The 144,179-nt window shown below is 39.6% G+C and overlaps 4 protein-coding genes and 1 long non-coding RNA gene across 7 annotated transcripts in view; 3 read left to right on the forward strand and 2 right to left on the reverse strand.

Moving 5' to 3' along the window:
• Positions 1 to 483: 483 nt before the first annotated feature.
• ezrb (ezrin b) lies at positions 484 to 30,663 on the forward strand. Its single transcript, XM_085246061.1, has 14 exons — positions 484 to 576; positions 2,100 to 2,204; positions 7,671 to 7,754; positions 13,261 to 13,356; positions 15,148 to 15,422; positions 16,341 to 16,424; positions 16,532 to 16,678; positions 21,616 to 21,712; positions 22,184 to 22,347; positions 24,429 to 24,559; positions 25,258 to 25,418; positions 26,757 to 26,849; positions 27,009 to 27,245; positions 29,143 to 30,663. Exons 2-14 carry the CDS (start codon positions 2,193 to 2,195, stop codon positions 29,305 to 29,307), a joined length of 1,746 nt encoding a protein of 581 aa, XP_085102187.1. The 5' UTR covers positions 484 to 576; positions 2,100 to 2,192; the 3' UTR covers positions 29,308 to 30,663.
• A 574-nt stretch (positions 30,664 to 31,237) lies between these two features.
• On the reverse strand, positions 31,238 to 42,664 carry sytl3 (synaptotagmin-like 3). Of its 3 annotated transcripts, none has more exons than XM_085246062.1 (14): positions 42,527 to 42,664; positions 39,705 to 39,990; positions 38,859 to 39,068; positions 37,426 to 37,493; positions 36,426 to 36,477; positions 36,259 to 36,325; positions 36,094 to 36,166; positions 35,525 to 35,652; positions 35,077 to 35,199; positions 34,714 to 34,880; positions 34,505 to 34,601; positions 33,789 to 33,959; positions 33,623 to 33,679; positions 31,238 to 32,654 (listed from the first exon to the last, which is right to left on the reverse strand). In XM_085246062.1, the coding sequence occupies exons 2-13, from the start codon at positions 39,800 to 39,802 to the stop codon at positions 33,647 to 33,649; spliced, it is 1,287 nt and encodes a 428-aa protein (XP_085102188.1). In that variant the 5' UTR covers positions 39,803 to 39,990; positions 42,527 to 42,664; the 3' UTR covers positions 31,238 to 32,654; positions 33,623 to 33,646. The 3 variants fall into 3 exon arrangements, with proteins under 3 accessions (XP_085102188.1, XP_085102190.1, XP_085102191.1); XM_085246064.1 differs by lacking the exon at positions 42,527 to 42,664 and adding an exon at positions 40,103 to 40,204; XM_085246065.1 differs by lacking the exon at positions 42,527 to 42,664 and adding an exon at positions 40,123 to 40,173.
• Positions 33,520 to 37,686, forward strand: LOC146558075 (uncharacterized). The gene is made up of 3 exons (XR_014888483.1): positions 33,520 to 33,894; positions 34,747 to 35,666; positions 37,463 to 37,686. It is a non-coding gene; the product is annotated as an uncharacterized LOC146558075 (long non-coding RNA).
• A 118-nt stretch (positions 42,665 to 42,782) lies between the features above and the next one.
• Positions 42,783 to 80,606, reverse strand: enpp1 (ectonucleotide pyrophosphatase/phosphodiesterase 1). Its single transcript, XM_085247143.1, has 23 exons — positions 80,323 to 80,606; positions 75,490 to 75,559; positions 70,142 to 70,202; positions 68,349 to 68,446; positions 68,189 to 68,268; positions 65,364 to 65,483; positions 64,338 to 64,447; positions 64,166 to 64,231; positions 63,998 to 64,070; positions 62,514 to 62,622; positions 61,038 to 61,169; positions 60,891 to 60,922; positions 60,629 to 60,756; positions 59,869 to 59,938; positions 58,046 to 58,133; positions 56,696 to 56,880; positions 55,124 to 55,163; positions 54,879 to 55,039; positions 52,900 to 53,035; positions 51,197 to 51,265; positions 48,108 to 48,240; positions 44,675 to 44,819; positions 42,783 to 44,540 (listed from the first exon to the last, which is right to left on the reverse strand). Exons 1-23 carry the CDS (start codon positions 80,449 to 80,451, stop codon positions 44,388 to 44,390), a joined length of 2,388 nt encoding a protein of 795 aa, XP_085103269.1. The 5' UTR covers positions 80,452 to 80,606; the 3' UTR covers positions 42,783 to 44,387.
• A 22,014-nt stretch (positions 80,607 to 102,620) lies between these two features.
• The window catches only part of kcnk3a (potassium channel, subfamily K, member 3a), a 46,688-nt gene continuing 5,129 nt past the window's right edge, over positions 102,621 to 144,179 (forward strand). Inside the window, exon 1 of the mRNA XM_085247621.1 lies at positions 102,621 to 102,978. Coding sequence (XP_085103747.1) covers positions 102,696 to 102,978 — 283 coding nt within the window. The 5' untranslated portion in view covers positions 102,621 to 102,695. The remainder of the gene's footprint in view (positions 102,979 to 144,179) is intronic.

Below are 144,179 nucleotides of genomic sequence, written 5' to 3' on the forward strand. Positions count from 1 at the left end.
ATGTTGCTTGTTGTGGTTATTGAATGTTATTACACGATTTTCGTATAATGCACTGAAAATTTGGGCTACATAGGAAATAACTGACTATCTTAAAAGTAGAAATACCTTAACATGTCTAACTGGGTGCTGTTATTTTAAGGTCATAAAAGAGAAGCACAGTTTAAAAAGAAACCTTCAAATTAAATAATAATTAAATAACAAAAAGATTAAATAGCATAATTTCATCACACTAACTTTAAATAAGAGCCATTGCACACCATACTTATATTTATTTATTGTTATTATCCCACTTAACGTTGCAGCTGAGGGCCCTGTGACAAACCACCAAGATCCCCCACTATAGCAGGGAAAACACCCAAAATGCTCATCAAACATCAATGAAACTATTAATGGTTTTGTTGGGAAGTCCCTCAGAGTTCCCTTACGGGTCCCAGGGGCCCCGAGTGGTGACCCTGCTGCCCTGCAGCCTGCAAGGGCGGCACACAGGGATGTATGAGCGCCATATTGCGCCTGACTGGAGCAGCAGCGGGAGAGGGAGTGTGCGGACCCGCCGTGTAAACCACCGTCTCATCTCTGGTAAGACTTTATTCTTATTTCAACACCTCCGTCCTGCTGACCGACCCCGGCAGCAAAGCAAGATGGAAGAGCTGCAAAATAAGACTTTGTTTGGTTTTATTTATTTATTTTTGCGCTCTTTGTTTGTGTTGCACTATACAAAGCAGGCAAATCTCACAACAGGTGTCTTTGGGATTATAATGGGAATGTGGCTGAGGGCGGCGCAGATGAAGCTTCTGCACAAAGGGGAGCATTAAGACAGCGTGGGTTTAGGAGCCCGCTTTCTAAATCTTTTACCGTGTATTTTTATTAGGAAATCTTTTTAGTGGAAAAAGTGGAACGTGTCATAAAGTGGGCTTGAGTCGTTTCCCCGTCGGTGTGGGTGTGTACCCAGAGCAGACATTACAGTCCCGGTGAAATATTCCCTGTCTGCCGTCACTTTGTCCCGTTTTGTCACACTGTAGCTGAGCACTGCTTGCGCTAAATGCACTGTAAAACAGCATTGTTTCTGTTGTCTACTTCTTTCTTTTTAATCGACTTTGTGACGCGATGCAGGCAAATATTGAGCATGAAAGGCTTCCGTTAATATGAAGTGGGGTGTGGATTTTTGAGATAATGACGTCTTCAAAATAAAAGACCAAAACCACAGACGGGTGGGGACCATTACGTTTATTAAAGGTAGTGGTTGAGGTGTGTTTCTGTACTAAAGCTAAGCTGCATGGTGTCTGTGTGACTCAGTGTTAAGGTAAAGCAAGATTTCAGGATATCCGGTGTTACATTTCAAAATAAAGCCTTTCAAGCGCGACATTTTTGGTATTCGTTGATAAAAGACAAGAAATGGCTGTAAGAGAATTTAAAAAAGCCAAACAACCAACATCACCATTTTACCTTGTTAATGTGTACAGGTGTATAGGTCAATGTGTATCAGTCTGTTGCTGGCTAACACAGATGGATAACCATATGTGTTAGATACACATTCACACTACCAGTTTAGAGTCACCACTTATCCTAACCCCACGTACGTGACAGCGCGTCATTGATCCACTGATAAGAAGTATGGTAGTGCCCATCAATGGATCACTGTGAATTAAATAAATACATCCATTTGAATATGCAAACATGGGTTTTTATTTTGTTATTCCAAATGAAAATATTTAGGTTTAGAAGTTCCTCATAGACTGAAGATTTCTCTATTTTGTTTTGTGGAAGGATATTGATAATTCGTATTATTATAGTACTAAGAGGGGTAATAATAATTATAATAATTGTAATAAATATGAAAAATAATCGACGGATTAATGTTTTTTTTAACCAGTGTCTCAGGGGATTACTAGAAAACAATGACCAGTAAGACCAACTGCTCTTAATTTGAAGGCTGAAAAGCCCACTTCCTATGTTATTGTATCCGGCTGCCGTTGGCTTGTTGGTTTCCAGGGTGATTCATCCTGATGACTGTAGTCCGCAGGAGTGTCGCGCTATCCTCAGTCGGGTTTAAGTAGCGCAGAAGTGGCCGAAACTCGTTTCTCTTCTTTCTCTCTTTTCAGGAAGGCGCAGTGAAAGCCGCAGTCGCTCGGAGTACAGGTCTCTCCTTTTTTATTTGACAGTTCCTCGCTCGAAGCCGGGAAAAGGACAGAAAAATGCCCAAAGCGGTAAGCAGCCCCTTTGATTTTTCTGTATAATTTCACTCTGTAGTTCTGTGACAGGTAGATTGTATTAACTGAATCACAGCAGGTAGCGATTACCACGCTCTCAAATCTGTCTAATCCTATTCGGAAAAATATATAAAGAAATGGTTTTATTATTTTTGTATTATGCGAATCTCATAAAAATGTGGTTATAGCGACACTATTATTATGACAGTAGAGCTTTATGAGATTATTAGCTCATGTAAAAATACGGTAGTCATGTTAAAGGAGAATGCCACTGAAAAAATTCAATGTCTTACATCTTTATTATTGTTCTCCATTTATTTTTGCTTGAAAGATAAGTGTGAACAGTGTTTAATTTTAAATGTGGTTGCTGTTTAAGTGGGTAGATCTATATTTTTAATAGCTATATGCTTTTACTGGATAAGGGTGGAAAGTCTTTGAATGCAGATGTTGGGTGGAAAACTGGCAAAAAAAAGTGACTTGCTGTCTATATAAACTGTATTTTATGTAGTTACCATGTATATGTGAACAGGTTTTTAGCCTTCAATTACTCCTGACTCACTTTGCCCCACCCGAGCTCTTACATACTGTACAGTGGCACATGGCTCGTCCTGTATCTATACCTCTTTGTTATGGAAATGTATTAGATTAAAGCCTATGTCAATATTTTTCTCCGTATAGAAAGTGTCAGAAAGATAAATTAAGCCAAGTTGTTTGCATGAGTAACTCATGCAAGTCAAACTCACAGTTTGAAAGTATCTCAATGGGAAAAAGGCAAACAGTATCAGAAATAGGTGCAGTTGTGCATTTTGTGTTATTATGGTGACAGGTTGCTGTTAAACAGATTCATATAGGGATGACAATGACTGGAGCCCAGATGAGCATCACTAAACATTTGTCGGTTTGTTTAGAAATGCCTCAGGGTTGTCATGAGCGTCACTGTGGAAATGACATCATTGCTGTCTTGTTAGCAGCAGCAGCACACGGAGTCCAGTTGACACAAAACAGCCTTTTTAGAAAATCATGTCAGAGTATTTTTTTCCACGATACCAAGAAGTCACAAGGCCTTTTTTTTCTTCCTAAAAAGTTTATCTTAAAGACTAATTCAGTGTGTGGCCTCATGATTCGCCCAGTCTTTCAGACATGGCATGAGTAAATGTCAGTAGGACACTGTTTTTTTAGTAAATCTCTTCTTTCGATGCTGTGGGTGGGGAAAGCTGGGAAACAAAACCCACAGCGAGAGTCAGATGAGCCTTATGTTTAATTTCATCATCTATTAGTCAGTTGAAGATTTTCTTACTTAATCATCAGTCTGTGCAGTTTCAAAAATCCCTTTTTCTTCCCCTAGACACACATTTTTGTTTGAGAAATGACAGTTAAAGCTGGTAGTTTTTGTCTCTTCTTCATGAAAAATGCACCTTTTGTGTCAATTTAAAAGATTTCTTTATTTCAAAGACACAAAATTAAGTCTAAAAACATTTAGGAAAGCCCTAATGAACAAATGTGAAGGTATATTTCATTTTAGCTAATGATCCTGAGAAACCAGAAAGGGACACAAACCAAGCCTCAGGGGTGTCATAAGCTCCTACTAATGGTCCCAACCCCATGATAAATGGGTGTAAAAAAATCTGTGCCAAAACCATAGACATAGATCCATAGATTCAGCTCTTATGTGTAATAATTCACAAAAACTCACCAAAATCATCTAACCATCCGTCTGCTGTGAAACAGTCAGGAAATGTAAATGTGAAGTCACAGTCAAGCAGCAAAGGATCAAAAATGCAGACTTGCCTTAAATGTGAATCAAACTGAGAGAGAAACCTACAGGCACTCTGCAACTGTTAGAGTTCCGATGATGGGTGTGATACCAATCATTCCTGCCATGTGTTTTATCACTGTGGGGCAGGACTTCATTGCAGATTTGCGCGAGCAGCGAGGTCTCCTGTTCACCCCTCTGAATTGCACGTTATCCAAAGTAAACCTCAGTGCTCCCAGAATTTCCTCAGGATCACAGCCCTGTGACAAAATCAACACAAGGCGTGGCTGGCATCACCGTGGATGGGTGTTTTCTTCTCATGTCCAGTCCCATTGTTGCTATTTGTTCCTTTTAAATAATTGATTACTCAATCATATGAGGAACACCCTCCAGGCGTGATTCACCAATCCCAAAGTGGTTACAAGTCCTTGAAGTCTCATTCTTTAGTTACTTGTGTTAAATGTTGACAGAACGAGCTGGCCTGTTCTCTCTCTCTCCGTCTGTGCTGCAGTCATTTATTGGTATATTGCCATGGTGACTCCCTTTGTACCAGACTCTTGTAAAGCCATGCAAATTATGCAGAGGTTAAATATTGAATGGTCATCACCGAAGAATGCACCGTAGCCTATTCACAGTTTAACTACTGAGGTGATGCCCAGTAGTTTAAGAAACTTCTTAAACTTGCCACTGAAACATCCAAAGGAACGTTAATCAAATCTCGTGGTTATACAGAGCTGGGAGGGGTTATGTACGCATAGACTTTGGAAACTGGAATAACCAAGTCAGTCAGGCCTCTAAATTTAAAGGGTCTCAATTTCATGTTAGATTTGGAAATGGCACTCTAGGAAGAAAAACAATAGTGAAAGCAAATTGCTGTTACAGTAACCTTTCTTGCAATGAGTGTCTAACCTGATTAGAAAAAGATAATTTAATCTATCTTTTTCTAAAGATTACCTCCAGCCTGTTCCTTAAAACACACACACACCCAGTGTAACCATACAACATCTTGTGCAGATGGAGTTAATAAAGAAGATCTAGGAGACTGCTTTAACATAAAGACTGGAAACTGGAAGGAACAGGCAGCCTGGCTCTGTGCAAAGATTCCACTTGTGAGCCTTAATCCAGGCTGGTCATTTATTTTCACTTCCAGATTTAATGCCTTCTACATTTGCTTGTAGAGACCTTTTCACTCCCAACAGTTGAAACAGTGGTTTCTTGGTCCATTGAGTACCATGAGTGAATTAACACAGTGATAAAACTGTATTCTCTGACATCACAATGTTTTTTTTTTACTTCATTCTTAACCCTTGCTAAACTAGTATTTTGGTATGGATGCACTTCAGTGTCAGCATAAAACATCTTTAGATTCAGGCAGATATGTTGGTCTTCAGTGATTGGGTAGAAATAACTAGGTAGCAAGGAGGCAATAGGGGACTGAAGCGTGAAAGGGAGTGGAATGAGTTGATTTCAGGTACTTTGTGCACCACATTGCGGTCTGATCGCCTCATTTAATTCTGACCATGAGATCATGTGCACTTGTTACCATGTTTTGGCTCTCACTGCTTAATAATCTGTGTTGCCATAGAGCTCGGATTGCTTGTTAATGTTTCATAGCTACCACCGCGGTGCATCTTCCTCTAGGAGTGATTTGCATAACCTGTGCTGTTACAGTGGGTTTAGGAAATAGAGCTTCTGTTACTAAAATCTTGAAGTCCGGTATTAATATGAGGCTGGGGTATAAATGGTTAATATGAACTGCTGGACTTTCCTCTGACTAAAGTTGCTCTTTGTGGAACTCTGGGTCCTTGCCTGGTGTATTTTTAGCATATGTGTCATGTTTTCTTTACCACTGTGAATGGCCTCAGTTTATTGTGAGTTACCGTTGGAGAACTTAGTTTGAGATCAGATATCACTCACTCACTGGTTTCCACTGGCTTGTCTCCTACACATATTCATATATTCCATTCTCTTCTGGTTAGGGTGTGTGTGTGTTTTTCCTTCTAGATGCTCCATCTGTAACTGTTACATCTGTAACTGTATTTGTAACACCTCAAACTGTAAGCGCTAGAGAACAGTAATTTAAAAAGAAGAAACCTAAAAAATAATACTTAATAGAGCCGTTTCTGAGCGATTCTGGTGAAGTTTTTGTGGTAGGTAATCCTTCTCCTCTGGGATGTAGATGGTGATATTGGAGGCTACTGGGGCACTGCAACTGAAAGGAGAGCTTTGTTTTGCTGTGTAAAGTAAATGCAGTGCTTCCCCTCCTTCTCCAACTTCCAAGCTGTGACTTGAAGCGGGTAGGGGTTGCTTAATTGGGCGAATGACTCAAAACCTTTCAAATTGTACGCACATGTGCCATTAGAGGGTTGAGCTCAGTGCTCCATTGTTTTTATTTTGTTGGTAAAGCAGAGTTTGCTTTGTTGCTGCTGGGTTTTAATGTCATGTGAGTTTACTGGCTAACCTGACTTGACAGGAGCAGCAGACTGGGGCAGTAAATGGGGCATTTTGAATATCCACTGACTTGACTGCTGTGCTCTTACAATATCCTGAAGGGCACAGCGGTGAGGTGCTTTTCCATGCACTGCTGTGATTGGATTTGCCTTCCCTGGAGGATTTGCGTGTAACAGTTAGTTGATCAGTCCGCAAAGCTTCATGGGAATCAGCGGCCCTCTGAGTCACCACATTCATCGCTGCTCCGGCCCAGATATCCCTTTTCCAGTGGGCGTCATTCAGTTTGTTCACCGCTGAGGCTCAGTGTAGTTCACAATGGACTGGAGATGAAAGATGTCACTGGAGGCCTTTCTCTCTCCTCACTCTGTGTCCACTAACCTCTTTGTATCGTTTTCACTGGGCATTAATAAGCTCAGTCAATACCCTGAGTATCTGTGCCTTTTCATAACCCCCCCAAATACCAGAGACGGTTGACATTATAGCCACAGAAAAGAGGTTCAGTATGTGGGTTACCTCAAAGCAGCCACTGTAAATATTTGTGCATTGTTGCATGGTCTTTGTGTAAATTTCATATCGTGCTTACTGATTACTAACCAAACGGACAATACAGAATACCGTTTCTCTCCATTATGAGACACACTTGACGTCAGTTTTCATTAGGCACGGCAGTCATATTGTTTGAAATGATTCTGCACGTTAATCACCGGGGTGGATGGCTGTGAGTGGACATTAACTTCTGGGCCTGTAGAGCAGGTTTCAGTACGATGGAACTCCTCTTTTTGTAAGCACAGGTCACTGTGATCAGTCATTAACCAGAGAAGTGAAAGACTCTGAAGTTTTGAATAGGACTGAGTGAATGGAGTTCCTTCAGTTGAACCATCCAGAATAACATACATTGTGCCATTATTAGCTTGGGAAACTGGTGTAAGCTGTGCTTATGATATCTAATCTTACTTTCATGAGTTGGACTCGTCACTGCATATTTTAATCAATAACACCTCCAGTTTTGCAGCACAGTTCCCTTCAATCAGCTGGTCTGTCTCTGAGAAAGCAGAGCCCCTTCTGTTTACTCTGCAAATACACCCCCCTTACCAAACACACACTGACACACACATAAACACACACATTGCAGCTATGTTCTGCAGCAGTTTAGTATGATTTACCTTGGTGTTTTTTTTGTTTGGTTTTTTTTTACCTATAAGCACCCCTCTGTGTCTCTGGGTCAGCATTTGTACTTTTTTTCTCATGTTTTTCTGCAGGTCAATGTTCGCGTCACCACCATGGACGCTGAGCTGGAATTTGCCATCCAGCCCAGCACCACCGGCAAGCAGCTGTTTGACCAGGTAAAGTGCATATCACCTCTGTACTTGACTGTGGCATCAGTGTTGGCCTTTTAAAAATTTTTAAAGACTTTGGAAACAATATTATGTGGAAAAGTTAACAATTTGGGATTTATTTTGATATAAAGTCTTTGAATCTTTTAGCCAAGGTGGTGAATATAGTTTGGCACAAAATTAGGAATCATGCTGAGAAAGGATAGTGGATATACTGGACAAAGATGCTAAGTAAGGAGCTGCTTGGCAGGAAGAAAGAGGAGCACTGCAGAGGAGGTTTATGTATGTACTGAAGGAGGACACGTAGAGTTGTGACAGAAGAGGATATAAGGGTTAGAGTGGGATGGAGGAAAATTATCTGACACAAATTATGACACAGGTAAGTACAAGTGACCGTGGCAATCTGTTAGTAACCACCTTTTCCCCCCAGTGATTGAAGGTTGCCAGGGGTCACTGACTGGTCTCTAAGACTGTGTGACTGAAGACTAAGTGCTTGCATACTGAGTGTCAAAATCTCACTGTTCCCATTCTTCCTCCTGAGGCCTCATGTCCCTTACCCAAATAAATAAAAGAATTTGTCAAATCAAGTTTCCTTTCCAGAAAGAATTGCATTTAGATTAATTTTCAAACTGCTGTGACCTGTATTATTGCACCAGTAAACTGGGCTGTTGTGACTTTCCAGTCATTACTTCTGGGCCTGAAAAGCTGTCCAGCACAGACCAGATTGCAGGATCTTTTTCCTTAAAGACTCCTTTTCAGCATCAGGGACTGTTATTAAAAGTTTCCGGTGATGAAGAACAACAGCTGAATGTAACGCTTAAGATGAAGCAAACATGAAACTTGATGAATATGTCAATCAACTTGATGGTTTATGGCTTAAAGTGGTGAATGAAGTCTGTGTGGGTGGTTACACAGTGTCAGTGCAGAGTGAAAGGTGTGGTCACAGTGAAGTAAACATTTACCTGTTGTGACTGTAGCTGTCTAGTGAACGGTGGTCTTCACTGACTGTAAATTATTACTGATTGCTTCATTCTTCTGCAAAGCCTTACAGCTTAATTGTGCTGGCATTTAACCTCAGATTTATGTTTCTGTAGTCTTCCATCAGGGGCGAGTTGAGTGTTGATGTAAGTCAGTTTGATATTTTTACCCACTACGGTGAATGACATTACGTAATCATAGCATCTGGCTTTGTTTCTTGTTGCTATTACTGGTCACCTGCCTTACTAAAGAAGACCATTTTAATTTTCACTTTCCTGTTGCTTATGACGCCATTGTGAAACTCTGTAGCAAAGATCCAAATGTAGATAACGAGTCATTAGTATGAGCTCCTCTGTGGCTTTTACGACAGCACCGGGGGAGGGAAGGCATTGTTTTAGCCACTTCCTGTTTAACTTGTTTTTCAATAGCAAAGTAAAGCCGACTGTGGATTGATTTTTTTTTTTTTTTAGTCAAAGACATTTGAATGCAGTCATGTTAAGTGTAGTATTGACCTAAAAAATCACAACAAAAACTTCCAGATTCAAAAATGGTCATGTTTGATGTCTCGTGTAAAGTGGTGTATGAATTACTTGCATGTAACTGATCAGTTCATAACAAATTTTCAAATAGCAGAGGCATCGTCACTAGTTTTGTAGAAGTAAAGATGAACTAAAGACCCTGATGTTGACCTCTCTTTATTCGCCTACTTGTTACAATGGCTGTAAGTAGGGTGTGCCACAGATAATCATTCTCTCTCTGTGAGTGCCAGAGACAGTTCACAATGCTCTATTTTTATCATCAATACAATTTGCTACTCCAAGCATGGGAAATTATCTCCAAAGCTTTGAGCAACCGTTCACTGTGCCTCCAGGTTTAAATGTGTGACAGTAACTTTGGAAATTCCTTGGCCCTGAAGTCTGTTTGTGCCTGATTTAAAAAAAAATATATATATATTTTTTGAAAGCCTTGAAAGCAGTCGGCAACAGAAAACAGAAGTACCCTCATAGAGTTCAGCAGCTTCGGAAATGCTGAGTAACAACAGTGAGCTCATTCCCAGTGCAAATGTGAGGCCTGGCGTGGCCCGTGTGGTCAGCGCTGATCATAGCCTTCGTCCTTGTCATGCTGCTGTTAAGGAGAAACGCCTGCCACTCCCCTACACACCCTCATACGGTTTCACTTCCATGTGACTTCTGCTTCTTTTCGTTTTGCCTTAAGCCACAGTTAGGAAAATCACTGCCACTGCATTTTACAGTAGTAGCAGTGGTTAGTTAAATCTGGCCACGTTCGGCCTCCAGATACTTTCTCCTGCGTCGGTGTGGTTTCGACAGATTTTCAGCTTCAGCTCTGTAGAACTGGTTTGGATCAGTTAAAAGCTGGAGGGGCAATTGCTGTGAAGCAGCTGAAATCATGGCAACGTTTTTAAACAGTTCAGCAATGTGTTGAACCGAATCCAAGTCCAAGAAATATGTCTGACAGGTGGCAGCAGAACAATGTGGCACCCAAGCTCATACGTCAAAGATTCATACAAAAACATTGCTGAGTTCCTTGTCAAGAGAGGAAACATGTTCCAATGTGGGATGTTTGTGGTTGTGTTATGGTAGAGCTATTCTTAGTTATTAAAATGAGCAACTCTGGATTTTCAACACTCCCTTGGTCATAGTCATTGTCATTTGCCTCGAACCGGCAATCCCACCTCAGGGCACACTCCATCTTTGTCGTGGTCGGTCCTTGTTTGGGGGGGGGAAACCTCTCCCTTCCCCGCCTCAGTCACTGGAACACTCTGGATCAGTCTGCCTGGGGGATCCAGTGAGTAATGCTTTTTCAGGCCAGTGGCATTCCTGCCTTTTACCACAAGGCCTGAGCTCCCATAAACCAGTAGGAGAGACTTTCACTCAATGTCTGATGGCTTTTAGCGTTAACCTGACTGCTAAATATTTCACAGGTGTTTTCCCCTCTTTTCTTAATCATTGCCAGAAAAATGCAGAGCTGTTCTGGTTGCCTCTTTGGCCTCTTTGGTTTTATGTATGAAAATTAACTTATTCATACTGGGTAATGTCATCAAGAATTTTTTAGTAAAACCATCCACAAGTTAGCCAAAAGGCATTCAATTCAGCACTGGAAAAAGGCTCATATGTAAGGTAATAGTCATTAATTTAAAAGTCTGAAACATTTTGTCATTTTTGCTACGGACAGAAACATTAGGAGACATTACAGCCTCGTAACTAAAGCTGGGATTCTGGGATTCAGTGTTAGCCCCATACTGCGGATCACCTGCTTTACGATGCTTCATTTCAGTGTAACTTAAAGATATAAACTTGACAAAGTGCTAACAGAGAGCTTCCTGGGTAAAAATTCAGTTATGTGAATATCCTGTCTGGCAGGTAGGACGTAACACATTCTCTGAAAGAAAATGAGAAATTCTCATTCTGGATGAGAATCAGGCTGATCATTAGCAAAATAAAGAGTTTTCAGTTAGTGCTGCCTAACTAGTAGCAAATATATAAGCAGATTTCATAAGACTTTAGTGCTATCAAGGTGAGGGCAGACAATTCCTTAAACCACACAGAGTATTTGCAGTACTGAGAACTAGGGAAAGTGTCTTGTTTTCTGCAGTGCACTGCACGTGAGGAAGGCCTCTTGTTTGGGTGTGCCTGCCTTAAACCTGCATTCTCTCTAGTGGCCCACAGGGAGCGACTCCACTGGTTTCAAAAAGTAGTCCAGCTACATTAAAGTCTATGAAAAGCTACCCTTTAACTCAGTTGACGATTAACTTCAGTAAACACTTTCCTTGTGAGTTTGTGGTCTCAGTTGTTAGTTTCAGTAAATATAATCCAATGTTTGTTTTTGTGAATGATGATCCCATCGGAGTCAAATAGTGCAGTAAAGCAGGGTGTGCTTTAGGGTGGGCCACTGTTGTGATAAGCATGTAGTGTCTTTGGTTTGTTTGTCAGATTGACTCCACCAATACCAAGACAGTGATAGTTAAAACGCTGAGAGACTTCAATACAGGACTTCAGTAATGTAATGTTACAGTGATGATGAAGCTTATTATCTCACAATCGAGTCTAAGCCATTGCTAAAACTTAAACAAATAGTCAAGGGATTCAGTCTATTAATTCATTTTCTACCACCTTAACCCTATATCTGTCTTACTGGTTTTACTTTATAGTTTTAACAGTAAGGTATTGTGACCATATAGGATTTTGTTTAATATTAAAAATGTAATCAAAAGGCTTAAATTGAATTTCCAAAAACCTTGAAGCTAAGTTTCTAACTGGAATGTTTTACTCGGAGGGAATAAGTGGTACACTTGGGTTTCAGAGCTCTTGACGAATATTGAGGTAAACTAGCAGCAACCCATTAAAGTCGAGGCAACCTGCCAAATCACCCTGCTGCGAAGTCAGTCCACTAAAACTGTGTCCCCGGGTTCAGATTTAATCCACCTCTAATGAACTGTATTATTTTCAAAATCCTTTGTCAGCAGGTGTCCGTAACTTGTACAGCATATTTTGGAAGCTAGTTAATTTTTTTAGGCGAACCACAATGTTGTTGGTAAGCTTATACGGATTACTTCAACGGCAAAGTGGTATCAGGGATTTCTTCAACTGAATGTGAAACAGAAGCACATTTAGGTATATGTGTCGCTGTTCCTTCTGGTATCTCTCCCTCTCAGTCTGTGGACCCCAAATCTAAAAGCACCATGAAAGGACCGATTGTTTTCTCAAGCCTTATGAGTTTCACTACAGGTGAGATGCAGGCTGAAGTGCTCTTGCTCTCTTATTCCAGGCTCTCGTCTTGTTGCTGCTGCACTAAATACAATCCATCTAAAGGTCTAAAACAAAGCCAGTCTTCTTTCATTCAGGGACTTGTTGATATCTATCAAGAAGAGAAAAACATTGTGGATTTAGCTAAGTGTTGCATTTAATCAAAAGAGTCTTGTTTTGCTGCAAAAATGATATTTTCCAGTTATTGTTGTGGCAATTTACTTATTGTCTTAACTGTGTTTTTTGTGATTTAAAAGAAAATGTTCCTCAGGGATCCTCAGAGACCAGTAAGAATACAGTGAATGGTTTTACAGTGGTTCATGCCCAGGATCTTATGTGGCCAGAGGGATCAAACATGTAGCATTTAAGAGCGTACCTTTGTTTGTCCTGGCAGTGTCTAACTGCATTAACTAAAGCCTGAGAATGTGTAATACTATGAGGGCTGTCCACCAGATTACTGTGGTACCTGAGTATGTCATCTTAAGGATAGATTGTATAGACTTTGCCAAAGGTTGAAAATCCTTCAAAGGCCTTTTCACAACTCGTCATTGTGAGAGGAGAAAAATTACAAGTTAGTGTGATTATGTGGAAAATTACAAGGCATGAAGGCCACGATCTTTGTATTTTTCTGAAAATGAAAAACTTTGTGTCACATCCAGATAATAAAAATGTTATTAAGCTACAAAAAGATTTCTGTTGTAGTGCGTTAGGCGATAAAAGGAATAGCTGTTGTAGCTCTGCTAAATCTGAGTGCTTTCTGTTTCTCTGTGCAGGTGGTAAAAACCATTGGCTTGCGTGAAATTTGGTACTTCGGGCTTCAGTATGTGGACGGCAAAGGTTACCACACTTGGCTAAAACTGGACAAAAAGGTAAAACCCAGCTTTAAAATATGTTTTTGTGAGTGTGTGTGTGTGTGTGTGTGTGTGTGTATTGATACTTAATTGTGAATGATTATTATTATTGATAATGCCAAACCTGTGTCTTATTTATACTTTGATGGGCACTTTCCTTTTCATTACATGGTACCTGATTCCTGCATACTGTGCGTGTATGTCATGTCTGCTTGGCTCCTTTCACACCCTTCCCTTTTGATTAGTATGGAGTAATAGAGAAAGAATGCATTGTTCTGAGGGGGCGATGTATTCAAAGGTCTCTTGTTTGCCTTTCATTCAGTCAGTAGCTGCTATATTGCTATATTCGTAATATGACATGGCACCTGGTTTCTGTGTGCTGCGGTGGCTAAGGAGGGTGGAAGGGGTGGAGGGGGTCAGGGCTACATGTTATCAGCTGGAGGTGGATTATTTGACAAAGAGTATGAACTCTTTGTGAACCATAGCTGCCTCTGTTATGTTCTTCTCTTTCCCTGAGTAAACACACTTTACCTGGCCTCGGCTCAGTGTTGATCTGCATTATCAAACGGACAAAAACAGTCTTGTGAAAAGCACACATTTGCCTGATAAACAAAAGATCCCTGGTTCGATTCCGGGAGGGGACCCAGATCCTTTTTGGGGTTGCGTCAAGAGGGCATTAGGTTTTTAAAATTAAAATAAATCTGCCAGATCAAATGTAAAGCTTGTGAATAAGGGAGCAGCCTAAAGAAAATCAGCCAGGTGATAAAGTCATATGTCCATAGTCCACATGTTCAACTCTGCAGCTGATCCTGTCCTAATAATCTGATCTGACGATAATTGATTCCAAATTTGAACCACTAGTTGGGTGCTACTTCTGAATCTCAAACTGAAGCAGGGAGGGAGGCACCACGTTTTTACATGAAAGAAAAATGTGTGGGATAATTTTTGAAATGTACACCAGCCTCTTTTTCGGCTCCCAAGAGGAGGGTTAAGCTCAGATTTTTAAAATAATGTTGAGTACACCCATCTTGTTTATCTCTAATAGCTTTGAAAAGAAAGGTTATGAGTAATACCTTTCTGAATGAAACAAATGCCAGAAACGATGCTAATCTGTCCTGTCAATTTATAATTTTTTTTCGAAGAGAGAGGGAAAGAGAGAGAGAGAAAGAGAGAGTTATACTTGCCTCAGTCAGCAGCAGCAAACTGTACACTGTCTGCTGACAGTGCAGCTCATCAGCACAATGCAATGATCAAACTGGAATATTCCTGGTCCCATTCTCTTCATCAAGACTGCCTGGTTCCTGTTTTGAAATGAGAGGAAGAGGTGTATTGTGTAAACACACACTGTAGCTGGGAGTTAATAAAGTTTATTTCGACTAAATGAAAGGGCAGATCCCCCTTTTTAGGTCATTACAGCGCAATGGGTTTCATACGGTTTAAAGTGTGGATCAAATCCATTATTTATACCACCGATTGTGATTGTTTTGTAGCCAATAATAGTAAATTTGTTAGAGAAACTGTTTTTAAAACATGCTTTTATAGCGTCATGATTCACAGGATGATTCTTGCTACAGAAAGTCTTGATTTACACTCTGACAGTTCTGGCATTTATACAGTCCAGTTTTACAATTTGAAACTGAAGTCACAGCTTGACAATCATTTTGAAAAGTTGAATGAAAATGAAAACCCGTCCATAAAATTACTTGGAATACTTTGAGATGGCAGTTGCTTTGATAAGATATCAGCCTCTTATCTAACCAACTTATCAAGGCAGTAAGTGAGTATGTTTATTGTATAATTTCTCTCCAGGTGTCATCTCAGGATGTGAAGAAGGAGAACCCCCTGCAGTTCAAGTTTCGTGGCAAGTTCTTCCCTGAGGACGTTTCTGAGGAGCTGATCCAGGAGATCACCCAGAAGCTCTTCTTTCTGCAGGTGAAGGAGAGCATCCTGAGCGACGAGGTCTACTGCCCACCAGAGACAGCCGTGCTGCTGGCCTCCTACTCTGTTCAGGCCAAGTTTGGAGACTACGATAAGGATGTCCACCGGCCTGGGTACCTAGTGTCTGAGCGCCTACTGCCACACAGGTGAGATGTGAGCTCAGAGCCACTAATTGAGACTTGCAGACTTGGCTTATTAATCTAAATCAGTTGTTTGTCCTTTTTTGCTTTTAATGGGGAAAATTTCTTTGAAAAAAGGAAGTAGCATGCTTAAAATCAGCAGCACTGGTTGAACCAGCTCCAAAGAAATAAGATAAGATAAGATAAGATAACCTTTATTAGTCCCACACGTGGGAAATTTGTTTTGTCACAGCAGGAAGTGGACAGTGCAAAAGTTATGAGGCAAAAATTAGAATACAAATTCATAGTGTCTCCACCCAAAGAAACAAAAGAGGAGATGGATTTTATTGAGGAAACATTGTTTCTAATTAACAATGAGTTAAGAGCGAATTATGCTTGTAATCTGTTTAGATTGGCTCTTGTTCCACCCTCACCTAGATATATGCAGTTACTCTTCATATATATATTTTACCACTCTTAGTAACCAGGAACAGGATTTTAAATGTGAGTGGGTATGTCAGGGATTGGCACTTTAAATGTCTGGGCGTAATGCTTTATGTGTCTGTCCCAAAGGTGTAGAGATTGTTGCAAAACTAAACAACAAAGTGCTGCCTTGTACTGATCTAAGCAAGAAATTTGAAATTCTTCTAGAAATCTACAACAACAAAAAAACCACGCCTGCAGCTCTAAGCCCCTCCAACCACACAGACATGAACATATATGCATTAGGATGGAGCGTGAAGTCTAAAGTAACTCAACAGCATTTTGTGCTTTTTACTATATCTTTGATGCAGGATAAGAGAACAAAATTCCCAGATCAGCCAGAGGGTTGCCACGTTATGCTATCCCATAGCATAAAGTTCCACTTTATACCACAGAAACTGCATGAAAATAGCATATTTCTACATTAATCCCATACATTTTTTTCTCTGTTTCTGTCTACAGAGTCATGGAACAGCACAAGTTATCCAAAGATCAGTGGGAGGAGAGGATCCAGGTGTGGCACGAGGAGCACCACGGGATGCTGAAGTGAGTTACTGTTTTTCTGCAGTTCTGTTAAGAATTATTTTTGTGTAATCCTGCATTACTAAAAGGAATTGTGGTTTTCATGTCCTGATCTTTGCCTGTTCTTGCAGGGAGGATGCTATGCTGGAGTACCTGAAGATCGCCCAGGACCTTGAAATGTACGGAGTCAACTACTTCGACATCAAGAATAAGAAGGGAACAGAGCTGCGTCTGGGAGTGGACGCCTTGGGACTCAATATTTATGAGAAGGATGACAAGTAAGCTCCTTCAAGTACACGGCCTCTGTGTTGGTGTCTCTTCTTGTTGTTGGAGTAGCTGTGGCCCTGGGGTGGCTGTGGCTCAGGAGGTAGACCAGGCCATCTACTAATCAGATTGAACCATCACCAGCAATCTGTGGTGTGAGTTTTAGGTGTAGAAAAAGGGCTTGAGACATGCTGTATAAAGCGCTTTAAGTGCTCAAGTACAGTTGAAAAGTGGTGCATAAGAACCAGTCCATTTACCATTTGCACAACTAAACTGGCTGAGCCAGGTTCATGTCTGTGCTTAATCACTGTTCCTGTTCTACAGCAGGCAGTATGACAAGAATAACAATGAAGACACAGGAGATACAGATAGTTAGAAATTAAAAAAAAAAGTTTACTTTGAGTCAAAAGTCTGCTGTGCAGGTCAAATAATAGGTTCTTATTTGGAGTTCTTCTGGGTTTTGGACCACAAATTGGCACATAATGTGGTTTCATGACTTTAGTACTTATTTTTTGACTGCCTTGAGTGACTGTGACCTAATCTCTTTTAGAGATAAAGGTTATTAGTTGTTTGTAGAGGTTCACTTCATGCTCTACATAATTCTGAATGGGAAAAAAATCTCCTGACCCATTTTTGGGCCATTTAAACATGCAGATGATATACAAAAGCTGCAGACATTTTGCCTCGCCTTTCATTCCATCTGATTCAGTTCTCGTTCTCACCTTTGGTAACACTGAGATAAACTTGCTTAACCAGGCTAAAGTGTACAGTCAATCTCTACCCATTTTTTCTGTTAAAAACAAACAAATAAAACAAAGTAAATGTTTGTATTTTTTCTATCCTTTGATCAGTTTGTGGTGCTGTGCTTGAAGGCAGACCTACTTTTTGAGAGATCCAACACACACCGGTGATTGGGTGTTTCCACATTGCTTTCTGGCATTGCTTGTGATTTTCCACTTTGTTTGTAGGCCAAGACACTTTGGGAGATAATCACCGTCTGGTTTGGTGAAATGACTTCTGAGATCCCCTGTGGCCTCCTGTGTGTGGTTACTGGAGTGAAGTACACTGTGTTAAAGGGGCACGCCATCCCAGATGACTTGCATTTCAGTCACTGACCCCGTGCTTGGAAAAGCTGCCAGCTTTGGCTTCGATTGTCACTCTTCACGTATTAAGTTTGTCCACTTTCCTGCCATGCAGTGCGGTCTGCTATGTCTGTGGAACAAATGAGCACAGCACAATGGTGACATTTTAAAGAGAAAGCTTGGCATCTCAGCTCCCTCATCAGGCCTCTAACTGAACATTTACAAGCTTGGTTTATTGTCCTCTCAAATCTAAATGATTTAATTACCCTTACTGCCATTGTGTTTGAGTCATTCCTGCACTTCATTTCACTTTAAGTCTAATTTAACAGCTTGAGGTATGAAACCTCCAAGAAGAGAGCAAATATATTGTTAGGAATCAGACCAGGTCTCGTGTGAGTGTCTCTTTGTGCGCTCGCTGGGATCAGCATAAAAATGCCTCTCCTCCATGGTGCCCTCTGCTGTAACCATGGCTACGCCGACTGGTTTTTCAAGCTGTGCAGCACTTAAGAATGCGAAGCAAACCTACAACACTCTCTCTCCAATGAGGGCAGCCGGCCCACAATGCAACAGTGCAGCCAAGGTTTCACCCAGGCTGGAGCTGGATTAACTCCTTCTGCTCCCGCTGCTGTAGCTCATTTTTAAAGGGCAGTTTTTGCTTTTTTTCAGCCAAAGCTTTGTCTTTAGCAGGCAAGTGCAGCCTCACACACTAAATTCACTTTTTAGCATTTAGGAGTTAAACGGGTGTAATAAATAGATTCTTAATTGGCCTTAACTGTGTAGCACTGAATAGTCCAAGCTTGAATGACACACTGGACCTGAAACAGTTATTCATATATATTTTTTATATCAATACAAGTTACTTTAATAAATTTTTTTGTTATAGAGCCTGACCAATATTGGGATTTTCGGTAGATTACTGATGCATATTTTAAAAGAGTAAAGATGCCGGCTGATAATTTTTGCCTTTTTGTTTGTTGAGTAGCTGTTAATGCCACATATTACCACACGGTTGTTTCTTAATTAGTCACTCATTTAAGCTTTAGTTTAGACTTCTTTGTCAGTCGGTGAAAGTGATGATTTGTGACTCCTGTCCATCATCGTTGCAATCCCCAGGCCTAAAAACTGGTAACCAGTTGGGCCTAAGCATAATGAGATGGTTCTTAAATTAATTGGTGGCACATTCAGATGTAAGTTAGTTCTGCTAGCTACTAAAGTCAGCAAATAATAAATGATATTATCAGCAGAATGAGTCTGGTGTCTCAAGGAGAATTGTGTCTGTTTGTGGAGGCATTTTACTACATAGAGTGAATGATTTTGGGTATGCAACCTGTACAGATGCGCTTGTGTGCAGGGGATTTTGATGTAGGTTGGAATTTTAACTTTGCATAAGCAGACAGGGGGACCATGAAGAGGAAATATTGTTAATTAAAAAAAAAGCTCCAAAAAGCAGCATGAAAGACATAAACAGCAGCTGCAGTGGACAGTTTTCATTGTTTTTAACAGCCATCATCTGTTTTCTGCTACTTGGCCGGCTCGTGGGGACAGCAGTCCACTCAGAGACGCCCAGTCATCTCTTTTCCTGGCCACCTCCTTCAGCTCTTCCATGGGGACACCAAGGTGTTTCCAAGCCAACTTAGAGACACAAACTCTTGATTGTGTCCTGGGTCTGCCACAGTGACTCCTTCCAGTAGGACATGCCGGAAACATTGCACCCAGGAGAGGTCTTTGTCAAATGCCTGAACCACTTCCTTTAGTGGCTCTACTCAGAGTCCCTATTGAATGACTGATCTCCTCTCCTTATCTCTGACACTGAGTACAGACTCCCTTTGAGGGAAGGTCCTTTTTGCCAGTTCTATCTCCAATATCATTCTTTTGGTCACTGCGTCCAGCTTGTAAATCTATAGCTTTGCCTTCTCTCCGATACAGTATCCCTGTCACCAAGATGCCACACCAGTCTGCCTTTCAGTTCCATTCTGATCCGGAGTGGGCATGCACTCTTTTCCAGCTGAGAATCAGTCTCGGAGGTGCAAAGTCTTTCGCAATGAGAGCTCAGCAAAAGGACACATAACAGCAGAAACTCAAACAAGAGTAGCCCACAGACCAGTTATTCCACACATTTTCTTGACACTGCCCCCTGGTGCCAGTAAACAGCTACAACATAGCTTTTTGTAGGACCAGTGTACAGCTTGAAGCAAAGACGGCTGCACCCATGCAGCTCTGTCTCAGAGTATCCCGAGTATGCAGCATTACTCTCTGTTATCTCTTCAGCTTTGTGCAGCTATCATTATCTGACCTTTTACTGTCAATTTACAACAAATTTTCATTTACAGACTGCAGCAGTACTTGAAGCTGGAGCAGCACACCTTTTATTACTCATATATTTAGTTTTTGGAGCCATTGCAATCAAATGCTAATATTTCTTACACATGAATTCTTATACATTAGTGAATTAGTTAAAAGAGAGACTTGGTAGTAAAATCCATTTATTCATGGTTTCTCCTTTTCAAAGCAAAAATCGAAACAAGTTTTGAGCAAAGAGTTCTGTGCTACCAAAATGAGTTGATAAAGCACACCTCCGTAGACCACAGAAGTGTGATAGAAATACGCAGCAGATAACTTCCACATTGTTTTCTCAATTCCACAGGTATGTGTCAGGGTCAGCTGGAGCGAAATTCCAGTTCAGGGAGTATAGTTTCATAGTTTCATAGTTTCATAGTTTCGTTGGCAGGTGTGCGGCTGCTTTTTCAGATCATCACATTATGGGCCTCTCCATTGTGTCGAAAGACAGGCATTTGTTCCGTTTTTTTTTCTGGCACTACAAGTAGCCTGCCACACCCCAGATTCATCCCTCCTACTTCGTTACTGAAATCCATGCTAAGAGGATTATTCTGACTCAGAATGAATGAAATGAGATCCAAATGAGATTGTTCAGTGTATTTCTATAGCTTTATGATATGTAAACTGTCTGTATTCTTATAATAAATGGGGCTAGAATTGAGAGTCACAAATGTACTCCAAGCTGCCTTCAGTTTGGTTGTTTAGTCCAAAATAAAATAATGTGACATAAAAAGTGAGTTTTTTACATTTGAAAAACTATAAGTAGAGATTTTAGCATAAATTCGAGAAAAGTGAAACGATGACTTGCTTCTCAGTTGCTGATTACTTGTCTATTAATCTACTAACCGCTGGAGCTGAAGTATTAATAACAACTGATAAGAATGCACATTATTCCAAGGAAAGTGCTGGAAACATTACTTAAATTGTATTAAAATAAATTTTATTGGAGTAATCACTCAAGCTACTTAAAAAGTCTAATTTTATTAAGATCTTTGTCATTGTAGGTCAGTATTTTGAGCTTGGAACAGAATGAAAGAGACACTTGTCTAAGGATGAAAGTGCTAAACCTTTCAATGCCGTGTAAACCAGCAATAAAACCTCAGGACGAGACCTGAAACCAGTATGAAGACAATAAAAACTGGGTGTGATGTAGTATTTTATTTCGTCATCATGCTCTGTGCAAGTCCATTTTTTTTAAAGAGGCGGAGGTGTAAATACTGATGTTTTTTTTAGGCCATCTAGATAACAAAACAGTTCATACAAGAGAAGACCAAGAGCAATCAGTTTTTTACAGTGTGAAAAAAGAAAGCTGTGGTTAATTATGTACAACATTTTTGGTGGAAAAATGCACTCGTACTTAGCAGACAATTCAGGTTTTTCTGTTTAAAACACTGTATTGGCACCATTATCTATCTCAGTGGAAACATGCAGGAAGGTCACACTATATCAGAAAATGATTATTATTATGTCCCAGTGGACATCCACATTATCCCATATATTTCACATTTATTTTCTTGTGCTTTCTCCTTCAGACTGACCCCTAAGATTGGCTTCCCCTGGAGTGAAATCAGAAACATTTCTTTCAATGATAAGAAATTCATCATCAAGCCTATTGACAAGAAATCTCCGGTGAGAAATCTCATCTAAGCAATCACATACAAACACACACCTCTTCTTTCAAAGGTCCTATTTTTCTATGTAATTTCCCTTACTTAAAGCATTCTTTGTCTTTAATATCAGGCTTTTCAGGGCGTATTGGGTTACAGTGTGTTTCTGTATTTAAGCTCGCTGCTTCCATTTTGCCTGTGGTATCATGTTTCTCTGCAGCGGAGGGGGAAACCATTAGGCATATCTCCCATTACAATCGAGCATAAAGAATAGCCAGAGCTGCTTTCTAGGCAGCACTGTTAGTGATTGACTGCAGACACACACAAAAAAGCAAGTGGTATAAACCTTATCTGTGCACTTCAGGCTGCTCTGCCTTTTACTACGAGTGGAGGTTGTTTGTTTTTTTTTAGCACCAGTATTCATTATTCAGCCCAGTGTCTGTTCTGTTTTCTCCTTATCGTTCTTATTGTTTGATTCTTTTCCCAAATTCAGGACTTTGTGTTTTACGCCCCGAGACTGCGCATAAACAAGCGCATCCTGCACCTGTGCATGGGCAACCACGAGCTGTACATGCGTCGCCGTAAACCCGACACAATTGAGGTGCAGCAGATGAAGGCCCAGGCCAAAGAGGAGAAACACCAGAAGCAGATGGAGAGGTACGCAGATTGTGGAGATGAGTGTAATTTAAGAAGTAGTTTCACACTTAAAAATTATTGTGTAACTGTTGTCTTAAGAACATAAGTAAGAACATAAACCCTCTAGACTATTATGGTTTTACCCTCGTGCCATTCACTGAGATTTTGATAAGAGCTGATGTGTTTTCACTGAGTCAGCTGTGAATAAAATGAGCAATCAACCACAACATTAGAACACGTCATTGCTGCAGCTGCTACTAACACCCCTTATCAGTTATTATTTTCACAGTAACTTGATTGATTTTTATTTAGAGGTCAGGGAGGAAAGAAAAGGGTGCACAGAAAATATTAGAGGTTTGATATAATAACTACAAAAAAGGTGAAGTGTAGGAAATGTACTTTCTGTGTTCACTGAGCTGAATGGATGTTGACCCTGATCTCAACAGCAGCTGTCAGCTCACTGTCTGTCCCACACAGCTGTTCAAACACAGACAACCATGAACAGACAACAACAGTGAATACCAGAGAGAGAGACATCAGATCACCAGTTCAGGCTCGCGCATAGTAGCCCGCAGTCTGTCCAGTAATCGGGTTGACTGGTGTTCAAACATAATTACCAGATGGTTTACGATGAGTCCCTTATGAAACTTTATTTAAAAGGGACGTGAAACGCTACACAAAGGCTAACTTAATTCAGTTATCCCTGCTCTCAAAAACTGACATAGATGTAACACTGTCTGTGAAACTGAATTTAAGAAATAAATGCTTAAAGTTTTAAAACCATGTTTAGCGCCATCTGTCTGTGCGGAGCGTGATGTCATGTGGTTGGTTGCGGTAATAGCTAACATAAACTAATGTAAGTCTATTTAGTGAGAATCAATAACTCAGTTGAAAATAATGACACTAAAACTAAATACCTTACTAAGTACTCATTTATAAAGTGCTTTACAAACCCAAATATTATGGCTAACAGCTGGATTTTCCTGTTTGAGTGCAGCTAGCCAAACAGCGAGCAGCCAATTACTGCTAAAGAGACAGACAGTGGAAATTGAAACTATTGGCTCAGTTTCTTAACATAGAACTCATTGTTCTATTTAGGGCAACACAACTGCGATCCCCTAGTTTTAGTGTCGTTATTTTCCTCGGTATTATCGATTCTATCATTAGTTAGCTAACAATAACTAATGTAAATCTATTGCAACCAGCCAATCACACGACGTCACGCTAAAAGAAAATGGCGCTAAACTTTAAGCACTTATTTCTTAAATCCAGCTTCACAGACAGTGTTACATCTATGCCAGTTTTTGAGAGCAGTGATCAATTGTGTATATTAGCTTTGATGTGTGTAGCATTTCATGTCCCGTTTAAACATTAACAAACCCAGAGAGATATCAGGTTTTTTTCTGCAGCAGGAGACATGAGCAGGATGCGAAGAGAGTCAAATGAAGTTTAACTAAGAATAGGGAATAGAGAGATGAATAACTTATCCCAAATTTGAGAAAATGAACCGTTCAGTTTTTTAGATTAAGGCAGATTGACATAAAGTTTTCTGAGAGACAAACAAAGTCCGGCTGTGGAGTATTTTAAAATTATAGTGGATTCCAAGAGTTTGTAAGAGACTAAAATGGTGTTTAAGAATGAATCATAATTAATTAATCATAACCCAGTATATAAAAGTTAATTGCTAAGTTACTAATGAATTATTTGGACATTTAGTGGACAAACAATTAGTTAAAAAATTAACTGAAGCCAATAATTTCATTGCTGTGAGTAAAATTCTTGGTTACTGAGGGCTCTGCTCACATCCTTCTATCAGCTGATTTCACGCCAGCTTTTTATAGCTCTCATAAACCCTGAAGTCATTCAGTTTGCCAAGTCTTTGTGAGTGTCATGCAACTTAAAATCACAAGACTTCACCTGTATAATATGACTGCGTGAAAAAAATCATATTTAAATGTCTTGTTGTTTTCACTAGCTCTTATAGAGCAGTTTTTGCAAACATGCACCAAATGCCACGTTTGTGTGTGTGCCTTTTGCAGTAACCATGTATCAACTACATCAGTTCTGTTTGTGTCCTCACGGCTGCTTTCTGTTATCTGCAGAGCCCAGCTGGAGAATGAGAAGAAGAAGAGAGAGGCCATTGAGAAAGAGAAGGAGCAGATGGAGCAAGAGAAGCAGGACCTGATGATGAGGCTCTACCAGTTTGAGGAGAAGACCAAGAAGGCAGAGAAAGGTGAGGCGAGGGGAAAGATGTATCTGAGTGTGTGTGTGAAAATATTTGGAATATGTGTGTATGTGTTGTTATGCAGGTTGGTAACAATAGGTCATTAGGATATGCATTCAGTTTACTTGTTGTGTAAATTAAATGATTAATCAAAGGCAACCCCCTGCCCGCAAAATAACACTAAAAGCAGCATGGCATGAAGCACAGTTATTAGTAGTCATTGTCTTTTTGATTACATATGGCTCTGTATTCAAAACAGAGGAACAAAAACTACATCTTGGAATGGACTCTCTGCTTTTTTGTCATAAACAAAAGACAAAACAATTTGATTGACTTACGGAAGCAGTCTGGTTGTAAATTAACTCTGATTTCCAGTGTTTGTTGTTAAATGATTTAAATTCCAGCTGATCAAACACCTGGAGCATTATAAATAAGAAAGCATTCACGCAGTCATGGTGCAGAGCTTTGTTGGTATTCAGGAAACATGTTTGACATCTGACAGGTTTACTTTTTATTGAACTTCCTTATTAAGAGACTGCTGTGAGGTGGTGGTCTCAGTTAATAGTAACAAATATACAGATATATACTGCTGCTCTGTTAGCTTATAAGATAATGAAAAAAATAACATATGAACATAAATATCTACACGTTTAGATAAAGTATTTGTGTCATATTATATTTTCTTTCCCCCTCTTTTTGCATGTTAGATTTGCAAGACCAGGTGCAGAGAGCCATGATGCTGGAGCAGGAGCGCAGGAGAGCAGAGGAGGAGGCAGCTCGTCTGGAGGCAGAGCGTCAGGCTGCCCTGCTGGCTAAAGAGGAGCTGGCCCGCCACTCTGAGCAACAGAAGAAGAGTCAGGAGCAGCTGGTCAGTGTTTTAAATCAGTCTTTTGTGATTTTTCCTTTATTTTCCTCTCATTTCAATACTGTTACATAGGTGGATGCTCATGATAAGCATCCAGACAAAAGCATTTTGTAGTGTCTAGCTGGTCCACACCGCTAACAGCCCCTCAGAACCACCTGCAAGACTGTGCTTCAGTTCAACTGTCCTGACACGAAAAGCTGTGGTTCCTACTCCACATTCAGGCACCAGACACAGTTTTATTAGACACCTGCTGTGACGCCCTCTTTACTTAAACCCCATTAAGGCATTTGTAATGGATTAAGTCCATGTGCAGCTTCCGCTCACAGAAGACGTGTGAGAGCATTGATACGAACTTGTTTGAACCCACGTATCTCATTAACGATAGTGTTTTCACTAACTTCATTTTCCAGTCGAGCACCTTTCACATAATTTCATGGCTTGCTGGAGGCAGCCTACACCCACTGAACAGCTAGAGAAGGCGTGCCGTTTAATGCTGAGCAGGGTATACTTCAGTGTGGTGAAAGACAAGCCGTTGACATTGTTGTAGTTGTGAGAAGGAATGTACCACAACACCCAGAGAGGCTACACGGTCTGGTTAGGTTTAATTAAGATGCCTCCTCACAGTGACAGCTGCTTCCTGTTTCATTATTTCTTTTTTTAATGATGCCGGCAGTTTGCAATAATCCAAAAATGAACTATTACAGTTTTTACACTGGTTTCCTATCATATTTTCTGAATTAGTAATCAAATGTAGTTTTAAATCTACCTGTTTTCTTTGTGACTCTTTAGAATTTTTTAATATATATATTTTATATTTTTGTAATGCATACTGAGGCTTAAAGCTAAAAATATCAAACAAGTGAAAGATCAGAGGAAGGTTTAAACTAACATTAAAATTAATTCTTACAGAAAATTTAAAATCTGATTAACAAAGTTTCTTTATTTTTGGGAGGAGAAGTAAAAACATAACAGGGAAAAAAGGTCATTTAATATGACACTTATAATAAATCAAGCTGCCTATATTTATTTTTGGAAACTCTTTGAAATGCTTTGAAACAATTGTGGTCTGTTAGGTTAGTTTCTCATTAGAAGGAGAAGGTTCTAGTCTCTTGAAGTGTAGGCATAGAAGTAGTATAGTGGTAGTATAAGACAACAGACATGAGCAAAATGAGATGTATTTTTTCTGGATGCTACAAGAGTCTTTATTTGCCATTCTGTATAAAATAATATGTTACTCTTATTTCTTGTTTTCTTTTGTGTGTGTGTGTGTGTGTGTGTGTGTGTGTGTGTGTGTGTGTGTGTGTGTGTGTGTGTGTGTGTGTGTGTGTGTGTGTGTGTCAGGCTGCTGAGCTGGCAGAGCACACAGCAAAGATCAGCCTGCTCGAGGAGGCTAAGAAACGCAAGGAGGAGGAGGCCAACTCATGGCAGCTCAGGGTGAGAGCTTTAATGTGACCACAGTGCCGTTTACTCAGGCTCACTCAGCTGTTTCTGTCTGAAACAAGGACTGAATTAAATTATTGCCTACCTTATATTTGCAGTTAGAAATTCTATAGCGTTGATTTTGAGCTGACTGACCTTCTCTGTCATCACCAGGCCCGTGAGGCCCAGGACGATCTGATTAAAACCAAGGAGGAGCTGAACAATGTGATGACGACGCCTCTGCCGCCACCACCTCCTCCCATGTACGACCACCTCATGGATGACAACAGTGACGACAACACCAGCATGCACAGCGCCGACCTGCACGTGGAAGGCATCAACGACCACCGCAACGAGGAGGATCGCCTGACTGAGGCCGAGAAGAACGAGCGCGTCCAGAAACAGCTGAAGGTGAAAACTAGCACCTCACACAGTCAGTCATTGGCGAGCGTGATGGCACATTAACACCTTTATCTGAGGTTATCAGCTGTGTTAAGAATAGAACACAAAAACAGTGCTGCGTGTGTGGTTCCTGCAATTCAGTTAAATAATCAGGAAGAATTACCTGCTTTCATGCTTATCTGTTACTGTGTTACCCAACATTAGGGTAGAAGATCTGTACAGACAGATTTAGAAATAGAACTTCCTCCTCAGGTAATCTTAGTCCGAATTAGCTGACAGCTTGAAACAAGTCTAGACAGAGAAGAGTTTAACTGGAACAAACAGTTTGGCTGTGAAAGCACAGAAGGGCCTGGTGTTATTGAATGCATCAGAGTTCTCATTGAAGCCTTGATCTAACTTAAACACTATTAACACCAAAGCAATTTTTGCAGTCCATAAGACTAGAATAGCACTACATTCTGTAAAAGCCAGTTCACAGCTGTAGTTTCTGTTAAAATTGAAAGATTACAAGTTTCACCGCATTCATCCTGTTATCACTTCTCTTTCGACCTTCACGTAGAACCAAAGCTGTTGAGCTCTGGCTCGATTATCTATACTAGACTATAACATCAGGAAGTTGAAATCAGCGGTACCTTTGAATGTTTGAACTTGATGTTGGAGACCAGCTCAGTCACCTGATCGCCCTGTATCCTATCTCAAAGCTGCGTTCAGAAATGAGGGGCGTTTATGCAGGAAGCGAACTGCTCATCACGCATCGCTTTGACAGTTGGTCGCTAGCAGACGATTTGGGCTCTGGTTGTCAAGGCATTTACCACGCCATACTATATAACAGTTAACAGCATCTTTTGTTTCACTCACATCAATATTAACTAAGTGCTCATCTAGAAGTTGCAAAAACTTCACATGGCCAGAGGTTATTTCACTCGTCATTGCTTCAAGTTGCTAGATATGTCATTGACTTTCTGTTATCGCCGATTGCCCAGTTGATTGTCGCTTCCTGTGTGGAGAGCAAAAACTTTACTGCTCACTACTTTATATAAAGTCAGCTCTCAGTTTCCTGCCACAGAAACTGCCGCAGACCAATATATATTTTCTGTTTCTAATAGTCATATTGTTTTTAATGGGAAAACTACAAGAGTTTGGAAGAAAATTTTGAATCTGCTGAGAAATTTTTCCAAATCTCTTGCAGATGCATGGAAATGTATTTGATTTTTGAGCCAAGTTTAACTTACAGGAGATAACGGTGTAAAATTCTCAGGGCTGAAGAATATATTCAAGCCCTTTTTTCGTTTTTTTAATGGACCAATCTAGAAGTGATCAAGCAAACTGTAGTGATTTTACAGGAACGTCGTCACAGCCTGTTTTCAGCCATGAACTTCAGAAAGTGTCAGGAGAATCAGATCAGGACAAGCCGTCCTTTCTCACACGTGTCAAACAGCAGGAGACAGCTTGGACAAATGATCACTGCTGGAAACACTGTATGCAATTTAGGCTACATCGTCACATACACTGGTGTTTTTATAAAGAAAAGAAAAAAAAAACAAAAAATGTTTATCGCTAAAGCAACACACATTGATAGAACTCTTGATAGAACTCTAATCATACAGAGATGTTGATGTCTCACGGCAAAAAAAAAGAGGGAAAAATGTTTGTCGTCCTCATCCACGTGTAAATGCAGAAACTGAGTTTCCAAACTACTGTTTTGTGTAGGAGGTGCCAAACATGATGTGCATTTGCTAGATGGAAGGTTAAAGACTGATTAACACATATGTCTTTGTGGGGTATAAAGTTCGAGGCTATAGTGAGCTAAAATGGACACGGTGACTCATTCATGGAACTGTATAAGAGGCGGCATTGTTGGTTTTTGCCCTCAGATCTCATTCTTCTTCCTTTCCTCCACCCTCAGGCCCTGACCTCAGAGCTGGCTCAGGCACGTGATGAATCCAAGAATACCCCCAACGACCTCCTCCACAGTGAGAACGTGCGAGCTGGCCGAGACAAATACAAGACTCTGCGACAGATCAGGCAGGGCAACACCAAGCAGAGGATCGATGAGTTCGAAGCCTTATAAGGAGCCCTCGGAAAACGTACCCTTTCTGAATGGTCACTACATATCTCACTCTTCGACTGCCAGATCAACACACAACCATACCCGGACATGTTTAACACACTGCTGCAGACTGAATTGAAGCAGTATAAGCAGAGCAGAAGCATCACTACAGAGAGCAAGAAACTCCTGTTATGTGTGCCCTGCTGGATGCAGGGCTTTGCAAACCCTCTGAAGAAATATTAGTGCCAAAAACTTTCCCTTTTGTCTCTACTTAGTGTTTCATTTCCCGTTTGTGTATTTAATTGTGTAATTTGAGCAATTCAGACCAAAAATAGTCATCTGTTTTTAGAGGTGGGATGGAGTGGGGGATTAGCCAAATTATTTTAGTATTTTATGATGCGCACAGAGAGAAAATAGTACAAGCTTTGCTTATTTTTGATGGAGGACCGTTTGTTGTTCATGGCGACCACTCAGAAAGGGGGAACGAGCAGAAAAATAGTTTTTATTTTCCATCATATTTGAACACTTCCATTTATGTTTAATATTGCTATTCTGTAGGTTAAAAAAATTAATCCCTAGTTGGATATTTATATATGGGACATTTAAAAAGGGTATTTCATTTTGGTTTGTATATTTTTGCTATCTTCTGATAACAAAACATTCAATATGTTTTAAAGATTTTATATATTGACCAAACAACAACGGTCTTATGTTCCATATGTTTTCCTTTAGATCAATAAATTAAAGAAATATTCATTGTAAATTATTATTTTTTACCGTAGGAAATATATTCAGCTGCATGCTATTAAAATCACGTCAGAAGATCTCTAGCTATCTAGGTACTTTTATCATTATCATTATTATTATTAATAACATTATTATTATTGTTTTTTTGCCATGCAGTTCACAGAACAGCGATGCATCTTTTTCTTGAGAGCAGGTTTAATATTTCTGTTTCTGCCTGTTCCGTGTCATGTCACTGAAGAGTGAGAAACGAACATTTTCACACTCTAAAGTGGCCTTTGGTCGCCCCTCTGCAGGGGTCAGTCCCAGACAGCCGCTCGACACGTCTCAGCCAAGGTGCTTAGTCACCCAAAAAACAAAAAACAACAACAATAAGATGCAATTCTGAAAACCTTTGGGGTTTTTTTTTTGTTTGTGTTACATCTCCAGAGTTTCATGGACTGACCCAGATTGAATAAAACCAAGTCTCATGTTCTCCTTTCTGGACATTTATTAGTATTTACTGACTCACAGCTCTGCTGGACTTTGTATATGAACAGGATTTTATATTGAGGTGTTTAAGAATTTGGCAATTAAAAAAAAAAAAGATTACATGTCTGTGTGTACTTTGTAAAATATATATTTCAAAGTAAGTAGACACTTCTGTCCTCATTCTTTCTGGACCGGGATGTTTTAATGGGTTTGCCTTATGCCTCTGAGTCTTAGCCTTTCTAGCCCATGTGGGTTTAACCATGTAAAGCCAAGTGTATCATATCTGATACAAATTAAAACTCATATATGCAAATTAATATAAATATATATATTTGTCAGGAGGTTCAATAAAATCAATTTTCAAAAAATATTAGAATTTTCTGGTCATTCTGTCATTGTTCTGGGTTTACAGTGTTAAAGACAGACCAGGATGACAGGATGGATTGCTTTGGAGGTTGTATCAATTTTCATGTTCTCCCAAACAACGACTGCTGGGCGCTGATGATAATAGCTTTGTCAGGCGTTGGCATTACAAAGCCAAACTGTATGAAAAGGTAGTCCAAAGACTTGGGACTGGTTCTGGCTTGGGATGTTGTGAGATTGATGTTTGTGTTTTTGAATAAAAGAAGTCACCAGATGTTCAATGAATTGAAAATGAAACTTGATGCAGAAATTCCCTTTCAAGATGAGCTCTAAAATGAAGTCAGACACGCTAAATGCTTCCCAAAAAGTAGAGCTTTATATTTATAATATCAGCATGTCAGGACTCTCTCACGTTGTTTTGATTCATATTCAGATACTTTTATTTTTACAAAAGCAATTCAGTGTGACAGAAAAATAAATAAAATGACAAAAAACGAAAACAGACATGCACGTGGAAGCTGATCGACTTATTATCTGACAGCTATACTACACATACACTGTAAATAGTTGAATGCTAAATGAGCGTCTTAAAGTGCTGGATGTAAACAAAAATAAATAAATAAATAAATAAATAAATAAATACAATGAGTCTGTAAGCGGCCTGTGCCGCTGCTGGCGTCAATTTCTCCACCTGTTGACGCAGGCGAGCTGACGTCACGCTTAACCTGGTGGGCCTCCAGTTGCCATGGTGAGCCGGGAGAACGCGGAGTCAACAGAATTCCAGGTCAGTGACATCACTGCTCCCAGCACAGAAACCGCCTTATTCCTTCTCTTCTTCTGCTGCTGCTTTCACACGCCGCGTCCACAGAGACAAGAAACGTGTCTTTGTACTCGAAGAGCCGCTGTGTGGTGTGTCTGTGCGTGTGTGTCTGAAGCGACTCAAACTGCTTCCGCTCCACCGCCGGGTGTGGCTCCAGATTTCATTTGTCAGTAACGTTAGCTTAGCGTCTCTTCCACTAATTTTATTTGCATGGACGTTTTGTTGCTGCTCTCCTCTGACAGAAGAACATCGCATTAACGAGGAAAATGGGTCTGAACGGATCGACGAATGTCAGCAGAGAGGCCATGAACGGAAGTGGCATCACTTTAACTGTTTAACATTTATAAAGCAATAAAATTGTACGTGCTAGCCGTCTGCAACTATGAAGCATCCACAAGCAGTTAATAAACAAATATGTCGGTATGTTAGGTACAACCTCCATCAGGAAGCTGGCTTATCCAATCTTTCTTTAGCTTAAAACTGCAGCACAGGATATTATAAAGTAATTATTAAACAGACTTGGAGCCGATGGTTATAGACTGTAACTTGATTTTTTCAAGTTTCAAGGTGCTTAGCAGATGAAAAAAAAAAAGAAACAGAAAGCTAAATAAATATAACAAGCATAAATAATGTTTCTATAAAGCAATTGATTTTTTTATAGTCTGTTCTATAATGCAAAAAAATATTAATTAATCACAACTGCTTTGCTTGAGGTGGTGTATACATTCATAACGATTGTAGATGCTTCACAGGCGGCATTAAAGTGTTTCCACAGAGGATGTTCAGAAGTGGATCTCTGCTGTTATTGTTCCATTCAAGTCCTCATTATGGTGCCTCAGAGAGGCAGGAGGTGCTTTGATCCCACAGAGTGACGTCCTGGACGAGCAGCAGTGGAGGACTTCAGTCTCCCTCTTTTTTTTTTAAATGGGCGTCTTGTGGATGAGCTCTCTGCTGGCTCCCAGTCAGACGCCTAAATGAGACACGTACATACACAAACACACGAGTTATGTAAACACTCCCTCATGCTTGTTGAACAATGTTGAACAATTACACTTGCGTTCAAAAAGTCACACACCAGAACACACATAGCACACCTGAGGCCTGCTCACACAAGGAGACACACAGGGCCACAATGACGTGTATTTACACTCTGAGTCATGTTTACACTAATGGGAAGGTGTGAAGGACGGTTAGTGGATCATTGCTATGTGGCCCAGTTTGCCTTAAAGGACAACACAAGGTATCCAAAACAGATCCTCTCCTGACCCCTAGTGCCAAAATGAATGCACCTAAAAGGTTAAGGCTCTTGAAATGTGCCTTTAAAAATTATATTAAACTCAATTACAGCTCACTTAAATAAAAAAATAATTTTTTTTACTTATTTTATTTCATTTTTATTAGTAGACCCTGACCAGCCTTTTCTGAAAAGTGTTGATGACGTTCTCTTAAAATAGTGGTTTTCATAGCTCGCACCTCAGCCCACTTGATAACCACACCAGAAAACCACCTGGAGGATTTCGAACAACATGATATCACTAGCAAATAAAGTAACCTTTAGTCAGAAGAAAACTTTTATTTCAATATTAAATCATTTATATTTGACATATATTAAAATATTTGTTCTGGGGACACTGGCAGAGATGAGTGTGGTTTGCAGGCCAAAGCAGCTTTAATATTGCCCTATATGATTTAATTTGCCAATTTAAATGAATAAAAAGGTATCAGGTGACCCAGATCAGCTGATCTGATAGGTTTACGCTTGTGCTCGACTATGTGACCTCAAACTCACGTACATACACCTTGTAAATTACAGCTTTCAGAATCACTGTCCCACTTGTACTACACCACCTACTACGTATGAACTAAAAAACACATGAACTACACAAGCCTGACGAAAACAAAGCGCTAGACAGACATTTAAGCAAGCTACAAACTCACCATGACTCCGGCCAGCGGTTCTCCTCACTCCTGATCACCTCCGTTTTGTCTTTCAGGCTGAAGGACACAGGAAGGAGATTTTATAGAAAACCACTTCCATATCAGCCATACAGGCAAAAGTCTTCAGCAATAATAAACAAATCTTTTCTGCCGTGCTCCATTTTACCTTCGGACACAGTGGATACCAGTTAAAGCACTGGAATGCCTTGTCTTCAAATCTCCAGCCGTCCAGAGGGATGAGGACTTCACCAAGAAAAACTTTCCTTTTCAGGGTACCTGAATGCCACACAGTCGCCTGTAGCCTCTTTCCAATGAGCATGTTGCGCTGTATGCCATACTGTGAAAAACATTTAAATTTTAGTGAATGCTGTTTACGTTCACAACATTTATTTAAATGTTTTCTTTAAACACTGATTAAGCACATGAGTTTATGGTCTCAGGGCCTAGTTTTGAGTGTTATAGAGCAGCGGATGATATTATTTTTGTAAAATTGAATCAGAGTCAGAAAGGGAGTTAGCCGGGGTACCATGGAGTGTCCCCCAGTTTTAAGTTCTTGCTCTTTATTTCTGGCTTTAAAACACCCAGATGACTGTAGTGAAAAGGCTCAGCTCAAGTCTTCACAGCAGGACTTTACATCAATTACTGAGCGACGTCACAGTGGCTATATCCATCTTTTATATACAGACTATGATGGCATCTCAGAGTAGATCATATTTTTGATGCACCAGATAAAAAACTTTCAAAGGAAGAATTTACTGCCCATGAAATCAATAATTTTGTTTCTATAAGTCATGAGCATGCATATGTGCATGCTGCAAGTTTTATTAAACTGATGACACATAGAGACATCCAAAAATAGCTGAAGAGGTTCTTTGTTTTTACCTTCAAAACTTCATTGTAAACCGGATCAGTCGTGTTCTTCTTCACTGACGTCTTCAGTTTGCAGCTCTTGTCCGGCAGCACGTAGATTTTCACGTATCTGTGCAGCAGAATACAAAATAAAAAAATGCTGTTGAAGCTTTGATGGAAAATCACAGGAAATGCGCTCTGCCTCTTTGTGTTGCACAGAGTGACATCAAACGTGTCCTTACGGGTGACACTTCCTCTTCTTGCTGTCTCCGTAGGACAGGTTTCTGCAGGTGCCGACTGTGATCTCCAGACGGGAGGTGTTGGTGTTGAAGGCCAGAGCCAGCTCCAGTTCTCCGGTCACAGAAACGCTCTCAAAGCCCAACTCTGTGCTGGTGCTGCTGCAGCTGCCCTGAGGGAGCCAAATACAGGTTATAGCATCAATTTTACACTTCAGAGGAAAAGGATGAGAGAGGTGTGAGAGAGGATAATTATAAGAGGGGATTTTGTGATCAGGGCTGTTACTTTTGAATATTTTAACCACCGGATGTTGTTTGGGGATTTTATTCAATTTTTTTTTTTTTTAATGAAAATCAGCTGTGACTTACTCTCTTCCCTTCAGAGTACTCAGAACCGAATGAAGTCTCGTCCTCTGCCCCGGTGGAGGAGCCCTCCTGGTCGCTGTCTTTGCTTTTCTTGAACAGGTTTGGAAGACTTGGGACTTTGAAGAGCTGCACAAAGAAAGAAAGTCGTTTTCTTTACTCTGCTTTTGAACTTTTTTATATGATATAAAACTAGAAAACATCAAGGAGCAGTTTAGGCACAAAAAGCAAAAAGTCGCACTCTCTCTCAGATTTGAGGTTGCTGATGTTATTCCCTGTCATCACCAGCAGGTGCTGCTAAAGGCCCTGAATCAGTTCCCCGTTTTATCTGTGATTTCCCGCTTCCACTCTCAGGCCCAAATATGTGCTCTGCAAAAACACTTTCACTTGCAGCAGAAGCAGCGCTACCACCACAAACTCGACTTGAGTTCAGTGACTGATGCTTTCGACCTACCGTGCTCGATTTGTTTATGTCTGTGTCTGACAGGCTCTTTTGGGTGGAGTGGGTAAAGCTCGAGCCTCTCCATCTGTTGTCGACCTTCAGCAGATCTTCACGGACGTCGTTTTGAGAATTGGAAATCTCTGCAAAGGGAAATGTAAGAAAAGCACAACCCAGTAAATGCCTGTTTACTGGAAAACAAATTTAACGAAGAGGTGCATCCTGTGCTCGGACAAACAACGCTGCTCAAAGAGCTGTGCATGCGTGGTGGTGTTATCTCCTGCATCATCTAAAGCCTCTTTTGCTGATGCAGTAGGTGTCATGAGCTCACGAGGCTTTTTTTTTCTTCTAAATTATCTCTGGTGAATTTCCTTTGTGGTTATTACTGTGCGTATATTGAGCTCATGATCAGAGTGTGTTTGATAACATCCACAGGAAGTGATGCTACTAATTTCGAAGCAACAATTTCTCACAACTGCACACTGAGAGTATCTGTTGTGTGTTGCACTTTCTGTTATTAAGAAGTAAAGAATTATTGAGCCTGGCAATGCTGACCGCTGGGCCGAGGTTGAACAACGACTTACTTTTAATGTGACTCGTGAAGGAAACCATTAGATTTTCCACAGATTTGGTGAAAGGCTTTGAGTTTTTCCAATCCTGCAGATCAAAAAAAGTAATAATGATTAATCACTTTATACATGTTTCATTTTAACTTGTAAAAAAAATGGGAAAAGAAAATAATACTTTACCCCAGATCTGCTCAGGAAGTGATAATCCAAGTGAGGTGGAGGAGTGGGAGGCACAATGGATATATGACTGCGAAGATACACGAGTCAAAAAATGTAATTTTACAACCACATCGGGACAGAGACTTAACCTGATGTAGAAAAATAAACACTTAGAAGGTAAATAATACCTCAGCACATTGTAGGTCTTCAGTAGATTCTCCCCAACCGTCTCATATTTGTCTGAAAGGACATCAGGAAGGAACAGAAAACCATTTAAATATCCTTAATAGTTAAGTGTTATGATGCCTAGCCACACTATGAACTGAACACATAAAGCCAGCAACATAAAACAACTGCGTTCATTCATATTTTATGAGTCAGTGTAGCTGAACAAGCGTGCATTAATATTGAATAATGATTTATATTTAAAAAAGGAAAAGCAGCTGTGTATGCAGCATGCAAGCGATCCTCTATACTTATTTACAGCTGCTGCCAGTTTAATGTCTACAAGTTCAGAACATATGATAACCATGAGAATATTTTAATCTCTCCCTTTTTAAATTAATGTTCTCAGGATTGTAACTCAAGGAGGCGACCTGTGCTGTTTACTGAACATCAGAGCTGTGAGCTCTAACTTGTGATTGACGGTCATGTTAAACTCTATCTGGAGGGTTGCTGTCGGACGAGCAGACTCTATCTCTATCAGTTGCAAAGGCAGCAAGTGTACTCATAACTTCCTTAGTCTCTTAGGGATGTGAGACAGCAGTCCCAGTTCAGAATTGCAAGCCAACAAGTTGGAGTAAGAAGCTGCAGGTTGGGTCAGTGATCATTCCTGTGTTTGATACTCAATAATAATGTTATTAGGAGTTTTGGTGACTCCTCTGGGCCCTTTTTTATTTCTCTTTTATTTGGTTAGCTTTAGTTTTATGTTGAAACGACAGTGTTCTGGAGTGTAATGAAATAATGCCGAACAGTATCGTGGCATCTCTGCTGCTCTGACACTCAAACTGAATTTCGGATTTGATTGTTGTTTGCCCTGCACACTGTCTGAAGATGTAGCGCTAAAAATCAGAGATAAAAAAAATTCTTTAGCAGAGGATGTGCAGACCAGAGATGGGGGAAGTTACCCCCACACCCTGCAAATCACACCCTATGTGTATGCATGCAGTTTGGGTTTTGCATACAAACCTGTGGTGACTGGAAATTTCTTTGACTTTTCTTCTAGAAACCATTCTCCGGACTTGATTTTTACATCCCTGTGAAGAGGAAGAGCGCCGTGATAAGCAGGTAGAAATGACAAGACGGCCACAATCAATAAAACTACAACTGCAACATCTTCATTTCTCTTTTGAATTTAGCTTTAGTTTGACAAATGTATCTTCGTTCTTTCACAGATAATTAAAGTAGTAAAAGAACAGTTACATCCTTTTCTGAAAGACAAGGCGTAGGTTTCGGAGAAAAACATGCCCCCTCAGTATTCAGAACAAATCATCTATAAATGTGGACACATTTTTACACATGTAAAATACCCACACTGAAAATGAAGAGGCCAAAAATACGTGTAGGAAATACACCTAATCTAAATTTCACTTTTCAGAGATGCTATCTGCATATTTCAAATGTTTATGACAGAGTTCATATAGGGGAAGGGAAGGGGAAGTTTTAAAGAAGCGACAGGATGTGTTAAAATATCTCGTCCCATCTTAACAAGCTAATTAGCGTCACAGCTATTTTAAATAGGACTTGGGACACTTTAAAAGTTATTAGAATAGTTTGTGGTTGATTACCAAACAGCTGGAATGTTGATGATTAATTAAAACAGCGACACTTGACCTGAAACTCATGTTAAAGTTGTAGATTTAATGTAGGTATCAATCAGTCTGAGCGCAGACCTTATTATTATCGGTTTTCACTCATTATCATTTCCTTCATAAATCTGCTCAACAGAATAATTACCCACATTTTTATGGAGTTGGAGTTCATCTACTCTTGCTTTGGTTAGTCGGCTCTTGAGGGATTTATTTCAATCATGTTGCTTTAGTGTCCTTGACACAATTTCCTCTTTTTTTGTAGCAATCGGTGCCTTTTAAACTGCAAGTCAGTCTTTTCATCATGTTCCTGCAACTGAGGAGGGGGGTTTCAGTCTTTACGTGAAGCTGCTGACTGGAGAAACTGCAGTTTAACAGGGGTGTAGCTAAATCTAGGCTCTTAGTGGTTTGGTCCACTGTCCCCTATTCCCTAATGCCTTTACTTTGAAGGGGAATCTTATACTGTTACGGGGAACGTTTTATGGATGCGGGAAGTCCGTCCACAATTAAATTAGTGTTCTAAATCATTGAATTATCAAATAATTGGTCAGGTTTTTATTTCTAATGTCATTTTCTGATCTCCCACGGACTGTTTAACCATTTCATTGGATAGTTCAGCACGACGACGAGCTCTCTCAACAGTACACAAACAGAGTAAAAGTGAAAGTGTGAGATTTGAGCCTCAGTTACAGTAACCTTCAGCCAGTCACTGCTGGGCTTTACACACGCACAGTCATTCAGTGCTTGATTTGAGCCTCGCTGAGTCACACATTTCAACCCTCTGTACAGCAGGCTCGCTGGTGGCCTCCCTACCTGTATGTGTGGCAGACCGTGCACTTCCAGATCGCTGCTCCCACACGACACTTGTTGCAGATGCGGTGGCTGCAGCCGCGGCAGACTGCGCCAGAGTTCCAGAACTTTCCCAGCGGCCTCTGGCAGCGGGCGCAGGTCCGCTCGCCGTACTGCCGGGCATAGCTCTTTGCACCCTTCCTTCGGAGCTCCTGCAGGTCGTATTTCATCCTCCTGAGGATAGGGAGAACCACAGAGAGCTTTAACTGCGAGATTCACAGACATTTCTCTTCTGACAATAATGAACAGTTTTTAGAACATTTTAATATTTTAAACATCCTTCAGAAATGCATCACTCTGTTATAGATGCTCAACATAAAGCCAGCAGATAAAAAATTCTTCTGGATATAAAAACTGAAGAACAGCATGGTTTTTAAAAAGTATGCCCTTATATGGGGACAATGGGGACATATGAGGTTTCTTTGAGAGCGTAACACAAAGTTACCATAGTTAAACAAGGTTTTATAACACTATATTGAGCAGAATTAAGTGTCAGCTGCAAAAAAACAAAACAAAAAACCCCCAAAACCAACAAGATTTAAAGTCCCCGTGTGAGAAGAAGGTTCTTTCTTTATTTTACGGCACAGTATGAACTTCTGATATCACACTCATGTCTGTATGTTAAGTATGAAACTACTAACAGTTCAGATTTGTAACAGGTAACATCTCTGAAACAGGTTTTGTTTTCAGAAGAATCATATTTTCGCTTTCACGTAATCAATATAAGAGCAGTCGGCCCTGCCTCCTTCCAGCATCCCTAAAAATCTAATTTCATCCCAGCACCTATTAACACTGTTTGAAATGACCCACCTGATCCTGTCTTCTTCGATTGCTCGCATCTGTTTGTCTCTCCGAAGAACCTCCAGGATGCTCTCTCTCTCCATAACTTGAAGCAAACTTAAATCCATGTTTTTGAATTAAAAAAAAGAAAGAAATACTGGTTCAGGTCTTCTGTCACTGTCACAGGTCCTGCTCTCTCTGTCTCTCCTCTCTGCTTCACCGTTTTCTTTTTTCACTCCTGTCTCCTCCTCCTCTCCTCTTTAGTCCTCCCCCTCACTGGGCCCAACCCTCAGATCGTCTCTTTCGTCTTCTGGAACTGAAAGATTAAAATAAGGGAAATAGCAAGGTTATTTCGCGAGCAGCGGAGATTCCCCTTTCCACATCAGAAAGCTACTTGTAGTATTTCTACTTGAATGATTTAAAATAACCTTCTTATCTCCAAGAATACCCGGGATGACGTAAATAGTTGCTCGGCGGCACAGGATGTCATGAAAAAATGACATGTCCAGATCTGTGATGATCAGTTACCCCTCATTTCCCCTCATGCTGCTCATATCCTCACAGACCTCCGCTGTGTTAAACCACCGCTGCTTCCTCAGCTGCAGGAAGAGCAGCGATGCTTCACTGATGCCAGGGCAACAGCAAAACAAACCAAATGCCAACCCTGTGCATTATTGATGGCTGACGTGCACCCGTGGCCCAGTTTCTTTTTCTTTTTTGTTTTTATTATTAGATCAATAGCTCTGTTTCATGTTTTACTTCAAAAGAAGTCACTTGACAGTCCTTGGAAATAAGCTCATCCACTGGTTTGAGGTTTACAACAGAAGATCAGCTGTGTGTGTTTGTGAAGAAGCTAGAATATCTTGAACACATCTCATGTCTTGTATTTTCTTGGCTTACTGAAAATGTTCAGTTTGCATAACATTGCATGTAGAGTTGTGACTGTGTTACTTACCACAAACAGTCATCATACAATTTAACAGATGTAGCTGTGAACTGGCTTGAAAGTGACACATGGACCTTATTTTTTGTTTTTTAATCCTTAGTTATTTTTAATCACTGCCTCTCTTCCACAGCTTGTCTCTTCTCCCTCCCCTCACCCCCAACTAGTCAAATGGTTGCCCCTCCTTGAACCTAGCTCTGCTTGAAGTGGAGCTTTTCCTTTCCACTGTCGCCAAGGGGTCAAAGGCGGTTGTTATTGTAGATTCTTTACACTACAATTTAAAGCACATTGAGACGACTGCTGTTGTGATTTGGCGCTGTGTAAACAAAACTGAACTGAATTGCTTGCATGCCTGACCCCACAGCTGGGTGTGTGGTCAGTTTATAAGGAGGGTCAATCAGCAACGTGGGAGGAAGTAAAGGAGAAAGCTGATTCTTTAATATCTCATTCATTTGGAAGACGTCATTCCCGAGCGCTTAACATCTCAATCTGGACTGAGACGATTTTCCTTCCCGGCAGCGCACAGGCGTGGGGAGCAGAGGGGAAATGGCCTGTCGAAGAGCTGGATGTCAACCTGTGTTAGCAGATAAGGCCCGTCGTTGTCACTAAACAGAGCTGCCAGGAGGCTGAAGATAACAGTCAGTGCTAGTAATAATTAGGCCTCACGGCTCAGAGAGGGGCACGGCTGTTATCTGTCCTCTGCTTACGTGCTCTGTGCTGCTCTTGAGCTCTAAATACCAGGCGAGGCAACAAGTTGCACACTTAAAAACTACTAGTAGCAGTTTCCTCATTCGAAGAGTAGCTCAGTTTACAGATGATCGTCTTCGTTATCACAATAATGCAAGCACACTCATCTCAGACTCGCCTCTACGATGCAAAGGGGCCATAATGATTCAGGCTTTGCGTGGTTTAGTGGTTAGCGCTTTAACATCCGAGAAGAGAGCGAGGAGGATTGTATCAGGCCACCGCAGCAATGACAGTAAAAAGGGCACTTGACTAATTTCATTGAGACCTACATATAGCATATCGTGAGAAACCCCAAGGCGGTCACGTGGTCTCTGACACACTTCCCACCCAGATGAGGGGCTTCCAGGAAGGCTTCAGTGACAGCATGCAAACTCTGGCCTTAAAGCCAGAAGCGTCTGCAGCAAGTGAATTCCAAATAAAAACCTCACAGCTGCTTTTTCATGCTTGCAACCCACAGTGACTGACAATAGAAACTATGTCAGGTACACATTTTTAAAAATGACCCATCTAACAAAACTCACTCACGTCACAAAACCTTGCTGTGAGGTGACACAGACTCCCAAAATACTTTCCAGGAAATTATGTGCATGTTATCGAGCTGCGTGTATATTTAAACTAAACTTATCATCTTCATGCAGTTCATCACAGCAACTGAAAAAAAAAAAAAAAGCTCAGAAAAGCTGGCGTCATCTTTCTGCATTTCCTTTGCAAGAGACGTGCCCTCTGCTTCAGTTTGAGCCGGATTTGAAAACTTTCATAAAAGAGTTGAAATAAAGAAACTACTGACTCAAGGTACACTTGAAAATATGAATGCCAGATGAAGTAATAAAACATTTGAAGTCATACAGATTGATCATCATAAGAAGAGCATGCAGTAGACCTTATTCAGCCAGCTCAGCAATTCAACAACTGAATGGCGGACTTCACAGAAAGATTTTACACAACAAAAAATTTTTTTTTCTTTCTCAATGACTAAAGATGCAGTGAGACAACTTGTACCCTCTTCTTGCCAAACCATCAACCGACACTTGAGAAAAGCATTGTGACAACTGCACCAGCCTTGCAACAACCTCAAATGGAAAGTAGGCTCAGGTTTTCTGACATGAGAATTGGGTCACCTCAGAGTTTACGAGGTGCAGAGCTGAAAGCTGCAAGATCTTACCTTCTGGCTTCTTGCGCTGCCGGAGTGGTCAGCCTGAGGAAGTGGCAGACTTTAAGCACATAGGGTAACGTACTTCCTTCCTTTTCACATGTACATGTACAGCTTCAACCTGAAGGAGACTTGAAGAGCAACTGCTGCTTCCCTCGCTCTACATGACGCTGTAAATTCAATCGTGTGAAACGAAAGTGATTTGTGCACCTTGAATCTTGGCTGATAAAAGGTCATAAACAAAAGGAAACAAGTCACAAGCTCAATGTGGAAGTTTGTTTTTTATATGAAATTTCTCATGTGTGAAAAACTGCAGCAACCAATAGAAAAGGCTTGGTATACATGAAATCTATATGACTTCATATACGAGCAGTACGCGAAGATGAAAAATCAAAGACTGAATAATGATTTTGCTGATCCACACATTCAGATGCACACAGTCACGGACGGATTAATGAGCTGAGCTCAAACAGCTTCTCTTCATCTCCAACTAAACGCTGAAGTTTAGCGGCTGCCTGAAAATTCATCTTCCCAGGAAAAAGTCACCAAATGGCCGCGGAGGAACAAAATGACAACAGAGATGTAAAATCACTCCAGTGAGGTTACAAAATGGAACGAAAGACACAAAACAACCAGAAAGAGTCCGAAAAAAGACAGAATAGAAACAAAATCTTAAATAATTCTCCAGATCTGAATTTTTCTTATCTGTGAAGAAGAAAAAACATCAGTAATTTCTGTTTACCACCAACACCGAGCATCAGAATAATAATAAAAAGCAGTTTACTCGAATGATCCTTAAACATTACAGCTTTCACCAGACTTGCTTTACCCCCGTGAGGTGTAAGTTACGCTCATGATCTTCAAGGACTTTTTTAGGAGATCAATTTTCTGAAGTCTTGATTGTTCAGGGTTACAGCTGCCTCACGTGATCAACAGTTATTACAGCTTCACATCTGCTGCTTCTAGAAGAAGGTACATCAGGCTGCTCTCTTATAAAAGCCTCGCCAGGGTGGATGGATCACCGTGTTGAATTTGGCAAAGATTTTATGCTGGATACCCTTTATCTGGGCTTGGGACCGGTGCTAGCTTGTGACTATGCGAATGTGTTAACCACAAGACCGCACACTACACAGTTCACATGACCTATGATATATTTAGCAGCTATTTTAGTATAAAACACCAGGGATCCTTGCTAAATGTAAACTTTGCTTTCAGTGTTCTTTGCAGTTGCTTTATGTCTCTCTGTGTTGGAGAAAGAAAAGGCTTTTACGTGTCTGAGCCCAGACTGGCTCAAACGTGTCTCATACAGTAATCCTTCCAAGCATACAGCATAGGCGCACATTTAAAAGCTGAATAATTCATTCATTTTACAAAAAATACCAATGGGTGTAAAAAGAAAAGAAACACATACAAAAAAGAAGGGCAAAACATATTCATGCTAGATGTTTTTCCAGCTGCTGCAGACAGCTCCCCTGATGTGTGGCAAGCTTCACTCAACATAAACAGTTCTTCCATCAATAAAAACTCTCTTTTCCCTTTAGTTTTATTCCAGTTTTCCAATCTGGAAATGGGAACCCGGAAATACTTTGGAATCATTTTATTAGATGTGATGGTGTCTTTAAGCTCCATTCATTATTTACTTTTTTTTTTTTTGTACACAATCAAAATCAATAAAAATTTATTTTAAAAATGTCACTTCAAATAATGGATGGAGCTTAAGAATGAGTTCAGTCTGAAATGAGGGAAGTCTATAAGTAAAGCATCTGTTAAACCCACAGTTATTGGGTTAACTGTTTGTCCATGTGGGCAGACATCTGCACACCAATATGGCTTCCTCTGCCAGTTAAAGCTTCACTCGATAAAGTCTGTGAGTTTAATAAGTGTGTAGAAATGTCTTCATCCGCAGTGTCTCTTCCACTGATAACCTGTCGTGGTAGAAGCTGAGTCCGGTAAGGAGCTCGATGTCTCGCACTCGAGCGGTGTGGAGCTTCAGCCAGTCTTCCACCCACGTCAAGTCTGTCCCATTCTGAAGAAAAGCAGAAAGTGGGGGAGGCGTATATTAAAATTATGCAGTATTAAGAAGGGTCTGACAGCAGGTTTCCACAGAGGCAGACTGAAATAGACAGTGCAGAAACATGTGGGACGAATGGTGTTACTCACAGCGCAGCTCTCTGTGTGGTCGGGCCTGTGGGGCATGATGAAGGACCTGGCCTGGAGTGGACCTGCACAGTTCAGAGGGCCAAAGGTCGAATCCCCGCAGCTGGTCAGGATCACAAAGAAATGTGTCGGGATGGGAGCCTCGTTCCTGCAGAGATGAGAGATCACACGTAATCAAAGTGCTGCAATGGAAAAATTGAATACCTCAGTTATAAAGCCTCAGGTTAAAAAATAACCATCGGGTGTATTTTAAGTCCGATTTCTCTCATTTTACATCTGAATAGATTTTGGCATAAAAAACATGGAAGGATGGGTCCATCTTACTTCATTTCAAGAGTTCAGTGTCTTGGCGGTGTAATGATGAAGGGGATATTTTTTGGCACACTTTGAGTATCAACTGACAGAAGTTCTCACTCCCAAAGCATAACATTTTACGCTAGGTGACAAATCGTTGGTATATTATGCTTTCGGCCACCCAATGCGTCCTTATATTACGAGTTCGGAAATATTAGAAATAGGAGAACCGTTTGGAATGAATCTACACATGTACGTGTATTTGACTTTAATCTAACACGATTAAGGTGGTGGTGAACGTTAGGGATAAGGTTATGATTAGGGCTGGAATACACGGCTGGAACGTGTGTTACTGCGGGAGCGTCGTTCTATTCAGTTTCATCCACAATCCGGCGCGTAGCATAGGAATGCGGAAGGTCACCTTTTGCGTTCCCATGGAACGCCTCGGGACGTGACAATTCGTCAGTATATTACGCGTTGCGCAAAACGAGCTGCAACTGAGCAATGTTTAAACACCACAGCCTACCCGAGTATTGTTGCAGACCATAGCCATACTTTATGATCACAGTGTACTATCTTCTGTTGGCTGCTTCCAGCAGATCAACACAAACTGGTTTCCTGATCATCACCTTGAGTTCACTATACTCAAATGGCCTCCACAGTCATCAGATTTCAATGCAGTAAAGCACCTTTATGATGTGGTGGAATGGGAGATTCACATCTCTGACCTTTTTAGGTTCTGAAGGACATTTCACCTTTTATTTGAAAACTGAAGGAATCTTTCTCAAGAAGCCTTTTTGGATGAACTGGCTTCAACTCAAGTGCTCAAGACTTCTTAAGAATTGTCTGCATGTTGTATAACAAACAGTCACAAAGCAACCCACCAAACGTCATTCAACTCTCATTGTTTCCAAATCTTGATCTGAGTATAGGAGTATATGACATCACATGTTCCAGCCAGCATGAAGTATTTAAGCAAAAACCGAGAGCTATTAAAGGGGAATAGCCAAATTTAGTTCGGCTGCAATGTGTGCTACTGCGTGAGCTATGAGTAACCCTCAATGTAACCCATGGGTTTCTCAAACACTTTCTCAAGGTCTTTTGAGTTTTTGGACAATTGTGCATGTGAAGGCTGCATCAATTCTTTAATTCAAACAAAAACGATGCAATGAGTTCATTTATGCACTTAAATTAACATCACTGGGGGGTTGGGTGGAGTGAGGGTGGGGTGTATTGAACCAGTGCACTAAGCTAATGTGCAAAATGAGCACGTCAGCCTTTAGGCACATTAGGTATAATATGCATATACTGAGACATACAGATAAAATATATTATAAAAATTCAGTAACTTAAGCATATGGCCAACACAATGCATATACATATTTTGTTATATATATAAAAAACACAACTTTTAAGAGTCTACACTGTTTCTTCATTTTCTGAAACTCTACAACTATTTCTTAGTTTGGAAGAGAAAAAACTGGAGACGTTTGAAACCCACGTTTGCTTATCAGTCACTACATGTCCTCCTCCGAAATTATCATTCTCTTATCACAAACCCTTCTGCAGAAGAAAAAGGATACCTGATTAGTTTACCATTAAATAACAGCTCAGAGGGATTACTGACATTGTGTTCAATGCTAACAGCTAATGCACCATTACATGCAGGAGGCATTCCTGGTGTACACAAACAGTCATGCAATCTTCATTTTCAGATGCGTTCCAATGGACATATAAGCTAGGGTATTTTGTTTGGCCTTCCTTTGGACAGGAGGCAGGAAGGGCAGAGCTTGAGTTAAGCCATGTGCAAATGTTCTACCAAAACTACCAGGGATGTTTATGTAATACATTGCATTTTAACATCAAAAATTTAGTCTGGATAAAGCCTGAATGTAGTTTGTAAACCCTGGAAATTAATGTCTACAGCAGCACAGGTATTGCATCACTTTAGAATTCCCCATCAGATCTCATCTAATTGAGTGTGCTCAGCTGCCTGGACACTGATAGTCAGTTTTACACATGAACTATGTGCTGTGTTTCTTAGATTTTATCTGAATACCGGTTTATCTTACGATGGCTTTCTGACATTTTATTTAATTATTTGTTAATACTTTTGCTGTGTGGATCCATATAAACATTAAATGTCTGGTGAATGTTCTCAGTTTGAGGACACAACAGTGAGACTCAGTTTGGTTTGGGAGAGGGAGCTGCCTCAGGCAGAAAACAGAATGACCATTTTTTAGTAGGAAGCTGGAAAATGACTAATTAGTGGTGTTGGGTGTAACTCATTCTAAAGTAGAGCACTAATCTGCAATTAATCTGTAATCAAATTACATTTTTCTGCTTTGTTTGCTTGCTTGTTCTTCATATGTCTGCATGACTGGTGAAAAAAGTAGAAAAAAACAAAACAGAAATAGGAAAAAAAGGCCAAAAACAAACCAAAGGTGTCCTTTTCCTGCACGTCAGCTACCTGAACCTGACCTAAATTGCTTGGAGGGTGAAGTAAAAATAAATAGTGGGCTCTCCAACTTCTGATTAGTGGTGATTAATTTAATTTTTATTATGCAGAAGGACAAGAACATGATGGTAAAGTGCAAACTGTGTCCAGAAGCATCCACAGTTAAATAACATAACACACTTTATGTGTGTGCCCTCATTAGAATATGGATTTGTAACACATTGCTCACATGCACCTCACTCAGGAAATACAAAAATCAAAATTGTTGTTCATGTGTGAAGATGAATATTGTACTAATGTTCTCACTATTAGAAATCCTTCTTGATTTGCTTCAGACCTGCTGTGTCTGCTAGAGGAATAAATGAAAATGTCTACATAAGCATTTTTGCAACACAGTTACTTTCTTAAGAACTAACTTCAAAACGAAACTGAAGTTGCAGTTTTCTTTGGAAATCTTTCTTCATTGGATTTACGTCAAGGCCAAATGGAGACTCTTAAAAGTGAGTCACCACTTAAGTCTTTTTTTAATAACACCTAATAAGCAGTTGTAAAGCACAATAAATGAAAAAGGCTGAATTTAATCAGACCATTAAACTGTCAACATAAAAATATGCAGCTTCTGACAACCAAATGACTGAACTGCACAGTGTAGCAACAGTAAATGTTATTTTGCTTCTGTCTTACCCTGATATCTTTTTTAATTCATCGACGTGTCCATCATAGTCTTTATCGAATATTGGCCCGCTCATGACGTTGACTCCGTTCAGCTGCTGTGAATATTTTGGGAGGAAGACGTCATGGAAATGCGTCCAAACGGCTGGGAAAATACACACAAAAAAAGCTTTAAGTGCTCCACTGTGTTGTACAGAAACATCACTTTATTTTGCTTTTTTCCCCTGCATGCAACACATGCTAAAGTAGGGTTGCCAACTCCCTGAAAAATAAATAAGGGACACCTCGTGGCCAGGGCCGGGCGACCCAGTTGTCTTCACCCTTCCCAGTGTGGTGAATTTTCTAGCTCTTTTTTTGTGTGTGAAATTCTTTTTTTAACCATTTGACTTGAAGTTGATTTAAGTAGATGCATATTCTATTCTTTGTGATATGAACACATGTGAAACAAATGATCATTTAGCCATTTATTTTTAGCTCAAAATGACAACATTAACACAGTAAAACAGGTCTCTTTCTTAAACAGAAGCCTGTCATGCTTAACTTTTGAGAATATAAGTAAATCTTTCTTTAAAAGAACTCTGTCCTGCTTAACTTAAAATAATAGAAAGCAATAGAAAGAAAAATATTCTTGTAACAGTGCACATTTAGTGCATTTAGTACAATTGGCTTCAGTTGAGGTATTATTTCAGCTTTTCTAATGCTAATCAGCTGCTCCCGTTTGAAAACCCGCTTGTTCCCATGATTACGCATCATAACTCATCATCATTATTCACCTATGTATTACTTTTATGTATTAGTCATCAATTTGTTGTAATCATCTATCCTTGCAGTTGTTTATTACACAAAATAAGTTATATTATCACACTTCTGGCCACATAGCGCTGATATTCACTGCACATGCCCATATTAACTTTTTCCAGCCAGGTGTTTTCCTTTTCCCATTCTTCCCCTTCTCTGAGGGGAACAAACATTGCTGCTCTAATGCTGGGCTCACACTGTGCGATTTTTGGCCCATTTTGAGACGATTTTTGAGTGATCGGACCGATTTTGGCCTTCATTGTGCGTCGTGTAGTATACGTGGGGTAACGAGAAGTGATTAACACCTCATGACCAGCTCCCGATCATCAATCGCTCGTGAGTGTGTCACCGCAGCCGCTCACACTGCTCACGCGCAAACACGTAAACGTCGGTGAAAAAGATGGAGCAGCACGGCTGTGCAGCATGTGATCTGGACACAAGCGATGGAGGCACAACTTGTAGAACTTTGGAAAGCTCATCCGAGCCTTTTCCATGTGGCATCACAAAATGATCACGACCACAACAATTGTGAAAATAGCTGGATTTACACTGCTGCTCAATCACAGCTGCCTGATCAATGTTTTTCATTAGCAATTTAGCAAAGTTGATGGTGGTGGTGTGCGTGTCTATGTGAGTGTAAGACGGAGAGAGAGAGAGCACGACAGATTTTCTGCTATAACCTTAATTTTATGGAGGCACAGTGTGAGCTCTCAGGTCGCATCAGAGCATCGGGCCGTATAGTGTGAGAGTACATCGTGACCTATGAACTTCTAACCCCTGCGAGTCAATCGTGCAGTTTGAGCAGGAGCTGAATAACGTGACTGAAAAAAATCGCACAGTGTCTGCCCAGCTTTAGGTGTACTGTCATCCGAGACTTGCACCGCAGTGTCGGCGTTTGTTTCCCTGTTGGCCATGCTTCTTGTTGTGGTCATCTGTTGTCTTCCGGTATTTTCTCCGTAAGCGACCTTTCCTCGACCAATGAGATGAGCGGTAATCTGAATTGTCATACTCGAATTGTCATAAGTGTGCTGTCAGCTCATTGGTCACAAAGCAGGAGAGGGGCTGGGAATTATGTTTTCAAACAAAGTGTTAATTCCATAAACATTTATAGACTACGTTTGATTCTCACTGTATTACGGGACAAAGTGTGTCCCTTATTAGCTCAATACGGGACGTGTACTTTTGTTTCTAAATACGGGACGATTCCGTTTTTTAAGGGACGGTTGGCAACCCTATGCTAAAGTGTTTGTCTGGTCTTCCTTCGTGTTTTCCTCCCTTCTCACTCATGCAAAGCCACCAGGGGGCAGCATCTCCCAGCTGATAAACATTCTGCAGCTTGTTGTCAGGATAAAACTCAGTTCTGCAGTATCTTAATCACCCAGCACAATCTACAGGTTTCAACAGTTCTGGGTTGGCTAACTAACCACAGAGTGAAATTACCAGACCACCATGGAGGTACATATTCTTTCACATATGACAGATGATTTTGTAATGCTGTAAAGTACACTGAGAGCAAGTTCAGGCTTCATAATCATGTAATCCAGCCCATTTAAGTCATCTCTACATAAAGGATGAAGTATGAAAAGCAGCAAGCACTGCTCCCACTAGGTTATATCTGGGACTCTCCACCATTTGTCCTTAGAACTGAAGAAGCTTCTCGGATGAGAGGTGAAACGTCTTCAAGCAACTTAAAGAAGTCCAGACGCTTTTCTTTGCAAGCTCCTTTGACTACGATGACCTGGATGACTGAGAACCTTCAAAGACATATGAGAGCAAACCTGCACAGATCCTTGACTGAAGAACCTACATGCGCTCCTTTGTGGAGCACAGTGTGGTGAGTCACTTTACAAACATACTGACTTTCTGCTGAATCCTGCTGTAAGGGAAACACACAGCATGCAAGCAGGGAAACTAACCCTGGAACTGTTCCACTAACTAAACCTTCGATTGCGTTTTACAGAACAAGCTCAAGTAAATTAGGGCGGGGAAGTCCCACATAATTACATCAGTTAGATCTCTGGACTTGGGATGGGATAAAGTATAGCTTGCTGTCAGCTTTCAAGCAACTCAGGATAATTTGAAGCAATGGAAACTGGCAAACCGCAATACCTGCTGTCTGAAAACTTGAGTGCTTGACCCATTTAACAAAATCGAGCCTGTCTCAAAGATCCAGAGAGCTGTTAAGCCGACTCATTCAGTTGTGACAGATCTTTTAAGAAATGTTGAACTTGTGAATCACTGCTGGTCTTTTTACCGGTCTGGGTGCAGCTGGAAAGTTAGAAACAAATAAGCAACTGACTCACCTTTAAATGCAGGGAACATCGGTGCCATGTTGCTCGTGATTAGAGAGTCTGAAACATTGGCACTCAGATCTATAGAGGAAATGAGAGGTTAGGACAAACTGAATTTGCTGGGCATGGAATTTGGCTATGGATTAAAACTTAGATTACATGTTGTGAAGACTGATGCGTCTACTGTGAAACTAAAGCATAGCGATTTACTGGCTGAGAAAAACATTTACAAATTAGTGGAGTTGAATGCAGGCAGGGCATTAGGGCTTCTTTATTACATCTCCTGTGACTTATTTTAATTTTAATAATCGCATTGATGTGGTGTCAGAAGAATCGGAAATTGTTTTTTCTCATGCTTGGAAAGCTGGCGTAAAAGTCGGCAGGAGCTTCCAGGATCGCTGACTCAGACACATGGCAATGAAAGTTGGTATTTGGTTAATTGTAGGATTTTAGCCCTGCGACAGACTGGTGACCTGTTCAGGGTGTACCATGGCAGCTATGATAGGCTCCAGCCCACCTACAAAGTAGGCCTGGGGGAAAGGATTAGCTAGGCTGGCTAAGCGTTCGACCTTGACCTTCATTGTTAGCATTCAAGGTCAAAGTTGAGCTTGGAAAATTTCTTAAAACTTTTCAAATTTTCCACTAATATTTCTTAAAATCTCAAGGTTTCAGACAATTCTGCTCCAATCATATGGCTACAGATAATAAAATACACAATTTTGGTTTGTAATGCTGCAAAGTCATAGTTGAAAGGTCCCACCCCTCCTTGTGAAAAACAACAAAATACAAAAAACCAAGAAGCAAAAAAACAGACTGATCACTCAGCATGTAAGAAGAACATCATAAAACATCAAAGTTTTGGTATAGCCCTTGCCCTTTGGGGGGAGCTGTACCCTCTTGTGTGCTCTTGTTTGTACTGGTATTGGTTTGCCCAGATTACAACAGAGCTAAAACAGATTGTGTTTAAGACTTGTTTAAGCACTGATCAGTAAAATACTACACGTCACCTTTCTAACATCCACATTGATTCCACATTCCAAACACTTAAACACACCACGAAGGGTCATGTAGGAGCTGCAAAAGGCAATAGCACCCTGAATGGTTACCAGCCTGTTACAGTGCTAATGCAGAAAGCGAGACAACCACACACTGACAAACATACAGCCAATTTAGAACCACCAATTAGCCTAATGAGCAGGTCTTTAGACTGTAGTGGAAAACTGGAGGACCAGGAGGTCTGAACTGTGGTGAGGCGACAGTGCTAATGACTGCGTCTTACCTCCAGAAAAAGTGAAAGTTGTTCACATTAAAAAGTTGCTACATTAATTCACTCAAGAGAAATTAATTGATTAATTAATCTGCTATCACTGCTATCACTGTGCTCACTTTCTACCAGAACCAGAGGCAGATCAAAGGTTTCATGTTGGCCAGCTTTTTCTGTTAACCCTGGAAAATCTACCACAAACTTTGTGTATTCTTGTCTCTGAACATCCAAAAGACAGATACACAGAAACAGATAAATAAACATTCAATCCGCAGAGTGTCACTCAAGAGGAAGTGGATGCTTTTCTCTCACGCAGCTGTGAAGCATATGTTTGCTCTGTACGTGAAAATGTGCTCTGAAACATCTCGACCTGACTTCAACACAGGCTGAGAGGGATGAACTGTCTCCCTCAATACCACACACATGCAGGTTCACAAACACAAACACTCACTGGGGGGATGCAGCAGGCCATAGGCAAGATCAGAGTTGTCTTTGTAGCGCAGACACTGCTGGCTGTTGTTTGCTGGGATGCGTACGTCAGCACGGACACACGCCTCCAACTCTGGGCTCAGAGGTTGCACTCTGGTCTGAGAGAGAGAGTAAGAGGTAGAGAGAGCGAGGATCAGTCAGTGTTGACAGTATAAGTGGGAGTCCAGACTAAAACGCGAGTGTTGTGTAAGATGGTTTGGCTTGGTTTTTGCTCTCCATGTGTGTATAGGTCAGCAAGGGCATTGCTCTGATTCTGTGCGCACAGCTCCCAAAAAAAACCCCCAAACCAATAAATCACTTCCATCCTCTGTCACAGAGGGAAAAAAAAGACACATTTGTTTCCTCTTAAATTCTTGGTAGCACCAAGGGTTATATCATTTTGGAACCAGCTATGCAAAACATTTATATAATTTCAAAGAATAGAGTGCTAAATAGAAACAATGAAAGAAAGACATTTTTGGGTATTTCCATTTCCCAGAAAAAAGAGCAGCTTTAAAATATCCATCCTCTTCCACCTTTTCAATTCAGTGTCGCAGGTGACGACACGATTCACTCTGGACAGGTTGCCAGAGAGACAGTAAACCATTGGCACTCACATCTGCATGTCTTTGGACTGTGCGAGGAAGCTGGAACACCCGGAGAGAACCCACCAAGCATGGGAGATCATGCAAACTCCACACAAACTCGGCACCTTCTTGCTGTAAGGCAACAGCGCTAACCACTGCTCCACCGTGCTGCCCCGCTTTGAATCACATACCGTTTACACCATGTCTACATAAAGATGCACTTTTGTGTTTTTAAACCGCATACAAAAAATCTGGGCAATCCCCCAAAGCGGTTTGGCCTCGCCCCAAAGACAAATCAGCACGAGTACAATGAAAAGATTTTCTATTTTCTTAAGAAGGCAGCCCATCTAAGATGTAAGAATTATTAGACATAAAACGGGCAATAAGTCAATCAAATCAAAGTGCCAAAAAGAACTAAACTGTGGAGATGTTTTAGACAGACGATGGTGTCGGGAAATTGTTAAAAGAAATCTGCAGTTTTTCACTGGTAAATTTTACAGTGGAGCCATAGTTTTACTCTTTACTGAGATTAAAGTAACACATAGTGTCAGCGCCTGTATGAACAGCTCGTGGGTTACAACATATACAATATACTTGTGGAAAAAGGGTTTTTTTTCCCCCAAGAGGCAGATGAAAGGAATTTTAAATGAGATCTTGCATTAAGCTAGAGGCCAGGGCCACAGATGTGAACTTGTGTAAGTATCTATAATAAATGAACAGCAAATTAATATTTAATTGCATGTAAAACCATTTTTTTTTACCCTTTACTTTTTTACTATTATTCCTCTTTGTCATAAAATACTAAACATTACGACTCTGTCCAGGAAACATCTTGGATGATATCTTAGTCACATTGTCCTTTTTTTTTTATAATAGGCAAACTAGCTCAAAACTAGCTTTTCATGGAAATGCTCAGCTTTGACAAGCTGCAAACTGAAGTTCTGTGTGGGTTTACAAGTGTGATGAAGATAATAGTGCTCAGTCACAAACAATCTGCAGTATGAGGGAAAAAATACAGATGGTACAATAAGATTCTCTGTTTTACTTCTATTGTTTAGATAGAGCTTCAATGGCTACTTCCTCTCTTGCACCATGATTCAGACAGTACAGTAATAGTCTCAAGTCTCCCGGGAATGCATCACTCTGCTTGAGGTCATAATTTACACTAGAGCTCAACCACATAGTGACAAAGACAAGAGAGACTTGAACCAACATGAGCAGAGAAGATGAGTAACAGCTGCTCAGAAAAGAAATTCAGATACTAAACAGCTCTGTGCAATCTGCTGCCAAACCATAACCACAGAAGAAATATAGCCGGAACGACTCAACTCTACAGGCTATGTTTAGAGATAAAAGCTCCAGCCAGCGGACTCACCAGAGGCTGAATGGTATAGGATACCCAGAGGGGCATGAGCCGGTCTTTGCTGTATCCGCTGAGGTAGTTTAAGTGGTGCAGCAGACAAAATGTGGCACCTGATTGGATGACTCGAGGGATGCCAAAAGGTTCGTGGAGGCGACGCAAGCTGGATTTCTCACCTGAAGAGAAGATGTGTAATGTGTATCAGACAGAAGCATCTCTAAAACCACCACATGTGCAAAGAAAAGTGAAATGATTCTCACTTGAGCTCAATGCCAAGAGATTTCCGTTCATTTGTTCCACCTGAAAAGAAATTCATCTTGTTAGCATGATTGTGTTAGAAATAGCTAACACAATTTAACCACGTATTCAGTATATAAAGCTCTGATGTCAATGAATTTTTTAAAGCTCATTTTTTGTACATATCCCAGCTTCTCTAGTTTGAGAGTAGGATAGTAGTACTTCTATTACTCCATGCACTTCACTATGTGTTAATGAACTTCATCAGAAGAGACCAAGTAGTAACCACTGCCACTAACTACGAATCAAAAACCATAAATCCGGCGTACACCAGAGGCCTGTATTATTGATCATGATATGGGGCTTAGTGAAGTAAATTCAAGGCTAACTCTGGGTTTTCCAGCCAACATCTACACACCAATCAATACACTGGAAAATAGTTTGTCCATTGCTGGAAAAGTCTAGTATTAGGAGGGCTAGATACTTTTTATTTCTCTGATGACCTTCAATCCAGCTTTTTTCAATTTTTCTGCAAGCAGGTTTAAAACAATTCTATTGCTCTAAAAGGTGTTATACAGCAATATAATCCAAACACAAGACTTCATTTAGCACAGTCAAAGATGAAAGAATAGGGGTTAAACACACCAAACAACATCATATGTTAGCTTCAGAACATGCAAATGCAGTTATAGTCAGATCCCCGAGCTCTGCTGTGTTCTCTCCTGGAGAATTCTCATTTTTCGCTGTGCACACAAAGAATGATTAAGTGAAGCACCAAATATAACCACCTAAAAGTCCACAGCAATGCCACTGTGGATAGAAACTAGTCCCAAAATAAGCCTGAATGTGTGTTACATGATCTTGTGATGTAGGAGTGATGAGCTGTTCTGTTTATTTACAAAACTCTTTGAAATTATGACTCTAGCAAAAGGCCCACATGTCCCAGTTATCTACCACCACAAAGCACTCATCAGCTGAAAAAACGGAGAAGAGTCTCAAATCTAACCAATGCATATGCATGTAACTGCACGCAACTACGATCTGTAAAAAGAGAACGCCTCTAATAGTTTTATATATACAGAAAGCTCTTGTATTTTATTAATGTGCCCATAAATAAACTTGCATTTGAGACACAACTTAATGTGCACATTTGTGGAGCTTAGTTGTCATGTATAACTGTGTAATACACATTTGTGACACTCAGACAAATATGCAGTGGGTATATATGTTGCTTTAAGCTAAAACCTAATGCTAGCATTAGCAATAAAATCCTTTAAAAACATAGATGTTTGGCAGATCTTTGTATAGTTTAATGGGAGTTTACTGACAGAAAGAATATTTCATATAAAAATAAGTTCTAGACTAATTTAAATGTTGGCCAGGCACTGGTCCATAGCTGTCTAGTCAAAGAAAATTTTGTGCCCATCCATCTAGTAGGTTGACAATAATCTTAGGGTCTTTAAACCTATTAGAAAACATTCAGTGGGTCCCATAAATGGCTTTAAAAAATTAACAACATTTCACTCTAGTTGTAAATATATTTCATTCTTGACATTTGCATCCAGAGGCCAAAAATAAATCTGGTTAGCACATACCATTTCTGTGGTTTGGGATTCACAAGTGCACTGCAGGTTGTCAGAGGGGAAGAGCACATTAGAGTTACAGAGGATGTCGTGGGAGAGCTGTGCTGGGAGAACTGGATTATGGACGGGGTGCTTCAGGAGGTGGTTCAGACTACCGTGGGTCCCGTTGTTTGGAGAAGGACGAATGCCAAGAAGATCTGTTTGATAAGAGAAGAAAATGATTAATTAAATGAATGAATAGGACACATCAAATAAGACAACATGTCAGTGTATTTGAAATTAAAAGAAGAGTCATGGTTTCAAGAACAACAAATCTTTACCAAAGTTATCACACAGTACAATTATAAGAGTTCAGCGACTTATACAAATTTGCTTTGTTTCAAAGAGAGTGAGCCTTAATAGTCAGTTTATTATGTATGTTAAAAAAATACACCAGCAAAGAGTAAATCTGCCTAAATTCTACTTTTTTAAAATTGATACTGCCTGAATTAATGGAAGATGAACACACACCTATTCTATTTTGACCTAAAGAGCCACTACTGTAGCCGGCATACACCGTATGGTTGTGTGTTCAGTTTGATTCTGACTTAGAGTACTGAAATATCCGGGTTACTCTATCTTGTCTTCAGTCTGGTAGATATGGTTTCCTTTTTCTAACACTTCTTTATTTTGGAAGTAAAACACAGACCTAAAACTCAGTGCAGACGAAGCATACCTGCTTCCTCTTCTCAAGTGTGTTAACTTATCTTTTAAAAATAAGCAGCTGTTTTTAGCAATTTGATGAATTATGGGGTTAGTAAACTATGTTAGGCAAAGTAATAAAAATGAAATCAGATGACTTCTTGTAGACTTGCTGACTTGACTGTGTCTTGTGGACATGATTCATATGATGAAGCGATGGAAACTAATTATGTCACTGCAGAAATAGTTACACGTTCAGCAAATGCCCCGAGCTCAAGCCAATGCTGCTAGTGTCACATTTATCTGCTAAATACGTAGCTGCAGCATGCTTACCTTAGACAGAAAGTCAGCCTATGAGCATGTTTAGAGCTCACTGATTGAAACATTATATCTCCTGCAGTTTAAGACTATGGCATCAATTTAGAAGGTTTGTGGGGTGGACTAGTTCTCGGCTTTGATCGGTAATTCTTGTAGTCTCCTCAGCTCGCCTGGCAACCTCAAAGGGCTAACAAAACTTCAGGGTACAAGAGTAAAATAGATGTTCTCATTTAGCTCTCAGCATGAAAGTCAATGAGCGAATATGTCTAACGAAAAAGAAACGATAAAGAAAAAATATTAGGCTTCGTTGCAGGACAGGAGAAGAATGTGCAGTGAGCAGTGTGAAGGAACAATATAACTTACCACACATGAGGTTATATAATTCAATGTTCTCAAAAGTTGGCACAACTGTGCTGTGTTTAAATGCTGGACCGTAGCCAATGAAGATTGCCTGATGGAGACAAGCAAACAAACAAAAAACCAGGTAAGACTTTCATTAATTTCTCTTCAACCTGTAAAATAAACAAGTGCGTATATTGAACTATATGATCTACAGTTTGACAGTTTATCAACTTAAAACCTTTAAATTGTTTTTGTACAACAAAAACAAATCACTGAACACTTTAATTAGATAACGCATAAATATTTGAAAGGAACTAAAACAGTAAAATGACCTTACGTAACCTCAGAAGTGAAGGGCTTCAATTCTAGGAAAGCCTTGGATGGATTCACAGATATTTGCCTGTGATCTATTTCAAGGGCAGTTTGCAACTTTTCCTAGCTGTGTGCAGGCAGGCTGGCAACCGCTTACACAAAAGTTGACTTTTCTCGACCCTTTTTTTAGATCGGTCTGCAGTCTTGTAAGCTAATTATACCGAGTCAAATTCCAGTGTAAACCACGGCCGGAAGCATAGACAAAAATGCCATAAAGACTGACATTAAGGTGGCAGACAGAAACACCTTTCTCAATTAAAACAAACTCAGTCAAAAGTTGATTGTGTAGGTGGAGAGAAATCCACACAAAATGTAATTACGGTACTTAGGTCCGGGTCTAGACATACCTAATGCATATGTTTCCTTTAGATTTGTTTCACTACAAGTACAAGCCTAATTCCAAAATCTGTGAGAAAACATGCTAGGGCAGGGCCGTGTTTACCGCTGTGTAGCATCTGCTCTTCTTTTAACAACAGTTCATAAACATCTGGAAACTGAGGACACCAGCTGTTGGACTTTGGGGAGAAAAACATTGTCCATTTCTTGACTGATATAGGATTCTAGCTGCTCAACAGTCGCGATTCTTCTTTGTCCTATATTTGTCTCACGATGTGCCCAAGTTTTTTTTAACCGGTGAAGTTCTGGACTACAGGCAGATCAGTTTAGCACCGAGAGTTTTTTTTAAAGCTCATCTATTAAGACATTACATCATGCTTTATTCTGTAATAGCTGTGGTATGTAATTCAAAACCATCTTTCTGAAATATAGAAGCCCTTCCTTGAAAAAGATGTCATGGGAATGAGAGCAGATGTTGGTCTAAAACCTGTATATAACTTTCAGGACTGATGGTGCTTTTCCAGATGTACAAGCTTTGAAGCGAGCACACATAGCAAGCTGAATGGTCCATCTTCAAAGATGACAGTGCTTTAAACCTGCCTTCTGTTCAAAAATCCGTCTATATGCATATTTAAAGCTCACTGATTAAAATAATATATCCTATTTTTTTATTTCCATAAACAAACTACAGTATAAAGATCATGTTGGACTAATTCTTAGCTGTGATCAGTATATGTAGTCACCAAAGCTCGAACATTACTTAAAAAAGAAATCCAGAACAAATCTAATATTTTTGAGCAAACAGCAGAATATAACAAGATAGTTTCTTTTTCTACAATTGCAAACTCATAGCACGACTTGATTATCCAAACATGTGTGTCAAAACGTAAGATATGTGTGAGGTATTATGCGATGATTAAAATGGGAAAACCCACTGTTACAAGGACATCTCTGACACAACTCTTTCTGGGTATTGTGGCAAAGTGATCGTACAAAATGATCTGACTGGTGCTGTTAACACTGATCTATCACAGACAAAACGTGTATCACACACACACACACACACACACACACACACACACACACACACACACACACACACACACACACACACCTTTAAATTAAATTCCCCTGACCTGCATGTTGGTGAAGAGGTTATCAGAGCCGTGGAATCCGCCAGTGCAATACTTGATATCGCTGCGTTTACTGAGGAGAGAAAATAAAATTTATCTGAGGGAAAAAACACAGAACAAAATAAACATACTTCCCTTTTAGGTGTAACTGTATATTGTGTCTGCCAACATTTTTGGATGATTGCACAAATTACATTCAAGGAAGCATCAGCAAAAAATAAAAATAAAGATATATAATATATGTCAGCTTGTTTCTTAAAAAACAGCTCTGCTAAGCTAAAAAGGGAAACAATAAAAAACATTCTGTTTTATAAAACAATATAATAATAATAATACGAGTCAAAACATCACACCTACATATTGAGGTTGCATGTAAGCGAATATACACAAAGGTAGTCCAGAGATGTTTAGTAGAGACATGAACGTTGTAGTTACAGCTTAACATATATGCTTGTATTCTCAGACTCATCGACAGCAGAATGATCTAGATGCAGGTCAGCATGACGTGTTGCTTTACGACAGGAGGTTTACACGGCCATGAGATTTCTATGATTTAATTTTACATACAGTTTGTTGTTTAAGTTAAGTTGTTAAACCAAAATGCACAAATTACATGCCTGTAAACAAAAATGTTAAGTTAATTAGGTTAGAATTTAGCACTAAACTAAGCCTTTAATAGGACTAATAAAAAGTTTTCATGCAGCCCGACCTGATGAACTAACACATTAAAAATTAAAGAGAGTATCACTAATTGTTTACTTACAGTGCTGCTTGCCAGCCTGACTTCATGTAGAGGTGACCCCTCTCTATGCGGATGTTTTTAGCGAAGTGCATTCTTTTGGGAAGGTTTTCTTTGAGGTACGGCCTCATTGGCTGGTCAACGGTCCTGCACTTCAAAATGGACACAGACAAGGGGAATCAACACACAACAGAGAGAGAATGGGACTGTTTGACTTTCCAAGCAAGCAGATAATCTTTCATTCTTCTTATGAATACAAGAGTCCGATCTGGAATATTTCGCATACCGACAAGTTCTTCACCAGGCCCTCATAGTCAACTGAAAAAAGAAACACAGTACCAAGTAAGGCATGCTAATCTCCTACAAAGTGGCACAGAGTAATGATATAAATCTGGGAACAGGGGAATTCTGGTGTTTTTAAACAGGAACTCACAGGAAGAGTAATCCTGTGGGAGGCGACTTGGTCTGATGCGAGCAGCTGGGCCTTGGATTACAGTGAAACCAGAGGTGTCTTTCTGGAAATCTGACACATATGATGCCCTTTCACATGAAGCACTCTCCATGCCTGTTGAAAAGAAGTCATTTCACTAGGTTGTCTTCAGCAGGGCAACAAATGACACAGAGAAAGGCACCAGAAGAAGTTCTTAAACAAAACCTTATAATGTTTAAGAACTGTTTAATGTTGTATAAAAGCTACAAAAGTTTGTAATTCCTCTGAAATACAAAGTTAAAAGCTTTCCTCAATAAAAGGGGAAGATTTGTGGCGTACTTTCCATTCATTTCTAGGGATTCACAGAGCTTAAGTTTGCATTGCATGCAGGACGTGACATTCAAAATGACAGTGTAACATGTGTTGGCAATGTCTTTGGGTGTGACATGAGCACTCCAGCTAATTGCTTGTTTCTTGCCTTGCCAAGCTAGGGACTACCAAATACTAAAGTTAAAATTAACATCTTCTCTTGTAAATGATATGAAGCTAAACCTTTAATGAAGAACAAAATCTGTTCATGGATTTTAGAAAATGTACTTCTTCTCTTGGAAGTAATGTCTTAGATGAGGATATCTGGGCATCGCCCTGAGCCACATCCACTCCAACACACTGATCTTGAGTGTGTAATTACAGGGCTAAACATCTGGTCTCCAGCCATCCAAAGAAACCTCTTTCTCTAATACTGAGAACATTTTACTTAGTTAACATGCACATGACTTCTTTATTCAGTTCTTCAGTGGCAGCGGTCTCCATTCTTACCGACAGCAGGTACACTAACTGACAAACTGACATCAAGACTCAAAATAATTTCACTTTGAACTGCCAACAAATTAAAACAATTTCCAAGTCTCCTTATTAGGGTGTGTAACAGTAACATTTAATGTTTTAAGGTATCCAGTTTAAGGTTTCAGAGCTCTAATGTGCCTCATTCATCTTAGAAATGAACAGGAACACCGAGGATGCTCTCAGTGATAAAATAATTAACTGGAATCAAAATGTTTGACTATTTTGTGTTTCAAATCCTAAGATTTATGATTTCTTGCAGGATTAATTGCTTGTCAAATTGCAGAAGTGTTCCATTTCTGCTATATTTCGGTCTCCATGTTATCATCATCAGCTGAGGACGTCACTAACTGGAATAAGAAGCATGTGGAATGCCCCTTTATGTGAGCGAATGGAAAGAAAGCCTGGCTATTTTGAATTCCATTTGCAATATACTGCTCAGTTCCTCAAAAATGCTCAAAATATGTCCATTTGTATTTCATCAGTATTTCCATCAGAAATTAAGCCACCTGCTAGCTTTCATAAGACAATGCTTCTTTTCTTTTAAAGTGTATTTCAGTTTAAACTGGTAATTTTCGGTCTCAGTCATCCCATGTAAACTGTATCCCAGCTGTGGAGAGTTGATATTTATCTCACCGTGGTCAGATGCGACTATTATGTTGACACAATTGTGCAGGTTTTTTGCTTTTAGGCCATCCATCAGCATGCCCAGAATCCTGTCCACCCTTTGCAAGGCCGGAACGATCTAAATGAATAACAGAAGTTCTAACAGAGTTAAAATGTTACCACGACTGGAACAACAACACTGAGAATCACTGTGCTTTTGCCATTCAAACGCCCTATCAACAATGTGCTTTAGATAAATATTTACCCAGCAAAATGAACAGATTTGTTACCATAAGAGACGATCTTGACTATTTGAAGAGGTTGGACTTAATACTTTCAGTGGAATAAAATAACTATAAATAAATGAAAATAGAAAAACAGCATTACAGGTCCTTCGTTGTGCAGGCCGCAGTAAGCAGAGCTGAGTAGACCTCCCTTTCACCAACCACCACTTCCATCTCACCAGAGAGCTGCTAAAAAGGTTTTAATTCAGCTGAGAGACTCATAATCACTTCACAGCATCCTGATTTTATCCCAAGGGCCTACGTTCCAAAAACACCACACTTAAAAGGCATCAAGGAGTCATTCAGGACAGATGCCAGAATCAGGTGGTTGGTCAGCTAGCAACTTAGCTTCTCTTTAAACTGTTGAACAAGACAAGACATACAGTTCCAAAAAAAACAAAACCAAATGCAATCAGCACACTCACTAACACCCTTCTGCTCAAACAGTTTGTTATGGACAAACTCCCTTTAGTGCAGATGTCCTACCAAACAATCCATTGTTCACATCAGCGTCGAGTTCCCTCAGTTGAGGAACAGTTTTCAGTTGGTGCCCTAATCCTGAGCTTGGCCGGATTTCATGGATACAATGTGGTAAAATCTGTATATTTGTTCATCTGTATATCTGCCCGTCTGTATAGCAATATACAGCATCTGTATGCTATACAGATCATCTGTATATCTGTATACAACAGTACATTTGTCTGTAGTTCATCTGTATATTTGGTCTCTCTGTACATAGTCTGTTCATAACTATTCCACCATTTATACTACCCTTATCTGTATATATCAGTATATCCATACATTTAGTAGCCCTCTGCTTATCTGTATATAATTGCTCTTATTGCACTTACTACTCTTGCACTTAGATGCAAACTGTATTTTCTTATCCTGCATTTATACATGTGTAATGACCATAAAGTTGAATCCTAATCCTAAAATGTGTTTATCCTAGTTAAAGCAGTTAAACACATTTTTCTTCTTCATTTTGTGCTTAATTTGCCGCTCACCAGGACCAATTTACACTAGCAGGAGCATATTAACTGAAACCCCAGGCATACATTACACAACTGAGTGAACCTGTGATTGTAAGGCATGCTCAGTCAGCTGACGAACACTGTCAGCACACAAATTTTCCATACAGAGCTTTCCTCTAATGATGTTCCCTTCTTTTACCTAGTTATTCTTTTAGGTAATCAATAACCGGCTTATTAATACAGGCAAATAACTCACCTGCGTACTTTCTGGCCCATAGTAATGTCCTGTTGAATCAGGTTCATCCAGGTATAAAGTGTAGAAGTCAGGTCTAAAGACAGAAAGCCAACAGTTACGAGTGATATAGAGAGTTTCCTTATGGGAACTTACAACATCATCTTTGTTATCATAAAGATGAACATGAACCTTTCTCCCTCAGGTAAATTGAGCCAGTCAAGCAGTGTTGACACTCTCTTCTCAAATGCAACAGACCTGTGGGACAAATGTAATTTATGAAAGCATCGATACAGCACTGCATTGAGCTACATTTTACACTTCATTGGCATTGAATCAGAAGCTTGCATGGCATTGCTCTTACTTGTCATACATCTTGTAAAAACTTGGGAGGGTGCCATTGATGGCTACATCAGAGCCTGGCCAGAAGAAAGTTGCTGATTTCAGCTTCTGATAGATGGCCGTGAGCCAGACCTGACGAGAGAAGTTAGGTGAGATAGAGAAATGAAAAAATGTATGAAATTAATAGAAACGAGGAGGAGAAAAGAGTGCCATCTAGACTCTATTCTGAGTGAGTTGCAGTAGAAAATTGGATAATTAATTTTCAGTACATTGCGGCACCAGTGTTTAGTACATCAAGCTAAAAGCGTAATCCCTCACAGCCCTGTCAAGTCAGAAGGCAACCTAAGAGTAGGATTTTATTCTAAATGAATACCCATTAGATCTGCAGGTAGATGTATTAGTTATGCAGCTGTCTCCTAAACATTTGGCTGATGCACTTAGCTGTATTGGTTCAAAAGTCATTATGAAAGAATTCATTCCTATAGACTAAATTGCTTGACAGGGGTCATCCATCTCTTCTTCCCTCCTGAAAAGCCATATTGCAGCTGAATTGTGTAATTTCAAGAAGAGCACTTTGTCACACACTTGAGAAATGAGATTTAAGAGGCCTCTCATTTAAATGAAAACCACAAAGCATCTAAACAAGCACCACACGCAGCCCTCACAAGCTGTCACTTATTACGAGCTCAATCCATAATTATAATCAAGAAACTCCTTACAGGGAGAACCGATTCTCAACAATCAAACTTGCTGACTGACTTGTGTCGTTCATAGAAAGCAAATTACATTGTGATGAACACAGTATTTCTATTTCTAACACATGACTAGTGCGCTGACTTTTGCAGGACTATGAACAACACTGTCTAACTGGGATTCTCAGATGTGTGAAATAAACAGTATTCCCGAGAGCTACATTTTTGTGGCCATGTTCAACAGAACCTAAATTTCCTTAAAAGGATTTGTTATTAGCAGGTTTTACTTTTGGCCTCTATGAGCCTGAGCTTTGCTGTACTAATTTACCACCTTTCTACACAACAGGTTCACTTACTGGTTCTCCTTGATACCACTGGGGGTTCAATTTCTCATCCGTTTTCAAGCTGAAGAAAGCATTTTGTTTCACATCGTACATCTTGTTGTCCACAATCCCATGAGACTCGGGATAAAGACCCTGCAGGAATAGAGATAAGATAAACCAAGTCACAATGAGCTGCTTTGATTCTGTGGCTGCAGGGATTTAAAGGTGATTACCTCTTCTCTCACCATCTTTCAACCCCAAATATTACAAGTAACCACAGCAGTTTATCTTAATTGCAGTGTCTGATTTCAACCAATAAAGGTGGAGTCAACGTTATAAGCGTCTTGCTGGAGTTGTTCTCCGTACGAATGTAAGCCATTAGGTCTCAACCATTCCTACCATCCTGTGGAAGTGTCATTTTAGAAAAAGCAGGATGTTTACACTTCTTTACAAACAGATTTAGAGTTTGAGCTTCTCTTACTCTAAATGTCTGTTCTGTCTGTAACAATTGAAAATAAAATAAAATAGATACATAATAATAATAATAAAGGTCAATTAAATGGACCAATATGGCAAGGCCATGATGATGCACTTGGTAAAGTAAATCTGCTAGGCATCTTTCTTGGCCTTCAGACAATAATTCTGATGGCTAAAGATCCAAATGGGACAGGCAACCCTCCCCCCCCAAAACAAACAAGCAAACAAACAAAAAAAAATTTATGTTTTGCTACTTTATTCTCAGTCACATCTGCTAGCAACCAAACTAAACAGAGAGGGGGTGTCACTGACCGGTGTCCAGGCTTCTGTGAGTGGGGCCCTAAGTACTTGGCTTCAAGCACAACTGAAAAGAGTTTAATAACAATAACTACTTAGTCACGGTTTCCGCGTTCACAAACAAGTATAATCCTGGAATAAGTCTATTAACTAAACCAGTTATTTTTATAGCTTTCTTTCCTAACTTTAAAGTGGACATGAAACACTTCATTTATAAAGGCTAATTTACATCATTATCAATTTACATCATCATCTCAAAAACTGACACAGATGTAAAACTGTCTGTGAAGCAAGATTTAAGAAATCCTATTTTTAAGACATGTTTATAATCTTTCAGTACAGAGCGTAACGTCACCGGATTGGTTGGTTTCTTGTAGTCAATAGACTTACATTAGTTTATGTTAGCTAACTAGTTACAGAACCGATAACTCAATGGAAAGCAAGGTGACTAAAACTAAAAATCTGTTTCAAGTGATCACTTTTGTGCTGCCTCTGACTGCAACAAAGAGTTTTATGTTAAAACTAAATTTATACTTTTCACTTTCACTGCCTCTTTGTTGTTTGGCTAGCTGGACTCAAATGGGAAAATCCAGCTGTTAGCTGTAATGTTTGGGTTTGTAAAGCATTTTATGAATGAGCACTGTGTGGAGGAGAGCCTTCAGATCAATCAGCCGTATTTTATGCATTAAACTAGTCTGTCTTTTCCCAACACATCCAGACATTTTCCAACATCACAGGTTTCTTAAATCCAGCTACACATACAGTGTTACATCTTTTCAGTTTTTGAGAGCAGGGGTAGTGTAAATTAACCTTTATACATCAAGTGTTTCATGCCCACTTTACATATATAGAGAATAATCCCTTTCAGTTCACTGACCACTGAAACCGAGGCATACTAAAGGCACATTCACACCTTTATTCAGGACTCTAAGGCTACGTTCACACTGCAGGTCGTAATGCTCAGATCCGATTTTTGGATCAAATCCGATTTTTTTGTCTGCTTGTTCACACTACAAATAAAATGCGACAGCAAACGTGCTCTAGTGTGAACGCTCAAAGCGGCCCGCATGCGCAAAAGAAGACGTCACAAACAACGTGTTCCGTTTAGATCTAGACCAAACAGTATTGTTTGACTGATGGCCCTTAATATAAAGACTTCGGGCTTTACGTTTCCCAATTTTTGCTTTAAGTTATTTTGTTATTTACATAATAATGTAAATAACCTAATAATGATCCTTATTGCTCTTTTAGATAGGAGCGGTGCTTCAAAGGATAGTTGCAGATTTCTGTCAGAATCTGCAGATTATACAGTACAAATAAAATGTTCACGTTGTCTTCCCAACAGTTTCACTGACATCTACACTGGATGGCCAGGAAGCGTTCGCGTTGTCTTCTCGGGCGCTTCTCGGGCGCTGATAATTGGCGTCTGTCTTGTGTCAGTGACGTAAAAGATGGATTTAATGCGACATGACCGTTCACAGCAGTCGCTTTCTAAAACATCGGATTCAGTACCACATACGAAAGTGACCCAGATCGGATTTGAAAATATCGGATTTGTGCCGTTCACACTGTCATACCATGATCGGATATGGGTCGCATAGGGTCAAAAAAATCAGATTTGATGCGCTTTTGCCTGCAGTGTGAACGTAGCCTAACTGTAACTACTAGGTGCTTTTCCTATCATGCTGACTTACATGCTGCTGGCTTTGGCTGTGTAGTTTTCTCTTAGTAAAATATGCCATCTGCTCCCAGTAGACTTGTCATATGCTACAAAAACCATGTCTTATATGACCATATACTGGGTTTCTTAATCACTGCTAGATTATTGGCAGATTAAGAAATCCTGGGAAATGAATAACCAGTAATGTCATGTGGGTATGTTGAACGTGCTTTGTAGTAAGTGCCCCAGGTAATTGGGTTGGTCAGATCACATTCAAACTGCACACAAAACTGCTCTAAAGTTCATTGGAACAGTTACAAATTACAAATACATCCTTACACAACATGAGTTATTCATCATCACTGACCAAACACTGTTGCCCAGCAAACCTGTTTGTATTTCTCAATGAACAAAAAACACTCACAGTCACAATGGTGTAGTGGTTGGGAAAGGTCTTTGTGGGATAAACAGGCCTCAGGTATGGTGTTGTAGTTCCATTATTTCCTGCAATGTAACAAAGTCACATTGTTACCTTGAGCTGTAAATCGTAAAGAACTGTGAGACAGGCGATGTTTTTGACTTACGTAACTTGCTGATAACAGGCATGTGACTCGCATGTTCTTTCAGATACGCTGCCCGGAAACCGTCCAAAGACACCAGGATGAGAGGAGGCTTTGAAAATCTGGACAGGAAAAACATCTGATAAATACATTCTCTAAGGGGACGCTGACCTGTGTTTATCATTAATAATCTGGAGTCATCTTTCCGCTCCTTCTAGTGCCAAGTTTTTCTATAAGCAAGTCTAATCACACAACAGCATCTTGAAATGGCTACAGTCAGTCATTTCGAAGCATTTTTTAAATCAACTTTCATATCATAGCTCACTGAAACATAAAAACTGAACCAAATTTAAGACAAATGAAAATTTAACTGACTTTACTTTTCCATCTGTGACATTTCAATCATCTTCTGTCCTCCTATCGGTTTCCTTTCAGTTCAGAAGTCTTTCAACATCATGTCCCTTTCTTAGAATGTCTGCCCTTTAACATTGCTTTGGTGTCAAGCCACTGAGAGCAAGAATTAGACCTGTGGCTGAATGCGCTGTACTATGTAGCAGCGCTGGCATTAAACCAAAACAAGCTAAAAGTTGTGAAACAGACCTGGAGAAGGAAGAGTTGGTTATGATTTTCTGTAGAGTTGCAAATATGAAAATGTCTTTCATTTTTTATTGTAAATGTAGAATAAAATCATCAATAGAATTCAGAAAATCATATAAAAATAGATACAATTAAAGCAGTTTATTGAGGGTTTTCATGTGACATCATGCGGACATAGTTTAAAATTTGTCTGCCTCTGATTTATAAAGCATGTTTCGCAGATAAAAATCACAGAGTGCTTCACAATAAAGCCAGAAAACTCCCCTGAAAAACATAACACTGGCCAGTTTGTGTACTGGTCGTCTATTACTGGTATTAGCTGTGTAGTTGTAAAATGTGTAAAAGTGACGCTAAGTGGAAATAGGGAAGGTTCAACTTCAAAGTAAAATATGTGCTTTTTGAAACTGCAGCACTATGGTAGAACTTTTATGCTGAAGGCAAACTTTCTCCATTTCCGGTTTGCATGTCACTTTTAAAAGTTTTACAATAGCTCCGAGAGCAAGCCCATCACACCCATTCAAACTAGCAGCAATATGCTAGTAACCAAAATAATCATAAGAAAGATTTTGCCAACCTGTCAGGAAAGTAAAAGTGTGGTGTATCCATAGAAACAATAAAAAACAACACTCATATAAATAGACATTTGTGTGTCTTATTGTATTTTTCAAACTAAAATAGCTTCATCTGGAGCCACAGGACCATTTTTCCACAGTCTGACGCGTCTGTCTGAGGTTACTCCCTCGCCAAGACAGAAACACAAACATGTGACCACGCTCTCGTGCAAACACACAGACACAACTCATCAACACATGCCTGATTACTCGGCCATTACCCCAGTTTCCATAGAGACAGTTACTTTTTCCCCAATAAAGCAACACCACTAGGAGAAAACAAGCCGTGATTCAGCTATTTACAAGATAAAAAATATGGACGTTAGCTGGGTAAGCAACCAGAGGGTGACAGAAAGGAAACTCTAGCCTGCTTTGTATGTTGATAATGTTTGCTAACAGTGAACAATGGTTTCTTCTCAGGGAAAATGTGGGTGATATGATTAAATAGTTCCACTTTCAGATCTGTGATATGTTACAACTTAGGATTCAGACAGAGGAGGACCAGAGCTGATGTAATCCAAAGGAGTCCAGGTGGAATTTGTGCATTCAATTTTATGAAAAGTAAATCTGTTTTCACATTGCTGAAGCCAAACAAAAGTATTATATTACCCAGAAGGACACTGTGGCTGACTGACTTCCTGAAAGGGCCCTTCCATCCAGACTTCCCCTCCTGTGAGAAAAGAACTGTGTTACTAAGGAAAATTGAGGTTTTCTATTTAATTTCAGCACACTTTTTGGGTTAAAGCAAATGTCAATAAATAATATATATTAACATGACACAGTGACCTTGGAAGGTAAGTTACTAGAACTGTTTTGACAACCACTTAGATCCTCAGTTTAAACTCTTACAGATTTTAAAACCTTTCATATAAATAACGGAATCTATGTTAAACCACAAAAGGACATCACCTGACAAGCTTTGAGGATATAATATGATCCCATTTGGTGGACAGCAACTAAAGCAATCTGTCAAGTTCACCCTTTAAATGGCACTGTTGAATAATTTGACTACCAGTGAAGAGGATGTGTAAGTGCAAAGTGACATTACTTTTTCATCCACATTTACAAGAAGACCGGAAGCATTTCGAGACAGAACACATGCTACGCTTTCATTTTGCCTCGGAGAAGATGAGATCACCATAGAAACAATCTTGGAAACAAAGAAGTGAAACATAACACGTTGTAACCTGATGTATCCACACATGCACTGAAACCCCTCCCCCCCAAAAAAAGGTCATTATTTCACTTTATCTGATAAGCGAAATATATACAATGATGTTTTTTTTTTTTTTTTTATATTCTTTATTTCTACAATATTACCTCATAAAGATGATTACAGGCATTAATTAACACAGTTTACAAGAGAAAAACGAAACAAAACGAGAAGAAAGACAGATAGAAAGAAAGAGAAAGAAAAAAAAAAAAGAAAAAAAAATTATATATATATATAAAATAAAAGGAGAAAGCTCTGTCGGGAGTAAACAATTAACTAAATTGGTGGTTTCAAGCTTTAAAGAGAAAATTCGGTTTATAGGTATTAACGTATTGGACCCACTTATCCCAGCACAGATGGAACCAGGCCATCCTGTCATTAACATGAGCTGTTACTTCCTCCATCCTATATATCTCTAACGTAATTTCCCACCATAATGACAAAGTCGGTATGTCTTGCGAGGACCATTTCTTTGTTATACATTTCTTACTTGCAACCAATAAAGCTCTTAACAGACATATGTCATTTTTAGACCAGTTCTGCGGGATACAGCCAAAAAAAATTGTCTTCATATCCTGATGGAATGTACAGTTAAAAATGCCTTGTAATATACCATGAATGTCTTTCCAGTAAGTCCGTAGCACAGGACAGTCCCACATAATATGGGTGTGATGGGCTCCTTGGTATCCACAGTTTCGCCAGCACACGGGAGGATTCCCATCATAGTGAGCCTTTTGACATGGAGTGATAAAGAACCTTATCAGAGTTTTCCATCCGAACTCCCTCCAGCTTTTGGAGGAAGTACTCCTCCATTGCCATTCCCACATCTGAGTCCATTCTTCCCTAGAAATACACATCCCTCCCTCCTTTTCCCATAACATCTTCACATAATCAGTTGAGTGTGGAAGCTTATTCATAAAAAAATTGTACCAAAAAAAAATGAGTCTTGTGTCAACATCCCCACTGTACGCCTGTCTAAATAAAGTTACCAATTCCACGTTAGTATTTGACATCTGACCGATTGTTGTCTTTATATAGTGTCTTATTTGCAAGTATCGAAAAAAATCCTGTTTTTCTAGATTGTGTCTCTGTTTCAGCGTGTCAAAACTAATAAGGTTCCCATCCTTTATCAAACTATCATATGTAGATAACCCTTTAGCAGGCCAGCTTTTAAAACGTGAGTCCAATTTATTCGGGGCAAAGTCAGAATCATATGCATACCATTTGAATAAAGCCAAATCCTGTTCAAGTTTGAATTCTTTCACGACTTTTCTCCATATATTAAGTGTGCACGACACCCAGGGGTTATGAATCTTGTCAATATATTTTCGAATATTCGAGTCCATCAGGACAGCTTGTATTGGGGAGGAAAACATATTCTCCTCTATAGTCTTCCAGTGTGCTTGGTAGCTTGTATCACACCAATTAACCACCGTTTTCAACTGAGCAGCCCGATAATAATTTTTTAGTGATGGCAACCCCCATCCTCCCACCTTCTTATGTAATTGTAAAGTTTTAAAACAAACCCTCGGCCGCTTCCCCCCCCCCATATAAACCGCGATATTATTTTATCCCATTCATTGAAACGACTTGGATCAATGGATATTGGTAGTGTTTGGAATAAATATAATATTCTTGGCAAGATGTTCATTTTAATAGATTCAACTCGTGAGTGTAAAGAAAGAAAGGGGATCATGTTCCATCACCTAATATCACCCACTATTCTCCTTTGTAGAGAACCAAAATTCTCCTCAAATAGTTTAGTTAAATCCTTGGGAATAACAACTCCTAGATATTTCAATGATTGTGCTTGCCAATTCATTGGATATTGAACAACCATGTGAGCTGGGGGGTTGTAGTTATAGCTGAGAATTACAATGATGTTTTAAGAATGCATTAATTGGTTTGTTACATCAGGGAAATACATAACCTGTGAACACAACAGTACAGACTGCATTCAGTGCAACCTTTTTAGCCCTCAGCTGTTTCCTTACATAACAGGGCTTTCATGTTATCACAGTTTCACTTCATGTCTGTCGTGTTGGATAATGACACCAGTCAGGAAAAAGACTCCTGGTTTGAATCTTGCTGTTGGCTGTTTAAGTGTTCTGCAGGAGCCTGCATGGGTTTCCACCAACTGATCGAAGTCATGCATGTTAATTTGATTTTAAATGGGCTGTAGGATGGGAATGTAAGACTGTTTTCCTCTCTGTGTTAGCCTTGTGAAAGACTGGTGACGGCGTTTATCCCGTCTCGTTATCCTCAATTCATGGTTATTATGACACCCCAGAAGAAATGAGCCTCATTTTCATTAGAGCTCTTATTGTGCCTACTTGATGCATTTACTAATGAGAGGGTCTGTATCAAAGACACACAACTATTAGGTTATTCTTTTGATGGGTGGATTTGGGTTTTACATATTTTTACATGTTCCATTTGTTGCTGTTCTTTTAACTCTCTCAAGCCTAACCTGTCGCTGGCATCAGACAGGTGTTTTGTAATCCTCTTTTCAATATCTGCAACTCCCGTAACTCCTGAACCATTTGCTTGATTGAAATAATTGCAACGGTTCCTGAAAACAGCGACTCTGCGCTTTTCAGTGATATTAGGGTTATTACGGTAATCCCAGGCACGGTGTCTTAGCAGCTCCGTGAAGAGGAAGGTTGGTCCTCCCAAAACAACAAAAAACACAAAGGAAAAAAGCCGTCACTTGCTCTTTCTGCTGTGAGAGAGGCTAATACAATACTGTTGTTTATGCATCAGTAATATATGATTATCTAAGAGAGAGCTGCAAGAACAGCACTTCCTTCCTGTGTTATGTAGAGACATGTATAACAGAAAAAACCAAATATAAGTGCTGCTTCCTGGAGCTGTTAGAAAACAAAAGCAGCACTTAGTTTGGGAAAGACAATAGACAGTAAAACAATCATAACATTTATTCTAGTTGTTGTAATCAAATGCGAACTGAGAATACGCCCTCAAATGTTGTAACGGTCTGCACAGGTTGATAAGAAACCTTCCTTACTCAAGGACTTTCCCACAGGCAAGGCATCACCAAGCAGGATATTTTGGGTCACCTCTTTAACCTTTTAAACATCTGCCTTCCTTATGCATCCATCAAGTCTCCTGCTGTACTGACAGGGCATACGACAGAGGGAGCCTTAGCACATGGGTGAAAAATCCTCTCCTCGCTGCGTCGGGGCCAGCTATGTGGTTTGGACTTAACACGGGGATGCTCTGTCTCAGGAGACGGCTTTCTATGGTGAGTAATCGACAAGTAATCGAAAGGTTTTATGTTAACTGAGGAGAAAATAGAGTGCAAGTTAAAGGGAAATGCCACAGGAGAGAGAGGACCCCACCCAGGCTGGGGACTGCTGCCCACAGTCATCGCCGCTGCCCCCTAAATTGGAGGAGCGTTTTGGCATGGTGGTTTTCAACAAAGAGCGTACTGACACTGCTGCCCACGTCTAACTGGGGCGAATCTATAGCTGCAGAAAACATTCCTCTGTCACTTAAGAGGGTATTTACGACTTGTTTTGCAACCATGGACAGAAAAAACTAGCCTGCACCACCCTGACAAAAACATACGCTCAACCTATGCGGCGTCTTGGGGGTTAACTTTCACCTCTCTGTCTCTCTTTTGCTGCCTGGTTGGTAACTTTATCCTTCTCTACTGCTCCTCTAAATACTTCAAGTCTCAAGTTTCTGGAGGATCTGCAGCGGGATGTTAGGTGCTATACACAAGAGTGTGGAGCCTTGATTGTTATTTTACCAAGTGACAACCGCACCAAATGAGTTCTCGCTGAATAAATGCCAGAAATGTAACCTGAGATAATCTGTCTCACGCTCTTGTAGCCAAAGCACTCTATTCACTGTCCATGAGGAGTGAAAACCATGACTTAGACAAAGCTCAGACAGAAAATGTATTAATGTGGTACTACACAGATTTACATGTGAGTGAAAGAAAAAGCAGGTCAGCACTTTGACAGCTGCATTTCGAAGGTCAACTCTGAGAATTCATTAGGAAAAGCAATTGAAATCCTCGTGAATACAGGGCGCTGAGGTCTGTATTGACATTCTTCACATTTCCAACACCAGCACTTCACAGACTATATATCTACTAAAGTAAAATTCAAAGATATCCTGCAGTAACAGACTTATGCGGATTGTTGTTTTGTTTCCTGCGCAGAAGGATGCACATGTGTGTTGCAGTGACACGAAGTCCCGCTAATATTTTCATCTTGTACCACTTATTGACAGCTGCAGCAGCAATATGTCTGGATATGCACCAACCAAAGGAAGAGGGACTGCAAGCAATCAAACGTGGCAGTGAAGAAATGTAGCTTTTCTTAAAACTGTTTTTGCTGTTTTGAGGAAGAAGATACACTTAACTTGTTTATTAAACCACAAGAACATGCATAAAGCTGTTTGATGAGAAACAGGGGTGTTAAATAAATAAATTCTATTAGTACTATGGAATATAGCCAGTCCCAGGCTCACTTGGCGCAATCCAAGGTGACCAGGCCAACATTATACCAGAGGCAAAACAGTTTCTTTAAAATTTAAATGTAATCCAAGCTGAATGAAAAATATGCTATAAATGAAGCACAAATCATGAAGGGGGAAGAGGGATGGGGGAGGGGGATTGGGGACTTTTCCAACAGCCATTGGGCAAGAATTATGAAAATGAGGAGGTGAAATGTACATTAATTTAATGCTGGTTAATTAAAACAGTCAATCTTACCTGATCCTTTCTCCTTTCTCAGAAAAATCACCACAGCCAGGATAACCACCAGTAAACACAGCAGCAGAACCTATAACCCAGAAGATAAAATGGCAAGATGTTTGTTAAAGCTGTTAGAGATAGCAGCAACTAATTTCACATTGTTTATTTTGAACTATTTGAACTTTGAGAAAAGAAAAGGGTTCAAGCACTACAAAATCTCGTCTCTCTCAAGAGAAGACACAAATTAACAAAACTAAATCACGTCCACACTCAAAGCTTCAGCTCTAGAGAGAGCAGTGTTGGCTGTTGTACAGCAAGTATTAGATGGGATCCTCTTCACCTAATGACTAAATCATGCTGTTATTTTGCCTCTTAGCATCACTAACACGAGGCTGACATTACAGGCTCTTAAAATAATATTAATGGACCGATCATGAATAAATTTGTTGTATCCACAGTTCGCAGAGGAACCCAGCTGACTCGCATGATCCTCTTAAATTTCCAAGTTTTCTTTTCAAAAAATGTGATGCAGCTGCAGATGCAGACTGAGAATCACAAAAACAGCCAAGCTACGAGACGGTCAAGAACAAACGGGCTCAGTGTTTCTCTGTACTTCACTGTCTTCAATTCCGTTTAAAAACTGTGTCTGGAAAAAATTATTTTATTGAATCGTTTATTTACACTTTACGCACCAGAGACAGCATGCTATTTTTCCCCAGATCCTCGTCCAACAGGGGGAAAACCCCTGATCGGATTACAACTCTGTGTGCATTGTTACTAAACTACAATCATGTAAAAAAAAGAAAAGAAAAAAAGAAAAAACATACAGAGTTTGACGTCTCCAAGTTAAAATAAAAATGTACATGTCTTATGCAACTTTGTTACTTTTTTACTGTTAAGAATTGGCATTTGGGACCTGTTGAATTACACTAGGGTGGCAAACACTACTCGATCACCATGCTATTGTTTTCTGTATACTTCTAATTATGCTTACATTAGCTTTTAGCTCAAAGCCCTACTCCATTACTGCAGCTGAAGAGGTTTAGATACGTTGCTTTATTCAGTTATCCTTCTACCGTCCACCGAGACTTCCATCTGTATCCTCACAGGCTCAACTGTTGATTTTAACAATTTCCACACCATCTCCATCTGTCTATATATTAGTCTCAGCTCTCTGCTGTTGGAAGTAGTGATCCAGAATTGTTTTTGTTTGTTTTTTTAAAAATCACAACCTTTCTGCCCCAGGACAGCAGCTCCCTGGGGGCGAGTGGTTTGTAATTAGATGGGTGTTTCAAAGATTACTTTACTTAGAAATGACAGTGTTTACCAGGGTTATCACGGATGCTGATTTTGAACCGTCTGCAATGCCCCAAACCAGGCCAGTTACTCATTATGGCATTACAAATCTTCATTTTAAATGTGTCGCCAGATTTTAATATTTATTATTCTGGTAAAATTGTGCCTTGCAATCACAGTTTTTAAAGAGTATAATATGTAAGTGCGTTATGGCTCATCTCCTTTTATTCCTATGACCATCTTATCACCTCTCTGCTGGGAACGCAGCTGCAAATATTTCCTTAGCACAACACAAGTCATAGTTTAAAGCAAGTCTCTTGTTCTCTGGTGTCACTTTTTGCTGGCACAAAGAGTCTAATTTCCTCTCAGAACTGATACGTTTTTTTAATCTTTTCACACTGTTTCTGTAGTCTATTACTTTTAACTGAAAGGGGGAAAAAGCTAAACTAAAAAGTTCAAAAAAACAGGCTTAAAGTGGAAAAACATAAATTCTTCCTGGAGGAAAGATTTTACAGAGGATTTACAGTTTAAACAAACAAATCCTCAAGCCAAAACTAGTCCGATCCTCCCAAGCTAGAAAGCTACAGCAGTACAGCAGGAGTAATCTACTTAGTGTGATTCACAAGAGCTGGAATTCCTATACAGGTATGAAAACGCACTGCTGTATTTGGTGTCTGGGTACGTGCACTTATTTTCCCCAGCTATAGGTGAAAAAAACTGTAAACTTGGATGGGCTTCACAGAAATGCTTAAAGACGGGGTCTCTGTGGGTTGTGAAAGTAAACAGACTGTCTGGTGGAAACCTACTGGGCTGCCTGAAACACGCTTTAATATTTATTCAGACCCCCCACCATGACCACCACTCATTTTCCATTGTCTACAAGAGAATGATGTAAAGGTTCTGAAATTAAACTACAGATGAAAGTCATCTTCGAAGTGGACATCAAAAAAAGGCTATCCAAAGACACAAAAACTCTTTCTAGGGAAGTGTCATTCTAGTTCAGGGGTGGACTTAGACACAAAAGCTAAGGGCTACACATCAAACTGCCATCATGTGTGGCCTTATGACATGCACAAAGCTGAAAGATATGGTAGATATGACAAGCTGCTCTCACATAAGCCTGGATCCTTGATCCCAAAAAAAATAACAACAACTCTGCTACTTTTCTGTGTTAATCAGGTGCACAACTGCACAACTGAAGCAATCTAGCTTCTCAGGCAGCAGGGCAAAAGAGGAACTACCATAGAAAAAACAGTTTAAGGTGGGTGGAGTTTGAACAGATCTATCTGGTGAAGGAGTGGTAGACATTCACTTTATTATTCATTGTCATAAAGTGTTAGTGGGTACTCAAGATTGAGCTTTTACTTATTTTTGAGTTATTTTGGGGTTTTAAGACATTAGGGATGTATTGCAAAGTAGTTACTGCACCATTTTCTGGTAAACCCATTGAACTAAAGCTTACAATCTGCACTTAAAACACATCTTGATTGGTTTAATTTAAAATCCACTGTGGTAGTGTACAGAGGCGAAACTACAAAGTCATGCTATTGTCCGAATTGTCGTGGACCTTAAAAATGAGACCTTGTGTGTGTCTAATTGGTACAAAGCAGACAGCATCTGGTTATTGTGGTGTCGAGCTGAAGGTCGCAAGTGAATAGCTGAAAGGATGCGCACATTCTCAAATGACTTCTTTGACATGCAGTTTATGCCTCAGTGATGAAGGAGATCACGAACATTCCAGACATGTTTAACTTTCCACTTCCAACTTAAAAAAAATCACAATTTATTTCACTATATTACAGCAAGAAACATGTTTTTCTGATATGACTATGACCGCAGCAATATAAAACAAGTCCATAAAACATAACGGTATTTTTCTTTACAATTGCTTCACTTATATTTTTTTCTGTAAAGACTGAAACACACTCCAGATTTAGCCTCCACAAAGACTAAGTGTGGTTAGTTTCAATGCCCCGAGGAGCTGTGAACAATAAAAGCTGCTGTTGTTTTCTGAGACGTTCCTTCTGTGATAAAAATACTGTTCTGGGGAAAACAAAGAACAGACCCAGCAGATTAAAATGTCCATTCCTGCCAGTGATGGAGATAGCCAAGTATTGCGTCAAAGTTCGCACAGCCTGTCTTTTGGTCGACATATTTTTAAACCTTTAAGTTATTATTTTTCAGATTTAGACTAATAATTCAATATACATATTTACCAATGCTACATTATTACAGATTACACCTTAAAGCGCTACCAAAGTTTTGATCTACTGGCCCAGATGTGGGGATGTTACTGGACACTGAAGATTATTGATCAAGTCAGAATCTTAAAATTAACAATGTGTTTTGTAAGAGAGTCCAGGGTCAAGATGGGCCGGTTTAAATGAGTCTGTTCTTGATGGTAGCACAAGAAGAACAGGCCAAGCCGTGACAAACGTCCACATCCACCTTCTTTCACTGTTTAATTCAGGTTCTTGGGCGGGGTGCTGGAGCCTACCACACATTTCATAAAAGTTAGAGGTATGTTACACTTTGCACAGATAGCTAGTTTATCTCAGGAACTGCCAATCAACCCAACACACATCTTCATCAGTGCTGACTATCACAGCACTGTGCCTGTCTGTTTGTTGAACAGTCTTGCATTAGAGTAAAACAAATATTGCTCAATTATGTGAGAAACTAATTGCCCAATTAGTCAACGTTATAAATAATTATAGTTATAAACAACTTCAGCTACTACCTGTGCCTCTGCACGGTAACATCTAGAACCACTAAAACTACATCAAAACAAAGCGCTGGCAGGACGACTCATTTTCCAGCTGCCTGAATACACCCAGTATTTTGCTGAAACGACACTTTGGATCAGAGTCAACGTTGTGGGGTCAGAGCTCCACCCAGCCCTGCTTCACACTAACAACTTGTCCACCTGCAGAGAGCCTGCTGGCCTGTGTCTGTTTGCAGTGGAGTGAAAACATTTAGTTTCCACGTTCACGCTGGCAACACTGACAGTCTGTCTGTGTGGCAGCTGTGAATTAATGACAGTGTGAGTAAACAGTGCAGAAATGCTGATGTGGTTTTTGATCCCTGACGATGGTTCTCTTCCCCTAGTTAAACATCACACAGTGCCAGTTGGGTTAACTGTCTAATGTTTGACAAAAATTATACATTAAAAAAAAAAAAAAGGACTACTCAACAGGGCCCAAAATGACGCCTTCAAATGTTTTTTAAACCCCAGAATCCAGTTTGCAATTATGAGACAAAAGAAAAAAGATGGACATCTCTTCATTTCAAACAGGGACAGATGATTTTTTCCCCCCAGTATTTCTTCTAGAGGACAAAAGACAGCAGCTACTTATTAATCAATAATATCATCTATAATAATAGTGTCCCTGACACTTTAAGGGCTTCCCAATTTAAAAGTCACATTTAAGACCATGCAGTAATATGAGTGGCAGGAGCTCAGACAAATACATTAACTATAATGTGTGACTTTCACACAGCGAAGTCAATCGCTCAAAGTTGCCCTCCATGCTGCCAAAGTGCAACTGAACATACCCCAATAATGATTTTACGGCGGGTACTCCTTTTATTCTCATTCATGCTCCTCTGACTCTCCACCTCTCGTGTCCCAAATAAAGACGCTGCCTGTTCCGCCGACCCGTCCTCTCCTTTGGTCACTTCCATGCTGCTAAGCGCAAAAAAACAAAAACAAAAAAAGGACGCCTGCCAGTGCTTTCCAGGTTGAACTGAGTAGCAGGATGGGATGCAGCTCTGAGGAATATATAGAGGGGAAATGCCCGCCTTTCTGACGTCTTCAAGTTTTTGCAAAGTGGCTACATGTGTTAGATCTAAGGGAGGAGGAGGAGGATCCAAGACTAATAAAAGCAGAGCAGAAAGCAGAAACTCCCCCTTATTCTGACTTATTTTCCTCTAATGTGGCGATGAAATAGTACTTTACCCACTTTAAAGCCAATCAGAGTCACTTTAAAAGAAAATAAAACCCAGACACATTCAGAATACGCATGCCTCAGACCTATTATCACGTCTAATTTCTTTGATTTAGGACATTGACTCGAAATAAAAAGCAAACACAGATACAGTAATTACGGACTTTCTATGAAAATCCATTATAAGGTCGTGGAGCTGCCACCATCTTGTGGCCAGACTTAAGTGGTGCATTAGGTTCCAGTTCGAGGGTTGCGTCCCATGCAAATATTTAAATTAATTTTTTAAAAAACCCAGTTCAACACATTTTCCTTTCCTTAAATAAGAATCTAAGGCTTTTGGCTTGACTATAGTCTTATTTAATTTCACTTACCGTTGGCAAATTTGAGCTTGGCGTTAGTGACTGCTTGCTAAAAATTATCCACTGAAGGAGAAATAATCCACTAGAGGGCGCTGCTCCACCTCTTCTATTCTTTCTTCTATTCAAAAATAATTTGGTCAACAAAAAGAAATAACAGCCGATTACAAAAGATATTCGGCCTCATATGAAAACATAAATAAAATTTGTATTTTAATAAATTGTAGTCCTGCTAGAAAAAGGTTTGCATGTAGCATAACAGCATTAAACTCCTTTAATATAAACCTCAGGCAACCAGAGCTATTTTCAGAGTTCCTTCCATGAGCTCTGTAAGCTCTACTTGGCTGGTTTAGAAGCGATGTATGGTAAATGGCCTGTATTTGTATAGCGCTTTACGTAGTCCCTATGGACCCCAAAGCGCTTTACACTACATTCAGTCATTCACCCATTTGGACACACATTCACACACTGGTGATGACAAGCTACGTTGTAGCCACAGCTGCCCTGGGGCGCACTGACAGAGGCGAGGCGACCTGTCTCTGAAAGGTACCTGGTGTTCATCCGCCCCATATGCCCACCCCTATGAAAAAATTCTGGAGACACCATTGCATACAGATCAGTCTTATGAAGTATTTGGGTTTTTCTGGCAAAAAGTATTTGCCAGAAAAAAATATTACAATGGAAAATATTACAATGGAAAATATTACAATGTAGTAATTAGACATGGAAAATTGTAATAAAAGTAATAAAATAGTGACAATTTCAGAGTTTTTCCAGCCTTTCCTGTTGAAAATTTCATACATAACACTGTGTGACCTGGACTTTACCTATACAATATTTACAATAACATCTTTAAGAGCAGTTGTCACATTGGGCAAATACTGATATTAGTCAGTGAATGACACTTAACATTCATAAATAGTGCTGCTTTTCGCTTCCTATCTTGCCAGAGAGAGTCATAATAATGCACACCCTCTTATGTGTGCATTAAAGCTATCTTAGCTTCACACATTCTTCTTGTTCTTCTTCAAAAATATACTAAGGTCTTCTTTTCAAGTGCCTCTTAAGCCGAGCTGTTTTGCAGCTTGGACTTATCGGCCATCTTTGGTGCTTAATGGTGTTTATTAAATAAGCTAATCCTGCCAGAAGTTTTGTAGATCCCATCAAAACATTTCATACCAGCAATTAGCAGAGGCTGTTAAAAGTAAAGCATATACAACTGGTCAAAGTGTGAGTGCAGCCTTTGGAAAATCCAAATAAAACTTTGTATATTATGTTGCTGTATCACACACTAACTTTTGACCATTCTGACCTAATGAAAATTTAATTTGGATCACCCCATTGCCCATTTAAAGTGTCAGGTGCAGTATTAACTGATGTCGATTCTTAGTATCCTCACTGCGATTTGCTTCTACTCTAACTAAATACAATTTAAATGATTTAACAGTAACACAAAAGCATGTTTTTGTTTGCAGGAAGCACTTAAATTCACATTCTCTAACTTTGAATCGATTGTTATGGGCACTTGCAGTTTATGCATATATATCCAAGCACACTACTCTGTGGTATTAAAGCATCCACTATATGGTGCTGTTGCAACACTTTCACAGTTATAATACATTTGGTGTTTGGTGGTAGAGCTGTTTTCCTGTCACTATATGCAGTCATATAATATGGTTTCTTTCACATCCAGCTGTGTCCAGTTGTATGATCATTTTTTATCACATGTGGCTGGTGCCCCTGACCTCTGACCCCTGTGCTGTCTTGTACTCATAAACAGCCCAGGGCTACATGTTCTCACTGTCTGTTTAGTTTTGTCTCCCAGTGTGTGTTTGCATGTGTGTGTGTGCGTTAGCTCCATAAGCCTGAGTTTGTTTTTCATTGTAAGCTATAGGGCTGTGCATGCATGCCCGAATGTGTGTTTCATGTTGTTGTTACAGTGACTGTTTCTGTGTGTGTGTTCTGCTCAGTGAGCTGCGTGTCTCTCAGCTGTGTCTCCCTACAGCTGCCCCTGACTCAGCTGGATATTACAACATGACCTTTAATACTGACCTACACATTTGGCACTTAATGTCTACACGATTCTGGCCTAATGCTCAGACTGACAAAATAATCCAAGTAAACCCTTTTGTTGTGCACTTTGAGCTGCAAAGTATTTGTCATGGTAATCATGGCAGCAACCCAGAACATTTAGACATGTAGACATGATCAAAACTGAACTCAAATGGCTTCCACAAAGATCTGAATCCAATAGAGCACCTTCGGGATGTGGTGGAAGAAGAGATTCCCATCACGGATGTGCAGCTGACAAATCTGCAGCAGCTGTGTGACGCTATCATGTCAGTGGGGACAAAAACCTCTGGAATGTTCCCAACACCTTGGTGAGTCCATGCCATGAAGACTTAAAGTAGTTGGAGAGGCCGCAGAGTGCACAAGGAACTTTGTCTTTAATGAAAGAAGGAAACAATAGTGTATGAAAGTTTAAAGATGTAAACCTTTTTAAGGGAACCTCTTGAAAGCAAAAGGATGCTTGGCTAGCCATCATCAAAAGGAATTTTGTAATAAAACAAGAAGAGTTTGACTTATGTTTTGCTTTTCAGTTGGTGGAACCCAGAGACCAAATAGTGGGCCTGGGCACTTAAAAGGTTGCAGAAAAACTTTGTAAAGGTGTTCAATAATGACCAATAATGACATCCATCCATCCATCTTCTTCCACTTATCTGAGGCTGGGTGTCGGGGGCTGCAACCTAAGCAGAGAAGCCCAGACCTCCCTCTTCCCAGCCACCTCCTCCAGCTTCTCTGGGGGAACACCAAGGCGTTTCCAGGCCAGCTGAGAGATATAATCTCTCCAGTGTGTCCTGGGTCTGCCCTGGAGCCTCCTCCCCGTGGGACATGCCCAGAACACCTCACCCAGGAGGCGGCCAAGGAGCATCGTTGTCAGATGCCTGAACCACCTCAACTGGCTCCTTTCAATGTGGAGGAGCAGCGGCTCTACTCTGAGCCCCTCCTGGATGGCTGAACTTCTCACCCTGTCTCTAAGGTAGAGGCGTTAGCTTACAACGCCAACTGTCTGCCATCTATAATCCAGTTTTGAGATCCCTTTCCAGACGCCTTAACGTCCACTCACATCCTGGGCCATTTGACCTCAATAAATCACATCATAGGGTGGGGCTAGGTTTCACTGTGGGTTCACCTGAAACCTTGGCTGATTGTGACCCACACCCATTTTCTTTGCTTTCCAAGCTCCCTAGACTACGATGACCTGGATGACTGAGAACCTTCACAGACAGTTAGCAGAGTGCTTTGACAGATAAGCAAGCGGCAGATACACAGTGGGTGAATTAACATAGGAAGCAAAACATCAAGTATAGAAGTAAAGAAGACACTCAAAGAAACAATAAAAAGACAGTAAAGACTTTCCTGTTAACAATTCTTTTGCTATTTAAACATACTATATGTACATTCAGAAAATTAAACCTTTCATTCATGTGCAACAGATTGCAGCAACAACTATTTTTGCAATCACATCGCTGAAGCAATCTGCAGCACTGAGAGCAGAGAGGAGAAGCAGAGAGGAGATGAACCCAGATAAAGCCTCGATTTATAAATAAAACACTGTGAAAGCAGCAGTTGGTGCAGTAGGTTAAAGAATTCATCAGCTGACAGTTATAAGCACATCTCCCGCCCTGAGATTTACTGCACTTGATTTATTCCTTCAACTTTGCACAATCCTCAACCAATATTGAAGTCTTCTGTCTTCACAGGCATGTGTGTCACCAACTACCTGTCAGCATTCACAGCGGAGCGCCTATGCTTTCAGTCTGAGGCCTGCTTTTGTTGATGCCCTGAAATAATGAGCACCTTTCAGAAACGTTGATATACACTTACCCACAACTGGAACACGTTGCCCACCTGGAACATGTTGACATATTTTTGGTTTTAACTGAGTTGTGATGTAAGGACAGACAGCATGTGACACTACAACATAAAACATGAGGTTGAACATTAGCAGTTTGCTTTAGCTTCACCATGTTTGTAAGATTAGAACAAATCTGAGTTATATAAGCACACTTTATTGAGTTCCTGGGGTCAGAAAAGGGCGAGAATAAGGTTATACACACCTACTGCACATCAGTCTGCATTATGAACATGGTGGAGGTGTGAAAGCTGGTGCAAACAGGTTTTAGTTGGATAGCTTTAACTTTTTTGAGTTTCACTTTTTCCAAATGATGCTACAAATCTGCTGAGGTTGGATGTGACACTTTAAAAAGCTTTGAAGTTGCTGTCATATTTGCTCAAGTTTTTTTTAATGTGACTAAAAGAAAAGCAGATTTTTTTTTCTTAATTCAGCACTAATGGTAGTGCTGATTTGTTCCAAGGCTCTGAAAGCTTATGTAGAGCTGCTAACATTGCTCTTGATCTTGTTATTCTTCCATGTTTCAGTTTTATGCATTAAAAATCCATCCATCAATCTGTGAAATGCTCATCCATTTACAGTACATAGTACATAGTTAGAGTACCCTGCTTAGACCCTGGACTCTGCCTAACCTGCAATAGAAGTGCCACTTACATTCAAACCAGCAGACAGTTTAGAATCACCAACGAACCCAACGTGTATTTTTAGACTGTGGGAGGAAGTGGGAGCACCCAGAGAGAACTCATGGTAGCACACGGAGAATATGTAAACTTAGCACAAATAGACCCATGGCTGGCCCGAGGATTCAAACCAAGGACTTTCTTGCTGTGCATTAGTAAAGTTTACTTTTGTAGTTCTGCATCAAAAACTACAAATAACGGTGAAGCACAGAGGGTAGAATAAGCACAAATACTGCCCATGAGAAGGGACGTCCCCCAAGTTTAAGGCACACATGGGAACAACACACATAATCTGCACATTTCCTCGGGGTTAAACAAGAATGCTTTCCCTGTGGAAGACCAGCGCTAGTACAAGATGTTCTGTGTTCGTCTTACGTAGCTTTGTGTTTCAAAATGTGTGCATTTTCACAGGTGCGTCTCTGATTGTTTGAGACAGCGTAAAACCAGAAAAAGACATCTTCCAGTGAGGAAAAAATCTCATGAGGTTAATGTCAGATGAGCTTTCTGTCATAGACTGAATATATTTTGGGAAATGAACCCCTGCACAGAGAGAACAGCGGGGAAAGAAATGTACTCTGCACAAAGTGACAGTTTGGGACATATATTAGCAGACCGTGGTGTGCATATGTCTCTCCACATATAAATGTGTCTGTGGAGGTATTATGGTCAAGGGCTGCAGCTGCAGCCCTTTTTTGCCCAGGATGAAATTCTATCATGTGGCCTGCCAACTCTACTCAAAGGTAACATGTAATCTTTTTTTTCTTTCTTTTTTTTACACTTTCTGCAAGCAATAGTCAGTGTTCTTGTCTTTTGATCTTGGGTAAAGTTTTTTCCAATCCAGTCCATTAGATGGCTTTGGAAAATGTGAATGAAGACATAAATTTCTGACTTTTGACTGCAATTTAACAGGTTTTAGAGCTTTTACTACTGATAAAAATCTCCCCCATGGCCATTCACAGTACAAAGTATTTAAATGACAAATTTCTTTAATTTTTACACACATGGTACAGTTTAAGATCAAAGAGTCCTACTGACAAGTTTCTTTTGTTTATTAGAGCACCCTTTTTTTTATCATGTAGAAAAACTAAGATTTACTGTTGACTTTGTGCTTTTTGTCTTATATTAAGATATTTCATTGATTAAATGTGTAGTTAAACCTTCTTACACTGACAGAAATTTGAGTTTTACCAGTCCAGCCTACATAAGATCAAAGTCAACAATAAGTAATATGCAAGTAATCCACGTAGTTCAAGAATTCAAGTTTGAGGCTCCGTTTAAGGCAGTTTTTCCTGGGAGAGTAATATCCAAGCACATGACTTCTGGGGCAGCCAATCAGACCAAAGGCTAGAAGATGAAGTCAGTGAAGCTAATACTGCTGGTTTCAGATAGAGGATGACCTGGGGGCTGCACCAAAGCCAAGTATAAGATAAATACAGATGCATTTGTACTGTGAATCATGCAAAGCTACTGGGGTATAGTTCAAAATGATGAATATAGAGTATGTAATGTACACAAGAGGTTAACTTTAACATGTATGTGTGTTCAAAACACTGAGGGGTAAAATAATGGGAAAGGAATTGTCCTAGAAAGCTCCTTCTGCTCATTGGCTGGATTTCAGTGGGAGAAATCGTTCATTACTCCTCCAAGCCATCCTCAGCTTCATGATCATTAATATTAACGATCATGAAATGAATGATGCTGACGTAAGTAATGCTATTATTGTTATTAAACATGGAGTAAACTGAGTCTGAAGAAGTCAGATGGGTGAATATTGAATCTTTTCTCCAAAGGGAAATCAACTTTCTGGGATTTGCTTTTCTGGATTATTGAGGATTCATCAGGACATGTTGGAATGATGTACCATAAGGGACAACTGAACTAAAGTGCAATTAGTTGCACACAGCAGAGAGCCACTAAGTGTTACTTGGACCCACAGTCCCATCGACATATTATTAGGTACAACAGAAGCACTGACATTTTTTTTTTCTGTTAATAAGATACAGTGACAACTGCTAGTCATACAAATATTTCTCTGTTTCTCTCATTTTTTGACATTAGATTCACTATGAGTAAAAGTAGAGGAGGCTGTTATCATTGTGCAAGACTGGTTATAGCAAAAAACAATCATAAACAAACAACATAAAAGGGAAAATGTACATATGTGATAACAGTAAGTCAGACACTTACTGTTAAGACACTAGGCCCAGGATCCTCCAACAACCACTAGGCCCAGGCTCTTGCAGCAGCCACTAGGCCCAGGACCCTCCTGCAGCCACCAGGCCCAGGATCCTCCAACAACCACTAGGCCCAGGCTCTTGCAGCAGCCACTAGGCCCAGGCTCTTGCAGCAGCCACTAGGCCCAGGATCCTCCAACAACCACTAGGCCCAGGCTCTTCCAGCAGCCACTAGGCCCAGGACCCTCCTGCAGCCACTAGGCCCAGGATCCTCCAGCAGCCACTAGGCCCAGGCTCTTCCAGCAGCCACTAGGCCCAGGATCCTCCAACAACCACTGGGCCCAGGCTCCTCTAGCAAGGCACCAACAAGTAAATCGACAGTGACTTCAATGGGCCATCACAAGGTAACACCAATCTCACCCTTTTCAAAATGCCGCCTAAAAAAGCAAACCCAGGAGTTGAAGAGGAGTTGGAGGAGATTAGGAAAACGCTTAATTTCATGTCTGAGCAAAGTGGCTAAACAACAAGGTATGTTACATGACCTAATGGATGAAATAAAACAACTAAAAAACTTGATAAAGGAGAAGGACAAGAAAATAGACGACTTGGAACGGCGAATCGAGGACCTTGAACAATACACAAGAATGGATGATTTAGTCATAAATCAACACCGAACCTACGCCAGAGTAACAGCTGGCGGAGGTAAAGACGGTGAAGATGCCCCGGTAGAGGAGCTGCAAACACTTGAACAGCAAGTGATAAAATTCCTTCAAACGAAGAATGTAAGTATTCAGAGCCATCATATCGCAGCATGCCACACGCTCCGATATTGAAGAGGAAAACTTTGATTATGAAAAGGACTGTCAAGGAGGTTATTTTGTCACACACGCTGAGAAAACAAACTTCAAAATGTTTAACTATGCAGAGCACAACATGCATGACCCTGAAAGTAACATTGACCCAGATAACCACTTCTACAATAACAACAATAATACTTGTGAGTACTATACAGACGACCAATTCAATATGAATATTAAAATGGCAAATGCATTGTCGGTCATACATTTCAATAGTAGAAGCCCGTATAAATTTTTTTTCTAAAATTACAGAATGTTTAAGTAAGTTAAAAAAGTTTAATATAATTGCAATATCAGAAACATGGCTCGATAATGAGAAAGTTAGTGAAATGGGACTGGAAGGATACGAATTATTTACAATGAACAGGGTGAATAAAAAAAGGAGGCGGCGCTGCTTTATATGTAGATAAAGTTTTGAAATGTAGTCTGATTGAATGTATGTCAAGCACCATAGATAACGTATTGGAATGTGTCACTATTGAAATCCATGTTGAAAAAGCTAACAATATAATTATAAGTTGCATCTATAGGACACCAGGATCATGCCTTGAGACATTCAATGAAAAACTTGCTGCTATGTTTAGCAACCTAAATGATAAAAAAGTGCAAATAATTTGTGGTGATTTTAATATAGATTTGCTAAACCCAAATGGACATCAGAAAACAACAGATTTCATCAATACAATGTATAGTAACTCCCCTTTCCCTGTAATTATAAAACCAAGTAGAATAACAATTGATGCAGCTACATTGATAGATAATATATTCACAAATAAAATTGACTATGAAATAGTAGGTGGACTTCTTATAACTGATATAAGCGATCATCTTCCTGTTTTTGCAATTTTTCAAAATTATTTTGGGATTAAAACTAAACAAAAGAAGCAAACATTTGATATGATACAACATAGAACAACAAGAGCCATTGCTGCCCTCCAGGTGGACTTAAAGGAACACAATTGGAATGAGGTTTTTGCAAATGAAGATTCAAATAGTGCGTATGATGCATTCTTATCAACTGTAATTTCACTATATGAAAAACATTGTCCTTTAATGAAAATCACTAGAAAGCATCACAGATCAATAATTTAATTTAGCAAAAGAAATTCCAGAGTCAAGAAATAATAAATAAATAAATAAACGTATTACTCAGAATGTGTCCTGTAACTCATAGAGAAATAATTAACATTTTGAAAACATTTAAAAATAAAAAGTCCACTGACTGTTTTGGTATTGACATGATATTAGTTAAAAGTATTATAGAATATATAGTGCAACCTTTCGCATACATTTGTAACCTGTCCTTTCGAACTGGTGTGTTTCCCTCACAAATGAAAATAGCAAAAGTTATTCCAATCCATAAAAACGGAGAGAGATGTCAGTTTACCAATTATAGGCCAATATCACTACTCCCACAAAATTTTAGAAAAGTTATTTGTTAATAGACTTGATAAATATATTGAAAAGCATAATCTCCTAAGTGATAACCAATATGGTTTTAGAGTGAAAAGGTCCACTTCGATGGCAGTGATGGAACTTGTAGAAGGGATATCTAATGCAATAGACAATAAGGAATATACTGTTGGTGTTTTTATAGACTTAAAAAAGGCGTTTGATACAACTGATCATTCTATATTAATGAATAAACTAGAGAGATATGGCATAAGAGGGATAGCATGCAAGTGGATGAAAGGTTACCTGGATGACAGATGTCAATATATCGAAATCAACAATGTAAAATCTAAGCAGTTGAAGGTAACTTGTGGTGTTCCTCAGGGCTCTGTGCTGGGCCCTAAATTATTCATATTATATATAAATGACATATCTAGTGTTTCCAAACTCTTAAAATGTGTATTGTTTGCTGATGATACCACTCTGTATTGCTCAGGTAAAAACCTAGAACAGCTTCTGACTACAGCGGAAAAGGACTTAAATATATTAAAAAACTGGTTTGATATAAATAAGTTATCATGAAATATAAAGAAAACAAAATTGATTATTTTTGGCACTAGACAAATGAAAAATGTATCTAAAATCAGGGTTAATGGAATTGAAATTGAAAGAGTACAAAAATAAATTTCTTGGAGTGATAATTGATGATAATCTGAGTTTGAAGTCTCATATAAACCATGTGAAAACAAAAATGTCAAAAACCATTGCTATTCTCTATAAAACAAAGCATGTCCTGAACAAAAAAACATTATACACACTTTATTGCACTCTGTTGCTTCCATATATGACTTATTGTCTAGAGATATGGGGTAATGCATATAAAACGAACACTCTTCCTATTTTCAAGTTACAAAAAAGAGCTATAAGAATTATAAGTCAATCAAATTGTATAGAACCAAGTAACATTTTGTTTATTTATCTGAATAACCTGAAATTTTGTGATTTAGTTGAATATAAAATGGCACAGATAATGTATAAAGCACAAAATAACTTGCTTTGCCTCAGTACTCAGAAGCTGTTTAAAGTTAGGGAGAGTCAATATGACTTAAGGAGAACAGATTTCTTTAAAAAAAACCAAGATATAAAGCAGAGATGTGTTTCTATTAGAGGAGTTAACCTGTGGAATAGTTATGACAGTGATTTAAAAAGGTGTAGTTCATTTTACTTGTTTAAAAACAGGTTTAAAAATAGAGTATTAGAAAATATATAAATCAAGAATGAAAAGAGCAAAAATAATAATACTGAAACTCTTGTTTTGCTTTGATGTAGTTACTTATCTAAGGTGGAAAGTTTTTTTGTTTTGTTTTTGTTTTTGTTTTGTTTTTGTTTGTTTGTTTGTTTGTCTTTGCTTTGTTTTATTCTTTGCTTCGAGCCCTGTGTACAGAAGCTGCATGCAAAAATATCTTTTGTTAAAAGGGTTGGCGTAATAAGCAAATGCTTCAGCCAATACCTTTTGGCTCATATACTGGCTCAGAGAAATCCTTGTAGTTCTATGATATTAAAGAGAGGTATTGGAGATTCACTGAAATTATGAAATATGGTTTCTCATCCAATTAAATGGTTTATGCTCATTGAGGTCTCAAATTACTGATGACTGCAACAGTTAAAATGGGGAAGGTTAATATGTGAAACCTTGGGATACAAGTATAAAAACCACTATAATACCTACATATTCATCTATGTTTTTCCCCCCACAATAAAGATGAATTACAAGTTAAAAAAAATTTATGAAATAATTTTATTCATATATGTCACTGAAAAACATCAATGCGGGTACTTGCCTGTATCTTGTGATATTAAATTTATGCAGTTTTCTTATGGATGAGATCTGAGGCATCAGGGTTAACGATGCCTGCTAAAAAATATTTCTGTACGGGGCTAAAATTATCAATTGAGAATGGAAAGTGAGTGGGGAAAAAATCTTTTAAATTGGAGGGTGTCTATCTTTTTAAGTACAGTCATTGATGAAGGAGGATGTCTTTAATTACTTCAATTTGAGCTGAATCAATCTCTCAGAGTCAATGTATGACTTTTCTCACTTGAGGCTGATGTAATGAGGGTCAGGCCCTTTCCTTCTCAGGTCTATGAGAAGGAAAGCTGGTGTCAGGGCGAGTGCGCTCCACACTGGAATATTCATACAGTGTAGAGCGACACGTGTTACGTAATAACGCAACAGACATGTGACAGGGTTGATTAGAGTGTGTGGTGCTGATGCAGGCAGCAGGGATGACTTGTGATGAAGGACAAAGGCTGAGGCAGACAGGAGCATGGCGGGTCACTGATGATGTAAGCGTAGTTGTAACTGTATTTAACACAAGTGTTATCTTAGCTGAGGAGGAGAGGACAGGGAATGCTGATAGAGAATTAATCACCGGCTATTTTTGTAATCAGATTTCTGTTGTCAAATAATCTGCACTTTATGTAGCTCAGCTCTATCACTATACTGTTTGTCCTTTTTTAATAAGAAATCAATTATGTCAGGTTCTTTGATCAATTTTTATTTAAAGAAATGTGTCATCTTGTGCTGTGTGAGGTTGTGAGGGATTTTATTTGTATATGTGATTTTTTTTTTTTTTACATTTATAACCAAATCCCTCCCAAGCTAACAAACCCAATCCTTTTCCAGATATTGATTAAACTCTTAAAACTCATGTCTTCGTGTCAAGAGCTTAGACGTAAATTAAACTCTACACAGATCTATAAATATGCTGATTTGTCCCCACCTCCTGTGAGCTATTTGCATGTAGCCTGGCCTGAGTCCCTCTGAGAGGCTCACTCAGGGGATGAAGTGAGACACGAGTGTGTTTTGATTGCAAGACTTTTGCTTCTTGGTGGCTTTGGTTCACCTCTGCGAGCTGGTTTCTTTGTTCTTTTTAGATTGCTTCTTTTGTTTTATCTTCATGTCACTGTGCTCATCTTTATTCCAGCAGAAGATTATTTGAGTGTCTCGTTTTCATTTTCTGAGTTTTTGTTCAGACTTTCTATACTTGTCTTTGCAGTTTTATTCCTGCTTTTTTCCATAATTTTTTTTTGTGACCTTATCAAGTCTAGTTTCTCAGTAGATTTTTCCAGGGATTCTTTTTATTTCTCATGTTCTTTGTATCAACATCCCGTCTGTCTTGTTCTGTTTATTTATTTATTATTTTAGCTTGGTTCCTTTTTATTTCCATGTCTCGTGCTTTGTTGTCAGGAGTTTGTATTTAGGTTAGGATTAGTATCCTTTGGTTATTTCCTGTTTTACTTTGAAGTTTTGTTTCCCGTTCCCAGCTTACAGTTTCTTCTTCTTCTTCTTCTTCTTCTTCTTCTTCTTCTTCTTCTACTACTAAATTTATTTACAAATCACCCATCAGTGTGTATAACTAGTCCTAACACTCCTTGCTCAGTGTTGCTATTATGTACAATGGATATCTGTGTGTTTTTTTGATTATTTTCATGTTGGTTTAAGATAAAATATCTCCCTCTGCTGTTACTAAGACTTCTGCTGGCATGCCTATTTCACGTTTTGCAGAGGCAAAGTGTGAAAGTTGAAGAACATTTACTATCAGGTGAAGAACATTTACTATCAGGTGAAGAACATTTACTATCTTGCCACAATACAAAGTTCTACTTCAGGCTCCATCCTGCAGGAAAAAGTGGCATCGTTACAGAAATGGGACTTTCTAAGGAGCACAAGAAAGAGTTTTGACCAAATCTGATTAAGAACCTACACCCTGTTGGGGATCAATAAATTATTATGCAGGTGGTTTTAATCTTGTGGTTTATTGCTATATACTGCCTGCCAATAGAGGTCATTCTTGGTAAATAAAGTATACTTGCAGTATTTCTGTGTTTGGAATCCTAATTTGGGGTCAGTAAATTGCCCAATTAAGGAGAAAAATGTTGGAGAAAACAATCAATTTCAGAATTAATTGTTTATAATCTAACAAAAAGCAAAACCGAAATAACACACTTCGTTCATAGCGAGATTACCTTTGACCCATATGTCATGGTGGTACAGCCCAATCAGAACAAACTTTCCAAATGTCCAGAGGTCACAGATGAAAACCAGTGAACCAAAGTCTCCTGACCAAAATATTCACATTAATGTGCAATGTGACATTCCTTCATCCTGCAGAGCCGAACAGGTGTGTCTCAGTCACTGGGGTGTGAAGGCTAATAAACAGATTCTTCTCTAATTGAAGGGGTATTTGGAATAATTACAAAATGACAGCAGGGGCAGTGGCAGAGTCACGGAGGCAGAGCAAATGATGGGAAAATGAGAGACTCTAATTGAACATCACTGGGAAGCTGAAGGCCATGTTAAACCCTTAAATGTAATGGGATGGAGGCAGCTGAAGGGAGCCACTCCCAGGTTGCTTTAAGGCTGGGAAGAAGGTGGGGGTTGAACACTCGGGGCGGGATGGCTGCTGTCTCCCTTGCATTGCCCTAATGATGTCCTCGTATCATGGCATTATGTAACGTGTTCTCCAGTAAAGTTTAGTCAGCCGAGTTGTGTGTGTCCAGGACTTGTGCATGTAGATGTACACTGGCAACACAGCTGGAGTTAACTGCTCATCGAAATATGACATCAATTAGCTCAGGCCACTGAAAGCACAGATAACAAATACAACCTGGCAATAAATAAGTAAATAAATAAAGATTTTTAACAGAAAACAAAAATAGTAAAGCTCTTCTATTATTGTCAGTACTGTTTACTTCAAGGATCGGCCAGTAGAGGGTGACTCCGCTGGTGTTAAAGAAAGAGTAGATTGACATCTTTGCAGTAACCCGCAGTATGAAATTTTTGCGACTGCTGAAAAAAAAAACACAAAACGAAACAAAACATTTTCTGCCATTCTTAAGTCATAAATCAGGTTTTTATTTACTTATGAGCTATTGCTTCTTAAATTTACACAGCCTCCTGCAGCTTGTTGCACACCTTCCTGACTGAAGAATTATAAAGTATCATTATGTATAGTTATGTTTTTCTCTAAGTTTTTTTCTATTTTTTTATAACCATTACTTTAGTATAAGTAGCAATAAAACACCTCATCTTACTAACATGAAACTGTAGATTATCAAAAACAAAAGTAATTACTCTGCATAGAAATGTTCCCTATTGGTATGATATAGATCAACATTATAATTGCAGATTTAAAGAAGTAAAAACATTTTTAAAATAAATCACAGCTGAATTTAAAGTCTTTGAGCCTTGTGATATGGGTAATTGTCAATATCTACAGGAGAACTGATATGGATTCCAATGTAAACACAGTGAAGCAGACTTAATTCTACTTCCAGAGACCGTAGCCAGATGCGGCCACAAGATGGCAGTGATTTAAAGAATGGATGCCAACAAGAAACTCTGTGCGTTCCATCTGAAATTGGAAATCAGAAGCTGTGTCCCAATTCCGAGGCTGCATTTGAAGGCCGATTACGTCACAGTCAGGCTGTCCAAATTCGAAGGCTGCTCTAAATGTAGCCAACAAATGTGTCCTTCATTTCCCCGGATTTGAAGGATGGGTCGGGTGTATCCTTCGTGGGCAAACCTATCCCAGAATTCAAAGCGTAGCTCAGCCAATTCCAGTTTCTAACAATGGCGTCAGCTACTTAGTTTTAATATTGTCTTTCTGCATCAAAAACTAAACTTTTAAGATATTTTCAGGCGAGAATGTAGCTGTGTAAACCTCAAACATCTGCTCAATTTATCAAGACATCACATATTTGCAAAAGTGCTCAGACGTTTTCAGAGAAGTCTGTTACCCACCAACTCGATAGCTTACTGGGAGGTCAAGGCTCACTAGAGCCGGAGAGGACAGCGAACTCCCGGCACATCGTTTTCAGACCCCCACCCTGCGGTCTTTCGCTACTCAGATTAAACATGATATGTAAGTCACTCAGATAACTTAAAAATGTTATTGTTTGACTTTTTTCAGTGTTTTATTTGTTCTTGAGTAAATTGGTTTGGCTGAGATTATAGTTTCCACAAAGCTGAATAAACGTCAAACAGAAAATTGATTAAACAGAAGTGTGAGATGGTAGAGAATTTACTCCAGTCTCCTGTTATATTTTATGGAGCAAGGAGCAGAAGGCTGAGTTTATTAAACTCCACCGAGACAGTTGGTGACGCAAATCTGTGGGCTAGACCGTCCCATTTCACAGCCTCGCACTTCCGGCCTTCTCAGTCTTCGGAGGACCCGACCCTAATAGACTGCGAAGGCCTGGTCCTTTGAAGGATGTAGCCTAGGAATTAGGACACAGCTAGAATTTCACATTCCTAGTTGCCTTCACAATCCAAGATGGCAGTAGTGCACTCCAACCTTTTGTACCCCACCTTTTAATCTGTGCAGCCATTGTTGTGCAACTGGAGTCCTGTGCGACAAGAGAATGCGAATCTACCTCAAGGCGAAAGTCTACAAGTCAATCGTGTGCTCAGTGGCGCTGCACGGGTCAGAGTGCTGGCCAGCGATGAGCAAGCACGAGCAAGTTCTTCACACCATGGAGATGAAGATGCTGAGGTGGCCCCTGGGTCTCACACGACTCGACCGAGTGATGAATGAAGATGTCAGGAAACTTTATGAACCGCTAGGAAAGAAGAAGTCATTGTTGTGTATTTGTGACTCATTAAATAAACCATACACAGAGAAATGACCAGTCACTGTCTGTGAATGGGATGCAGTGATGCTTTGAAGCACAAAAAAACAACAAGAAAACCCCAAGCATTACGCTGTATTACCAGTGATATAATGGCTCTATCTTGCTAAGGAGCAAAAATCCTGTCAAAGTCAAGATGAGGTTTGCCAACTTTTTTAGAAGGTCATGGCACTTCTTCCTGTTCAGATGGAGTCACGCACAGCTGCCTGCTTACCTACCTACATCTATTGTTTCTCCTACTTAACTTTGAGTGAGTGCTCTAAGATCATCAGAGTGCCTGTGCACATCACAGAGGACACATTTCAGAGAGGATCTCCTCTAACTGAAGACCTGTTTGAGTGAGAGGGGATGACTCACAGGTAAATCAGTTTAAAGATGCACAGCAAATATGGTGTGACTCATTATATCTGGTGTTTTCCCCTCTGTCTCCTTGACTTACTAAGTTGTGCAATTAGTAAATAGCATTTTGCAGTATAACATCATTCACTGTGCGCAGTCGGGAGATTCCGTTTAAAGCTGAGTCATTAAAAAGTGTTTACAATTTAGACATTGGTATTAAAGACCCAGAGCCTAGAATAAATAAAACAGCTGTGAATCCATGTCTAATGACCTTTAAATCTGTTTTTCTTGGTTGATATTTGCCATTAGGAGCTAAAGCAGTGTGGTTTTTAACATTTCTGAAAATCCATGATGTTCAAAGTACATCAAAGCTCTGACTTCTGTGTGGAGCCTCTTCAAGATCACAGTAATGAGGGTTCAGTTTCGATGCCCTGCTTAAACTGCCGCAGGTCAAATCCTAACACGGGAAAACTTTTTATGACGGGCCCATAGCTGCAGGAAGTGCTCAGACTCATGAAGATGTATTGGTGATTAAACAGCGGAGGGCGAAAAAAACCCTGATCAGCCTGCAGCAGGTCTGCAGGACTTTGCAGCTGAGGCCAGTTCTCAGCTTAAACATAATAAAATACAAAATAAAGAACACCAACCAAACAAGCCTCACATTAAAACTGTTAGTGTTCTTAATGAATTGTCAAATCTGATTACGTCCATAATTTATTTCTTTAGAAAACCCTCAAACCTAGTAGGTTTTATTTTAACTCTATTGTTAGATGTTCATGTTTCTAATATTTTAAAGCATTAAATTAATGTATAGCTAAAATCAGTTTAGTAGTAGAGGGAAAGAAAAAAGTTCATATTATATGTCAGTGTGATATTTAATAGTACAAGACTATAGCATCTGTGTGTTTTTATAGAATATTTTATTATTTAACCCTGAAATAGATAAGTGGAAGAAAAAGGATGCATTTAGCAAAAGTTATTATGTAGACCCAAAATGCCGGACACCCTAGAGGCACATCGACAAAGCATAAATAAAAGAGGAAAAGGGCATTAGATAGAGAGCAACAAATCTCCAAAAGACAATGAATTGCACAGAAGACCTTGGTAAGAGCATAAGGTAAAATGCACAGGAGGGTGAAAAGAAGTTTGTGTATGGTGTTTGTTTATTTGCTCATTTGCAGAATTTCTAAAAAGGTTTAAAAACAATGTGAAAAGACAATCGGACAAAGAGAAAGGCAGTGGGTACAGTTAAAGTGTCAGTTGTGCTTATGAAGATTCCTGAGTGATAACACCAAGAAGTATCTGCATGGCAGCCATAATAAACTATTCAAATTCTCTCCGCTCTTGGAAAATCTTACCTGCAAACCATCATCTGTAGCAACAAGCTAGCATTTAAGGGCGAACCCAAGCCTACTCCTTGCCAGATTTTCTGCTACCTTATCCTGGTGAGTCAGGGCCCAAGCACTGTTAGACCTGTCTAAATTTCTCCTCGTGTTAACGTAGTCTCTCTCCTTGTTTCCCCAGTATCCACACCCTGGTTCAGCATTGGACCCCCACCCCCCGAACACACACACACCACCACCACCACCATCTTTTATTGCGTTTACATTATTTTAATTATCTTGCATTCTTTATCGAACAGGTGTCTCCATAGTGTAGTGGTTAACAGATTTACTTGGTCACAAATATCCTCTGGTGTTGTATCAGGATGAAGAATAGTTGAAAGTAGACGACTGGTCTTTTTTGTCCATGTTCTAAATACTGACTATAATAGGCTACATTAATATAAAATATAATCCTTTCAACTATTAGTTTCCCAAACCCATCAGTTTGTAACATTTATTTTGCAATTAAAGATTTTGAGAGGGATAGAAACCCTGTTACAAGATTTTACATTGTGTTAATCATTCTTCTTGTGTACACATGATTAAAATATTATAATACAATAATATAAAGCATTGCTATTCACAAAAAAATATATATATTTACTTATTCTGTTAAAGTGCAGGTACTTTTAATCAGGTAATGAGTCTCTACCTTTCAAAGAGCATTATTTAAAATAAAAAGTCACAGGTTTGATCAAAGTGTCATCGATTAATTGACGTATTGATCGGCTGAGGCAGCACTTCGGTTTGTGAAGGGAGGATTTATTCAGGCTCAGTCACGGTTGACTTGACTGACCTGTTTATTGAAGCCAGAGCTATTTTTAGCCTGGCTCACGGTGTGGAACTTAAGATTGGCCAGAATCTATCAGTCAGTAATTGAGGCAGCGACGTGCAGTACAGATGTCATGGTCTGTCACAGGCTGGCAGAGATAAAGTTAGAGATACAGAAAGGTCCTCGAGTTCCTGACATGCTGTGTGTTATTTCTCAGAAATGGCTCACTGGGGAGTTAACAACTAGTCTCACATTCACACAGAAATAGGCTTTATATAGCTAAAAATCAGAAGAAATACAACCACTTTGTTCCCTGAGAAAAAAAAGCTATTCCTCTTGCTCGGTATGTCTGTGTTCCTGTGTTAAAACATTTATTTGAGGCAGCGACGTGCAGTACAGTAATTTGTAAGTAAAAATGAGCATTATCAAGATTGCGCGATATCCCTAAACAGTGGCTGCATCTCCCGCTGACGTACAACCTGTCAGAGAACCATTTACTGGAAACCAGTGACTCTGGAGGTCATCAAGTTTGGCCCAAGTGGACTTTTCACTTGACATTTTGTCCGTTTGTGTTTGCGTTATTGCCGTCATGATTTCTGTCTCAGCTTAAACATTATTTACTTCTCGCACACCTCTTGCGGCTAAATTACCCCTCAGTCTAAACATGGAATATTTCAGTAATGCTGAAAACTCTGAGGAGCAGCTTCTGGTTTTGCCTTGGCGAGCTGGGAAAAGCTGGGGTCAAAGAGCAGACTTTTGAGTCTGGAGCCGAAGAAACAGCTGGATACTGTGGAAATGTTCTGGTGAGTCATGTTGAAAGCATCGGTTATAGATGGACATGAATCCTTGATGCAATAAAACCATCTCACAGCTCCCAGCAGTGAATGTGAATGAAAAAGTTTGTTTGTTTTTTTTAAACCCCCAGCTGCTCTGCTGAAGTAGGTCAGTAGTCACCAAAAGCAGCTGTAGTCTGTCAGGAATTCACCTGATTCCATCTTAAAAGAAAATGGGCTGCACTATGTTTCTATGTCCGATGTCTTTTTTCTGGAATTGAAGTTTTTTTTTCAAATTGTAGTTTGAGCGTGGAACTTCATTATATGGCTAAACTAACAATTATTGTCCATTATTAATGAACCTGATCATTACTGCCTGTATAATTCAGGTAATAGACGATACAATTGTGATACGTGTTCATCAAAGCTGAAAACTGAACAAAAAAAAAAAGTTTGGTGAAGAAAACAGCTTGGATTTTTTTTAATGCTCTCCATGGTTCCCCCTTTTTAAATCTTGCCGGCTTAAAATTTAAGTTTCTACAGAACTTTAATATCCCCCCCCCTTTAAAAAATGTAGTGGAGTAGTTTTACATACAATATTTTAAGCCAGGCCTCTGCAGCAGCCTTCAGGTATGTGGGTCCAGTGAGATATACCATTTCTTGGTTACTTTTTAGAGTGACATAATTAGCAAGGAGACAGGCAAAAAGATGTTGGCACTGAAGTACTGCTTTTATAATCTGTATTTTTTCCATGAATAGTTAGTGTAGCTATGAAACCTGGAAGCAGAGTACTTGCAAGATTACAAAAACAGAGAGAGAGGCGATACGTTGCAATGAGTGCACAGCATGCTGCTACAAGTGCACGAGATATAATTAGTTCTTTATTGTTTTATGCAATAAAGATAACTTCCCTTTTACTTTTGGCCTAAACCAGCCAAGCAGAGGTTTTAAAAATAAAAACAATAAAATAAAACGACACTCTTTTTGTTCATGTTCAGAGGATATTATGACTTGTATCCTAAAAGTTTTGCAGGGGTAAGGGGTTGCTTTAGGTAGCAAAACCCACATTGTTTAAAGATCATTATATGGTTCTTTCAGCTTCTCTGGTATTTCCCAATTGGTTGCGCCAGTGGATGGATCAGCATGTTGATTTTTGATCAGGACTTGGAACTGGCACAAGGAGTACACAAGCACAAGCTTGTGGCTCCTGAGGCTGTGTTTGCGTATTCCTCTCTGTCACATTTAAGGTGAAAGTGCAAATAAACAAACTCATCTCAAGCCAATGCAGAGCTTTTCAGTATTCATCACAAATTCACTGGCTGACGTTTTAAATCCTTCATATATGCTTTTGTGGTTAGATTTCAGCATGTACAGAGAGATTTTCAGATTTATAGTAAATCAGGTAATAGATCATACTATACATTTCTTCTTTTAGCTGCTCTCTTTAGAAGTTGCCTGAGTTATTCATTCACCCTATCCCAAACATCCTCTGTCCAGCCAATGCTCTGCATGTCCTCCTTTACTACATCCATGAACCTTCTCTGTGGTTTTCCTCTTTTCCTCCTTTTTTTGCAGCTTCATCTTAAACACCCTTTGTCCAATATTTCCATCATCCCTCAACTGTGCATGACCAAGCCACCTTAGGCCTGCCTCTCTAACTTCGTCTCTAATCCGTTTGACCTGAGCTGTCCCCCTGGTGTGTTCATTTCTAATCTTGTCATTCCTAGTCACTCCCACCTAAAATCTTAGTATCTTCAGCGCTGCCTCCTGTCTTTGTGTCGGTGCCACTACTTCCAAACTACACATCATAGCAGGTCTCACGTCCATCTTGTAAACCTTTCCTTTCACTCTCGCTGCTGTCCTTCTGTCACAGATCCCCCCCTAACACTCGTCTCCTCTGGCTCCACAAGGCAAACAGATAATTCTCTAAATATTTCCAAACTGTTATTGATTGTTAAGTAGCATTTTTTTTTACATTTCATTTGTATCTCATTAAAAATTATTTTCTATAAGAGGTTTTTCTTTACTGAGAAGTAAACTCTTCACCTCTCTACTAGTGCCTGTAAATCCTGTAAAAACATTTTGCATGTGGATGTCTTGGGTTATTTATATTTTTTTTATGATAAACAAAGTAAAAGGAAAAATTAAATAGTCAAAATCAAGTTTTTTTTCGTTTTTCCTTTTTTCTTGGTTCGCATGTAACGTTTTTTTTCTTGTAACTTAAATACCTGAAAGGTTTTTTTTTAAAAGTGAGATTATTTATCCTCCATTTCTTTTTCCCTAATGTGGGCATACATTTTTTCGCTGTGCTTCATTAAAGGCTGACGTTTTTTTTTTTGTAGCATTGGGGCACAGTGTTCTCAGTTTCTCAGTGAGTCCACAGTATTTCATAAGGAGAATTAAAATGGGATTCATGCAGTCGGAGAGAGAGTGTGTGTGAGAGAGAGGTGGGATGGATGCGTGGAGGGGGGTGGGTTGGTGGGTGAGGGAGGCGTGGTGCTGAATGAACAGCTCCTCGGCTCATAAAGTAATCAGAGAGCTCCTCTGCTCCGTCAGAGCAGCACAGCCATGAGCCAGCCGAGTTCCCCGTCCTCAAGACCCGCTCTGACACTCCGCCTGTCCCCCTAACACACACCACACCACCATGAAGAGGCAAAACGTGAGGACCCTCGCCCTCATCATCTGCACCTTCACCTACCTGCTCGTGGGAGCCGCGATCTTCGACGCCCTGGAATCTCAGGAGGAGACGACCCAGAGGATGGAGCTGCACCTGAAGAAAGGGGAGCTGCTCCAGACATTCAACTTGTCCTCGGAGGACTTTGACGAGCTGGAAAAAGTGGTGCTGCAGCTGAAGCCGCACAAAGCCGGCATGCAGTGGAAATTCGCCGGCTCCTTTTACTTCGCCATCACTGTGATCACGACAATAGGTAAGAGAGCAACTTCTTAGATACTCTGCGGAAACTCGGACTTTAGTTTGACTCTCGGTTATTGCACAAAACGAAGAAAATTCGTCTCGACTATCAAATAAACCTGTGGAGCACAGTTTTAGATTATTGGGAGTATAAAGACAAAACGCGATTGAATATGAGGGAGGAGGTACCCCGATTTAAGTAATTTTTGTCCAACACTGCTGATCACATTAAAATATGATCACTGCACAATGTCCTGGTCTAATCAGTGATAGCACAGATGAAAGAAACAGAGCATAAAATATCATGTTATTTAAAAACATATCAATGCAACAGGTTTATAATAAAATAGATACAGCCAAATCTGCCAGGAGACATGAAAACCGAGTATTTTAAGAGTATATGAAGGTAGCATGTGTGTGTGTGTGTGGGGTGGGGAGGGGGGGGGGGTGTCTTTAACCATAAGGGTTTAAATAATTTATATTTGTTTTATTCATAGTTAGGGAAATATACTTAATGTGATTGCTACATTTCTGGAAGACTACTGAGGGGCAGGCTCATCCGAGAGTTGTGCCTCAATATCACCAGTCCTTATGAATACGTGTGTGAGGAAGGTGGGAGAACATTTGGAAAACTTCTGCTGTCAGGAAATACCAAAGGTAACGTAGGAGTGCTGTGCCTGAATCAAAAAAACAAAAACAAAAAAGTAACCAAAAAGTCAGGTTAGAGCTCACTGGGAAAGCAAGCTTTGGATGTTACATCAGCTGGAAGTGGCCACATTTATTTTGAGTTCCAGCATTATAGAGGATCATTTAAAAGTCAGATTTGAAGCCAATGAGTGCGTAAACGTTAAGTGCAAACTTCTCGCCAAAGAATTCTTTTGCTCACAACTTTGTCATTAGACATGAGCTTCAAAAATCTGAAAATCTCTCTGTACATGTTGAGACACAATATGAAGGATTTAAAACTTCAGCCAGTGAATTTGTGATGAAAACTGAAAAGCTCTGCATTATTGGGACCTTCATTTGCATCTTCATTTGTGCTCAAACGCATTTCTCCTGTTCCGAAGGGTCCAAGGACAACACCACAAGACTGGCAGCTCTTTACTCAATTTTTATCAGGCTTGAAAATTAGCCTGTTTGCTTTAGTGGTTTCACTGGAGGTCAGCTTTACTCATTTTCCTCCATAGCACTCTCCGTGCTTTACTCAGTCTGACATCATATCAGAAAAATGGAACAAAAAAAAAACAACTTTAATTACTGTAATGAATCAAATTGTCTTGTGATCTGAGGCCAGGTTTACATCAGCTCATTTTGCTTTTAAAAGAGTTATAACCATTTGTTTTATCATTATGCTCATAATAGCCATGAGAAAGTGCATCAGAGTGAAAGGAGGGGTGGTATTGATGCAAATACAGAGAATTATCACCAAATTTGCAGCTCCCTGCAGCTTTAGCACATCCTTCACTGTAAATCTGTCTATACAGTAGATTACGGCTGCAACAGGTAGCTCTACTCAGTGTAGGTTCTTTAAAATGCAATTATACCCATTGAGAATGATTGAATTCCCATTGAGATCACAATGACATCTTTTACAGGAGAGAAAAGTCGAGGTGGAAGTTGCATACAATCACAATCACTCTACAAAGTCTGGATTTCCAGGTTGTCAGTTCAGACAAAATATCCTCTGTACAAGGGGGAAAGTGAGAAAATGCTGGTTTCCCCACATAATTCACGCCATAAAACACACAGTAACTTGTGGATGACTATGGTAGGTCATTTAGCAGCTGATGAGTCACATACTTCCCCAGTGATTTGGTAGAGACATAAAACAATGATAAAAAGCAGCGAATGTTAAATAAGTTAAATATTTAGAAAAGTTAAAGCACTGTGCAACAAATTGTTGATCTTTTTTGATATTGCCTGAATTTTCAAAGAGTCTTTAAACAGTCCACTGTTCACAGACTTAATGCTTTTCCCTGACATACTGAAATAGCAGAAGTAATGGAGCAATTGATTAGCTTCTGTGTGAACCATGCGTGCACTTAAAGGCTGTTTTAAAACTGCACATTTTGCAATTAAGAAAAACAATTGTACTACCATAGTAAAAAATGGTTTGCATATTAATATATACCAATAAAATGTTTCATTAGATACTAATAATTCAAAAACCATATCCAATATAAGTCATAAACCATAGTTCTTAAACAGATAAGCTATCTCTGTTACTAGACAGCGAAAGTGGCAAATTCAGATTGTTTGCTCATAAAGTCATATTTTTATAGATTACACCACCTCATTTATTTCTATACATTTTTTAAAAAGGCTTCACTGTCTCCCTACATCACATTGTCCTTATCTGTCAGAAGCTGTTCTTATCTTCATCTCCTATCTGAGTCTTCCTCCTGTATTTAGTGGCCGGGGCAGCAATGACTATTGATCTGTGACTTGTAACCCTATCAGATGCAGGCAACTAATTGCACACTACCCCAGCCCCCGGGTGGCTGTAACTGCATTCTGTAATTGCGAGCCTCGAGGCTGCTACAAATACAGTGATTGGCGTTTCAGTCTGCCATTAAGTATTAATGACAACACCAGAGCCTCGCTGTTCCACTGGACTCCTGGCACATGAAATCAACAGTACGGACACTGTACTGTACACATAATATCACGCAGCCGTGGCTTATAGCAAAGTCCAAATATTGCTTCAGGATATGAGAGTGGAACGCCAAATTTGTTAAGCTGAAGCGTAAAAATAGACAAGAACCTCTTAATTCCTCGCTTATTCTTTGAATCTATAATTAAAGTCATTTTCAGAATGAGGCCTCAGGACTTTCCGCTCCAACGCAGGACACCCCCAAGGACCAGAGAGCTCAGTATGATGTGCAAACAGCTCAGTATCAAGAATAAAATGGGGAATTTTCCATGTCAACTGCCAGCTAGCACATGACAGAATCAGTCCCTGCAAGCCATAATGATAATTTAAGATAAATCAATGAGCCACAATATTAAAATCACTGAAAGGAGAAGGTAATAACAGGAATCATCTTGATACAATGTAATGTTGTGCTAAATACCCCAAATGACTTAAAAACATTTCAAAGACTTTGAGTAATTGACTCGTCTGTGAGATACACCTTTAAAAGCCCAGTACATTAAGTTCCCACCCTGACCTTCAGGAAAAAAAGGCCCTACAGTCAGAACACTCTTCAAGGTCCTACATCCAAGCCATGATTTAGCATCACAAGGGGGAATTGCACAGTATTAGACAGGTGGTTTTAATGTTTTGGCCGATCCATGTAACTGACAAAGGCAGGAGAAGCTACAGCCAGTAAGCACACATCGTTTTCTAAAAGAGAAAAGGGAAGGAAGAGGTTGGGGTGTATATTTACTAACCCAACTGTGGGAGTAATATGGAATCAATGTGGGATACACCTCTAAGGAAAAAAATAAATGAGCTTTGGGCAAGAAAATGCTCTCTAAATGCCACCTGGGGAGCGCCTCTGCACGATTTCGAACTGAGTATTATAAAATGTGGGGGTTCGCGGGGATCTGAAACAGAGTCATCTTCCCTGTATCCTCACCCCAGGGGTGAACTTCTTATCACTGCCACACCACAGGGCAAACCTTGAACTCTACCAGGCAGAGGACTGTTACATAACAGAAAGAAGGACAGGGGCATACAATTGGAGGTCATGAGAAGCAGTCGTGGGCAGATGGCCATCATATAATATGTTGACTTACACTATAGAAGTCTTTGTGTAACAAGCAATATGATATCACTGTATGATTACACAAGCCAAATTAAACGGTTGGTTCCCCGGAATTACGCTCACACATTCACTGAATTGACTTTCACTGAATCCAGACAGAATTCTGCAGAAAGAAAACAAATGATATTTATTGTTCTCACAAGTTTGAAAAACACATTTAAAAAGCAAAAATAAAAAACTAAGAATTTTTCTATTAGTGTTGTATGGAAGGCCATTTCCGCCACAAAAATAAAAGTATCCATAACTCGAAATTTTGACTTACTAATTAAAAATTTTGAGAAAAGTAACTAGAAATTTCGAGTTAGCTCTGCCAATCAGTAATCTACGTGAATGACGTCATTTTCCTGTAACCCGGCAGGGTATGGTGCAGAGGAATGCACACTCAAAACCAGATCGCAACAAGTTGGCCCTTTCAAGAGTACATTTGCTGATAGTAACACCATGTGATTCAGCTAATAACACAAGGATTTCATTATTTGTGAAGCCCCGCTGAAAATACTCAGCAACTTGTGCATTCATGACTGGCTATAATACTGGTAGCTTAGCTGTAGCATTTGTAGCTGAGGGCTTCAGCTTCCAGGTACCAAGGAAATGACATCATTCACGTAGATTACTGATTGGCAGCGCTGAATCGAAATTTCAAGTAACTTTTCTCAACATTGATGTTTTTGGATGTTTGATAGAAATCACATTTGGTGTCACATATACAGTGAAAGCTGCTCACATCGCAGATGCACAAGATGTTCTTCAACACTGGTCCTGTGATGCACAGCAACAGACAGAGACCAATTTCTGCAAACTACAATCTTTTAATCAGCCTAATCAGGATGTTGTAGTGTCTAAATGGAACAGAAATGAAATCATCTGGCACCGAACCACAACAGCAGTCGCATCAAGGCACTTCATTCTGTAAGATAGTTCTCCTACAATAATAGAGAGAAAACCCAACAATCAGACAACCCACTTTGAGCAAACACCAGGCGACAGTGGGAATGAAAAAATACCTTTTAACAGAAAGAAATCTCCAGCAAAACCAGGTCCAGGTACTGTAGGTACTTTGCTGTGACTGGTCGTGGTAAAAAAGACAGCAAAAGTAAACAAAAAATCAACTGACCACACAGCTGAACAGACAGAGCTGTGAGTAAAACAGGACGCATCTGACCCATCACTAGGTTCAGATTTTGTGACATCACTGGCACCTCACCCCTACTTATATGGTCTTTGAAACACCGTAATAAACTTTATAATAACTTCCCAAATAATGTTTATAGGTGCACAAAATACCATTAAGCTGCAATTTTTTTACGTTTTAGAAGATTTTGTTTTTGTAAATTTGTAGCTTTACAAAGATCTAATATTTTCATGCAAACTAAATATTAACCAACTGATCAACATTATTTACCACAATTCCTTTTTAACACTATAAAACAAGCTGGTGCATTTTAATTTAATGCAGTTCTGAGTGTCAAGACAAACCTACAATTGAAATGAGACTTTTTTTCCCTTTGTTTTAACAACCCTAACACTAGCAACACCTTGGTGACATCACAGCCTGGAAACGCATCAGGCCCAGCTTTAAGGGCTTTCATTGCAGGAAGTAGTCATGCTGCTCTTTGCACCAGTCAGTGTTTATAAATCCAGACAGCTTCACAAAAGCTAACGCAAAGCTGGATAGCATAGTGGCGTGGACTGGGTTTAACTGGGGCCTTTCTGTGTGGAGTTTGCCCCATGACAGCTGGGATAGACCCTGATAAGGATAAGTGGAAGAGAATGAATGGATAATACAAGGCTAAATTGTAATTAGATTACATCCAAGATGTATTACAAAACTGCATTTTTTCACCTTCTTGTTCAGTTACATCCACCTAAAGCCTGCATAAAAGTGACTGGTCAGTGGAAGTGGAGCTACAGGCAAACTGCAAGGCTTCTTTTACCTCTACTTCCTGTCCTTTAAAATCTTGTCTCCTACCTACATATTCACGTGCATGACTTTATAGAGATTAACGGTATTGTTAATTCACCAATAACAATAACTTTTCTCTAGCCACTCTTTAACTACATACTGAAAAGAAAAATGTTGTTTTATATGTTCATAAAATAATTATTACAAGATATTTAGATTAGCTGTCTTAAACACTTGGACCACCTAAAAGAAAAAGAAACAAGCCTTTTCTAAAACATGTCCTATAATGGTGTGCCGTCTCTGACCCAATGACAGCTTGGACAAGCTCAAGCCTTCTCATAAGCCTGAATTTAATCAGCAATCAGTGGAAGAAATCTTTCTTTGCAGTTGCTGCTTCCTCTCTCCAACACCATCATATAAATAACTACAATTTTCTGAGGTGATATAATCATGCAAAAAGTCTCATAAAAGACGGAAAATTCAACAGGAACATGTCCCAGTAACTCTGAATAAACCGCAGACCTCACTGTGAGTTATGGAGCTGGTTCTTACAGATGGAATACTCTCATTAAAAGCACACTCTTCAGTAGATCACTCACTAGAATGAGGAAAACATAACTGGAAAGAGAAGAAAAAAATATGCAGGACAGAAGAAAAATGCATGAACGAGCTAATTGAAAATGAATAAATAAAAACCATTTCAACTTCAAATTCTTGTTGATTGAAGTTTTTTTCCTCCCACATGTGTAATATCATATCATGTACCTCAAAAAAATAAAATAAAATAAAAAACCAAAACCTTGGTTGTACTGCTATGACTCACTTGGTCAAGCAGGCAACCCATACACCGTAAGGCTAGGTTTGAATCTCCACTGTCCTATCTCAAAAATAGTTAAAAAGACCCCCCAAAATCAACATCTGTATTTTCTTTTCATGTCTTTCATTGGGCTATGTCCACTTCGGTCTGCAAACTATTTTCTGCAACTGTATTATTTAGGTGAATAATGCAAAAAGTTAGTTTTTATTTTGCATTTTCAGCAGAAAATTCAATATTTCAAAAGAGGAAAAAAACTAATAAAAAAATAAGCATCTCTTTTCCTCAGGATCATCTAATATCTAATCCCTGATGTCATTAACCTTCGCTTTGGGCTCATAAAAACATTTTTCTTTTGAATAGGATCTAAACCCACATGTTTATAGTTAGAAAACCATTACTTCAAAAAAAAAAAGAGCATGTTTTGCTTGGACTTTTATGACAGTGAATCACCTCTTGTTAAATAGTTCTTGTATAAAGATCATTTGGCTGTTTGCCTATTGTTGATTCAGTAGACGTGAGCTCATTGTCTCAATAGAGACACATCATCATCTGTATTCTTTAAATCTTTAATCTTCTGAGGAGAAAGAAACTGAATCCAAATGTGTGCGGGACATGCTGTCTCTACTAGTCATTATAATCCCAAGATAAAGCCTTGGAGTGTTAAGGAGAATCCCCTAGTTTGTTTGCAGGACATACTCTGCCATCACATTAAAAGTGGCTTGGATCACAGTGCTGAAAGCCCTTCCAGCGCTGGTTTAGTTACTCTGTCACCAGCAGTACATCAGTTCTTGATGTGCTGGGCAGTTACCAAGTGCGTAAGCACATTAGTGTATGCATGTGACGTATGCTGCTGCTTAAAATGAGCAGGCGTGCTCAGCAAATCCTCTCTGGGTCAATGACTCTAATGTTTCTATATGTGGGCTGGAACTGAATAAAATATCGGATCATTTCTCTATCTCCATTGCTGGCAGCAGTTTGATTTGGCAGCAGGCACGAACCCGTCTTTTAGCTGTTGCATAATTACGCACGAGGGCACGTGTTGAATTATTAATGCAATTAATTACTTACATTAGAATCACCATTATTATTCAGTCAGCTTAAGAGGTTAGTGCAGTAAGTGGTTGAGTGCACAAAGAACGTAACTCTCAGTGGATGTTCCTCGTGGGCGCACCGAGACGAATACTTCAGCTCTTCTCAGAGGAGAGCGGAGAAAGTGTCGGCTCTGGGAAGATAAAAGAAGGTGAAGAGACAAGTGAAAAGACATCAGCAAAGATAAAAACAATTATTTATGTATTTATTTATTTATTTTTGTTTGACAAATAGTAAACTTTAAAACAAATTTTTTTGTTAATTTTGAATTTTACTCCACGTTTCAGTCCAGAGGTGTTACCAAGAAATCATTTTCCACCTGTTTTCTTCCGGTTTTCTTATTCAGTGACAGTGGCTGGAGCCTGCCTACATGAGGCGCACAAATACCTACAACTTAAAAAAAATGATTGTACCATCTGCAAGGCTAATGACTCAAAAAGTCATTGGTGTTATGGCCGATGTGATCCCATCTTAGTGTTTGACATGTGCAGTTCCCACTCATTTTGTAGTGAAAGTTTTAACTGAATTCCTAAAACATCAATATGAGAATAGAAAACTGGATGCATATCTCCGTCCACTAGTGTTATGCAAGCTCCTTAAGGTCCAAACTCTCTGTGGGTGCCACTCATGGATGAATTAAGGAGAACTGGATACTAAAAATGGTGTCTGCTTGCTTGAATGAAAATTGTTCGCCTGGAGCCCAAAAAGTTTCCAGCTTTGAGGTTTGCTTGTGCAGCAAACTGCACATATGCATTAGTGTTTTCCCTCAGTGGCCCTGAGTGTGGGTTTCTGCTTCCTCTGCTGGCTTTACGTTATGACGCACTAGCATTTATATAGTGCTTTTGTAGTCTTACTGCCCACTAAAAGTGCTTTAGAATACAGGCCACATTTAGTCATACATTTCATTCATACTTTATTCTATAGTCATTAATGACTTCATCTACCTCACGTACTTAATGAAGTTAGTATGTGAGCTAATGATATCATGAAAGAAACAACGTTTATGGGGGGAGAAAAAGAAGAGTAAAGATGCATACTGTATGAGTGTGAGGGAGGCTATACGGTAGTTGCCACATTACACCCTTCTGGTGTTTTCACTGGCCACAATTTTTACCCATGTCAACTAAACCAAGTCATAGAAATTCCTGGCCTGCATCTGCACATACCTGCAGACTTAGACATAGACAAAATTCAGGCAGTCCTGCTGCAGCAGATGTACAGTATAACATCCAACACCATGCAGGCTTTCTTTACGAACATTTGTGAAAGAAACGCTCATTCTAAACAACAACTAACTTCCAGTGTAGTACTGTAATAGGATGCCACCAGTGCAACAAGTCAGTTTGTGAAATTTCTTCCATATCAGACATGAGTTTCCGACCTCCTTTGGCATTAACATCAGCACAAAAACTGTGCATCAGGAGCTTCATGGCATGGGCCGAGCAGCTGCTGTAGATGGCAACCATAGAAAATGGTTTGTGCAATTAAAAATAGGATGAATTATGAGTAATAACTTAATGACAAATATGCACAAGATGAGTATCCGCTATGCTTTTCTAGCACATGTGCATGTCGCACCAATTCAAATTCAAATTCAAATTCAAATTTTATTTGTCACGTACACAGTCATACACAGTACGATATGCAGTGAAATGCTTAGACAACTGCTCGTGACCTAACGAAAAAAAAAGGAAAAGGTTATGAATAAGATAGGAAATAAATATGAAAAATTAAAAAGGGTAAATTTAACTAGGAAGGAATAAAATATAAAAAATTAAGGTTAAAAATGAAATAACTGTACAACACAAATTAGAATGAAGGGTAAATTTAACTGGGAAAGAATAAGATAAAATATATAAGTTGAAAATAAAATAACTGTACAACAAAATACACAATACACAGTATAGAACTATATAAGAATGTATGATTTACCAATTTACCAGATGCCCATGACAAACTAACAAAATAACTCAATGACAAAATAAAGAATTTATTTTAAGTGTCAAAATTTATGCAAAATTCATTTTCATATGGATTTATATGCACAAACTGAATGCTTGACAAAAACACAATAAACATGTAGAGCACACAGTCTTCTGTGACAAGTCACGTGTCTAATCAGATTCAAGAAATCCTTTTTTAATCACATTAAAAAGGGAACAAGCTTTATTTTGGTTTGCAGCCTTTTTCATCCTTCAGGTCGCTTTGCACTTTATTAATAACTAATCAAGATCATGTGTTTTCTCTAAATTAAGGGGAAGAAGACACGTAAGATGACAGCTGTATTCCATATTAACACTTGAATTATTTTTAATGCTGTTGATACATAAATGATTTTTAATGAATCCTTGTTTTTTTTATTATTTCAAAATATCAACGTTGCTCTTATAATGAGAACTCCCGAAACACAGTTTTCAAATGAAAAATAGTCAAATATTATAAAACTCATTTACAGCAAATAAAGAAAGAATAGTTATAATCAACCAGAGTGGTTTTAGTTTACAGTTTAATTGAATTAGCGGTGAACTGATCCCGATGCTGCTGGGGAACAGCTGCTATCTTTTCGGAGATTTCGGGGATAAGGTAACTTTAACTCTTCTGTGCTTCTACAGAAGGTCCCCCAAACAGAACAAATTACCTTACATAACCCAGTGTTGCACTCTGAATGTTGGGCTCTGCCCTCCAAACCTATCATGCAGACACACTTGGATGTAATGTGACATACACCTTGAAAAAAAAAGACAACCCTTTCCACTTCTCATTTTTACAGGAGTGACATAATACCAGTGTGTTTCCATAGCACATACCAGTTCCAAGCCATAAAGATCACAGCAAAAAGTGTGTATATGCATGTTAGTAATAAAACAAATGATTAGACTGAGAGTCAGTCAGACAGTGTGTTCACAGGGTCGTCTTTGAAAGCCTGAAGAGTTGAACGGATGACTAAGCTTTCTTTGTTTTATTCGTCCAGCTCTGTGTCACTGAGGTTACAAGCAGATCACAAATCTGGAAAGGAAGACAGCTGAATAAGGCACACTGGTTAATGCAGATGATGGGGTCACTGAGGGAGACATCATCAAAAAAGGAGAAATATTACATAGAAGCCTCTGTGTAGGTTTTCAAATTGATATAATGTCAACTTTTGAGTCCTCCCACCTGATGCGTCTTTGTTTTCCAGTTTGTTTCAAGCAAAATCAGTTAAATAATCTCTATTATCTTAATTGGCCATGTTCTGATGCCTCCGTAAAGTCCCAATCACTGTGAACAGTGAGTTTAGCTGAAAAATACATTTTACTCTCACTTCCAGTCAAGCAAAGTTATGTAATATACTCCCAGACTCATACTTCCAGTAGTCTTAGTATGAACATATGATTAGAAACTGTAGTATCTCATTGAGCGGATGTGGCTCACTAATGCCGAGCTCATGTGACATACTGCAATGCACATAAAAATCCCACTGAAAGAGAGATAGCTCCTTTTAAATCCCCTCGTCTCCTTGTGGTGATGCTAAATATTGTTGTATTGATCTATAATGGACTTATGGTAATGATCGATGTTTTTCCTCAGGAAGCCGCAAACAATTGTGAGCTATAATAACATAAAGCTTGACTTCACTTTGTGGTCGCTGCTAATTATCTGCAATTACACGGTTATAAGTAAAGGGGTAGCTTCCCAAACAGGTTTTCTAAATAGAGATGAATGTAATGTTTTCCCTTTTGTCATGTGCTGGTGGAAGTGATGAATTGTCTGAACTCCCACAAAGTTGGTGTTCTTTTGGTTTACATCTGATGCCACCCATTGTTTGGATGGAAAGCTTTTAGAAGCCAGAGTGGCGGGCTGGTATTTATAATTCCGTTTCAATGATTTCATGTTGTTCTTTGCGTTACCATGTGACTTTTCCCCAAAATTCGCCCTGTAATTTATGATAGTGTATTTTGCATCCATGTTTAAAGCAAATCTGTCCTAACATTCTGCAGATTAAAGTGCACACTTTCTACTCATTTTCAGTTCCATGTTTTTTATTTGTGGACTCTACTGGAGTACAGTCAAGCGCTGTTCAGCATCTGTTTGTAACAAACTGTTTAACCTGTTCTCATTCTAAGCCAACCTTCTTCTGATTTGTCACCCTTTCAAACAAAACATTTAAGCAGGATGTGGGTGGGGCTTCTGTGCTTACAGAAAGGACTGTGTTCCTCAGCCATGTGCCTGAAATCCATAATAGGAATACATACATATATATTATATATAATATAATATATGCGTTTTAGAGGAGCCTGAAGCCTGAGCCCTTTGGCTCACAGGGGCTTCTTGCACATATGTGTTTTGACCCACTCTTCTTCACAAGACTGCTTCAGCTCATTGAGGTTTGTGGCTAGTTTTTTATGCACAGTGCTCTTAAGGTCACACTACAGAATTTCAGTCAGGTCGAATTCTTTGACTTGGGCTAATGATATTGCAAAATCTATTGCTTCTTTTCTGTTTTTAGCCATTCTCTTGTACATTTGCTGTTGTGTTCGGGATCATTCTGATTTTCCATGACTCACTACTGGCTAAGTTTTGGCTGCGCGAAAGATGGCCTTTTTGACTCTTGAATACTTTGGTATACAGAGGAGTTTGTGGTTCCTTCAATGACTGCAAGGTGCCCTGGTCCTGTGGCTGCTATGCTATGTTTGGTTTTCCCAACATGTGATGCTGTGCATTATGGCCAACTATCTCCACTTTGGCTTGGTCTGTCTAAAGGACCTTTTTCCAGAAGTACTGTGATTTGTTTAGATGAGACTTTGGAAACTTAAGATGTGTTGCCATGTTCTTTTCAGAGAGGCAATCCTTCCAAACAAGCCGTACTTGTTGAGTCTTTTTCTAATTGTGCTGTTATGAACTTAAACATTTAAAATGCTAACTGCCCGTGGAGTCTGAGATGTAGCTTGTGGAGTTGTTGAAGAGTCTCTGAGCTTTGTAAAGTAAGACCTTGGGGTGAATTTACAGCAGTCCACTCCTGGGAAGAGTGGACTGCTGATACCAGCAAAGTCCGCAAAACTTCTGCCTTTATAAAGGTTATTAACTGCATCTGATTCGCAGCACCTGTCTGCTACTTGCCCACTTAATTCCTGTGGTCACAGTAAGTTTTCACTCGGCTCTATATACTCTCTTCTGTTTCATATGACTGTAGGTCTGTTTGACTGTTAGCTGACTTCTTTACTATTAAAGGTAAACCAACAATCAGTTGTCAGTCAAAGATCTCTTTTCTGCCTTCGCGATATTATTGGCTGATGTAACTTTAAATTAAATACGAAATATTCAGAAATTTTAGTCAAAGTGTTTGAAAGTTGGCCAAACTTTCTCTGTTATGAATTGGGTTAAGCAAGTAACCAGCTTTTTAATTATGATGGCAGCACGCCACATAAACGAACTTTTACAAGACATTTTGCATCTAAATTTCAATGTTTCAAATTAAAAATACAGCACTGTATGTTCTTTGCATTAGTAATGAAGATGCAAACCTTTACACTCAACCACAGGCACAAACTAAGTGCATAAATACTGAAAGATGCGCAGCTGTTACTGGCTGAGGCAGGTTGTTGCTGGTTTGGATCTGAAGGAGTTAGGTCTGAGAAAGTTGATAGAAGTCACTCTCATTGCTGTTGCTGCTGCTTCGTTCACATGACCAGCCAATGTTTACCTATTGTGCGTCTGCTTTATGCTCCACTGCCTCTATGGAAAGTTGAGTACTTGCCTGACTCTCTAAACAAAACATGACATTGTATTTTTTAGACTTTATATCCCAGCAGGAGCTGGCTGGAGTTTAACCAAATAAAATAGTACACAGTAGTGAGATCTCCCACTGATTCTGTTCCAGAGTATAAATATACAGGATACAGCATGAAATCTTTTCTATATTGGGGTAAACTGGCTGTGTTATGGTTTATTTGATCAGAAATATGAACTCTTTCCTGTGTTTTTTCTCCAAATGTAAGAATGCCTATAATCTCATATCCTGCAATATTGAATTATGAGCCTCTTTCACAACCCAGAGCTTTTAGTGAGCGCTGGGCACTGCTGCTCGATTAATGTCCTAATCCTTCCATTGGAAATTTGAGATTAACTGAGATGTGTCCTAGCTTCATCAGACACTAAATATGTATTACAACTCAACACTGTAACAATGTAAAGAAATATTTCAGGGTGCATTGGAAAGAATTTGTGGGATTATACTGTTTGTCTGTGACAGTTTTTAAAATAAATTCTAAATGTAAAATATTGTTGTTAGATTTGCTAATTAACTCTGTTGGGAATGTGATTTATTTTAGTTTGTCTGTTTTTTTGTTTCTTAAAGTCAGGGACATGAGAAAAGCCTAACTCAGACCTTTGTGGGGAAATCTACATTATAACTTAGGATGTCACCGGAAAACCCTCCAACCTTATGCTTTAATCTTCCACGTAGTCAGATCTGTACCTTCTCAGAACTCTAACTATACATCGGGTCCACGCAAGCTACAATGACTAAATGGCATGGAAGGTAACAGCGTAGGGTTAAAAAGTGTTTCGACTTATGTTGTAAAATATAATATGGATTTCCTGCAGAAGTCTAAATCAGGCTAAATGCCTGGAGTCAGTCTTGATCCAGATTTGCTCTGAATTCAGGGTCAGATTCTTTACCATTGCGGGATAGAGCAAAAGTGGGCATGTGTATGTACCATATATCTTCAAATACACATGAAATTAAAATGAGAACTATAAGCAGAAATTTGTGTTTAATTAGTTTAAATCAAACTGTGATTTATCAGAGCCTCCATGTGGTTCTGAACGTAATAATCGGGTGAGGATCAAAACAACTGCACCAAGACTATTTTGAGATTCCAGAGACACTCCAAAGCAGTTTGTTTATGGTAAGAATGCCATCTGACCTCAGTCAAACCCAACTACTAGCTGTACGCAGGAAGTTTGAGCTAAACACCTTCCCATAGCCAGGTGTGCTTAGCACGTGTGCTGCCTCCTCTGCACTTCACTGTCTTAGACTCAGTGTATCACAGTTTCTTAAATTTCATATCAAATTCATTGTCCACAACACATCACCTGGTTTCTAGGCTTTCATTAAGCTGAAGGACACAACAGCACTTTAGTCTTTGTCAGATTTGTTATCCCAACCTCTGGTCAGGCCCATGGCGCATCTGTTTATTGAAAACATATATCTGTGTTCCTGCGAGTCAGCTGTCTTCAAAAAGTGATGCATTTGTGTTATAATATTTCCTCTGAATGTCTTAAATATACCCCTGACAAATACTCTCCATATTAGAATAATTAAGGAAAGGAAAGCTAACGGTGAAATCAATAAAAACTAGAACGAAACGAAATCATTTCAAACCACAGAAACTAAACTGAACTAAAAACAAAACTGAAAGTCAAAACAACATAAGAATAAAAAGTAATTAGGAACTATAAAACTATAATAACTCTGGTTTTGCCAATGTTTGAATTCAATTACAGACCATAATGACTTCTAGGAACAAGATACATCACGCTTTGAATACACAGTCTGTGTTTGTCAGCTGGACCAATTCATTTTTTTGTCTTTTGGTCTTTCATGTTACTTAATGACAGTATTAAGAACTTGTCTTTTTTTCGTTATAAAAGACAGGGCTGCTGTTGGAAGATGAGATGTGTGAATCTCTGCACAGAGCAGACTGACTGCTTGTTAAAACTGTCACTGGGCTGCGTTCGCCGTGTTTCTCTTCTCGTGACCTGAAAAGGAAAGGTATTGGGAACTTGTGCAGACAGTTGGGTCGTAACTCCAGGTGCAATGCTGGCAATAATGCTGTGAATATTACACCTCTTTGTTTTTCTGACTGGGTATGCAATGTACAGTAGAGGCAAAATGTGTGTATTACAGTGTGCCCCCCACCCACCCAGCTGGGCTGGTTTTATTTGACCGATTGATTTGGTTTTAGGTTGTAGCACAATGTGATAAGATGCCTCTGCTTCTCTAACTTCTGTAACTGAATGCAATCATTTCAGCCAAGAAGACATCTCTGTGGTTTACCTTCTATACAACAGACAGCTGTTTATACATTTTTACTTTTGGGACATCTCAGCCTGTCTCAACTTTGTCTGTTCTGGTCATCGAAGTTTGTGGATTTTTTGTTTTCGTAATCACTGATGTCCGAAAGCCATTAAAACGTTCAGTCACATATTTCCAGGTGGTATAACAGACATGTCTGAGCTAGCTGCAACCACACTCACTCATCGCTTCTGCCAGAACATGATAACGGTCCTTACATGACATAGAGATGGATGCACACTGCATACTGTTGAAAGAATCTGCATTTCTAGGTATCTGTGCAGTTATATAGACTTCATAAAAATTACTTGTAGGACAAATCTGCTATGTTCTGGTAGCATAATTTGTGCCATTTGGGCAGTTTAAACTTCAGATTTTTTTATTTGCTCTGCTACCCTTCTCTTAATGATTCTATAAGTGAGATTTAAAATTTTAATATGGCAGCACAGATCTATTGGGTATTAAAAAATAAAGCGGGGTAATGGGGTCTTTAGCAGAGAATGAATTCGTACTCCCTTTGTGTTTATAGTTATCCACAACATCATGCCAGGTTTATTCACATAAGTCTCTCAGTTTGAGCCTGTTTATAAAAAGTGTGAACATAAAACTGAACGCTTGATGAAAGGCTCCAGCCAAGAGAGTTTAGATTGCAATATAAAAAAAAGAACAAAAACAGTATTTTATTCGTGTCATTTACCTCATTTATATGAAATCTTTTCATGTAGCTCTGTCTCTGCAGCTGTTCCACTGCCTTTTGTTTCTCCATCCGAGCTACTAAAAGCTATAAGCGAAGGGCAAAATATGGAGATTGTAGAAGACTTATAAGAAAAACAAATGTATTTAAGAACAAAAGAAATGAGATACATAATCAGCAAATCGGTGATGCAGTTAGTTTGTAGACTTACGTATGCTGTATAAGTAAACCAAGAAATAGAGTTCAAACAAAAAGTACATGGGACAGAGAGAGTAGTTGAATGCTTAGGACAGGATGTACTGGCGGTAAACCAGTGACAAAATTTACTCTCAACCAGGGGTGGGGCAACTCCAGACCTCAAGGGCTGGTGTCCTGCAGGTTTTAGATGTGTACTTGATCCAACACAGCTGATTTAAATGGCTAAATGACCTCATCAACATGTCTTGAAGTTCTTCAGAGGCCTGCTAATCATTTGATTCAGGTGTGTTGACCCAGGGTGAGATCTAAAACCTGCAGGACACCGGCCCTTGATGCCTGGAGTTCCCCAGCCCTGCTCTAATCCATCCACTCCCCTCATCTAGCCACAAAACTTAGGTTAATCTAGAGGCCTGGGAGCCATGCACAGTTAAACAAAGAGCAGAGGAGCGCAGCAAAACAGCCGTAAATACATATGATGATGGTTTGCTCAAGAATTAAATTTTAACCTTGCAACCTGAAAGTAATGATAAGCAGGGAGCTGGTAGAAGAGAATCTGGAGAGGTGGAGGTATGATCTGGAGAGAAGATTGAAAGTTAGTAGAAATAAACGCATATATGTGAATGAGAGGGATACGGGCATAACAGTCACAAGGAGTAGAGGTAGTGAAAATAGATAAGTTTAAAATACACTATATTGCCAAAAGTATTTGGGTGTACTTGAGTAACGTCCATCCATCCATCCATCCATCCATCCATCCATCCATCCATCCATCGTTTTCCGCTCTATCCGGGGCCGGGTTGCGGGGGCAGCAGCCTAAGCAGTCTAAGCAGAGCAGCCCAGACCTCCCTCTCCCCAGCCACCTCCTCTAGCTTATCCGGGGGAACACCTCGGCATTCCCAGGCCATCCGAGAGATATAATCTCTCCAGCGTGTCCTGGGTCTGCCCCGGGGTCTCCTCCAGGTGGGACATGTCCGGAACACCTCACCCAGGAGGCGCCAAGGAGGCATCCTTGTCAGATGCCCGAACCACCTCAACTGGCTCCTTTCGATGTGGAGCAGCAGCGGCTCTACTCCGAGCCCCTCCCGGATGGCTGAACTTCTCACCCTATCTCTAAGGGAGAGGCCAGCTACCCTTTGGAGGAAACTCCTTTCCGCCGCTTCTATCCGCGATCTCGTTCTTTTGGTCACTACCCACAGCTCGTGGCCATAGGTGAGGTTAGGGACGTAGATCGACCGGTAAATTGAGAGCTTCGCTTTTGCGCTCAGCTCCCTCTTCACCACGACGGGTTGGTGCAGTGTCCGCATCACTGCGGCCGCAGCAACAATCCGTCTGTTGATCTCCGGCTCCCTTCTCCCATCACTCGCGAACAAGACCCTGAGATACTTGAACTCCTCCACTTGGGGCAGGAACTCATCCCCGACCCGGAGTGGGCGCTCCACCCTTTCCCATTCTTAATCCATAAGGTTTAATACGATGTTGGCCCAGCCTTTACAGCTACATCAGCTTCAACTTTTGTGGGAAAGTTTTCCACAAGGTTTAGCAGTGTGTTTATGGGAATTTTTGAACATTCTTCCAAAAGCACATTTGTGAGATGAGGTCAGATACTGATGTTGAACAAGAAAGTCTCTGCTCTAATTCATCCCAAAAGTGTTCTATTTGGTTAAAGTCAGAACGTTATTTCTTGACTGGACTTGTTGTGCAGGTGGCATCCTGTCACGGTACCACGCTGGAATTTATTGAGCTCCAGAGAGCAACCCAAGCACCGCTCCATTTTTTTAATCTGCCGCATCGCATTGAAGACACAAGTGTATGATTGTGTTGGTTTTTTAACACCATTTTAATTATATTCCAGCACAAACTTTGCAAATAACACTTGACAAAGTCTTGGCTTCCGATTTTGACGACTTCTCTTAGTGTGTCAGCGCTTATGCGGCAATATTGTCTGAGTGGCGATACCTATTGTTCAGGAGAATACCGCAGCAGCGGGTATAAATACAAGTGACTGTGAGATCGAGGTTGCAGTGGTGAGCGAAGCGAACATTTGTGAGTATATTGGCACCTTAATAAGAAGACAGGACAAGACTTGAAATGAGCACATCAGAGGAACAGCTCAGGTTGAGCAGTCAGGAGAAAAAGGTCAGTGAGGCAAGATAGTAGGTTCATGGATGTAGTGAAGGAGGACATGTGGAGGGTATGTGTAACAGAGGATGTTGCTCGGGTTAGGGTGAGATGTAGGCAGATGATCTGCTGTGGAGATCTATGATGGAAGCAGCTGAAAGAAGACGATGATGGGAAAGTGGTGGCAAAAGCTGAGCTGATGTTATTGTCTTCAATTAATATAACCTTTCTAGCTGTTAATGAAATACAAAGGGAGGGAAAGATGCAGCTTGTTTGGTTTGAAATGCCAGAACTCTGTGGTGGCTGCTCTCTGCACCTTTAAATCTACTGTCATGTCGCTCAAAAGGGACACTCATTCATAAATTATGTAATGGGCACACAGAAAAAAATGGATGGATGTTATGTTTATTGTCTCTGTCACATGGTTAAATTCAAGGACAAAAATTATCTGATGCAATTGTAACCATAGATTTGGATTAAAAATGCATCGCAAAGAGCATGTCTGCCAACTCTCAAGCACATTACAAGCAAATGTTCCCTTTTCATTCCCACATCTGTCACGTAAAAACAAGCCTGGATACACACATCTGCAAGATGGTTTTTACAAAATCAGATATTAGCTCTATGGCATATTTTCAACCAAGCTACACGTTCATTATTTTAAGGGACCTTAAAAATAAAGATTTGTTGTTGTTGACTATTTTTAATTGGTGAGTTCTAGCAGGAGTCCCCACAGGCTACAAATTCAATTCAACAATACTGTATATCTTACAAAAGATTTGACCTCTCATAAATTTGAATGCGGATGACGTCCAAGCTTTTGCAGTTCATAGGTTATGAGCATTAATTTCAGAAATCCATGCAAAGCATTTCACATGAGTTGTCTGATAGGACTTGCATTGTGTTTATTAAATTTTGCAGAAATGTGATGGATAGCACTGACAAAACGTTTGGACAGACACTTTCTCTCAACCATGCAGAAGAAGCAAAATATTACAGCTCGCGTTCGGCTGCAAATTGCCTGTTTATTTAGGACAGAAATGACTAAAATGCTGATGAGAAAATTTCATCCCATAGCTCATAATGGCCACTCTGGTATGAGTGTGCTGCGCGTGAACCCTCTATAACCCATTCCATAAACATTACTGTACAGAGCCATAGCTAGATGTAGGATATGATGCATGCAAAGCTAATTCAATCAAGAAATCAGGAGCAAAACAACATCAGAAAACCAGAAATGATCTACATCTAAACAAATATTTCACCATATCATTTGTAATTACCCTCTATAGCTCTAAAAGGTCTACATCACTATCACACGACCGCACTATAAATCTCCCAGAGAAACACAGTGCCATAAAATGCACCCCTCACACAGATTTCTCTGTGTAATGGTGGGAGTGTTCATGCCAGCTGAGCCCTGATTGTGTGCCCAAAGCAGTGAGCTGTCTCTCCCGGCACCCAGCGATGGTGGAGCCCAAGTAGCCTTAGCTATTTTTTCCCCCCTGGCCTCAAAACATACATGTGGCAAAAAAAGAAAGCTCTGTCCATATCACACATAGTAGGCTTCTCGGCTGTGCGCAGTGCGTCCAAACACTGATGTGAGCGCTGAGAAGTTAATACTGCATGTTTATGGTTCACACTAAAAATGAGAGCCGTCCACGCCGTTCTTATCATAACAACCTGAAGTGATTTTTCTCACAATTCACTGGCCCCTGACGGCTCCAACTTCTCTGCATCCAGAGAGGGGGATTGTGTTGAACGCTTTGGTAACCCGGGTGTTGTATTAGTTTTACGCTACTCCAACTGGCTTTGAGCGCTGGAATGATTCAGTCCGACAGAGCCGAGCGACTGGAGCTCGCCTGGCTTATATACCGTCTCCCAGGGGAATTTGTTTTCCAATTTGTTTCCAGCATCTGTTTAATCTCTCAACAAGCCAACCTGGATGAAGTGGACTGTCACACACCGGGGCATAATGATAATAACAATAACAGTGATAGGTGAGTCATGTTTACCCCCGAGGGCTGCGAATGAAACATGAGAATATGAGTACACATTTAATTTCCATTCAAACAAAAAAAACCAACGAGAAAAGAAAAAAAAAAAAAACCCACAAAAGAAAACAAGTGTCCTGTGAGAACCGTGGGCTAAAACAACAGACTGCTATTTTCTCTGGACTAATCCTAATATCACAGCTGTCAGAGTGTTTGCTCCTTATCTACATGCTGGTTTGTGCTGGTGGAAAATGGTGCCAGGGCATTTACACCTTTGAACTATCAAGTTACCTGATTGGTGGACGACATGCACACTGACAACAGCGACATTCATACCAGCTTCTTAGCAGGTTGCTGTTCACCTGTCACAGTTTTCAGGCATTTTCACACCTATAGTTTGATAGCTCTGGTCTGGATCAGTTGATGAATTTCTAAAGCTTTTCCTATGGTTTGGTTTGTTTTCACACGGAGAAACAGCCAAGTGAAGTCCCTTCAAACCAATATGTCGCTAAAAAACCACATGAGAATAATCTGTCCGCTTATTGACCAAAGCGTGTCTGGAGCAGGAGCAACAAAAGTAAACACAATAAGAAGGTGCTGTGTTCTGGACTATTGGAGAACATGGAGAATTTACATTCATTTCAATGCTAGTTGTTATAACTTCTGCTCTTCTATTCTACTTCTGTCAGTGCGCCCCAGGGCAGCTGTGGCTACAATGTAGCTTGCCATCCCCAGTGTGTGAATGGGTGGATGACTGAAAGTGTAAAGCGCTTTGGGTTCCTTAGGGACCAAGTAAAGCGCTATACAAATACAGGCCATTTACCATATATAGTCTGGGATACCTTGCTGCATCCCAGAATACAAAGCAAAGTTGTTTTTGTTTAGCTCAAACCCCTGACAGTTGGTCTGGACTGCGGTCAGACCACAAATGAAACACTCTGCAGTTTATTTGAAACCACACTTAAAGCACCTCCTCCAAAGAGCCTCTGTGTGGTCGTCTTGGTATGCGCCCAATCAAATATGGTGTTCACATCTGCGCAAACGAATCACACCAAGGGGGAAAATGAGCCAGAGTTTGGGTTAAATGGACTAAACACATCCTTAGACTGTTTTTGAGTCATCGCTTGTAGAATAACAAACACGAAAAGGTTTCAAATAAAGAATAAATAAATAAAATATAATAAATTGTTATTTAAAAAATGCATTTTGGCAGCACAGTTCTTCTGTTAAAAACAGTTTCAGAAGTATATCAAATAAGTGAAAATTCCTACACGTAATCCTAATCCTTGATAACTGTCTATATTATAATATTAATACAATATATTATAATATAGACAGTACAAACAGGGACGTTTTTTTTTTCATTTGCTGCTGAATTAGTTTTTTTTTGCAGTCTATTTTGCAATCATGTCTACAGGGTTTGGTTTTTGTATTTCTTTTTGAGCCTCTGCTTTAGTTTTATTACTTGGGTATTTCTTATCAGTTGTGATCACCTTTAGGTTGTTCCAGTGTTTCCTGTGTATTACATTGGGGTTTCTTTGCCTCTGTGTTTAGGGGCTTCCCTTTTATTTCCTGTTTTATTTTGATAGTCTGTCATGCTTGAGGTTTACTTCTTCATTGTGATTGTCCTGATTAGGTTCAGCTGTGTCTTGTTTCCCTTCTGTTTCCAATTGCCAATGAGGCATCAGTAATGCCCATTCCCCTTTGTCTTTGTAATAGTGTCTCTTTAGCCACCCCAGTGAAAGCTTTTTTCCTCCTCCAGCTGAAAAAAACTAAACATTTTTTGCAGTCAATAAGTGAAAATGTTGGGTTATATTTTTTAAAGTCTTAGATGAACCCTAACCATAACCCTCCTAAGGCAATATTTCAAGATAACTCTCTAACCAATTTTGAGACAATAACCTGAAATTTTGACTTATGGACAGCAAAAAAATAAAAGATTTTAGTGGTGTTAACAGCTTCCATATTCGCCTATATGCTACCTGTTCATTTCTGGAGTTTTGGTTTTCAATTAACTTGCATTATGGCTTTCAGTGATGTGGACTTTGCAGTCAGTCTAAGTAAAGTTCAGTTTTGTGTGACCAGTCTGTCTTTAAATTTGCAAACTCTGACAGCTTCTTTATTTTTGTTTCAGTATTGGACATGACTGCATTCTCAGTTTCTCATGGCTGCAGGGCACAGAAAAGTTGATAACAAATATTTTGTCATATTGTGTGGCGCAAATCAAAAACAGAAGCTGCTGTGTAGGTGCAGCGCTCACTGATCTTTTGTTCTAATAGAGAAGAAGCACGATAGACACATACCTGGGAGTTTATCACTACATTCAAAACAACAGTCTACTACAAAGCAAGTTTAACATTGTCAGAGTTTCTTTGTGTTAGCTTGCTTGACAGAATCCCAGTCAGAGATAACAGGTATCAAGTTGGTGGTTATCAACTTTCTTTGTTAACCCAGGTTTCCTGCTCGGGCTCTGTGTGTCCTCACATAAAATGACGCATTTTCCTTTTAAGCAAAATGCCAGAGGTGACAAAATTACAGACATTCTGTGCTTAAGTAGAAGTACAGATACCAGTGTTGAAAAATACTCCAGTGAAAGTTGAAGTGCTGATTCAAATTTTTTACTAAAGTAAATGTGAAAAAGTACAAGTTCTGAAATGTACTCACAGCAAGAAAGTAAAAAGTAGCTCTTTGGAGGATGTTTCTAACAGCTATTTTTGTGCAAAGCTTGCTGAACCTTGTTCTATGTTAATGTAATAATTAAATAATATCAGTAGAAGGGCATAAAGAATTTGAATACATTTGCTTAGCTTGAATTATTTATGTTGAACATGAGCAGAGAAAAAGAAGGAGAGTAAAAAAGCTGTATTTTCTTTGCCCCTAAACAGGAAAACAAGTACAGTCAGGAGTTAGAGTGGAATTCAGGGAGTGGGGGAACCCTAAAAACAGTTTTAATGGCTCAGCGTGGGGGAAGGAAGCACAGCTCACAATAATTTCTATTGAGAGCTCCAGTAGATTTTCTTAAGGTACAGACCTGCTGCCCTTTGCAGATTTAAACACCTGAATTCAACCAGATGTAAACAGATGTTTCATGAGTTGTCCTGGCTGGTTTCCATTCTCAATACCGACAGTACACTGTTTATGCTGTCTTTATACTAGATGGCCACTGTGCACCAGTCACACACTGGCCTTTACTTTAAATCCATCACAGTACTGCAATCTGTTTATCCTTCACTAACCTGCAGAGGATTTTTATGCATCCTTATAATAACACAGTTAGTCTACCTCAATTTGTTTTGCAGCACATTTCACAATATGAAAAAGACATGTCACATGTTTACACCCAAGATCTGATTTAAAAACCTCAAGCTTTAAATTTCCAGTTTATCAAATACGAGTCCTCACCACCTCTTCTTCCTTTACTGCCCTGTCTTTCTTATCTTTCTCCATCTCTGAATGAATTTAGCTGTTTCTTTTCTCTCCCTGTGAAATACAGCTAGCAACACACTGTGCGACAATCTTCACACAAGCAGTTTGTGTGTTTGCTGATGTTTGTTAAACTGGTAGAAACGTTGCATTTGGAATTACCTGCCAGTTAAAAAATATTACTCCCTTTATCTTTGCAGCTCCTTTTTCTTGCAAGATACTGAAGTACCTGAAACATAACTTAAAGACATTTGCCGTTTTTCTGCTGTGGTGCCAAATAAATAAAAGGAAAGAAAGCGGGTCTAATGGTAATTAATTAATATTAATAATTTTAATTTGATTAAATTTGATCATCACTGCTAAGTGGTGAAATAAACATATTTACACAAGGCAGTAAAACATATGAATGCATTTATATGATCGCTCAGTGCAGTCTGTTTATTTCTAAACTCTAAACTGCATACACATTGACATTAAAAATTACTCAGTGTTCAGCTCTTTTGCTATTGGATGGATAGCTATTCTTGGTGATAAATAACAAAGACTTGGGAGTAAATTATGATTAAACATAAAAAATGTATCCATTTTCTGCATCACCATCTGAATGCAAATTCCAGTAACAGTACAAAGCACAGTTTGCACTGCTGTAACTTTACGTCTGTGCTTCATTTGGTGGTCGCTTTCAACTGATAAACTACACTCTGAACATAGCCTGCTTATGTGTTTTTAAAGTGCTATATAAATAATCTATGATGATGATGATGCTTAGGATCAGGTTGTTCAGCATAAATTATCCTGGTGATTTTACCACGTAAAACGACACTCAGCTTGTGACAATAAAATGTAGAATTTAGGCTCAACGTACCTCCCTAATGCTTTAATCTCACTTTGTTGACACACTTCTTCTGGATGGTCTGCTTAGACCTGGTAGGGTCTAGGCTCGTAATACACTCTTTTGCATTCGTATTAGATAACAGCGATGCATGACTTTGTCGCACTAATGATTAACAAAGTCGGCCTTGCAACAAAAAATATAGCTGTTTTAAACATGGATGGTGCTGTGAGATGAAATTCAGCCCAACAAGACTGATTTCACTATCTAGTGACATGAAGAAGTATTCAGATTTAGTTGAATATTGCTATCTTTCAACACCAATACAACTCAGGATGACAGAAATATTTTCTGTTCTCTTCAAAACATTTACAAATCCGTGCTGAAAATCTAAACATAAGACTATGGTATGACTAAGTATTGGTAACTTTTAGCATAAACTTGTTAGAGATCAAAAAGATCATCATAAAATGACTGAAGGACTTTATTAAGGTGAAAAATCATAGTTTGTGGCACAGTGAATACTCTCTTACAGTTTTAGATGCTGTGCTGTCATCGTTGGATAAAACAAACAGTTATAGTTGCATAGCAGATCAAACTAATTTTCTGTGATGGATTGAAATAGGAAAGAGGAACTGTTCTCGTGTGTGTAATGTTTAAATAATTCATTCATCAGCACTGGCTGTTTACTTTTTAATTCATTTTGTTCACATAATATATGCCCATTCTTGCTGTATCAGCCAAATATTTTATCAGCTGGACAGTTTGATTCTAATAAATATAAAGTGTAAACTGGAGTGAAAACTGGTTTTTGTTTAACGCACTGAGTTTGTTACATTATAAGAATATAAGTCAAGACAGGATTTAAACCAAAAGTGGTGTTTTCTTCAAACTAGGATTCACGATAAGTAGTATTGACTGCCTGATGTATGGTATCAGGCAAAACATATCAAATGAAACACATGAAGTCTGGAGTCCAGCTCTCCAAGTAGGTTATCATGAATGCCACGGAGCGATTTGCAGATATTATGTGATCCAGCAGATTGAGAGGGGGTGGGGCACCCTGTCTCTTTGCTCCAGCCATATGGGCTGCCCGAGGCAGCAGTTACCTCACCAAGGTGACAAAGAGACCTGACAGTGAAAACTGGATAGTCATTCTGTAGCAGTTTTCCAAAGTTACTACACTTGCAGGATTTGATTAGGAACATTTATTGACATGTGATGCATTAGTGTACATTTTGCAAAGGCAGGTCAGTTCAAAGGGCTGAACACCCTTCTTGTTATAAGACCAGAAAACCTGGACGAGCAGGGACACTCGAGTGTATAAAATGATTGAATAATAAAGAAAAAACAACCAGAGCTGCCCCATTAGCACACTGTCAGCCTGACTTGACTTGATATTGAAAACCTGTGATATTAAAAGGTACACCTAACCTCTAACACACACATTATATTTGCCTGTCATCTTTAACTTAACAAGAACAAGTATAAAGAAATGCAGTACAAGCTCAGAAAATCCAATAAACATGCTGCACTTGAAAAAGACATTTGTTGCTGATAAAGACTTTTGTGCTCCCACAATTTTTATTGTTTGGCTTTTCCAGTCATTTCAATCGAGGTATTGAATCCCTGCTGCGAATGACAGCATGACTCTCTTATGAAAAACCATTAAGCCAAATGCTTTTTGCTCTTTTGTTCAGATTTATCTGTCAGTTTTGCACAAGAAATATAAAATAATCACAAGATAAACAGAACAACATACTGTCTTTGCAGAGGCACACAAGGAATAGTTAATTCTTTTTAGGGTTCATATAACACCTTAATAAGATCCATTACATGATTTAATTGCCTCTGGTCATTAAGTCAGGTGCCAGCATTAGTCTTGTGCATCACATGACACGACATATGATAGTTTTACAATGTGGCAATGAGCCTGGTCGACGGCTCAGCCAGGATGTTGATGGGCAATTGTGTCTCCAGCCGTTGTCTGACGACCACACATGCTCCTATCTCTGCGAGAGTGCTGTGATGCACCCACACATTCTCTCATGTGGGCTTGTGTTTGGAAATGTCTTTATCAAATTCCATTTTAAAAATGCCTCTTGAACTGCTGAGATCATCAGAGGACAGCAAATGGAAACCTGCTTACCTCTGACAAGTTAGTTTAACACAGGAGTCCTTTTCTCAAACTGCACCTTGTAAGTCACAAGAATGAAAAGTCAGACTCTTTTGCCATTGAACTGTACTGAAAATTAAAATAAAACGCAGCTAATGTTTGTTCTGGTGCGTGCTTAATAAGGAAATCCTATAAGGTTGAGTCTGTTCAGCTGGATGTATGCTTTTCACTTGAATGAAAGATTTTTCTCCCAGTATAAACGCATCAGATGAACAGGATCAACTTTCTGGTAATTAAACTTTCTTTCCATCTGATATCGCTATTTATGTATATAGAGCGGCTTCTGAGTTGCACACATCATTGGGTGCCATTAAATTCTTGCAGAAGAAGTAAAGTTAACGACATGATGTGACTGTAGGGGCACCGGTTCTGTCTTAATCAATAAATCAAGCGTGTGGCATGGATATGTGTTTGGCATTTTTTCCTTGTGCCTATTAATCCTGTATCAAGCCCCCACACTACTGTTCTGGTCTTGGCTACTCGCATAAACTAAAAAAACCCCCCCAAAAAGCACACTTTGAGACTTGACTAATCAATAGTTATAAACAGTGTATGGTTTAGGCATTAAAACTACTTGGGAAAGCCCACTGTGCAGGGTGGACCCCGACTCTCACTCTGTGGTAGCTGGGATAGGCTCAAGCCACCCTGCATATGGATAACTGGAAGAGAATGGATGGAACTAGCTTCTGTTCAGTATTCTTGTAAATCATAATAATGGTTCTGGAAAGACGACAGAGAGGTGGCCTACATAACCAAAAAAGGTTCACAATCCTTTAAAAAAGCCACAGGTCGGGACTGGGTCCGATGAACATGGGCACAGTTTAAGTTGTTTACGTAGCGAGACACGTGTCATTGCACCTCCTCGTGTTTCTATGGCCTCTTATTTAGTTCTGAGTTTTTCCATATTATCTTTTTGCTTTGAGTAAATTGATCTTTCTGTGTTATGTTCCAGACCGCCCCCCTCTCCGTCTGTCAGTTTAGGACAGCATCTGCTCCCTTTGAACAACTGAACCAGTTGAACATGAGCCAGAGCGAGCACGCGTATATCACTGGAATCAGGTGACAGAGGCAGGTACAGGCTGTAAAGACAGAGCAAATACAAGACTGAATTAACAGCTGAGGGGTCAGAATAAATAGATACAGAAGAGGATAAAGGAAAGTCATAAATGCAGAGTAAATAAATGTGAAAGGGTAAGCAATAGTCATGGAAACATGATCGCAAGACAAACAGCAGCTATTTTCTAACAGGGCATTCAGCTGAATAAAATAATACTGCTGTTCAAATAAACATAAATCGAAAGAAAAGTCAAATCATAGCAGTCTTGTTATGTATTTTGTTTAACACGCTGGACTAGACAAAGCCCCTCCAGTGTGTCAGGATCAACAACCATACAGTGTTGCTCAGGTTCTGCGGTACATCTGCTGCTTTAGCTGTCATCGCACGTGACAAACACAAAACACTTTTGGAGTCCAAATGGATCAAAAGGCATTTCATAGTGTGTGGATTATAGCAGTCATCTCCTCATTCACACTTGACCTAGTTCCTAGCCTAGATGTAAGTGTGTCTGTGCTTTTTATATATTCCACAGAAAATTGTCCTCGTCATCCTCGCCATCGACACCTGTGAGTAAATGTACCAAACCTGTGATTCCCAATCTTATTTGCATGTCAGGACAGTATATTGAACTAAAGTTTGTATTTCTGACCTGATGCGACCGCTTTAGAGGGGGATTTGATTATTTCAAAATATTATACCTCAACTGTTTGTGCATTATTGGTAGGTGTACTAGCGAATCCAGCTCAACCATTGCAGGGGATGGTCTTTCTTAATTAATACTGTATGAGCTATACTTAATGGCTTATGCCAAAGATCCAGTTACACAGGTCTAAAGACCAATCAGTGCCTGCAGTTTGTATGGAAGATCCTGACATGTTTGCATACAGTTACCAACTACTTTGCAACCAGTTTTACTGAAGCGGCAGCCAGAAACCTCCAGCAACCAGCCGGGGGATACTAATTGTTTTCCTATTAAACGGTGGCTCCACTGGAGTTTCTAAAACCCTGTTCTTACCTAAAATTGTGCCTCCTTGTGTTTTTTGCTGTCCTTTTATTAAATCTTATTTAGTTAAATTACATATTTGTTTATTTCACTAAAGCATTCAAAAAGGTTATAATCACATATTACTCTTTTTAAACATTACTAATTCATTATTCATTACTTTTATCTTTCCGGCTAGCCAATTATCCACTGCTCTTACTGCCCACTGAAAGTCACACTCTTAATTGCTACATATAAATCTACTTTCCAAGCCTTGAATAAAGCCTAGTCCTAGACTGAAGAAAACTGATGAAGACTGCCATTGAGCTCTAGGATTCGGCTAAATCTATGCCCGGGAAACTGAGCCATAACACTGAGGCATACCTCTCAATGTAAAGCTATTTTTACAGTTCTAATTGATATTTTATCAAATGGGTCGAGCTTTTCGACATTCTTCACTTCCTGGCTATGACTCGGCCCAGACTCATTCAGCAGTCAGATCGTGTCATTATTGTGTAAATCTCTGCTTGTTTTGGCTTAATGCGTCATTATTACCGGCATCGATGCTTTGCACGACCCAGAGAATTTGTATCTATTCCCAAAAGAAACTCTTTGAAATTCATATTACACAACATATTCTCCCTTTCTTCTGATTTTTTCACTCTCCCTGCCCACACAGGCACACTTTTAAAGCAGATAGCCCAAGTGGAGCACTTGAAACAGATGCGTCTGTTATTTGAGTTGACCTCCTAAAAGCGTAGAAAAGAAATCCCAACTCGAGCTCCTACATTAGCCACGACTACAAATTAGAGACTTCCTCCCACCTAAATTAAGACTTGAATGCGTCTGTACTTCTTTAATAGCCCTTTTTAAATTCACAACAATGCTTCAGAGGACACGATACAGGATAAAGTCATAATCTGTCTTACTTTTAAGTGATATTTCTTAACCTTGAATTTCTTCACTTCCCGTCATATTTCATCCCTACTGTCCTCTTCTGTCCTCCTCTCCGCTCTTACCTCCGTGTTGTGTACAGTGTTAGTGTATGTGAACCCATTTAAATACAGCTGTGTTGTGAGATTTAAACAAGTCCATATCCACTGTGTATCAGGTACATAAATCACATGATTTTTTTAATTAGCTAAGCCTCCCAGAGATCTCACACTCTGCTTGGAATGCCTTGCTTACTGACCTCATGGAAAACTGTGGCCTGCCAAGGTTTCCTCTCATATCCCCTAAAAAGGAACCTAAGGAGTACGTTTGGAAATAGACGCTGATAGGGGTTTTTTTTTCACAGTGAAAGCAAAACATATGACTTGGATGTTTGGACACACACAGACACAGCCACAGTGCTTTCTATTGTGGACAAAGGCGATTTGGCAGATAGCGGATGCTGCGGCTGTATGGCATGATAGTGAAAGGGTTTTACTACGAGACAGGTATATTTGGGGCACTGGCAGCCGAGTCGCAGCTCTCACATCTGACGCCTGGTCGCTTTGGTCTGAACGCTTGTGTTTGGGCCTCAGCTGTGTGCTGGATGAAAGCACATGCTCCCAGGCCCACACAGGGGTAACCAAGTTAAAGTGAACCCAGACAGACGCTCTGCCAATGCGCTGTCTCCTCTGGCGTTACATCAGATTGCCTGTGATGAATACATCCCGCATCACCCACTTTTTCTCGCTCGCTCTCAGCGGCTGGACAGGCTCCTTGTTCACTGTTGAAGCATGTAATGACAGCCTGATTGAAGAGATTATTCTCACCATTTCACAGTCAGCTGACAGCATCATCTGAATAATGTAGAAGCTGACAAATCTGACATCATTATCAGTATGTCAAAGTACAGCCTTGCAAAGAAATCTCAGTTAAAAGGCCAGTTCATTATGTTGTTGGGTGTTCTGAGATCTGACGCTACTACCAGTCAAAAAAGGCTATGATTTTTACAGCAATGGGGAACTATCGTCACCCGGGCAGGCGGGTGAGCATTAACTCAAGAACAAGGTGACATAGGAATTTCAAGTTAATGCCATAGGTGCACCAACAAGTAATCTTGGATGTTTTCAAATCTCAGTGACCCTGACTTCAAGATCAGAGGTCCAGTATTCTGAAAATCTTGACTTGAGGCCAGGGCAACGTAGGATTTTGAAACTGATACCATAAGTGTGTCTGCTAGGAAGCTGAGGGGTTCCAGTGGCTATCGCCAGTATTTTAATTTATTAGCTAGAGAAATACACTTGTTCATTCACACACTGACGGCAGTGATTTACACGACTAGTCATGTGTTGTACTGTACAAAGGAGCCAGGGACTCTATAGCTGCCAGTCAAAACTGTTATTTCCTGCTCTGCCTCTCCCATTTGCAGGATAGTGTTGGTTTTTTTTTTTGTTTTGTTTTTATAGGCACCTTTTTAAGCTCTCTTCATTGAGCATGTCCAGACAAATAACACCTGTTGATATGTTTTGGCTTGAGTTAAGGTTTATTTAAGGTTTAATGGGAACCCATCTATCGTCTGATGACTTTGCCTTGAGATGACAAACAGTGTTTTGAGGCTGTGGCCAGCAGATATCAGGGCCAAGACTTCATGTTCTCAGTTTACAAATTTTAAAAAGCTAATTAAAAACAAACAAACATTGAATTACTTTATTATTATTAATTAATTTTTTTAAACCAAGATTTCATTAATACAATTTTTAAACCAATAAATAAAGTGAAAAATGAAAATGTTGCATTTTTAGTTCTATAATTTCTTAAATACAAATGAAAAAGAAAAGTTTAATTACCAAAAAAATAACAAACGTTAGTACAGATTTAAATTATACAGTTGTTCATGATGTCGATTTGAGCTCAAAAATGTCTCTTTTTATAGTAAAATTTAGCGACCCCTAATTTAAGCTAACTAGTATTGAAAGCAAAGGAAATGTTTGTGGTCATTGGTAAAAAGAAACATTGAAAGAAATGATGTCACCACCCAATTCTCGTTGGGTTCTCATTGGCTCTGCTTTGCGAGTGACCATGATTGCTAAGCGGCATATCAAAGACTACGTTTGCGCAAATTAATTTCATGTTGTGTGGTCAAATGTTTGTGCATGTTGAATGTTTTTCCCCTTTTTTGTTGTGGTCAGTGCAGTACTCCTGACATTACTTTGATTTTTTCTTTAATATGACCTAAAATACACTGCCTCGTAATTATCATTGAACAATAAAAAACTTTAGACCACACATCAGCACAAATCCCTGTCCTAATGAGGACACACATACTGTATGATCTTTCTCTTAGTATTTAGGTATGAACACAAAGCTGACAACACAAGGCAAAGATGAAAACCAAGAGAGAGATACTTTAAAGTGATTGCCTAAGGGAGTCTACTTTAGGAACATGAACAAATAGAAATGGAGGATGCAGCCAGACTTCTCATCACTGACTTTGTTACCTGTTGAAGTTCAAGGTCTGGCTCCCGGGCTGGGGTCGGTATTCACTCAGCTTTAATATCACTCCAGGTTCTTGGCTAGCCTACAGCCAGCATGCTGTGCAGGTGCTTGCAAAGAGCTGAAGTTGTGTTAGCAGCATAAAGCAGTTGTTTCTGTCCTGGATGCAGTTTGCACTTTACCATCATGCTCTCTTCCTTTTGTGCAATAAATTAAAAGCATTGTCCATATCCACGTTGTAGACCGAACCACTATCCAGTTCCCAGTTCCCGTCTCTTGCGACTCCTGACTTAACACTGCGTGCATTAAATCAATATTGTTTGTGTGGAATACTACTTTTAAGTACTTGAGTTCAGCATTTAACTGTTGCTGTCATTATCTTTGGACAAGAGGGTTGAGATAATCAGCTGAAGCCAGTGCTAAAACCCTAGGTTGGTTAGCAAGATGGGTCTCTCATATAAATTGGGATGCTTTTTGGTCAAGATAAAGCACCCTAAAAAGCAAATATAGCCTTTTTGGAAAGACTGAACAGGTGATTTGGTTGACAATTAGTCCAATTATTAAATGCTTGACAAGTGAGAGATGTATGTGTCTGAGACGCCAATTTCACTGCAATTGTAACCCAACGCTCAGAATATCTGCTCCATTGTCTGTTTTACCAACACTCTCACTTGCAATTTGTCACATAGGGATGCCTGGTCAGAAACTCTTTTTTGTCACCCTTTAAAACTTGACCCATGAAATTGCAAGAGAATTCCCTTTAACAAACAAACAAACAAACAAACAAACCAATCATCAGGCATTTTTGTTTTTCAGGAAAAGTAAGTCCCACTGATAATGTAGAGGTCAAAAATCTAAGACATATGACACATGTGACACATTCACAATAACACTACTCGAAGCATTAATATCTGACAGCTATGGCTGCTGATCAAAGATTGGTATGTGAAACAATAATTTGCTAAATTAACATCAAGAAGTTTTTCAGAGGGTTTGAAGCAAATGATTAACACCATAAACCCATCAGGAGTTCATGAATCTTACTTGATTCATGATCTCAGTAAACATTTTCCTTCTGGACTCTTTATCGTCAGAGGAGCCACCACTGAAGGCTATTAATACAATTAATGCAGGTTTTCTTCAGACCTTCTCTAAAGTCACTAGTCACTTTATTAGGTGCTCAACTGCTTGATAACATGAATATTCAATCAGCTGAACACATGGCAGCAAATTAATGCATTTATGTATGTTCAAATAGATCATCAAAGGTGATAAGGAGACTGTAATATGGCATAGTTGTTGGTGCCAGATGAATGGTCTGAGTATTTCTATTGGGATTTTCCCCACACAACCCTATTTTCTCCTAACTGTCTAAAAAGGAGAAAATATCCAGTGAGGAGCAGTTCTCTGGGTGAAAATGCCTTGTTGATGTCAGATGACAGAGGCTGATAACCAGACTGGTTCAAGCTGTTAGGAAGAAGATGGTAATTGGAATAACTACTTATTAAACCAAAGTATGCAGAAGAGCATGTCTGAATGTACCTGTTTAACCCTGAAGTTGCTGTTGTCTACTAAAAACAGGTAACTGAGGCTACGACTCATCAAAATTGGACAACAGAAAACAGAAAAAAACATTCTGAAAACATTTCTGCTTTGACATTTGGATGGTAGGGTAAAAATTTGGTGTAAACAACATGAAAGCACAGTTCAGGCTGCTGCTGGTGGTATAATGATGTCAAGGATATTTTCTTGCCACACTTTGTACCATAGTACCAGCCAAACATCATTTTAACAGAATATTAGTCTTGTTGGTGACCATGTCCTTCCCGTGACCATGGCCACAGTGTACTCATCTTCTGGAATAAGGCACCATGTCACAAACACATTAGGTGAACATGACATTGAGTTCACTGTACTCAAATTGCCTTTATGGTCACCAGATCTCAATCCAATGGAGCACTTTTGGGATATGGAATGGGGTTAGGATTGGGACGATCAGGAAACGAATCTGTGTAATGCTATCGTGTCGTCCTTCTTGAGTCTGTGCTACAAAGAATTAAGACAGTTCTGACAGCAAAAGGCGGTTCAACTCAGTAATAGCTAGGTGTACATGATGTGTATAGCGTATATAATTTACTGTATGGGAGGAACAAATGGAATCTTAGAAACTGCGTCCACTTCACATCTTTATCTTGGCAATCAGGTTGGAGCTTAGAGGTGAATTTCTCCTCATTTTGTATAAAATTAAACATTTTCAGCATATGAGAACTCTAATTTTTCAGGTCACTGGAGTTACTTGAAGTCATCAACATGCCTGAATGTATTTCTTTGAAATCCATAACTCATTTCAAATAAATCAAGCAAGCGTGTTTCTGTTTTCCCAGTTCGTGATTACACTCACTCACTCACTGTAAATATTCCACTAAAACTGGTCTTAGAATTCCTGCCTTTCACACACACACGGACATTACGCAGCAGCTGTCAGCAAGGCCTTGTGGGTCAAAAGCCAAACGGAGTACTGGAGGGAGGTGGGAGGACCAGTGCTGAGCTGGAGTGCTTGTACTGTATAAACAATCGTGAGGTCGTCTGGAGTTTGAAGTGTCTGTGAATGACAATTAATGGGGGGGCTTTAGGTCCACATTTTAGATAAGAGTGGAATTGTATTTGTGGGAAATACAATGTCATAATGGCCTTTTAATGTGCCATCTTTAGGTGTTATTCTTCGAAAAGTTTGATGCTTACAAGTGGAGAAGACTTACAGTTTGTTGGGTCATACAATGATGTCTTTGGCCAGAGTCAACGAGAGATGAAAGCGGGCTGCGGGGAAGGCAAGCAGATTGGGCTGCTGCTCAAATACAGTCTGTACCAAGAGGATGACATGATGATGATGTGTTTATTTGCACACTTGTACAGAACATTCCCCAATCTGCTCAGCATTTCAGGGATGGTGTAAACGCAGATAAGGGTGACGTCACGCTGGGATGCCTCCTCTGGCCACCTGTACATTGAAGAACTAGGATGGCCATATACGGCTGAATATTGTGATTGTGTCCAACACCTCAGAGCACACTTCAGCTTTGCAGAAGGAATTTGTTTACAGATCACGACCGCATTACACACTGACAGCCATTCCCTCTCAGCGCAAATTATTACAACTCTTCTAGGTATGCTGCTTCAGTAGGTCTATAGAAACAGGTGGTTTTTGTATGCACATCCAAAGCTTTTTGCAGTTTTTTCCACTCATTCACTTTTGGGTAGTTCAACACATAGCTAGATAAGAGGCACTTCCTCCCCCCAGGACTCATGGGCTGGGTGTCAAACTACTCAGCCTTTTATGGTGCAACATGACACACGAGATAGGCGGGGCTAGAGTAATGCAAGGCATGTCAGGATATCATACTTGTAGCTAGCCCTCTGAGCATCTGCTGTGTTTAGCATGTTAGTCTATATATTTACAGCATGTTTCAAACTCCTTCCAAAATGCGCATCTTGTATAAATACTGTAAGGCTTTGGTGTTACACTGTAAGTGTTTCCTCTCAGCCTCTTGTTCCCCCAAAAAATTAATTAAAAAAATATTTAATTTTGACTACAGTTATATAACCACACCTCATCTTTAAGAAGTAATTTTGGAAACCCTAGTAATCATTTTTCTTTTGGGAGGTGAAACAGAACCGAGATGACAGAAGACGATCTTAAAAGGGATCGTGTTGGCAGAATCTGACCGATCACAAACATGGGCGGGTCTGTTGGTAGCAGAGCAGCTAAATTTCACAAATGATTTTAAATTAGAGAAATATAATAGTAAAAAATATGAAAAAGTTAAACATACATACCGCTGCTGCAGCCAGATCAGCAGTTTTTATTATTTTACCTGCAGCCGCGCTAGAGTTTCATAACCTGAGAGTAATGAATAAATATAAAAGACAGAATTTAGGCTTAAGGTAAATGCAAATTCAATACAAGGCTCAAAAGCACAAATCGCTGCTTTAGGATCATGTGTTTATACTTGTACAACACAACAAATTGTTGTAAAACTGTTTGGAACCAACAAGAAAAAAACAACAACAATAATAAAGTTGCTTCTAATAACTTATATTTATTACTGAACCTGTTCTGGGAAGCACAAAGACTTTTAGATGCCCTTGATGGGTCTTTCAGGATCAGTGATGCCATTTTCCAGAGACCTGATTGCTCAGTAGGCAGTGATTTCATACCTGCTGATTTCTAATCGAGAGGGTGACCGCATCTAGAGCAGATTAGGTCTGCAGCATAAGTTACTATGACAATATACCCTGGCAGGAAGTGAACTGCTGTTGTAATACTAAAAATTGGATAGACAGAAATCATGCATCGTAGCGCGGGCCTCTGTGTACTCACAGTCTGTGAATGACATCGTCTTTTACATGACAGACATTAATGTTTTATTTTGGTTTCTGACCTTTGTTTATTTATTGTTACATATTTTACTAAATAGTTGTTTTAAATTTTATTTAAGTAAGATTTTTCTAACTTTTTAGATAACAATCTTTTATGCCACACAGTAAATAGGATAATATGCTAATTTTGTCAAAATATTAGCTTAAAATCTGAAATAATTCTCATCACACTTATTAAATAGACCATTCAAATGCTGCACATGCCTCTAGAACACCTTAACATGCTACCCAGCAAACAGCATTGTTTCCTCACACTGAGAGCTTCTAATTTATTCAGTAATACAAAGAAAAGAAAACCAAACCCTCCAATCATTTCACCTTTGTCCCTCAGTCTTGTGTGAAACCATACACACACATACACAGAGAGAGACTGATGAGTGCACTACCAAGTTTGGTGCTGCCTGGGCTTCAGGATGCAGAGATGTTTAAGGACGTTATCAGTTGCCTACCCTAGAGAGTGTAGTGCTGCCACCAGCATCTAAGTTACAGACTCCATATCCTGAGATTTTGGATCTTTTTACATATATGGTCGCATATTGTGAATACACGTTACCTCTGTGGTGTATGCTGTGGATTAGTTGCATGCAGCCTATCCTTACAAATTACTGACAAAGAGCCCCTGATAAATGCACCACCTCTTTGAGAATCCCTTCCCATTAGGTGAGCTGATGAATAGGTTGTGCTCCTCGTCTTGCTGGCGAGAACAAATTGTGCCTGGTAATCAATGAAAATTTAATTGAGTGACAGAGAACTGGAGCCCTGGGAGCTGCATTTATGCCATTCTTTGATATATTTTCAAAGCCCGTTTTGCCCCTGCCTAATTAATCAGCGTAATGAAGACTTTAGATGCAGTTGGGAAAGCGGTTAATGTTTTGTTTAAGGAGCAGGAAGGAACTGTATACACTGAATTGTTATCTGTAAAGGCAAACTAGAGTCATAAATGAGATATGACAACCAGCACCAGTTTTGTATTTGCATTGCTACAGATGAGCAGTGTTGGAAGGTATCAAACATTTAATTTGGAAAATCTGATCGAGGGTTAATATGGCACAGCACTGAATAAAGCTGTGCTCCCATCTGCTAAAGTGAATACGGATTAAAAACTGTGAATTGAATTACAGGGTAAAAAAAAGCCCAAAAGTATTACAGGCCAGGATTGAAATCTTGAAATGAAACCTCCAAATTACAAAATGTTGGCAAGGCTATCACAGGGGAATATTTCTCTCTGCAGAATGATTTGTTTTGCAGCACTTAAATTAGCACTATCCTGTTGCTAGAGGCATTAGCTTAAGCGACTGGCTGTAAATCCTGATTCTGCAATCAGAGGCAGCAGCGAGGAGGGTCTGAGTGTATGGTGCACCTGTGTTCTGCTGAAATTCATTAGCCTCCCATGCCAAATAAGTATTTAGAAAACTCTTATCTCCTTCCACAGTTATGCAATTTTCAGATTTTCTTTCACATGATAATTACAGGAATTGGGTTACGAGACAATCAGCCTCGGGATACGGCAAAAACCTTCAGTGCTGGTTTTCTATCATGCAACAATCCCAACACAAATTGAGAATCTGAGATAATTTTAGCGGGGGATTAGTGTCCCACCTCCCCCATGATCAATCCATCAAATATGCATAAACATTTGTGGCAATATCTTCATGACGACACTGCCAATTTGGTAAATGGCCTGTATTTGTATAGCGCTTTACTATCCCTAAGGACCCCAAAGCGCTTTACACATTCTGTCATCCACCCATTCACACACACATTCACACACTGGTGATGGCAAGCTACATTGTAGCCACAGCTGCCCTGGGGCGCACTGACAGAGGCGAATATGAAACTAGATCTTTTCTGGATTAATACTTCAGTTTCAGACAGTCAGGGGTTGTTCAAACAAAACCTCTTTATCTTCTATTGCTTTGTGACGGATGAGGCTGCACCTTTCCTCTGCCAGTCACTATAATCCATGCAAACAGAGCGAACAGCCCTTCTGCCTTCCCCTGCATTCCAGCACAAGCTGTGGAGACATCCTGTCTCATGATAACTTTGTCACTGTTTGGGGGCCTTTTCGAAGATGATTTTGTCATGTGCGACTCTTCACTCTCTCACATGGTGATAGGACTGCTAGCGTTGTTGCCTCCAGCTCCCGTGTGCGCCGGTGACGAGTGCCACTGTCACTCTGGTCATCCTCCTGTCTCGACAGGCCACATGCTCTTTGTGACAGCTCCAAACAGGCCTACAGCTCAACTTCTGTGCTCACCTGAGCATACACTGCCCTGCTTACTCCATGATGAATGATTAATCAGTGCATTTATTTATTTTTACTTACAGGTAAAAATCTTAAAAATCTTTCCCAATTTAAATTTGGCCATTCCTTTCACCGTCATCTCCCTAATGAGTTCTGCAGCATGTTCCAGTACTCCTATTTTTAGATCCCATCTTTTGGGAGTCCCAAATGTGACTGCTGCACGTGCATATTTGCGATATGTACGTCTATTATGTCAAAACAACAACCCTTCAACTGAAATTATATTTTGAGGAAAAAGAAAGAAGTCACATGGAGCCAAATGTTGTGAGCTAGTTGGATGGTGAGAAACCTACCCTACTCAGAATGCAGAAGTCAAGGAAGAATTTTAAGTGTAGAATATTTAAAATAACAAAAACTAAAAGCACGCAATGCTAACTGCCAGTCTACAGTAATAACATGTCCACAGGCATCACCGTCTTAAACGAAATGCTCAAGAAGCCATCGTAACAATGACTTTCTTGTCACTTTCCGCACTATTATTGCCTTTAACTGGATTTCCCAGTCCATTTTGCCACTTCCTCCTTGTTCCATTGGGGCTCCACCCTGGTGAGTCTCTGTGATGTATCGATCCCACTGTGCCAACTGCTACGCTGGACTCCTTTTATATTGGGTGACTGAGCAGGTGTAGGTCATTCGTTGAATTATGGAGATGCAGGTTGGAAGTAGTACAATTTCTTTTAATAAAAGCATGCAAATAAAAGAATAAGATAACCTTTATTCGTTCCACATGTGGGAAATTTGTTGTGTCGCAGCAGAAAGTGGACAGTGCAAAGACACAGTAGCAAAAATTAAGAAAAACACTGGAATAGGATAAGATAATAAGAATAAACAGAACAGAATAAAATACAACATTGTCAGAAAAAGACAACTGCGCTTAGGTTTTACTGCACATGTGTGGATGCGTGTATACAAAATATAAATAATCAAAATCAATATTAACGAAACCCACAACATAACATCACAGACAAGATAAAATATTAAAGTTCCTTCCACACTATGACAACACTCCTGACTTTTTCAGTGTGCTGTGAGTGACCACATAGTGACACGATGGCACAAGGCACAGCTAAGGTCATTCACGGCATATGGATGATACAAAACGCACATTCACAGTCTCACCTACAGGGATGCATTTTACCCTGCACAACCCTATCAATGTAAAAACAACAAACACGCTCCTGGTCAAAGCTGTGACCTGATGGCGCCTTCGCCAGGCTTGGACATTCCAGACTTTTCCACTGAAGACTGATGGTTGGTTAGTTTGTTGAAATCACATATGCACATGTGCTATGCTGCAGCACCTCAAAGAGGCTAGTGGCCACATTTAAATCAGGAATTATTTTTTATTTTTATGGGGAGAGCCACAAAACCCTGTGTGTCGCTAACACTTTAGAGAAAGAAACACACTCAGGGATTTCACCCCAACATCTTTTCTTGCACTGTGACTAATTATGTTAACTTTCAATGACTTCTTCTTCTTTTCTTCTCTACTAGCAGTGTGCGGGGCCTGAGGGGACAGTAATAAATAATTTCAAATGCAGAAGTAAGTTTGAGCTGCACCTTCTGAAATGAAAGTAATAATGAAAATTTTCCTTAGAAGGTTATGACTTTAATATATATGCATAAAAAGTAACACTGAGATGGAAGTTCGGAGGGATGGACTGACCATATGCATTTCTGATTAGCAGCATTTGTTGGAGAAAAAGCAAGTCAGTTATTATAATAATGACTGATTACAAAACTGTACAAACGTCTCATTTCATTACATTTTGATAGGAAGATGAGCCCGGGGATCGAACCGGCGACCTTCCGGTTACAGATACGCTTCCCAACCCCCTGAGCCACGGTTGCCCCTTTGTCAAAATTATCCCATACTACTTCAATAATGTTGAGGTCTGTGCTTTGGGGAGGCCAATCCATGACTGATAGTGTTACGTTGTGTG

Source organism: Mchenga conophoros, linkage group LG15 (genome assembly GCF_057382185.1).
Source record: "Mchenga conophoros isolate Kocher_MC1m ecotype Shallow Benthic linkage group LG15, M_conophoros_male_GT1.1, whole genome shotgun sequence".
Taxonomy (NCBI): Eukaryota; Metazoa; Chordata; class Actinopteri; order Cichliformes; family Cichlidae; genus Mchenga; species Mchenga conophoros.

What these genes read in the sequence shown, in the direction of transcription:
- ezrb (XM_085246061.1), top strand. An exon ending in CTATTGACAAGAAATCTCCG is followed by an intron (nt 21,713 to 22,183) that starts GTGAGAAATCTC and finishes TCCCAAATTCAG; the next exon opens with GACTTTGTGTTTTACGCCCC. An exon ending in GCGTCCAGAAACAGCTGAAG is followed by an intron (nt 27,246 to 29,142) that starts GTGAAAACTAGC and finishes CTCCACCCTCAG; the next exon opens with GCCCTGACCTCAGAGCTGGC.
- enpp1 (XM_085247143.1), bottom strand. Translation starts at nt 80,451, where the DNA reads ATGGAAGTGACCAAAGGAGAGGACGGGTCGGCGGAACAGGCAGCGTCT. An exon ending in ACCTCTTCACCAACATGCAG is followed by an intron (nt 58,134 to 59,868) that starts GTCAGGGGAATT and finishes TGTCTCCATCAG; the next exon opens with GCAATCTTCATTGGCTACGG. An exon ending in TCTCTTGGCATTGAGCTCAA is followed by an intron (nt 55,040 to 55,123) that starts GTGAGAATCATT and finishes TCTTCTCTTCAG; the next exon opens with GTGAGAAATCCAGCTTGCGT.
- sytl3 (XM_085246062.1), bottom strand. Translation starts at nt 39,802, where the DNA reads ATGGATTTAAGTTTGCTTCAAGTTATGGAGAGAGAGAGCATCCTGGAG. An exon ending in GAAATTTCCAGTCACCACAG is followed by an intron (nt 36,478 to 37,425) that starts GTTTGTATGCAA and finishes ATGTCCTTTCAG; the next exon opens with ACAAATATGAGACGGTTGGG. An exon ending in ACATAAACAAATCGAGCACG is followed by an intron (nt 35,200 to 35,524) that starts GTAGGTCGAAAG and finishes TTCTTTGTGCAG; the next exon opens with CTCTTCAAAGTCCCAAGTCT.